Source organism: Trichosurus vulpecula, chromosome 3 (assembly GCF_011100635.1).
Source record: "Trichosurus vulpecula isolate mTriVul1 chromosome 3, mTriVul1.pri, whole genome shotgun sequence".
Taxonomy (NCBI): Eukaryota; Metazoa; Chordata; class Mammalia; order Diprotodontia; family Phalangeridae; genus Trichosurus; species Trichosurus vulpecula.
The window spans coordinates 60,766,598-60,910,776 of NC_050575.1; the positions used below are offsets into that span (position 1 = coordinate 60,766,598).

A 144,179-nucleotide genomic window follows, 5' to 3' on the forward strand; every position below is an offset into this window, starting at 1 on the left:
TAGGTAGAGAGTTGGGCCTGGCAGTAAAGGTAAAGAAAGGCTTACAGCCTCAAGTGAAGGCCAGACCAAGAGGGAAGATTCAAGGAGAGTTCCTGGGGGCTCCCAGAGCCTGTACCCATCACAATCCTGTGAGGTAATATGTAATGTAAATATTATCTCCACTTACCTGTCGATGATCACAGATCTACAGGAATCTCAGAAGTCATCTAGACCAACCTCCTTGTTTTGCAGATGAAGGAACTAAGGTCCAGGGTGTTTAGTGACTTTCTCAGGTTCACACGGCTAGTATGTGGAACTTGAACCTATGTATTCCTGGCTGTGAGGCCAGCTCTGTATTCACTACTCTCCAGTAACTCCTGGAAACAAACTGAGTTAAATAATTTGTTCAAGGTCATACTACTGGTGTCTGAGGTGGGTTTTGAGCCTCATTGACTCCAAGCTACCCTATGCTTCCTCCTAAAAGAGACAGCAGATGGGAAAGTTCTTTGAAAACTGATGAAAAATATATTTATTTAGATGTAGAGAACATTGTTTTCCTTCTCTGAGCCTTAGTTTATACCTGTTGCACTATTTCCAAAGTCCTTTCTCTTCCAGTTCTAGCATTCTATGAACATCTCTCAGATGCCTAATCTGTAGTTCCCAGGCTTTCTAAATATCAGTAGGTGTATAGCTTTGCTGCTGGGGATTGTTAACCTTTCTCCCACTTAGTTACCAGTTATTCTGATAGCCTTAAGTGATGCTTGGTTGTTCTACTGGGATCTGATCCTGCTATGAATTTGTGAGCCAAGGTCACCCAACAACGAACATGAAGGAACATACCACCCGGCTCGGCGATGACAGACTAACAGGGCTGGTAGGGAAAGAGAACAGATATACTGACCTAAGGCTGGTCGAAGCAGCCAGTGCCACAAGTATTCAGTTTTCGTCATTCACCCATCTATCCTTTCCAGTTCCGTTCTCATTTCCACCCTTCCAAAAAAAAAAAAGCCTGTAGAAGCTGAGAACGCCAACTAGGATCCTTAGAACTAAGAATTTGAGAATATAGGAAAGCAAAGTGATATAAGCGGAGGCTTGGATACGAACCCCGGCTCTGCCATTTACTAACCACGGGGCAGTGGACGAGCCACTTCTCTGACAGGACTGTAAAATGGGGAACAGTAATTAACCCGCAGGGTCCTTCCTCCACAGGGCGGGCTATCAAGGTCAAAGAGCATAATAGAAATAGCTCCTTCCCTTTCCAGAGCTCATGGCCCTCCAGTCTCGGCTTGAGCCCCCAAGGAGGGAAGTTAGTGATTACAATGTCCCGATGTCTCCGTCCCGCGCCCCGCACCCCGGCCCTGGCTGACCTTGGTTTCTGGAGTCAGGGAGGGGGTGGAGCTGCCAGGACGGAAGCCCTGATGCTAGCAGCCCCACGCCACGGGAATGAGGTAATCTGGTACGGGGAGGCGGGGCGCTGGGCGGGGAGTACATTTGCCCGCCCCCTCCAACACTTAAAGGAGCATCCGCGAGGGCTGCTACCTGCCTCTGCTGCCCGTCAGGCACCATGAAGTCCCTCGCTCTAGGTGTGCTTTTGGTGGTGTCTCTGCCGTGGCCTGCCCCCGCCGACAAGGGTTCGTTGCACCTGGGCCAGGTGAGTGGCCGAACGTGGGGCCCTTTCCTTATTTCACCTTTGTTCCGCGGGGCTACTTCCCTGTCCCCCCAGAGAATGGATTGTGGGGGAAGGGGTCTCTGACCGCGGGGGACGTGTGGAGGGAACCGGGGCTGATCGCCCGCAGTGCTGATTGAAAGATGGGCTGGGTAGAGGGAGAATTCCCATCTCCAGCATCCTCACACAATCTTACTCCCTGCCCGGGCCCAGGTTAAGCTCTGGGCCGAAATATCTTGTTTCTTAGTCTCCTCCCTTAGCAAAGATCATAGAGTTGAAAGGGACCTCAGAGTTGGTGTTCTTCAACCCTCTTACTTAACAGGCGAGGAAAACAGGCTGTTGACTTTGGTCAAATCACTTAAACTCTCTGAACGTTTCCTTCATCAGCGAAACAGGAGTCTTGGAAGGATGATCACTGAGACCCTGTCAGCTCCAAATCCCATGAAGTGCCTAGCCCTAGGGCCACACAGAGAGAAAAGTGGCGGCATCAGGTCGAATTTACTGTTGGCTCCAAGACCAGTAGTTATACTTTATACTAAACTGCACTAATTGTAGATACTCACCCAGGGGAGCTAGGGGTTTGACTATATAAGCCCTCAATAGTTTGTCTTTGGATTCCAGACCTTCTAAGGGGAACCAATGTGAGCCCTCCTTATCTTTCTTGGGGGACTCTGGAAATACCCAAGCATATGATGCATAAAGGGAAGGGCAGCAGGAATGAAGGTCCAGACAGTTCCCCATTCTTTGGTGGGGATGGTTTTCCTTCCTCCCTTCCCCCTATAAAGTCTCCCTCACTCTTTCCCAAACAATCCTCTGCATCTCTTCATAAAATGAATCTTAAATGTTAAAATGAGAGGAGTACCAGATCATCTATGTGAAGTCCCCTCACTTTAGAGAAGGGGAAACTGAAATAGAAGGGTAAATGACTTATCCAAGGCAACACATAGCAGAGACCAGACTAGAACCAACCTCCCGGGTTAATTTTCTTTCTGTTGTACTGTGCTGTGAACAGCTGGGGTTTTTATTTTTAGTAAGGAAAAAAAAAAACGAAGTTCTGCTCTGAAACACCTCATTTCACTGTCAGATTGTTCGGTAGCCATTGACAAGTCATTTGACTTTTCTTTGATTAAATACACTCCTGTGTGTACTTTTTAGACTTTTCCAGGGCAAGGAGTCCTGAGTCCCTGAATGATGGCCCAGTACTCAGTGCCCTGAAGTTTTGCCCAATACACTTATACTCTTTTGTAAATCTTTTGTACCTGGTATCCTGAAGCTGTAATTAACTGATGGGGGAGGGAGGTAGTGGGGGGGGGGGGTAGTCATTCATCTTCCAAGTCATGAGTTGGTGGCTTTTCTTAGTCCTGAGAGAAGCTGTCATAAGAAGAGCTCTGGACTTGAAGTTCAGAGATACCTGGGTTCCAATCCCACCTGACACTTGCTGATTTGATTACGTGGGCTTCATCTGTGAAATGGGTATAAAAAAACCTGATACTACCTTTCTCACAAAGTTATCATGAAGAAATCTATCTTAAAGCACCACAGAAATTCCACTTAATATTCCACTCTTTTTTGGGGGAGGGGAGGGAGGAAGGGAATCAGGGTTAAGCGACTTGGCCAACCAAGGTCATGCACAGCTAGTAAGTGTGAGGTGGGATTTGAATTCAACTCCAGGGCCGGTGCCCTATCAACTGCCATCTAGTTGCCCCTAATATTCCATTCTCAAATAAGCAAGACAGGATGCTTAAGCCAAACCTGTCCGGACCAGGAAGGCCTCTTGGTGTGGTAGGAAGGGTAACTTTTATGTTGCCTTTGTTAGGAAGGGGAAAATCATGAAATCTCTTTGTAGAGATCTGAGGGATAAGAGAGGCCTAGAGAAGTCCTGTGACTTAACCTCAAGTCACCCAATTGGAACTCTGAAATAATAATAGCTGATATTTACATAGCACTTCCAGGTTTGTAAAATGTTTGCATTTGATCTGTACAATGACCTTGTGAGAGAGGTATTACAGATTATGTTGGCCACTTCATAGAAAAAGAAAACTGAGTTCAGAGACAAAGATTTGAATCCAGTTTTCTCCTCCAAGTCCAACACACTTTCCATTATACCGTGGCTGCCTCTGGACTTGTGACATACATTGCTTACTCATAAGAACATGTTCCAAGGTGTGGGATAAACAGGACAGGATAGGAGCCTTCTGTGCCTAGAGAGATACAGGCCCCAGGACCCCTGCAAAGGGCAAGAATAACTCTTTCCACTTAATCATAATATATTTGCTTCCCTGAGAGAACTGTCAGCAGCTCAGCCCCAAATTGACACTTTATCTTTTGGTTCTGAGATCATCAAGTGGGGAGTAGGGGTGGAGAAGAAGAGGGAAGAAGACCCAACCCTGAGTAGTAACCCCCTCAGCAACATCCTTGACAAGTGTTCATTATCCCTTCTTGAAAATCTTCCACAATGAGGAACTCATCCTGTTTTGAGACAGACCATTTCACTTTTGGATAGCTCTTACTAACAAATTTCCGTATTTTGAGTCAATTTTTGCCTCTCTGCAGCCTTTGCCTGCTACAAGTTCCTAGTTCTGTTCTCTAGAGCCAAGAAGAAGTAGAGTTTATAGGATCATGGAGCTGAGGCTAGAAATGGACCTCAGAGGCCACCATCTAGAGACACTGCTTTTTCCACTGTATAAGCTGAGTCCTTTCCTTTTTTTCCATGACAATTTTTAGATATTTTAAGGCCACATAAGTTTTCTCACTTAGGCACCTAGGTGTTGCAGCAGCTGAACTTAGAGGCAAGAAGATTTGAGTTCAAGTTCATCCACAGATAATTCCTGGCTATATTGTTGTTCAGTCTCAGTTAAATCTGACTCTGTAACCCCATTTTGGGGTCTTGGCAAAGATACTGGAGATTTTTACCATTTCCTTCTCTAGTTCATTTTACAGATGAGGAAGCTGAGGCAAATAGGGTTATATTTGCCTAATACAATATTTGCTAATGATTAAAACCTTTATTGATTGATACCTTTGTTCTGTTTATTTTGTTTATTGATTGATACCTTTATTTTGGTTTTTAGGCAATCTGGGTTAAATGACTTGCCCAGGGTCACACAGCTAGTAAGTGTCTGAGGTCAGATTTGAATTTAGGCCCCTCTGATTTCATGGCAAGTGCTCTATAGAGCTCCATTGAACCACCTAGCTGTTCCTGCCTTTATTCTTAAAGGCACAGTCAGTAAATGCAAAGAGCTATAAGACAGACCCTACTCTCAATCTGGTTAGGTTAATTCATTTCTCTTGGCCTCATTTTCCTTCTCTGTTGGAATTTCTGAGACCCTTTTCGTGTCTAACATTCTGTGCTATAATTAGGGCACATAACTATGGAAGAAAAAATATAAATACTAATGCTGTACTCTTTGAGTTTTTAAGCTCTTGTCTTTAGAAAGCCATTTTGAGTTTCGTGGAAAGAGATGTTCAAACTGGCCTGGTCCTTCATACTCTGCCCCTAGGTAATTTGCTCAACATTTGAAGGGATTTTAAACCTTGACAAAGATTTTGCTTAGGGAAGTGATTAAGGGTGGTTCTCAATCTTTTAACAAAGTAACTCTTTTGTTTACATTGTTGCCACCTCACCCATCATGTTGATTGCCGCCTCCTACCCATCCTTCTCCTTGGTTAAAGGATCCTGAGAGTTAGGTGTTTTTGTTTATTCTGGAATGTGGTGTGGTCTTGGAGGCCATTGGAAAGGGGGATGGAGGTGGGAGTGGGGGGAAGAGCTTTGTTATCCAACACTGTTAACCCCAACTGAATTTTTACATACTGGCCTTTTCTTTATTCTAGGGGCTTTCTCATGGATTCTGGAAAGGGCCTTTTAGAGCAAAAAATAAATTATTTCTTGTTATTCCTAAAGAGAATAAAAAGGAGGCATTTAATATGTGTCCAAATAAGGCAATAAATTAATTATGGAACAGGTGCTAAACTTTGGTGCTATACGTGCTCATTGGTTCATTGGTAATATGAAAGACTTCATGGAGGAGGGAGGAATTAAGCTCAGCCTTGAAGAATAGATAGGCATAAGAGGGTTATTGGAGGAACCACCTGAGCAACTGTGGGAACAAAGCTGGGATGCTCAGGGAAGAAAGTCTTATAGGGTGTATATCTGAGAGATAAGAAAATCTTGTATTTGAGGCATGAGTGAAGCAAAGGGAATAGATCATTAAAAAAAAGGCTTTGGATGCTAGATAAAACTTTGTTTCAGAGGTGATTGGTTAGTTGAAAATGACTTAAAGTACTAGGCAAAAAAATCTTTGAGAGTTTGTTAGATAATTTTCTTGTTTTCCTTCCTACCCAATGCTTTACCCATATTTCAGGTCAGTGATTTTTCATGGGAAAACTGTGATGGTGGACAGGACCCAGTAGTGATCACCAGCCTGGAGGTAGAACCAGTTCCTATCAGCATCCCTGGAAGTGTAACCGTTGGCATGGAGACCAGGACGAATATACTCCTCACTTCTCCTTTGAAGGTAAGCCCTGGGAGTGGGGCAGGGCAAAAGTCTTATCACCAGAGCTGGGAAGGAGGGGGACACTTGGCAAATAGACCCCTATAGGGAAACCCTAGGGAATTTGAGAACTACAAAGGACCATAGCCATCCAAGTCCAAATTCTACTAAATGTAGTAATAATCACCTCCGGTACTTAGTTATGTAATGTTCTCACATAATAAAATGCTGGAGACAGGCAGCGGGACAAGGGTTATTATGCCCATTTTATAGGACTAGAGGATGGAGTAGGGAGAGTGCTAGACTTGGTGTCTGGAAGACTTGAGTTCGAATCCTATATTTGACATTTATATTACAGTGTTTGACTCCAGGCAAGTCACTTAACTATTATCTGGCTCAGTTTCTCTATCTCAAAAATGGGAACAGTAACACCTATTTCCCCTGGTTATTGTGAGAATCAAATGAGATATTTATAAAGCACTCTGCAAACTTTAACACAGAGTATAAATGTTATTATTGGTTTTCTTATTTTTTAAGGAGATAGTGTGGTAACAGTGGAGAGAACCCTGTAGTCAGAGGACCTGAGTTAAAATCCTGCCTCTGCCATTTAATGTGTTTGTAATCTTGGTGGATCAAGTCCCTCTTAACTAAATGGTTTTATTTTCCTTATCCATAATATTACTTCTTTCCATGGGGGAGAGGAAAAATACTATACTCAGAGTCATAGGATCTGGATTTGCATCCTAGGATGGCTATGTGACCATGGAAAAATGTTTGGTTTTGTTTTGTTTTTTAAAATCTGTCTGCCTCTCAATTTGCTCATCTGTAAAATAGATCTATTTACAGTAAGAAATTATGAATGAAGAATTCAAAGAAAAGAGGGAAGATTTGTATTAACTGATGCAGAGAAAATTAAGCCGAACCAAGAATAGTACATGAACTATGTCATTCAGTTGTTTTGAGCTCTTTGCTACCCTACTTGAAGTTTTCTTGGCAAAGATACTAGAGTGGTTTGCCATTTTCTTCTCCAGCCCATTTTATAGATGAGGAAACTGAGGCAAACAGGGTTAAATGACTTGCCCAGGGTCATACAGCTAGTAAATGTTTGAGGCCAGATTTGAACTCATGAAGATTAATCTGAAGTTGGATTTTCCTGACTCCAGGCTTGGCACTCTATCCACTGCACCGCCTAGCTGCCGCATAAAATAGAGACTCTCTAGAATTGCATTATTGCAGATCTATAATAATTCTTGCACTAGCTCTTCCCCTTAAGTTTTGTTGTGAGGAACAGGCATAAAATGCTATAGAAAGCTGAATTACTTCTTAATTTTTCTGTCCTCCACATGACAGGAATGTCCGCAAGGGCTGAGTCTGCCTCTGAATGGGCTTCCCAGGGGTGTCTATGCAGGACTCTGGATGTTAAGAGTCACTTACCTCAAGGCTGGGTATGAGCAAAGAATCCAGGCAAGATCCTAGTCTGCCTGAGAGCTGGTCTTGCCTGCCCTGACTCATTGGTCCACTCCCTAGCAAGCATTTAACTTCAATTAAATTGTAGTCCTCAGACTTGAAGTGCCTGGATTTCCCATCTCCATAATTTCTGAGTTACAAAATACAATTAGGAGTGTATTTTACGGGGAACACTCAGAGATCCTACATGCCTGCCAGATTTAGGCCTACCACAGGCCTGGGATATCATTTTTATTGAAGGGGCCTTGAGACATAGCTGGGTGATACCAAGGTCTTGGGACATAATTCTCAATCCTCAAGTTTATTTCCATCAACTAAAAATAATAGCCACAGTTTATTTCCTGCTTTAAGGCTTGGAAAACACATTCTTCAGATTCTGTGATGTAGGCAATATGGGTATTTTCATCATATTTTAACAAGGGAGAAAGGTTAAGTAACTTGCCCATGGTCATCATATTGCTAGCAAATGTCAAGAGGTGAGGTTTGAAAACCCTGGTTTCCTGACTCCACGTCCTGTACTCATCAAGTCTTTTGTGGAGCACTTAGTGACAAGCCTTGTGTTAGGTTGAGAGAAACAAAAAAGAAGGCAAGACTATCCCTCACCCTTAAGGTGTTTATAGACTATAGACTATTATAGCTAGCAAGACTGACATATTGCAAAGTGTGCTAGCTAGCTGAAGTAGAAGTCAGGAAGAGGCCTAGATTCTGGTTCTAGGCCTTTCTCTACCTCAGTTATTTCTGGCCTTCTTGGCTCAGTTTCTTCATCTCCAAAAAGAAAGTTTTGGGTTAGATGGTCTTCCTTCTAACTTCTATTATCTGTCAGTGGTCAGCTAAGGTTCCCATATAGGAACTTGAATGAATGTGACATTGTATGGCTCTTAATTCCATGTGCTTCCTTAGGGAAAGGAGGAACCAATTTTTTTAAAACTACTAATCAGTTAAACCTTTTAGAAGATACATAATTCATTGATTCCTTTCATCTTTATATCAGTCATTTCCCATTACATGTATTCCCTTGTGACAAAAATAATTAAGTGGAAATATTTGATACGGAGACCATATCTAACAATTTATATTCCAATTTTTATTTAGTCCCATCCCCTACCTCTCTTGCTTTTGAGGGAGTACGTATATTTCATTATCTCTTGTGGGATCTTCATGTTTTTCCTCCATTGGTTTTTCTGTCATATATATCCTGACTTCCTTTTAGTGATCTTTATTTTACATTTTTTCTTTTTTTTTTCTTTTTTAAAATTAATATATTTAGTTTTCAGCATTGATTTTCACAAGAGTTTGAATTACGAATTTTGTCCCTATTTCTACCCCACCCCCCACTCCAAGATGGCGTATATTCTGGTTGCCCTGTTCCCCAGTCAGCCCTCACTTCTGTCACCCCACTCCCCTCCCATCCCCTTTTCCCTTCCTTTCTTGTAGGGCAAGATAAATTTCTACGCCCCATTGCCTGTGTATCTTATTTTCTAGTTGCATGCAAAAACTTTTTTTTTGTTTTTGAACATCTGTTTTTAAAACTTTGAGTTCCAAATTCTCTCCCCTCTTCCCTTCCCACCCATCCTCCTTAACAAGTCAAGCAATTCAACATAGGCCACATGTGTATCATTACATAAAATCCTTCCACAATACTCATGTTGTGAAAGATTAACTATATTTTGCTCCTTCCTAACCTATCCCCCTTTATCCAATTTTCTCCCTTGATCCTGTCCCTTTTTGAAAGTCTTTGTTTTTGATTACCTCCTCCTCCATCTGCCCTCCCTTCTATCATCCCCCCTTTTTTATCTTCTTCCTCCTTCTTTCCTGTGGGGTAAGATACCCAACTGAGTGTGTATGGTATTCCCTCCTCAGGTCAAATCTGATGAGAGCAAGATTCACTCATTCCCCAGCACCTGCCCCCTCTTCCCTCCCAACAGAACTGCTTTTTCTTGCCACTTTTATGAGAGATAATTTACCCCATTCTATCTCTCCCTTTCTCCCTCTCTCATCCCTTAATTTGATTTTATTTTTTTTAGATATCATCCCTTCATATGCAATTCACCCTGTGCCCTCTCTCTCTCTCTCTATCCATCTATATCTATCTATCTATCTATATATATACACACACATACAAATATACATACATACACACACACACACACACACATATATATAGATAAATATAGATATATAGATATATATGCATATTCCCTTCAGTTTCCCTAATACTGAGGTCTCATGAATCATACACATCATCTTTCCATGTAGGAATGTAAACAAAACAGTTCAAGTTTAGTAAGTTCCTTGTGATTTCTTTTTCTTGTTCTTTTTCTTGATTACCTTTTCATGCTTCTCTTGATACTTGTGTTTTAAAGTCAGATTTTTTATTCAGCTCTGGTCTTTTCACTGAGAAAGCTTGAAAGTCCTCTACTTTATTGAAAATCAATATTTTGCCTTGGAGCATGATACTCAGTTTTGCTGGGTAGGTGATTCTTGGTTTTAATCCTAGCTCCACTGACCTCCAGAATATCGTTCGAAGCCCTTGGATCTCTTAATGTAGAAGGTGCTAGATCTTGGGTTATTCTGATTGTGTTTCCATAATACTCTAATTGTTTCTTTCTGGCTGCTTGCAGTATTTTCTCCTTGATCTGGGAGCTCTGGAATTTGGCAACAATATTCCTAGGAGTTTTCTTTTTGGGATCTATTTGAGGAGGCGATCGGTAGATTCTTTCAATTTCTATTTTGCCCTGTGGCTCTAGAATATCAAGGCAGTTCTCCTTGATAATTTCTTGAAAGATGATATCTAGGCTCTTTTTTTGATCATGGCTTTCAGGTAGCCCAGTAATTTTTAAATTATCTCTCCTGGATCTATTTTCCAGGTCAGTGGTTTTTCTAATGAGATATTTCAGATTGTCTTCCATTTTTTCATTCCTTTGGTTCTGTTTGATAATATCTTGATTTCTCATAAAATCACTAGTTTCCACTTGCTCCAATCTAATTTTTAAGGTAGTATTTTCTTCAGTGGTCTTTTGGACCTCCTTTTCCATTTGGCTAATTCTGCCTTTCAAGGCATTCTTCTCCTCATAGGCTTTTTGGAGCTCTTTTGCCATTTGAGTTAGTCTATTTTTTAAGGTGTTGTTTTCTTTAGTATTTTTTTCAGTTTTTTTGGGTCTCCCTTAGCTAGTCATTGACTTGTTTTTCATGGTTTTCTTGTATCACTCTCATTTCTCTTCCCAATTTTTCCTCTATTTCTCTAACTTGCTTTTCCAACTCCTTTTTGAGCTCTTCCATGGCCTGAGACCAGTTCATGTTTTTCTTTGAGGCTTTTGTTGTAGGCTCTTTGACTTTGTTGACTTCTTCTGGCTGTATGTTTTGGTCTTCTTTGTCAACAAAGAAAGATTCCAAAGTCTGAGACTGAATCTGAGTCCATTTTCACTGCCTGGCCATGTTCTCAGCCAACTTACTTGACCCCTGAGTTTTTCGTGGGGGTATGACTGCTTGTAGAGTAAAGAGTACTTTGTTCTAAGCTTGAGGGGATGTGCTGTTGTTTTCAGAGCTATTACAGCCAGCTCTGCCACACCAGCACTCCTCCTTCCCCAAGAACCCTGAACCCAAACTGGACTCAGATCTTAAGCAGGCTCTGCACTCCTGCTCTGATCAGCCACTTAATTCCTCCCACCAGGTGGGCCTGGGGCCAGAAGCCACTGCAGCTGTAGTTCTGTAGCTGCACCACCTCCGCTGCCCCCAGGGTGGTGGCCAAACCACAAACTCCTATCACTCTGTCCCCCACAGCTTTTCCTGCTAACCTTCTCTTTTGTCTTTGGTGTTTGTGGGTTGAGAAGTCTGGTAACTGCCACAGCTCACTGATTCAGGGTTCTAGGGCCTGTGCCACCAGGCTCGTGGTCTGGTTGGTCTGCATGGCCCACGCTGGGCTCTGCTCCGCTCCGCTCCCAGCTCCGTGCACAATAGACTTCAGCCAGCGACCATCCAGGCTGTCCTGGGCTGAAGCCCTGCTTTCCTCTGCTATTTTGTGGGTTCTGCAGTTGTACAATGTACTCTGTATTGCTTCATATGCATCTTTCCATATTTCTCTGATTTTCTCATAAATAACTTATACAAAATAATATTCTATTACATTCTCATGGTATCTTGTATTTCTTTCTCAGCTGTTTCTCAACTGATGGTTACTCTTCCCTGGCTAGTTTTATCATTTTTTGCTATCCCAAAGAATGACACGAATATTTTGGTATATATTATACCTTTGTTTCTGTCTTTGACTTCTCTGGGGTATATGTCTGGTAGAAAGTTTGCTAGGTCTTGCATAATTACAAATTGATACCCAGAGTAGATGAACCACTTTAAAACTCCACCAACAATGTATTGGTATGCCCATTTTTCCATTTTTCTTCCAAAATTGACTTCACTATTTCCAGCTCTTGCCATTTTTCCTTTTTTTTTTTTGAGGGGGGGAAGGCAGGGCAATTGGGGTTAAGTGATTTGCCCAAGGTCACACAGCTAGTAGGTGTGTCAAGTGTCTGATGCCAGATTTGAACTCAGGTCTTCCTGACTCCAGGGCCGGTGCTCTGCTTACTGTGTCACCTAGCTGCCCCTCTGGTCATCTTTCCTAAAAGATGCACATGAGGAAGACTCTCCTATTTCTTTTGATTTGTGTTTCTCTTTAATAGTGATTTGGAGCATTCCAGATTAATAGGATAGGTACCCCTTACTAGTTTGCAACCATCCTCTTGAATTATTTCTTCCAATCTTTTCACCATTTATCTATTGAAGAATGATCCTTGGTGTTATAAATCTGTGTCAGTTCCCTACATAGGTTATATTTTCTGTCTCAGAAGAGTTGTAGGTTTTGCTTTCAGAGATGCATAGTATAGTAGAAACCATGGGATTTGGATCAGAAGACCTGGGTTTGAGTTCGAGTGATGCCACTTTCTTAGTAGTTGTATGACGTCGGGCACTCTAGTTGTGACTGAGCATGGCAGGGTTAAAAGAGAGATAGACCTGAAGTCAAGAAAATCTGAATTCACATTCCACGTAGCTGTGTGACCATATGAGAATATTCAGTGTCTTCATCTGCAAAGTAACAGTACCCACAATTCTCCTCTGACAGATTCTGAGGCCTAAATCAGAGTATATGAAGCACATGGTAAACCTAAATAAAGTCATTATAAATGTCAGTGGTGATTATTAGCCACCAACTCTTTAATCTTGTTTCCTCATCAATTTTTTTATAGGTGAGATAACCCTGGATTTATTATTTCCAACCTCCTTTTACAGATACAGTAACTGAAGACAAGAAGGGGAAAATACCCCACCCAAAGTTACATAGATAAATAGCGGAGCTGGGGTTCAAACCAGGCAGGCCCTCTGATCTTCAAAACCTACATTGGCAGAGAAACTTGAGGACCAGAGAACAAAACTGCTTTTTCACAGAATCTAGGACGTGATGCTTGTCTGAATGAGTTTGTATTATTATGTGGAGTCAGCTGCAGTATGGCTCTGGCAGTTCCTCTTACCCATGGTCCTATTCAGTATAGACTCTTTCTAGAAGGGAGAGATGGTTTTTGATTAGGTCAGTGGGGGTAGGATTGAGGAGGACAGCTGAGCTCAGAAGGTGGAAACATAGTTAGACCAATGTCAAAGGAAAGATAGTTGTTTACTCAAGAATTAAGAAGGCTCAAGTAAAGTATCTGTTGTCTTTCTCTGTCCCCCAGAATTTTTTGGAAAAGTCAGAGCAACATCTGGCTGTCACAGTTAGAAACCAGTGCCACGGCTAGGAGGCTGCCTGATTTTTTTTTTTTTTTGAAGCATTTAGGTTGCAGGGAATCATGATGGCTCTTCTCTCTTTTTGGACTCCAGGATAAATTAGGGGTCACCTAGGGTATTTGTAAAAATCAATGAAGCTGAAGTAACCCAGCAAAACAAGAATGGAGGGTATTGTATCTATGATGGGAAGAAACCAGGAGAGAAGATGGCTTGATTTGGGGAGTAGGGAATGAACAACTGGGTATCTTGCAAACTCTTGAGGTGTGGTGGGAAAGGGAACAAAGTATAGCTGAAGGTAGGAAGGTAGCTCTGGGTTATCCTACATTGGGGTGGAAACTCAGGGTCTAAAAAAACCCTTGGGACCAGTCATATATTAATAAATTATTATTATAGATAAGGAAACTGAAGCCCAGAATGGGGAAGAGGCTTGTCCAGTGGCTGGTTAGTACTGGAAATAGGACTGGGAGCCAAGTCTTGAGTTCAGGTCCAGTGGTGCCCATTATGCTTTTGAGGACCTCATCATAAGGATATTTTCCTTTATTTTGATCAAAGGCAATTACTATTGTAAAGTGTTTAGCATAGTGCCTGGCACATAGTAGGCACTATGTTAATGCTGGCTGTTATTCTGGTTATTATAATTATTACAATTATGATTTATTGTAACTGTCATTTCCAAGTATGCTATCTTTGTCCTAGTTCTATTTAATCGCGTCAAACAGATCAAGTTGAGCCTTCTTCACGTTCATATATTGAAAGACAGAATTCGATTTCCCACCTAAGTTTGTTCTCCAGGCTAAATATCCCCAACTCCTTCAAGCAGTTCTTTTCATGGCACGATTTCAAGTCTCCTCACCCTCTTGGTCACTTAAATGTCTCTTAAAATGTGGCAGCTGGAATTGGACACAATAATGCAGACAGGGTCTGATCACGATAGAGGGTGGTGACTGCATGTATTTTCATGGCTCTTCATCTAGACATTTTTAGTTATGGAATCTGAAATTAATTGTGCTACAGCTTTTTGGGGCTGCCCTATCACTTATCTTGTTTTATATTTCTGTAGTTGATTTTTTAAAAAATCTCAAATATAGGATTTTATATTTATTCTTACTAACTTTTACCTCACTAGAATCTGGCCTCAGACACTTACTATTTGACCTTGGGCCAGCCACTTAACTTCTGGCTGCCTCAGTTTCCTCAACTGTAAAATGAGGGAATTAATAGCAACAGAGTTGTTGTGAAGATCCAATGAGATAATATTTGTAAAGCACTTGGCACAGTCCATATATGCTAGCTCTTCTTCTGCCTTCTCTTCCTCCAAACAATCCTAGCTTTTGATTAAAAATGGAGCAGGATCCTATAGCATTGCATTAGTGACCTCCTTCCCTCTTTACAGGAAGTTATCTAAAGTTTCTGTTACACTAAGATGCCAAATCCTCTTTGGAGAGGGGATCTAAGACTAGAAGCAAAGAACCTAGGAGAGTAAGAGATGGTGGCTAGAGAATGCAGGAAAAATAGCTCTCAAGCCATACCAAGTCGACTAGGCACTTAAGAAGAAATTATTTTTTTTCTCATTGTTTTCTTTAGTGTTTAGCTTTAATACGGGGTCTTTACACTGTTTGGAAGGTTATTTTTGCTGCAATACACAGGAAAAACCCAATGAGTATACATATGGGATTAACTTCTGTGGTCAATCACGGACCCTGAAGATCACATGTTCATATTGTTTCCACTCAAACTAGGAGTAAAAAGGGAAAATACTCAATACATATTTGTGTTTGCTCAACATTTTCTGCTCAAAACACATTTATATTTGTGGAAAAGAGCCCTGGTCTCAGAGACAGGAGAATTGGTTTCTATTCCTAGATCCTGACAATAACCGTGGCCTTGGGCAGGTCATTAAACCTTTGGTCCTCATGTTTCACCATCTGTAAAACTGAAGATAAAAGATAACTGCCCTCCTTTTGTGTGTTTGTCCTTTGTTTTTGAAGAAGACCATGACATCAGAGAAATGATGACATGACTTGCAGTTGACTTTGGAGGGCTGTGCAAGGTCACCTGCCTCACTTTCTCCTCCAGAGCCATCTAGGTCCAGTGACCTAATATTCATCAGGATGACTGGAGATGACCCAGGATGCAATGGGAGACTCTGGCCCTGTTAGGCTCAGGACTTTTTATCTACCTACTTAGAGTGAGGTTTAACGCGCATTCAGTGAATTGGCCTCTTTAAGAAGTGAGTCAAGGGGAAAAAGGACTTTGAAGGAAAAAATCAAGCTGGAAGGGGAAGACCCTCAGAGTTGCTGTTCCAAAGAGAAACAGTTACCACTGACATTCCCTCTAAGCCAGGAGGGCCCAAAACCTAGTTCACTCTGAAGCTCATAGGTTGTTGTAAAGACCAAGTGAATGGGTTCTGTCCACTTCCAGACCCCCCTACTCTGCTCATGGATTGTATCTTTTCCCTTAAAAGACAGTGGTAACTTTGGAGAAAGAAATGACTCCTGGCTTCTGGTTACCAATCCCCTGTGTTAAAAAGATCGGAAGCTGCACCTATAGAGACATATGTGAGACAATTGACACCTTCATTCCACCTGGGGAGGCCTGCCCTGAGCCTCTCCGTACCTATGGCCTGCCCTGTCACTGTCCCTTTAAGAAGGTAAGTCCTTGGGAAGGTCACTTTGCATGGTTGATAGGAGAAGGGAGTGTTGGGTGGTCTTCAGGTCTGGGTCACTCTAGGTCCTCTTTCCTCTTCTACCACCTGTGACCCTGTGGGAATTTAGGAACTAAGAAATAGAGAAGGAGGTTCCCCTAAGTTGCCCCATCCTGGCTTGGGGAGGAGACTTGGATCCCAGTTGCAAAAAGTGTTGCGGGAAAGGACAATGGTGGGTGGGACCTTGAGCATGGCAGGCACTGTGGGAAAATCTTAAGTGAGTTCTCCAGTTTGGGGACTGTTGATCTCCTAAGGGCCAGTAAGTAGTTCTGAAAGCTACTATTTGCTACTGTTCCTTTTTTCTGATCTCTTATCTGGGCAGGCAATCTTGGGGACTTGAGAAAAAGGAAGCCTAGAAAAAGTGGTTTAAAAATGATGCTGGGGCTGAGGGAAGTGGGCCATCATTGACATGAAACCCTCACATGCCTCTGCTTGTGTGCACATGTTAGCATTACAGAGAAATATTTCCTGTGCCTGCTTGTCATCCTGGGGAATTGGGAGGAGAGCTCACTGTGCTGGAGCTTTCAGAGGGGGAGGGCACTGCTAGAAATGTTTCCTCCCTGACTCTTGGTCCTCCTTCATCTCTCTACAGGGTACCTACTCTCTGCCCAAGACCAGCTTCCAAATACCTCCTGTGAAGCTGCCGCCTTCTCTCAGCAGTGGCAACTACCGAGCTCAGATTGTTCTAAGCAACAGCGATGCACGTCTGGGCTGTTTCAAGATCAAGGTCTCTCTCACGGACAACTGAGAGCCACGATCCATGCCTGGATAGAGTGGTCTGCAAAGTTGGCTTTGGCTTTGTTGCCTGCCCTGGCCTCAGCTGTGGATCTGTGCTTAGAACAAGAATCCAGCTCTAGCCACTTGAGTTGGGCCTCCCAGCCTTCTTCATTCCCAGGACAGCTGCGTCTCTGTTCTTTTGCCTTCCCACACAGCCTAGGCCTCTCCCACTTCACCAGGCCTAGGGACTGTGAACATCTAAGCAGGAGCTGTTCCCAGGCCTCTTCTCCCAAGGGGAAACCCATTCAAAGGACTAGCCTACTTTTCTACCGTTGGGAAGCAAGCACTTTCCTGATTACTATATTTCTCAGTTCAGCATAGGAGCTTTTAAAGTAGTGAATTAATGTTTTAAAATAATAATAGCTAACATTTACCTAGTTTATGAAGATCTTTATATATATTTTCTCATTTTAATGATCTTCCCACTCAAGCTTCTCTTGATATCTCTCCCCCTCCCCCCTTGCCCCTCACCCAGTGCCACCCTCTTTTGGAGGGGCTTCTGACTGAGTGGATCTATTCCTTTGCTTTCTGGAAAAGCAGCAGCCAACAGTAGGTACATAAAATGGATCCTCACCCCTTTTGGAGGGGGTCCTCAGGGCCTCAATTTTCCTGGACAGCAACTCTAGCTCATTTTGAAAATGCCTGAGCTGGTAATCCAGCCAGGAGGCCCTGGTAGCAGTGACTATCCATTTTTTCTAACCCTGGAACTAGTGGCCTGAGTGTCAGGCTCTAGGTTTTCTGCATGGACCAAACCCTATCATAGCCCAGGATGCCCTGAGGGGTATGTCAGTCTTCTGAGAACATTTGCCAAAGCTCCTCAGCTAAGTCTCCTATCCTATCATACCCCTCTTTAAGGGATAGGGATGTGGGTGGCGGGGTAGGAGTAGCTGGAACCTGAGGTGGATGGATCAATCCTAGCTCACTTTTACACAGGGTACAAAAGGACCAGTGAGTTGACTCCAAGGGATTCATTGTAAACTAAAACTAAAAATAAATCTGTATTTACTCTTTTACAATTTGTTGTTCCTTCATTTGTTATTCTTATCAGTTAAAGAGGTATTTTAGCTTTGGGTTTGAATTTGTTCCTTTAGGAATTCTAGATAACTTTTTTCCTCAGGCCTCACTCCTAGACTATCCCTACTACACAGCCCTAGCTCTGTCTTCCTCCCTTGAATGGCCAGGGTGTGCCAGGGGAAAGGAGGACCACCCAGCTTCAAGGACCCAACCCATCACTCAGCAAGAGTCACTGCTGCCCCTGAAGTCTTGCCTAGTCTGTGTAAACACAATACTGGATTAAGTTCCTTCATTAATTTTACTTTAATCTTTTTTTTTAAGGTGGCCCTGTTCCCACTGGCTCTCCCAACCTCCACCCCCACCCCCATCCTTTCTTTTCCTTTGTTACTCTTTTCCCTTTAGGGTTTTGTTTAGAATCAAAGCTTCCAAGGCATCTGTTCTAAGCCCTGCACCTAGAGTGCTTTCTGCCACCGCCTTGTAGGGCTCACCCCATGGCTTCCCTGTTTCTATTGTGTCTTACTAGCAGACCAAGGCCAATTATTGTAGATGTCAGTGAACACTACCCTGTGGTAGTGCCCTCCCCCCACAGAACTATACCATCTCTTGCTGACCTTTTTTTCTACATTTGTCTGGAAATCTCCCTATGTCCATGTTGTCCCACCCTCCCAGGTCCTAGTTGCCTCTAGGGTTCCACCTCTTCCCTTCCCAGGACAAGTATACTTTTTAGACATAAATGCCTCAGGCCTCATCCCCCTTCACTCACAGGAGCATTCATTAGTGCAACTCCCTCCCATCTCATCTCCAAAGGAAGGCCTCCCTTTCTCCCCATCCTCACTCACTCCCCTGTAGACTCTGAAACCAAAAGTCGCCTTTCCCCCAATGCTAGCCATAGATGTGACTCCAGTGCATTACTGTCCCCCTACTGTGTACCCTCTCATATTGTAATGTAGTCCCATAAAAGCACTCACCTGTAGGTAGGGTATTGCCAGGTTCTGTCCATAATGCCCCCTCCTGTTACCTCTAGGCAACTTCTGTCTTCACCTCATCTCCTTATATACCTTTAGAAAGAAGTTTTTCTACTGTCACTGTTGCTGCCTTCTGCATTTATTCAGTCTTGCAATTTTGTTTGCTGTGTTTGAGAAGAAAATACTCTTTAGTTCTTGTTTTCTAAAAATGTGTCAACTTATTTTTTTCGTTATAGTATTAAGATTTTTTGTCTTGTCATGTTCTAGGAGACCTTCAAGTTGTATCTACACATTCTGTCTTTAAGACCTGTATATTTTGCTAGCATAATGAGCATATTTTGATGTTTTTGTTTTTTGCTTCTCTACTAGATTGTCCTTCACTTCTGTTTATTTGTTACTATCAATCTACTCTTATTTTTTTGTTTCTTGGGTGAGACTGTTGCAGATTCAAGTTTTTCTGTGCTGCTCATTTTTCTTATGAAGGACATAAATTCTGCTCTCATTTCTCATTTCTCTTTTAAACCACTCAAGAACAGCATGTTGTGGTTCCATGTTCTCATTCCACAGGATCCACTGCTTCATCGAGTACTGGAAACATTTTGCAGTATTCATAGATATCTGAATTTGTTTATTAGATCTGGAGGCCATATTGTCTGTTGCTTTTCCTGTTAATTTATCTGTTTATGTTTAAGGTCTTTGAGATTTCTTCCTGAAATCTTTGGTCCTCTCAATCCCCACTCCCCTTATTTTCTTTGTCATTTACTTCCTGACTACCTCGCCTCTAATTTCCTTGGAGACTGGATCTCAAAGCCTCTCAGCCTCTTCACACACTGGGCATTCATGGTTCATGTGCCTAGGTCTCTGCCCCAACTGACTTGGGTGGTCAGAAATGGACCCTGCTAGATACTATGCTCTTTCCCTCAGCCTTGGTGGAATGCTTACAGCTCCCCACATGAAGGGTGTCCTATCTTGGTAACCTGTCTCTGTTCCTTAGATCTCAGGCCCAACACCAGTAGTTCAGAGTTTTGCAGCTCAGGTACTTAGGCTTTTGTTCCCTAAGTACTGTGTCCAAGCAAATTTCTGCTGCATGAAGCCAGGCCAGGGTCTCTATGGCATTGGGAAAAGGGAGGGGGAACTGGGTTCTCAGGGTGATGGGGTGCTTGTGTTTGGACCCTAATTCTAACAGCCTCTGCTTGGGTGCCTGTACTCCAGTTCTAAAATCACATCTCTCCCTAGCTTCAAAGCATTGGCCCTAGCAGTCTCTCTAGCTAAAGGGCAGCATGCCCCAACTAACTTATCTCTTCTAACTCAGTAAGCAGCTATGCCCAATTATAAATTGATTCCGGATGCTGATAATTGACTATACACTGAGTCTAACATATATCCTAGACATAGTCAAATGTATACTCCCATTCATTAATCTTGACTAACAAGACATGTGATGCAATCCAGCTGGATATTCCCTATCAGCCATGAACTTTTGGTGACTTAGTGATGTTTCACAGTCAAAACCACACCTCTACCTAACACCCCCCTCCCTGGGCTGTTTCCCAGTGAACTCTGGGTAAGATACCTGCACAGTAGATACAAAAAGTGCATGTTCCTTTAAGAACTGACCACCCCTTAACCACTCCCTAATCCCACCCCAAAACACCTAATTGACAGGTTTCACCCCCAAATCTTGTACTTAAACTTTCCCTGTATCCCTGTAAGATTGCAGTTTCCCTAAGAACTCTTGCCCACTGTAAAACGTAATAAATCTTTGCCTCCTTGATTTAAAGAATGCTTGGGTCTGCGAATTCGTTCCAGGTGGCCTGGGAACTTTGGCTTGGGATTCCTACATCCCTGGGTTTCTTTTCTCCCTCAAAAAGGGAAGTTAAGTGCCTTCTTCAAGGTTATACAAGGAGTAATTGTCAGGTGGGATTTGAACCTAAGACCTCTGACTTCAAGGCCAAAGCTTCTGTGCTGTACAGCATCATCTGGGCTGATTATTTATATATTCCTATTTCAGCTAAAATTTGAGCTAGGTAACCTCAGTTATCCCAGTTCTGATTTAATGATTTTATGAATGGGCCTGGTTATGGAAGACTTTGAATTAAATTTGAATACCATACTTATATTGCATTCCCTGCAGCTCAGTCCTGGCTCACAAACTAACCAACCAACTAGTTCTTGAGTATTGATTCACTCTGGGGATACAGGAGGCAGCAAGGTCTGGATCTTCTTGGATTCCCAGTCTGGTAGGAGAAAAGAGCCAGCACCGGGCTTTGCCATCCAAAATTGCCAGTTGTGTGGCGCCTGCTCATCTGCTTCTCCTTTGTCTTAGGTTCCTTTGCAGTAGAAAGTAGTCCAGTCTCCTTTTATCACTGTTTCTCCATCATGGTTTAGTATATCTATCACTGCTTGTTGCCCTGGTAACTCCGCTTTCCCCTAAGCCGATCTCAGATTTGGCTCATTGTCGCCATCTTCTGGATTCCCATTGCTACTGCCTTTCCTTTCTGAACATGCATCCTTCAACACTCAACTTAGACTACTTGTTTTAGAATGGCATCCAACTCCTTCATTTTATAAGTGGGCAAAATGAAGACCAGAGGAGGAAGGGAAAGGACTTCTCAAAGTCATACTATGATTCAATGGCAAATAAGATTTCACTCCCACTTTCTACTATAATAGTATCTGCCTTACTTGATCTGCAGGCCTGCAGGATGAAACCAACTAACCAAGCAGTTGGTGACTACACCACATTCCAAAGTCTTTGAAAAGACAACAATTAACCTAGTGTCTCCAATGAATAATTAGGTTCAGAAGTGAGAATCTGATTCTACTAAGGGACAATAAGATTCCCAATTGTGAATTTTGTTTTTAAAAATGGGGTAGATGGAGATCTGTGACTATCATTTTGGGAAGATCTTGGTGTGAAAACTCCCCTCAGTGCAGATCAACAATTTCTTTTTGAAAAATTATTTATTTAATAATTTTAGTTTTCAGCATTGATTTTGAATTGCAAATTTTCTCCCCATTTCTACCCTCCCCCCCACTCCAAGATGGCATATATTCTGATTGCCCCATTCCCCATTCAGCCCTCCCTTCTGTCACCCCACTCCTCCCCATCCCCTTTTCCCTTACTTTCTTGTAGGGCAAGATGGATTTCTAGGCCCCATTGCCTGTATATCTTATTTCCCAGTTCCATGCAAAAACAACTTTTTTTTTGAACATCTGCTTTTAAAACTTTGAGTTCCAAATTCTCTCCCCTCTTTCCTTCCCACCCACCCTCCCTAAGAAGGCAAGCAATTCAACATAGGTCACACGTGTATCATTATGTAAAACCCCTTCACAATACTCGTGTTGTGAAAGACTAACTATATTTTGCTCCCTCCTATCCAGTCCCCCTTTATTCAATTTTCTCCCTTGACCCTGTCCCTTTTCGAAAGTATTTGCTTTTGATTACCTCCTCCCCCTATTTGCCCTCCCTTCTATTGCCCCCCTTTTTTGGTCCCCTTCCTCCTTCTTTCCTGTGGGGTAAGATACTCAATTGAGTGTGTATGTTATTCCCTCCTCAAGTCAAATTCAATGAGAGCAAGATTCACTCATTCCCCTTCACCTGCCCCCTCTTCCCTTCCAAAAGAACTGCTTTTTCTTGACACTGAGATAATTTACCCCATTCTATCTCTCCCTTTCTCAATGTATTCCTCTCTCATCCTTTAATTTGATTTTATTTTTTTAGATATCATCCCTTCATATTCAACTTACCCTGTGCCATCTATCTATCTATCTATCTATCTATCTATCTATCTATCTATCTATCTATCTATCTATCTGTATATTCTCTTCAGCTACCCTAATACTGAGGTGTCATGAATTACACACATCATCTTTCCATGTAGGAATTTAAACAAAACAGTTCAACTTTAGTAAGTCCCTTATGATTTCTCTTTCTTGGTTACCTTTTCATGCTTCTCTTGATTCTTGGGTTTGAAAGTCAAATTTTCTATTCAGTTCTGGTCTTTTCACTAAGAAAGCTTGAAAGTCCTCTATTTTATTGAAAGTACGTATTTTGCCTCGGAGTATTATACTCAGTTTTGCTGGGTAGGTGATTCTTGGTTTTAATCCTAGCTCCATTAACCTTCAGAATATAATATTCCAAGCCCTTCAGTCCCTTAATGTAGAAGCTGCTAAATCTTGGGTTATTCTGATTGTGCTTCCATAATACTCAAATTGTTTATTTCTGGCTGCTTGCAGTATATTCTCCTTGATCTGGGAGCTCTGGAATTTGGTGACAATATTCCTAGGAGTTTTCTTTTTGGGATCTTTTTCAGGAGGTGATCTATGGATTCTTTCAATTTCTATTTTACCCCCTGTTTCTAGAATATCAGGGCAGTTTTCCTTGATAATTTCTTGAAAGATGATATCTAGGCTCTTTTTTTGATCATGGCTTTCAGGTAGTCCAATAATTTTTAAATTATCTCTCCTGGATCTATTTTCCAGGTCAGTGGTTTTTCCAATGAGATATTTAACATTGTCTTCCATTTTTTCATTCCTTTGGTTCTGTTTTATAATATCTTAATTTCTCATAAAGTCACTAGCTTCCACTTGCCCCAATCTAATTTTTAAGGTAGCATTTTCTTCAGTGGTCTTTTGGACCTTTTCTATTTGGCTAATTCTGCCTTTCAAAGCATTCTTCTCCTCATAGGCTTTTTGGAGGTCTTTTGCCATTTGAGTTAGTTTATTTTTTAAGGTGTTTTTTCTTCAGTATTTTTTGGGGGGTCTCCTTTAGCAAGTCATTGACTTGTTTTTCATGGTTTTCTCACATCACTCTCATTTCTCTTCCCAATTTTTCCTCTACTTTTCTAACTTGCTTTTCCAACTCCTTTTTGAGCTCTTCCAATGGCCTGAGACCAGTTCATGTTTTCCTTTGAGGCTTTTGATGTAGGCTTTTCGACTTTGTTGACTTCTTCTGGCTGTATGCTTTGGTCTTCTTTGTCACCAAAAAAAGATTCCAAAGTCTGCGTCTGAATCTGGGACTGTTTTTGCTGCCTGTTCATGTTCCCAGCCAACTACTTGACCCTTGAGCTTTTCGTTGGCGTATGACTGCTTGTAGAGTAGAGAGTACTTTGTCCCAAGCTTGAGGGGCTGCGCTGCTATTTTCAGAGCTACTTCTACACAGCAAGCTCTGCCACACCAGTGCTCCTTCTCCCCCAAGAACCACCAACCAGGATTGCGGCCCAGATCCAGGCAGGGCAAAGCAGGCTTTGCACTCCTGTTCTAATTCGCAGTTTAATTCCTCCCACCAGGTGGGCCTGGGGCCAGAGGCAACTGAAGCTGTAGCTCTGTAAGCAGCCTTGCTGCCCCCGGGGCGGTGGCCAAACCATGAACTCTTTTCATGCTCTCTCCTATAGCTTTTCCCACTAACCTTCTCTGTTGTCTTTGGTGTTTGTGGGTTGATTTTTCTGGTAACTGCCACAGCTCACTGATTCAGGGCACTAGGGCCTGTTCCACCTGGCTCTTGGTCTGGTTGTTCTTTGCATGGGCCACACTGGGCTCTCCTCCGCTCCGCTCCCAGTTCCATGTGGTAGACCCTTCCTAGCAACCATCCAGGCTGTCCTGGGCTGGAGCCCTACTTTGCTTTGTTATTTCATGGGTTCTGCAGCTCTAGAATTGGTTCAGAGCCATTTTTAATAGGTATTTCATAGGTGTTTGGAGGGACCTGGGAGGGAGCTTAAGCAAGTCCTTGCTTTCCAGCTGCCATATTGGCTCCGCCCCCCCAGATCAACAATTTCTGTCTAATCATTTTATTGTTGTTTGGAAGCACTGAGAGGTTGTGATTTGTCAATTGTCTCCCAGTTAGTACAAGTCAGGCAGGACTTGAACCCATGTATCTCTGGCTTCATGGTCAGCTCTATGCATTATACCAAATTTCTCTTTCCCAAGATTTAATGTTGACCACATCCCCTCAAGTTAATTTTTTTTTGGGGGGGAGGCAGTCAGGGTTAAGTGATGTACCCAGGGTCACACAGCTAATACGTATCTGAGCCTGGATTTGAACTCAGGTCCTCCTGACTCCAGGTCTGGTGCGCCACTCACTGTGCCACCTAGCTGCCCCAAGCAGAGAGTGACCAGACGTTAGGGATGCTATTGAGGGAGTTTCTGCATATGGAGGAGAGTTGGTACAGGTGACATCTAGGGTTCCTTTAGACTCTGGAATTCTAGGATTCTGGGACTATTTTTTTTTGAGGGGGGATGGCAGGGCAACTGGGATTGACTTGCCCAAGGTCACATAGCTAGTAAGCGTGTCAAGTGTCTGAGGTCACATTTGAACTCAGGTCCTCCTGACTCCAGGGCCAGTGTTCTACTCGCTGTGCCACCTAGCTGCCCCCAGTTACATGTAAAAACAATTTTTAACATTCGCTTTTAAAACTTTTGAGTTCCAAATTCTCTTCCTTTCTCCCTTCTCATCCCCCCCCCCCATTAAGAAGGCAAGCAATTAGATATAGGTTATACACGTGTAGTCATGTAGAACATATCCATAACAGTCATGGTGTGAAGAGAAATAGTTTCTTATCCCATTTCCCAGATCACAAGATATTTTTGCACTATGCTAATAAGCCTATAAATTCAGAGCTCAATGAACAAGGTCCCAAGGCCCCTGAGGAAGATGCAGGGGAATGGAGAGATGTGTTAGTCTGGATCTGTTTTATTGCGAGGATAGAAGGTGCATGCTTAAAGTCAGAAGGCTGTAGCACCATTTCTCCTGTTTAGCTTTTTTGGGGTGGGGTGTTGGGGAGGGGAATGGATGAAGCAGAGGGATGGAGATGTGTGTGGCTCTTTAGGCCCCTTTGGCAGTCTGGTGAAGCTTATGAATTCCTTTTCAGAATAATGTTTTAAAATGCATAATATAAAAAATATATATAATTACAAGGGAAACTAATTATGTTGAAATAGAATTCAGGGTCAATGTAGCCCGTGTTTAAGAACCCCTGATTTATCTCCTCACCTTTGCCTCTTAATATCCTTGGATTCCTTCAAGATTCAGCTTGATCCTATATTTTATGGAAGCCTTTTCCTGGTCCCCCTAGCTGCTGATGCCTTCCCCCCTCAGATTACCTTTCATCTATGCTTTACATATCGCATATATACCTGGATATTTATATGTCTCCTGCCTTAGAATGTACATTCCTTGAGAGCCGGGACTATTTTGCCTTTCTTTGTATCATGTTACATAGCACAGTGTGCTATGTGCATAGTACATAGTAGATGCTTTCTTTTTTTTTTTAATCTTTAAAAAAATTTTTTTCCAATCAGCAAAAATCTGCCTTCCATTCCTCTCTGCATATCCCTTCCCTTACCCTAAGTGAGAAGGAAAGAAAAACATGGTACAAACATGTATAATCAAGCAAAACAAATTAATACATTGGTCATGTCCGAAAAATGTTTCTGTTGAGTCTTTCGGCTCTCTCAAGAGGTAGATAGCATGTTTCATCATTAGTCTGGAATCACCATTGATCAGAGCTCCCAAATCCTTCAAAGCTGTTTATCTTTACCATTTTGTTATCACTGTATAAATTCTAGCTTCATTCACATCAGTCTGCATCATATATTCATAAAAATCTTCCCAGCTGTCTCCAAAACCACCCCCTTCATGTCTTCTAGCACACTAATATTTTGTCACATGTATATACCATAACTTGTTTAATCATTTTCCAATTTATGGGCACCCTCTCTGATTCCCATTCTTTGCCACCTCAAAAAGCTATAAATATAAATAAAAGAGTTTGTTTTGTTTGGGCCTAATCCTTCCCTTATTCCAACCTCCCTCTAATTCCCTCTTCTTCCTTCCCCCCCTTCCATCCTATTTCTTTGTTGAGTGAGATATAGTTCTCCATTCATCTCCATGTGGGCATATGTATGTTCTCTCTTTTGATTAGTTCAAGAGAGAATGAGGTTGAAGTGTCAGGTGTTCCCCACCTTTGTTTGCGTAGGTGTCTGCTTGTACATTGTAAGATAATTCCCTGATCTTCCTTTCTCCTCCATCCCCCTCTTTACCTCAATGTATTCCTCTTCCCTTCTCTAAATTTCTCATCCATGACCCCATGATCCTTTTCATTTTCTTCTTCTTTCTCCTATTTTTATTGCTCTGCCAGAAGAAACTATACCTACCTCTCTGTTGGTTTTACCCTAGGCCTGAAGTCTAAAGTTTTCTTTCTAACTCATTTATGTCTTGGACACCTTATGCAAGTGGCTTCTATTCCTCTCAGGTGAGGATGAGAATATTGGAGGTTGCAGGAAGTGTGGTAGGGAAGACAAACAGACTCTTAAGGCCATAGCAATATTAATAGCATTTATATAGTGCTTACTATGTGCCAGGGACTGTGTTAAGTGCTTTACAAATTTTACTTCATTTGAGCTTCACAACAATCCTGCAAGGTAGGTGCTGGTATTTTCCCTGCTTTACAGTTGAGGAAACTGAGGCAGACAGCAGTTAAGTCACTTGCCCAAAGTCATATAGTTAGTAAGAGTCTGAGGACAGGGGCAGCTAGGTGGTGCAGTGAGTAGAGCACCAGCCCTCGAGTCAGGAGGATCTGAGTTCAAATCCAACCTCAGACACTTGACACATTTACTAGCTGTGTGATCTAGGGCAAGTCACTCAACCCCAATTGCCCTGCCTTCCCCTCTGCTCTCCCCTGCCCCCCCCCCCAAAAAAGAGTCTGAGGACAGATTTGAACTCAGGTCTTCCTGACTCCAAGTTCAATGCTTTATCCATTGAGCTGCCTGGATTCCCCAATAGCTTGAATCACTGAAGATTGACATTACTTCAACATATCCTTTCTCAGAGGCCTGAGTGATTTTATCACTTTGTATTCTCTCCACCCATGAAGATTCTGACTCTCCCACACCTCAGTAGACCTCAGTCTTTCATGACTATAACCGTGGAAGCTCATCTCCCCAGTAGCCATCCTTGTGATGATGATCTTTTATGAAGCACAGCTGGGTTGAACCTCAGATAACAAACAGGCATGCACTTAAAGTCTTATTGGCAGGGCTCCCTAGAGCCTGGGCTCTTGCTGACAGCTCTTTTGAGTGCCAGGGTCCCCTGATGTCTGCCATATACATGCTCAAGAAAAAAGGGAAGGACTCAGAAGTAGTTTTTTAATGATGCAGGTGTCACTGCCCACACAAGAATTATAGTTGAGCAGTCCTTTGGCATAGTTTGCTCCTAAGACCTCAGGCAGCTTTCAGCACCGTACAAGACTTTCCAAGTGGCATACAAATGGGACAGTCATCCAGAAAAGACACCTCTTCTTCTCTGACTGACATTTGCTCTGACACAAAGACTTGCCTAGCTCTTTTTCTCCTTTCTCTGAAGACAACTGACTCTGTAACTGCAACGGAATGACTAGTTAAGGAATCCCCGTCCAGAATGTCGTCTAGAGCATGGCTATGAGTATCTGCTTTAATATACTAACTGTAGGTATCCTCAGAATTGGAGAAAGTAGATGCTCCCTTTAATTCTATGGGCATCAATTGTTATAGACTTCATGCTCCCATAGCTCTATTGCTTTGTCTCTTAGAATATTATGGTAACATCTAGAGTCTAGGTTTTAAGCTTGACGTAGAAGAGAAAAAATCACTGACATGCAGCAGGAATTCAGGAGTGAAGTGTGTATAATAACAATTTAAAATCCCAGTACAGGAATGTGGGGTGAGAGGAAAGATGTTGAAGTAAAAGTAGATAATTACACGAAGGCCCTGGTGAAATTTTGTGAGGAAAGGAAAAAGTTCTGGTAGATTATTTCATAGAAGGCTTGGTAGGTTCCCATTATACACCCAAGAATGCCCAGGGTACTGATAAAGATATCCTTAATAATGGTGAAGTAGCTTAAACCATCCAAGTAATAGGTACAGATCTCCAGGAGTGGTGGGATGATCAGAGCCAGAGCACTACAGCTTGCGGAACCCAGCAGCGCAACGACCAGCTCCATTTGGGGGATCATCATGGCAAATATATCTGTTAGAGGAAAATTGCAGAGGTTCAGGATTGTGCTAGTACCAAAGAAAACTGCTACCTAAAGCCTACATAGAGTCATCGTCAAAGAGCTGGGATTGAAAAGGAAGATAAGAATTGGCTGCTGTGGTCTTTCTCACACCTGCTTCTTGCCATTGAAATCCACCAAGACATTCAGACTCATTCAACAGAAAGAAAATCTTGCCCTTTTCCAGGAAGAGAGGCTGTTCCTCAAATGATGACCACATGACCAGAAGAGAACCCTTAGAGGGAAGACTCCTTTAACAATGGAACAGAGATAAATGTACAACCATATGGTTGTAAATGGTTCACTACAGAGCTATACCTAGAGCAGAACAATCAGTGCTTTGGTCCAGGGCATCAGTTTAGAGGCCACAAAAATTAAACGCATGCACTTACTTGCTCATCAGAAACAGCTGAGCTTTAAGAGAAACAACCAGTTAGCAAGAAGAATTGGCCGATTGATAGCGCTAAAAATAACTATTCTGTGAGCCACCAACATAACTGATTGCCCTCTTACTTACTCAGTTGAATTTGTTATATTTACTTGTATTATTTTTAACATCCTGGAATAAAAGGTTGATTTGATTGTACATTTTGTGCTACTTGCCTAGGGACCAAAATTAATTTGCTCCAAGCTCCATCTGAAAGTGGTAGTACCGTTACCCTCTTCAATCATCAGAATCTATGTGTGCTGTCCACTTACCGTATTAAAATGAGGGGGTTAGACCAGATAGTCCTATTTAGGTTCCTTCTTGTTCGATTCTTTCAGTCTGTTTTAACAAGTTCTACCAGCTCTGATGTTTCATGCTTTATGTTCTAAGATCCACTTCTGTCTCTAACAGCCTTTGAACTATGAGCCTTTCTCAAGTTAGATTAGTCTTTTCCTTAGTGGGAAGAGACCACATTTCTGCCCCTTGCATTTCTTTCATGTTTAATACCTATCAGTCTTTCTTCTAAGGACTACTGCTGAGCCTGGAGTGGGTTCATAACTCTGTCTGATTTTTCTGAGGAAAAAGGGGATCCTATACATCCATTGCACTAATTGTTCTTTACTGATTAAGAACTAAATAAATTAGTCTAAGGCCACCCTTTCTACTTGCCCAACTTCAAGGTGAGAGCCAAATGAAAAGGGAAATAGAGAAAAGACAGGTGCTTCTTGGTCCCTGCAACCAAGGATCACTATAAGCCATTGTGCGGACTTTCAGTTTAATTTGCAAAAAGGTCACCACCTCTGCTTTCACTCTCTTCCCATCTACTGGTTCCCTTCCCCAGTACCTATAAACATGCTCATGTCTTCCTAGCCTTAAAAATAAAAAGTTCATTCAACTCTACCCACCTGTCAAATTATCATACTATGTCTCTCTTCCCTTTCACTGCCAAGTTCCTGGAGAGCATCATCCATACTCACTGACTCCATTTCCTTACTACCTACTCACTCTTCAGCTTCTCATAATCAACTTTCTAATGTGATCACTCAGCCAAAAATACTTTCTTAAAGGTTTTCTTGATTGCTGAATTGGACAGCCTTTTCTCAGCCCTGATCCTCTGCCAGTGTTGATACTAGTGATCGACCTCTCCTGAATACCCTCTTCTTTGTCTCTCATGACAAGGCTTTCTATTTTACTGTACACGTCTGTTTGTCAGTCTCCTACCCTGGATCTTTGCTGGACCTGCCATCATTTAAGGATGACTGCCTGGGCAGCTAGGTAGGTGGCCGAGTGGATAGTGCTGGCATGTGGAGTCAGGAAGACTTCTTCCTGACTTAAATCTGGCCTCAGAAACTACCTAGGTGACCCTGGGCAAGCCATTTAACCCTATTTGCCTCAGTTTCCTCATCTATAAAATGAGCTGTATCTTTGCCAAGAAAACCCCAAACAAAGTCACAAAGTTAGATATGACTGAAAAGACAACTGAAGTATCTGTGGCCAAACTTGAACTCAGATCTTCTTGCCTCTAAGTTCAGCACTCTATCTACTGCAACACCAAGCTGCCTAAGTGAGAAAACTTATGTGGGACTTAAAATATCTTAAAGATTGTTGAGGGAAAAAGGAAAATCCCAAATGAAGTGTCAGACAAGTCAGAAATGACTGAACAACAAGAAGTGTGATTGCCTTCTGAGGCTCTGTCCTGAATCTGTTTCTTTTTTCTCCTCTTGTACTCTTTTATATTTATCCAGAGATAATTATCAAATCCTTATGTGCATTCCTACTTTACCTCCTGAATTTCAGTCCTGCTAAATTGACTACTAGGTTTCTTTAATTGGACCTCCTGTGGGCATCTGAAATTCAACAGGTCCAAAATGGAAATCCTGTTTCTACCTCAAATCTATTTTTTCTCCCCAAGCTCTTTCTGTGGAGCTGTCACCTGTGGTTCTTCCTTTTCCCTCATCCCCCAAATCTATCTAACTGCTAAATTGTGTTGGTTCTACCTCCTGTTCTCTCATTCTTCACCACACTACAGTTTAGGTCCTTGTCCCCCCACCCCCACCCCTCCCTGCCACTTCCATAGACTACTGCAATAGCTTCCTAAATGGTCATGGTACCACTTTCCTCTTCAATCTAGTCTTTACAGAGCAATCAAAACTATAGAATGATGGAGCTGAAGGGGACCTTGGCTGGGATAGACTTTGTAGTGGTATAGCCCTCTCATTTTACAGACAGAGAAACTAATACTGAGCTGATGTGAAGTAAGTACCTCAATAAAAAAATGCATCCTGCTTTCTACTCACATGTCATACAGACCATGATTGCACGGACAGACAAGTCAACCAACAGTTCCCATTGTTCTGGTACCCAGGAGATGACAAGAGGGATGATGATCTCTGCAGGAATATAGAACTGCAGGGCGTAGGTGAAAAAAATCCCGACGGAGTAGAGCATCTTGACAGACTGATATAACCTGAAGACAGAACGCAGATGGTCAGCTTGTTTCAGAAAATCCTCCCAAGATCCTAGCATGACTCTGGTCCTAAGGCTCATATGGCAAGAACAGATTGAACCCAATATCGTGTGGTATCAGTGGGTATCATTTATGATCTTGGGAAAATAGAAAGGGGTTTCTATTCTATTCTACTCCCAATCTAAGTGGATTAGGAGTCAGGAGACCTGGCTTCTAGTCATAAGGCTGAATCAATAGTAGTCTAATGTCCCAAGCAAGGGATAGGCTATTCCCATTGACCAAACCCTGGTCACATCACAGATGGAGTACCGTATCCAGTTCTGGGAATCACATATTAGGAAGGACGTCAATGGTGTAGAGTGTATTCAGAAGAGGCTAACCATAAAGGGAAGGTGACTGAAAACGAATATGTCATAAAAGGAGCAAATGTAGGGATAAAAATGTGGGATAAGAAGAAAATACTTAGGGAACCATGATCACACATATTTAAAAGCTTGCCCCACATAATAAGGCTTAGACTTTTTCTGCTTAGTGGTTTCAGGATGGGGCAAGGTTAGGAAGGAGGGGAGTATTTACAAGGAGTTAGATCATCCCCTTTCTCTCTGTGCCTCACTTCTAGTTCTGGGTTCTCCCTGTGCCACCATCACTCAACAACTGCTTTCTGGGAAGTTAACAAAATATTCATCTCTCAATCTAGATCATGGAGGCTATTTTTTCTTCCAAATCTCAGGTCACATTCCCTCTTTTCTCTAGGAGTTCAGTACCTGGATTACTGTCCTTTTTTCCTCCCCAACTCCTGACATTATTATTGGAGGACTTCAACATATGTGTCAGCGGTCCTTCAAACAGCTTAACTTCTTGATTCCTCAGTTTCCCACTCTATGGCTTATTTTTTACTCTACAGTATCCTCCACCAACGGTGATCACACCCTAGATCTTGCAACAAGTGTTTCAAATTCATGATTAAAAAACCTCCAACAACTTCTGACATTCTTCTCTCTGGGCATAAGCTCCTCTCATTCCATATCTTATGCCTCACCCCCTCTCAAACCTATTCCTTTTAGTTTTTTGGGGGGGCAGGGCAATTGGGATTAAGTGACTTGCCCGAGGTCACACAGCTAGTAAGTGTGTCACATGTCTGAAGCCGGATTTGAACTAAGGTCCTCCTGACTCCAGGGCCGGTGCTCTACTCCCTGCACCACCTAGCTGCCCCTCAAACCCATTCCTTATCCTCATTTTGACTTCCAATCCCTTCACACCTCTGTACTTTCTCAGTTCATGACTCTGCTCTGACTTCACTTTCTTTACCAATCTAAACCCTACAATTAGTCATTTCAATTAAACATTGTCCTTTCCTTCTCTTACCTCTTTGTCCTCTCACTACTCATTCTTAGATTATTCCTACCAGTCTCCTCCATTCCTACTCAAATGCTTTTGAATAGAAGTAGAGGAAGTCACACAATTTAGCTCAGCCAGTTTCACTACAAATTTACATTATTAGATCTCAAGTAGGACCTCAGTGCTGCAAAGCAATCCTTCTTCTCCCTAATTGATCATCTATCCCACTCCCCACAGGCACCGCTCCAAACCTTTTTTTGCTTCCTCAAAACACCTCATGGTTTGGCAAGAACAAATTTAATTAAATGTGATGTGGCATCAGTGGGATTATTAGTATCATTTATGATGCAATGCCAACCACTTTCCTTACTCCTACCCCATCGCCTCTCAACTGAGGGACTCGCCTCATACTTTGTTGAGAAAATAAAGGCCATTCACAGTAAGTTCCCTCTTCTCTTCATCTTAAAAGCTCTTGATATCCTCCTCCTCACCCTACTGTCTCTTCCTTTACTTCAGTCTCTCATAACAAGATGGTCCTTTGTCTTGCCAAGGTAAACCTCTCTATATGTCCTTCATCTTAGCCTTTTCTCTCTTCTCCAATAGACTGGCCTCTCAATTATTCACCCTCTCTCCAATCTTCACTCTATCCCTATTTACCAATTTTCCCCTCTTTTGTCAATGAACATGTTTAAGTCTCCAATATCCTCAAAAAAAAAAAACCTTTACTAGACCCTGCCATCCCCTGAACTATCATTCTATACCTTTCCTCCATTTCTAACCAAACTTCTAGAAAAGTCTTTCTACACTGGTTGCCTATGCTCACTTTTCAGTCTTTTGCAATCTGGCTTCCAACCTCATCACTCAACTGAAATTGCTTTCTTCAAAGTCACCAGTGATCTCTTGGTTGCCAAATCTGATCATCTTTACCCCAGTTGTCACTTTTTTTAACCTCTCTACAACATATGACATTGATGACCACACTATCCTCCTTGGGTTTTTATACTACTACTCTGTCTGCTCCTTCTCAGTCTCCTTTGCTGGCTCCTCATCTAAATGTCTCTTATCTTTGGGTGTACCCCAAAGTTCTGTCCTAGGTCCTCTTCTTTTTAAATTCATTTGGTAACCTCATCAAATCTCATGGGTTTCATTGTCCTGTATATTCAGATTATCCCTAGATCTATATATCCAACTCCAGTCTGTCTCCTTATCATGATTTTGACATTTGAAATCGTATGTCCCATACACATATCAAACTGAACATATTTAAAATAATCCTTTTCTTGAAATTCACCCACACTAAACTTCTCTAATTCTATTGAGGGTACTGCCATCTTTCCAAGCTCTCAGATTGAGCTTGGTGTTATCTTTGAATCTTCACTCTCCCTAGCCCGTACATGTTCATTCAGTTTTCAAATCTCACCATTTCTACAACATCTTATCCAATTGCATTGGTAACTAAGGTAAGGCCAATGAAGGGAGGTCTGATTTTATCTTTGCTCCCAAGTAGGTCCAAAACCCCTAGCTACTAGGTGCTAAGCCGAGGTGGGCATGAAGCCTCTAGGGTCCTAAGGGGAGTTGCTAAGACCAGAGCCAATAGTAAGAGCTTAAGTTCTAGTCACTCAGACGACATTTGATGACGGCTAAAGAGTATATAAAAAGAGAACACAGAGCTATTTGCTTAGGGCTCTCACTCTTGGCAATGTGCTGATGGGGAGACTTTGGGCAGCAGTAGTTAAGAGCCCTCCAGCTTGTAAACCCGGATGTTTGGACTTTGTTAAACTCTGGTAACTAAGCATTGAGATTTGAATCAGACAAGGTCTGTCTGTTGATGTCTGTAATTTGTTTGTATTTGCTCTGAAGTTCAGGGTGCTGGCTTTTTCCCCTGAACTAAGTGAATGATATTTATATGCTGGATTAAAGTAAGATTGTCAACCCCATAATGTTGCTTTCCTTAGGAAAGCAGATCAAAAGAACCTGGGCTTGCAGCATTCTTGTTGTCGGACTAGTGTTGGTTTTTCACCCCCACAGCAGCTGCTAGCCGAATTGTTGCAACACCATTCTCTTTTCACTACTCACACAGCTCTACCTTAGTTCAAATGCTTACCAACTCTCACCTGGACTATTACAACGGGCTTTTTTTTTTTAACAATTGGTCTCCTTTTCTTGTCTCTACTGCAATCCATCCTCCACAAGCCACCAAGTGCATACCTGTCAAGATCTAGATTGGGATCCCAATTCTGTTGTGCAATTTTTAGATAACCTTCCCAACTTTGTGCCATCTAAAATTTGACAAGCATTCCATCTCTGTATCTAAATATTTATAAAAACGTTGACTAGAAATGAGCCTTGTGCACTCTCCTTTTAGGCTGACATCAGTCTATTCATAAAATCATAAATTTTGAGCCAGAAGGAAATGTAGAGGTCATCTGGTCCAACTCTCATTTTACAAATGAGGAAACTGAGGCCCAGATAGGTTAAGTGACCTGTCCAGGGTCCTGGGTTAATCTCTGGTTGATTAATGGATTACTCTCTTCTTCAGTGAGAAAAGGCCAACTGCAGCCCAGAATACATTACTTGGCTCCATCCTCATAGTCTCCCTCCCTTCCTATCCTAGGACATACCAGCAGTTGGGCAGGTTGAGGGTTATGCTGGCCTGAGTGTCTTCTCCAAATCTCATGTAGCCCAGGGTCCCCAGGCTGACATAAAGAATAATGATGATGGGCATCACCATGTACAGGATCACAGCATAATGATTAGGATACTTCATTTGGTTTTCAAGAGGGAGAATCTGCAGAAGAGTAAACAGAAAAAGGTAAAAGAAATATAAGGTCGCTTGAATCATAAAATCGCAGAGTTTCAGAGCTGGGAAAGACCTTGGAAGAAAGAATGCACATGTATAACCCTCATGATGGCGGGGGCCCAGGTACAATAGGGACATAGAGTCATATATAGTTTCCATCCAGGAAACCTGGGACCATATATATATGCACACACACACACATATACACATACATACATACATATGGATGTAGTAGGTACATACATACACATACATACATACATACATATATATATATATATATATATATATATATTTGTGTGTGTGTGTGTGTGTGTATGGTATCTCAGACCCAATGACATGAATTCCTGGTTTGTGAGCATGCAGTTCTGCAGTTCCAATATTAGAGAATAAAGCTTTATTAAAAGGAGAAAAATTAATTCTTGAAAGAAAACCACTTCTAAAGGGATTGGTTAAGGACTGAACCTGTGACTTTACTGGTATAGGGAACTCCCAGGTGAGGAAATTCCCTCTGCCAATGCAGATCAGCATGTTCTCTGAAACTTAAGAGTCTTAGAGAGTTGCCTGAGGTTAACTGACTTGGCTCAAGGTCATATAGCCAGTATATGGGACTTCAGCCCAGGTCTTCTTGGATTCAAGGCCAACTTTAACCACTATTCCATGCAGCTCTTCACAACTACTCCTAAAAGATGCATAGAAATCCCTAGACTGATTAAGGACTTTTGGCGGAGGCTCCTTCCTTTACAAGTCTTGTCTCTTTACAATGTTCCTTGCCTCCTTTCTGTGGCTTGAAGGGGGTAGGGGATTAGTAGGGAGTATATTCTTTTTCTATCTTTCTCTAACTTCCTGTTACTGATTATGACTCTGTAGCCTGGCCACCCAGTCTACTAGTTATTTCAGACTAGACTGGGTTTCTAGAGACTCCAGGTATTTTGATGCCATCTCCCCAGAGTAAAAAAAAGAAAGACATGGCTAGAACACTTAGTTGTCTCAGCCCTTCAAGCTTTTGCTTTCCCATGACCAACCCTACTTATCACCAATCCTAGCTCTTGAGGTGAATGTTCTTCATTTCCCCCACTTACTCAAAAAGAAGAAAATAAAGGAAATATTCTAGCACTTGATGGAGTTTGCACCAATAAGAAAATGTGCATTCCCTGTAGATTATTCCAGATGCTATATATAACATTTATACAGAATGTATTCTCATGAGTAGAGAATATAACAGCATATAGTGCAAGTTTGAATACAATAAACTTTATTTTTTTCTTAGACCTGTAACTGGTAAATTCCATTTATCAATAAAGATTGTCAACTTATACTTTTACTGAGTTATATATAATATAATTCATTTATGATCTTCTCCCATATACACTATGGTGCCTATAGAGATCTATGTACTTTTTGGACTATATATCATCATTCATTACCACCACCATCTCCCCCCCCCCTGCCAAATATGTCATAAGTTAACTTAGCCACTGGCTGGATGGTCTCTAGACACTTCTGTTGTTGAAGTGCTGTCTCTCTTTGGGATAGGACTCTCTTGGCTGGAGTTTTGGATAGCAAACCTCAATATTGCAACACCTTTGGTTATTCCTCAGGTCCTATGCTGAAGCCATGGTTAGGGGGTAGGGCTCTCTCAGGCATTATCTCATTTGGGCTTGGATCCAGTTAATAGTTTTCTTTGAGACTTTTTTGTTGCTGTTTTCATATTATTGTCTTCTTTTGAGTTTATGTCTTTAAGTCTTCCCTGCCACCATAGTAGCTTTGTTTAATCAAATTACATTTTTGGAGATCATTCCAACACAATCAACTGGCACTCATGCCTTCTGTCTATGTAAACTCCTTTTAACTGCCTCATAATGATATAATTGCATGTATCATCTTCCCGTATGGGAATATAAACAGTTTAACTTTATCGAGTCCCTTATGATTGCTCTTTCTTCATGTTTACCTTTGAATGCTCTTGAGCCTTCTATTTGAATGTGAGATTTGCTATTCAGTTCTGGTCTTTTCATCAGGAATGCTTGGAAGTCATTTATCTTATTAAATATCTATTTTTTCCCCTTGAAGGATTATACTCAATTTTGTTGAGTAGGTGATTCTTGGTTGGAATCTTAGCTCCTTTGCCTTCTGAGATATCATTTTTCAAGCACTCTGCTCCTTTAATGTGGAAGTCATTAAATCTTGTATGATCCTGACTGTGGCTCCATGATATCTGAGAAAGAAGGAAGCACTGGGAGAAGGAGGAAGGGGAAGATAGAATGGGGAAAATTTTCCCACATAAAAAGGGTGCACAAGAAAGAACTTTCACAATGGAGGGGGAAATGGAGGGAGTGGTGGTTTCAGGCAATGCTTGAATCTCACTCTTATTGGAATTGGTTCAAAGAAGGAAGAATATACATACACACACTCAGTTGTGAATAGAAATGTAAGTTACCAATAGGAGAGGATGGGGATAAGAGAAAGCAGGGAGGGTATTAAAGAGGAGGGTGGATTAAGGGAAGATTAAAGAAGCAAAATAGACTTTTGAGGAAGGACAGGATGGTGGGGGGCAGGGGGAAGGACAACAGAAAATAATGGGATGAAGGGAAATACAGTTAGTAATCATAACTGTGAGCGGGAATGGGAAGGGGAAGCAAATAGAAGAATGGATTAGAAACCAGAATCCAACAATATGTTGTTTATGAGAGACACACTTGAAACAGAAAGACACACAGAGTAAAAATAAAGGGCTGGGGCAGAATTTTATAAGCTTCAGCTAAGGTAAAAAAAAGGCAGAGGTAGTAATCATGATCTCAGGTAAAGCAAAAGCAGAAATAGATCTAATTAAAAGAGATAATCAGGGAAACTTGTGGTTAAGTCATTTTTCGGTCATGTCTAATGTTTTGCTAAAAGATGTCATAGACAATGAAATGATTTCAAAAATTTTTAGAGCACGTTTCTCTGATGAAAAATTTCATAAAGGTCTTTCCATTTCATTTCTGAAATAGATATTAAATATAGAACTGAGTCAAATTTGTAAAATTAAGATCCATTCCCCAATGGACAAATGGTCAAAAGTATGAACAGGCAGTTTTCAGAAGACATCAAAGCTATCTATAGTCATGAAAAATGCTCTAAATCTCTATTGATTAGAGAAATGCAAATTAAAACAACTCTGAAGTACCACCTCACACCTGTCAGAAATGACAAATGCTGGGAGGGATGAGGGAAAAATAGGTACACTGCTGGATTTTTGGTCCTTTTGAATTGTTTCAACCATTCTGGAAAACAATTTGGAACTATGTCCAAAGGGCTATAAAACTGTGTGTACCCTTTAAACCAGCAATAGCACTACTACTGAGTCTGTAACCCAAAAAGATCGAAGAAAAAGGAAAAGGACCTATATGTACAAAAATAACGGCTCTTTTTATGGTGGCAAAGAATTAGACATTGAGGGCATGCTCATCAATTAGAGAATAACTGAACAAATTGTGATATATGATCGTGATGGAATACTATTGTGCTATAAGAAATAATGGGGGGGGGGTTTAGGTCTCTGGGCACACCCTACATCCCACAAATACCGTGGATATTTTGTCTAGTTGAAGAGCTATTTCTTCCTCAGATGATATTTCCATTTTGGAGGTACCAGATCGCCATCCTGAGATGAAACATCTGAGGATCCACAACAATGTTGATAACTCAGGGAACTTGAAATGCAGGATTATAGAGACTTTTGTGTTTCTTGCCAGTATTTGCCTTCAATTTTTATAAGCTTCAAGATAATCAGGATTTTGAGGAACTGGACTCCTGTTTTTCCTGCTTATTATACTCAACAAGCACTTGGAAAAGGCTTGAATTTTTTCCCCAATAAAAGCAGAAACTCTAAGAATGTGACTTGGGTCTGGACACACCAAGGTAGCTGTATCTACCTATTCACTAGCACCAACAATCTTCCTTGGAAGTTCTGTATGCATCATGATATAGCTCCTTTCACTAAGGTCACAGAGACCTAGCTCTCTCAGAAAACATAAAGGTACATGACTTAAGTTTTGCTTACAGGATGACTCAAATACAATGGCCATCAGACACCCAGTGTCAAACACAGCTGAACTTCTTTCTGTTCAGTCATTTTCAGTTGTGTTTGATTCTTTGTGACCCCATTTGGGGTTTTCTTGGCAAAGATATTGGAGTGGTTTACCGTTTCCTTCTCTAGCTCATTTTACAGATGAGGAAACTGAGGCAAATAGGGTTAAGTGACTTGCCCATGGTCACCTAACTAGTAAGTGTCTGAGGCCAAATTTTAACTCTGGAAGATGAGTCTTCCTGACTTCAGTCCAGGCACTCTATCCACTGCGCCACCTAGCTGCCGTTTCTACCTTTTCAGTCATTTAGGAAAAAGAAAGATCTATTATGAATAATATTGAATATCACTATAACCAATTAAACTCACTTTGCAACTATCTAGAGTTAAAAAGTGAAATCCATCCCATGCAATGTCATAGCATACAGTAAGTATTTAATAAATGCTTGTTGATTTACTCCAAGTCTCTATCAGAATTCTTTGTCCACTCATTTTCCTCATATGGTCAAGTCTGTAGTTTGTTCTTCTGTTTCTATTTCCCACCCCCAAATTTGCATTATTTCATAAAGGTATTTTTGTATTTCCTTATGTAAGTGGTTATTCGGGGCAGTTGTCTGGTCAACTTGAAGATCCCACAGGATGGTGAACCTTCTGTATCTTCCTATGAAGTAAATATTTAGTAAAATTTAGTAAATATTACTAAATCAATCAATAAACATTTATTAAGCACTTACTATATGCCAGGGACTGTGCTAAGCACTAGAGATACAAAAAGGGGCAAAAGACAGACTCTGCCCTCAAGGAGCTTACAATCTAATGGGGCAACAACATGGAAACGAATATATAGGAAGCAAGCTACATACAGGATAAATGTTTGTCCTTCATTTCTGAAGAGGACCACGTCATCAGGAAGGTGATTCCATGACTTGCAAGTGAATAAATAGGAAATAATTCAAAGAGGGAGACCACTGGAATTAAGAAGGTTTAGGGAACACTTCCTATAGAAGATGAGATTTTAGTTGGGACTTAAAGGAAGCCAGGGAAGTAAGCAGTAGGAGTGAAGGAGAGAGAGCATTACAGGCATGGGGTTCAGACAAAGAGAATGCCCAGAGCCTAGAGAGGGCTTGTTCGTGAAACAGCCAGGAGGTCAGCATCACTGAATCAAAGAGGAGGCATTGAAGAGTTAGGTAAAAGAAGACTGGAAAGGTAGGAGGAGGCTAGTTTATGAAGGGCTTTGAATGCCAAACAGAGAATTTTGTATTTGCTCTTGGGAGGTAATAGGAAGCCATTGGTGTCTATTGAGAGGGATGTCATAATCAGACTTGCACTTCAGGAAACTCACTTTAAAGGCTGAATGAAGAATGGATTGGAGAGGGAAGAGAATTGAAGCAGGAAGAGCCACCAGCAGGCTATTGCAGCAATCCAGGTGTGAGATGGTGGGGGCCTGTATGAGAGTGGCAGCAGTGTCCCAGGAGCTTATTTGAGAGATGTTGCAAAGGTTAAATCTGCAAGGGTAAAATCAATAGGTTTTAGCAATACCTTGGATGGGAGAGGAGGAGGAGGCGGGGGAGAGAAAGTAAAGAGTTCAGGATGACTCCTAGGTTTCAAGCCTGAGTGACTGAGAGAATGGTGTTGCTCTACAGTAATAGGGTATCATGGGGTGGGGTGTGGGGAGGTTAGGGGGAAAGATAATGAGTTCTGTTTTGGACATATTGAATTTAAGATGTCTGAAGGGTAGTTGGAGATGCAAGATTGGAGTCAGAAGAAAGATTGAGGCAGGAACGGTAGATTTGAGAATGGTGATTAAATTGACGGGAGCATCACCAAGTGAAATTATATGAAGAAAAGAAGAGTCCTGGGGGTCACCTGTTGTTATAAGGCTTAGTCCAGAGGAGATTCCAGTAAAGGAGACAGAAGGAGTGGTCAGATAGGGAGGAGGAAAACCAGGAGAGAGAAGCCATTGAGAATGTTATTGGGAGATTGGGGTCATCTACTGGAGTCTGTCTCTTAGAGAATGAGCGTCTCCTTAAGTCATTTGGGGATTGGCAGGCTGAAAGTTCTGTATGTCAAAGCCACCCCTTTGTACTGGTTCCGTTAAAGGGAGTCAGTTGCTGAGTTTCCTATGGTCCCTTTTCCCCTTTCAGAGAGACCCCGAGAGAGCTGGAGCACAGGCCTGAGACAAGGCCTTGGGACCGGAGAACATGTGCCCAACCTTTCTTAGGCAGTTAAGTGACAGAGGATAAAGGCTTGGGTTGGAAGCAGGAAGTTCAGATTAAATGAAGTCAGATGCTTACTAGCTATGTAATCCTGAGCGTCACTTAACCTCTGGTTGCCTCGGTTTCCTTGCTGTAAAATGGGAATAATAATGGCTGTGTGACCCTGGGCAAGTCATTTAACCATTTTCCAGCATCAGCTTCCTCAGCTGTAAAATGGGGATAATTACAGGGAGGATAAAATGAAATGATATTTGTAAAGTGTTTAACAGAGTGCCTGGCACATAACTGTTGTTCCATCCATGTCTGACTCTTCGTAACCCCATTCAGGGTTTTATTGGCAAAGATACTGGCAAGTGCTCAATAAATGCTTCTTTTCTTCCCCTCTGGGACCCTTTGTTGGTTACCTTGGGACAAAGACACATTACAATCCCACAGTCTCTTATCTCCTTAGTCCAACAGGTGGCATCCTAAGGCTGTGGTAGAACCTTACAACCCCAGGGCAGCTCAGAGAATCTGATTCTGTGGTTGGGTAACTTCTCAGCCCAAGAGATATGGCAGCCATTGAGGGGAGAGCCATGGGACTGAGAGTTGAGAGCCCCGGAACCACTCTATCTATCCTTAGATAGAGGAGAAATTTCCTAGGTAGTACCGATTTCTTAGAGCTCCAGGCTCCAGCCTTCTAGAGAGACCAAGGGAGTTATTAGTGCCAGACTCTTGTGGGGAAAAGTATTAAGCAGGTGGTCCTGGAGCTGGCATAGCAGCTAGGGCTTAAGCCACCATGTCAGGTAGCAAAAGCCTTGGACTTTGTCCTTTGCTATTACCCTGAGTTACCTGAACTGGGCAGGTCCGATGGGAAGGGGTTTTCCTCTCTAGAGACAGGCACTTTTTTCTTCTGAGGGGAGTCTAAATCTCAGGGTGGCCCATTGAATTTGTTGTTGTTGTTGCTGTCTTTCAGTTGTTTCAGTTGTACCTGATTCTTTGTGACCCCACTTGGGCTTTTCTTGGCAAAGATACTAGAGTGGTTTGCCACTTCTTTCTCCAGTTCGTTTTACAGGTGAGAAGACTGAGGCAAACAAGGTGAAGTGACTTGCCCAGGATCACACAACCAGGAAGTGTCTGAGGTCGGATTTGAACTCAGAAAGATGAATCTTTGTAACTTCAGGCCCTGCACTCCATACGCTGCACCCCTTAATTGCGCATATTTTGGATTAAGGGCACTGTATAGAAAGCCTTGGGGGGAAAGTGGGACTCATTTAAAGAGTATTATATCAATCACCTATTGGCTACTGCAAAATTTTACCTATTTTCTGTGAACTAGCATGTAACTTGGAAGCTATTTTACCCAAATCTAATTAGATTAGATATATGATATTAGATATGATAAATGAGGTATATTCTGAGATTTATTTTGGTATTTCCCAAGGGAAACTCTGGGAGCAAAACAAGCCAGAAAGGTATAATTTGGAGGACCACGATTGAACCTGACTTACATAAACCTAAAATTTGGGTTGTTGAGCCCTGGGTTGCACTTACGTTCTTCATACCTTTTAAAATTTATTATAGTATTCTATTTAATTAAAATGCCACAATTTATTGGATAATTCTTCTATTATTAGACATTAGAGTCTGTTTTTTTGCAATAAAAAATAATTCCCTCAATCTTCCTAATTTCTTTAGCCCATGGATGAATAAATCCAAGGAAGAAACATTGGCCAAGCTAGTTTCTACCTCTAATTCCTTTGCCCTTTACCCATTTCTAACGCCAATAGGAAGGAAACAAGCATTTAAGTGCTTATTATGTGCCAGGCACTGTTCTAAGAACTGCGTTGCAATTGATACAAGCAGGTTTGAAACTAGGTCTTCAACTCCCGGCTTCCTTGAATCTTTACCAGCTACCATACCTCACAATCACATCACAATCACTGTACCTTCCAGAAGTGCCTTTTCTAACTATTAAAGGAGCTGGAAACTTTTCCATCTTCCTCTTGGGTTAAAGTTTTAAAAGTTGAGGCCAAAGTCCTCAGCTCACCTTATGCTCCCACCCGTAAAGTGTTTATTCAGTACCTAGATGGAATTTCCAATTTTTAACATATACAACACCAAATGCAGACTCTCCGAGTCTTTCTCCTCACTTTTCTATGACTGCTGTCTGCCACTGTAAGAGCATCTCAGTAATATTCGTCACCAAACACGTGTCTTCTAGGGTGACAGAACCTCTTGAGAATGACAACTCGCTGGAAGCGCACCGTTTGGGGTACAGTTATAATTTTTGTCTCAGAACCTGACCAAAGACTCATCTTCTGGTGACATGACTGTGGCTGAAACTGAAGTGGAATTCTTTCCTAAAACTAAAATAGTTTCACCACAGCTGACATAGTTCCCTCTTCTTTCTCTACGAAGGAGGTCGATTTTTTCAAGAACTCATGTCTAATGATCATCTTACGTGCACCCACTGCCAGGGTATCTCTCTAGGGAACTTGGAAAGCACTACTGATCAGGAAGTACAAAGGATAGTCACAGAGGCATTGTCTTCCCTCCTGAACATCTTTATCCAGTATTTTGTTCCTACCCAGAGATGCCAAAGAAGTCTGGAGAGTATTTTTAATTGGGCCTTAATCACAGTTCAGGGGTACTACCAAAACCACCATTACCTTGTGTGGGTCTGATATCATCCCAATGAAGATGTCATCTCTGTATTTCACACCACAGTCATATGTTGGTTCCTATGTCTCTTCGTATTCTTTATTTGTTACTTCTTAATAACATTCTGTTATATCTGCACGCCACCATTTGTTCAGCCATTCCCTGATCAATAAATACCTACTTTGCTTTATATGTGTATGTATGTAATTATATATATTATGTCACATATAATTATATATAACAATTATAACAACCCATCGACCGCGTTTTTCTACCCACCAGGCTCACAGACTGCCTTAGTGCTTGCAAGGGATTTTATACAGACTCAGCTATGAAAAATGCAATTGGACACTCATGAGCAACTCCCTGAAAGGTAACCCTTTAGGTCAGAGACCTCCATGAAGTAACTAGTTTGGGGAGTTTTTGTCATAATCTTAGTTCCTAGCCCCAGTTAGGAAACCAGGAAACATGTATACATGATCCCCCTGGTTTACTCTTGGCTGAAAATCATGTAATATGTTTAGGGGATGGTAAGGAGTCCAGTTTGGAATCTCAGAAAGAGCAAGTGATGGTCCTTATCCAGCTATTTAGTGGACTTGATATAGAAACCCATTCTTTTGACTCTTAGTCCAATGCTTTCTCTACTGTACCAAGAGGGGGTAGGTAATTTCTGACAAATATGTTACTTTTATTTTATTTTTAAAAATAAGATTTATGGGTTTCTTGGATTTGGCTTTTTTTTTGTTATTTTTAGTATCAGTCATTTCTGATTATACTGCCCTCCCATCTCCTACTGAAATCAATTCTCTGTCAAACAAAGAAAATCAATTAAGTAATTAAAAACAATACATACAGGGTGGCCATGTCTGATGTTGCTACACAACCTTATGCTTCCCTAGTAAATCTCAGGCCTCTGGGCTGGATGGAGGGAGGCAGGTTTCATGGTCCATTCCGTATGATCAAGACTGGTTATGACAATCACTTTAATTTACAACGTTGTGATCCTTCTCCATATTAGTAGTTTACATTCATGTGGGGCTTTGAGGTCTGCAAAGTGCTTTACATACATTCTCTCTTTGGATCCTCACAATAACCTTGCGTGACAATACTGATAATAACTAACACCTATATAGGGCTCACTCTGTGCCAGGCCCTGCACTAAGCGCTTTGTCATTATTATCTCATTTAGTTCTCATAACAACTCTGGGAGGTGATTATCCCCATTTTACGGATGAGGAAACTGAGGCAGAGTTAGTAAGCACCTGAGGCCAGACTTGAACTCAGCTCTTCCTGACTCCAGGAAGGTGCTATTATGAGCCCCATTTCATAAACAAGGAGATTGAGCCTCCAAGACATTAACTTGCTCTGTTTCCCACAGCGACTTAGTATCTAAGGTAGGACTTCCATCCAGTTCTTTCTGACTGAAGGTATAATATACTTTACTACCATGCTGCCTCTCACTATTTTGTTATGGCTTTGCTTCCTTCACTGTGCATTAGTTCATTCGCACGTTAGTTCCCAAGTCTCTTGGAATTCCTTATAGTTGTCACTTTTCAATAACATTCTATTACACACACACACACACACACACACACACACACACAATATACCTCAGTTGGCTCAGCCATTTCCTAATTAATGGAAACTCACTTTGCTTTCACTTCTTTGTTACAAATATATTAAACTATACATATTTGTATATAAGGATAAATATTATGTAATATATAATTACATCAACTACATAATTATATCTTTGTACTGTGTGTAAATTTATATTACATACAAATATATTTATAATGTGCATGTATGTACATATGATATATATTTTACCTATATATGTTTAGCATTTCCTATAATAGGCCTAGCTAGGCCTCTGAAACATTGAATTCCTCAAGAGGAGGATATAAATATGCATTGAACATTCAGTTCCAGTTCCAGTTCAAACCTTACCACGCCAATGCCTTCAAGTGAAAATATGGCTGTACCAAAGAATAGGGAGTAAGTCTTCCAATTTGTTGACCAAGGCAGGTTCTTAGGATTTGGTATGTCCTGCAGAAAAAGGAACAGTGATGACAAGTTACCCTATCACATCAGAATATAAGCTCAAGTTGTTTTTTTTTTTTGTAACAAGGAAGATATCCCAAAATGAAAGTCAAACTTCAACTTAATATCATTTAAGTGTTCAACTGGGCAAGTCTTTCATCAATCAACAAGAATATATTAAGTGCCTACTGTGTGCTAGGACCTAGGGATACAAAGTCAAAAGTGAGACTGACCCTACCTTTGAGGAGCTTACAATCCAACTGGAATGTCATATAGATAGATAGGTAGATAGATAGATAGATAGACAGACAGACAGAGATAGACAGACAGACAGACAAACAGATATAGCTATAATAGATACAAGATAATTGGGGGTTGGGGAGTTGCCAACAGCTGGGAGGATTCATGTAAAAGGTGACGCTACGCTTGAGTTGAACCTTGAAGGGAGGTAGGGATTCTTTTTATTTTTAATAAATTAATTAATTTATTTTTAGTTTTCAACATTCACTTCCATAAGTTCAAAATTTTCTCTGCCTCCCTCCCCTCCCTCCTCCCCAAGAGGGCATGCAATCTGATATAGGCTCTACATATACATTCTTATTAAACATAATTTCGCATTAGTCATGTTGTATAGAAGAATTAGAACAAATGGAAGGAACCATGAGAAAGAAAAAACAAAACAAAACAAAAAAGAGAGCAAATAGTCTGCTTTGATCTGCATTCAGACTCCATATTTCTTTCTCCGGATGTGGATGGCATTTTCCATCATGATTCTTTTGGAGTTGTTTTAGGTCCTTGCATTGCTGAGAAGAACTAAGCACAATGTGGCTGTTACTATGTACAATGTTCTCCTGGTCCTGCTCACTTCACTCAACATCAGTTCATATAATTCTTTCTAGGTTTTTCTGAAGTCTGCCTGTTCATCATTTCTTAAAGAGCAATAGTATTCCATTACATTCATATGCCACAACTCATTAAGCCATTACCCAGTTGATGGGCAACCCCTCAATTTCTGGTTCTTGCCCACCACAAAAAGAGCTGCTATAAATATTTTTGTATATGTGGCTCTTTTTGCCATTTTTATGATCTCTTTGGGATACAGCCCTAGAAATGGTATTGCTGGGTCAAAGGGTATGCACATTTTTATAGCCCTTTGAGCATAGTTCCAAATTGATCTCTAGAATGGTTGGATCAGTTCATAACTTCACCAACAATGAATTAGTGTTCCAATTTTTCCACATCTTCTCCAACATTTATCATTTTCCTGTTTTGTCATGTTAGCCATTCTGATAGGTGTGATGTGGTATCTAAGAATTGTTTTAATTTGCATTTCTCTAATCAACAGTGATTTAGAGCATTTTTTCATCTGACTATAAATAGCTGTAATTTCTTCCTCTGAAAATTGCTTGTTCATATCCTTTGACCACTTATCATTTGGGGAATGACTTGTATTCTTATAAATATGACTCAGTTCTCTATCTGTTTTAGAAATGAGGCCTTTATCAGAGACACTGGTTGTGGTAGGGGATCTAAGAGGTAGAAAGGAGGATAAAGTACATTCTAGGCATGGAGGACAGCTAGTACAAAGGCTTGGAGGTGGGAGATGGAGCACTATGTATGAGAAATAATAAAAGGGCCAGTTTGGCTGAATTGTAGTATGCACAAAGGGTGATCATATAATGAGTCTGGCAAGGCTGGATAAAGTCATGTTCAGAACTTTAATTGCCAAACAGAAGTGTTTATATTTGATCTTACAGGCATAGTGAGCTACTAGAATTTGTAGAGTGGAGAAGGGTGACAAAGTCAGATGTACACTTCAGGAAAATCACTCTGGCAGTTATTTGGAGGATGAATTAAAATGGAAAAAAGACTTAAGGCAGATAGATAAGGTAAGAGGCTACCAATTGTGTTGCAATATTGCTTAACCTCCGTAGGCTTCCCTTTCCATAATTGCAAAGTGAGGAGACTTTTCTATCTTTTCTATCTATAGCTCTATGATCTTAGGACCGAAGCACAGGATTTCAGAGCTGGAAAGGACCTTAGGGAACATCTAATCCAATCTCCTTCTTCTGCAACTGAAAGAACTTCTATGATAGAGGTTCTTGATCTGGATGGAGACTGGGAGTTTGTTTTTTACAAAATATTTTCATAATAGAGCTTCAATGTAATTGCTTTCATTTTAATCTAATTTATTTTATTTTAAACATTTGAAAAGATTATTTTGAGAAGGGATGCATAGGCTTCATTAGACTGCCAAAGAGGTCTAGGACATACAAAAAAGGTGAAAACCCCCTGTTTTATGAGGGTGGTACTTAAATCTGTGTGTTTGTACATATTAATATATATGCATGTATATAATATATACACACATGTACATGCATGTATTATATATAGCCTCCATTCTAAGGTGACTTGTGGCTCTAACATTCTATAATTCTCTGATTTCCCCAGACTGCTCATGAGAATGTTGCTACATATCCTAATCATAATTCTTCCCAAAAAATCCTTATTATTAATATTTTTGTTTTTACACCATCTACATTTTTTCTTCTCATAGTCTTCTTCCTTCCCACTCCAAGATCCGTACCATATAATGGAGAATGTTCATTTGTGACTTCTAACCCGCATGACTTGTTCTCACCCAAAAGAACCCACTTGTGGCCTTGGGAAAATACCTGTATCATGTAGCTGAAGATCAAGGCCACACTCCCCAGGATGGCAATATTGCCCACAGTGGAGAAGATGGCCAACATTAGGAGGTTATGGAAAAACACCAGAAGGATCACAAAAGGCAGGAAGGTGAGCATGTAGAGGTGCAAATTAAGAGAAGGCAGCATCTCCATCATCATCTCATTTTGCTGGCAGCTGTTGGTGATGGAAGCGGTTTCTGCCACCTAACTCAGGGGAGAAGGAAGAGTAGGGGAAAAAACCATGCCTTGTGAGAAAATGTGCATAAATGAGAACAAAAAGATTTAAGGTAGATGAAAAAAACAAAAATCCTGGCTTTTAGTCTAGAAAAGACGTTACTACAGAAAAGCATGGAATTTCCTTGAGGGATTGTTATGAAAGGCAGGTGGTGGATCTGTGGAAGGTTCCATGCCATCTCATTTAGAGGTAGGGCAATGTTCAGATAGCCCGGGGGGCATCTCAGTTATAACCCTAAGATAGTGACAGGCCAAAGGTATGCTGTAAAAGCGCAATTTCTGGATCCTTTGACTCCCTAGAGCTGGGGCAGTGTTTGAGCATTCTCTCCTGTGTATAGCTATCCCCTGAAGGCTTTGAGCCTTCACTGTAATACGTGCAAGTCAACTGAGCCTTGCCTTAGCCTTATTCCTTGGAGTCTTCTGGCATTGGAAAGATGTATTTAGGGGCAGCTAGGTGGTGCAGTAGAGCACCCGCCCTGGAGTCAGGAGGACCTGAGTTCAAATCCAACCTCAGACAGTTGACACACTTACTAGCTGTGTGACCTTGGGCAAGTCACTTAACCCCAATTGCCCTACCTTCCCCCTTGCAAAAAAAAAAAAAGATGTACTTAAAGAAAGTTATCTATGTTGCTTTCATCTGTGTTTTACATACTTGGCAAGTCACCTCCCTGGTCCTAACGCTGCCTGTCTTTACCTTTGCTCCATTTGAAAGAAGACGTACAAAAGAGAAGAACCCTTTGTATCCCACCACCCTCCCTTTCTCCTCTGTCACAGCTTTACCTGTTTAAAGTTGTCAGCGAGAAACAAAAAATACACACTGCAGAAACCCAGCTGAGTAATGATTAGCAAGGACCTCACGAGGTGCCTGGGGAAGACAGAACACAGAGAGAACAATCTTTTTCTTTTCTTCCATATTTTGAAGAGGGAATTTAAGAGGCTTTATCAGTTTCAGTCCTTCTTATTTGCACAATCCTTTTTACCACTCATTTATGATTCGCAACTGAGGTTCCCTTGTTCACCCTCACACCTTCACAGCCACATCCGCCAGAAGCCACTCAGCATAGCCAAGTTAGTGATGGGCTAAGAGAAAAAAACAGCTTGGATTCAAGTCCAGGCTGTGCCACTAATTTGCAAACGGATTTCTCTCTCTCAGCCTCAGTTTTCTTACCTATAAAACGGGTCTAGAATAGTCTCTGCCCCTCTCATGGTTGTGGTGAGGAACACAGTAATCTAGAAAGTTCTGCCTTTGGGGGAATTCTTAACCTGAGATTTGTGATCATGTCTTTAAATATTTTGATAATTGGATTTCAATATAACCAGTTTCCTTTGTAACCCCATATATTTTATGTTCTGCATTTGAAAACCTAGTCCTGAAAAGTAGTCTGTAGGCTTTGTCAGATTACCAAAGGAGTTCATGGCATAAAAAAAAAATAAAATAAATTAAGAAACCCTGTTTGAGGGGCAGCGAGGTGGCACAGTGGATAGAGCACTGGCCCTGGAGTCAGGAGGGCCTGAGTTCAAATCCGACCTCAGATACTTGACGCTAGCTTTGTGACCCTGGGCAAGTCACTTAATCCCTTATTGCCACACACACACACACACACACCCCAAAACCCCCCCAAAAAAAGCCCGTTTGGCAGAAATGTGGGAATTATTATTACTCCTATCTCTACTATTAACACATAGTGTGACTTTGGGCAAGTTGCTTTCTGTGCCTCAGTTTCCTTCTTGAAAATTGAGTTTTGATGGTGTATTAAAAGCCCCTGTACCTCTCAGATCCTCCTCTAGGTGCCATCAGTGAGCATCAAGATGAAGCAAGGATAGAAGACATGATTGAAACCTCTTATTCATTTATATTTTAAAAAAGATTATTGGCATCTTGGAGACACTTGACTTCACCAGAAGGGTCATGTCAGCTGTCTCCCAGTGATGCCTGAATGGATCTCCCAGCTCATCCTAAAGTCCGGACCTCATAAAAAGCTGGCTTCATCAGATCAAAGCCTCCCTTGGACACTCCTGCTTGGGTCTGTATTGAGCCCTCTGACATACATTTCAACTGGACTCTCAATTCTCTCCAGGTTGCTTCTCCTTACTCTTCCCTGCCTCAGCCAAAGAGAGCATTTCTGGAGGTGGGCATGGGGGAGAGAAAAAGCATGTAGTAAGTGCCTACTACGTCTCAGGCGCTGTGCTAAGTGTTTTACAAGTATTATGTCATTTGATAATAGGGGCCCTCTATTCTTGAGGACCACATGAATGAGGTCCTAGAGTCACTCCCAAACCCAAGGCTCAAGGGAGGCATCATGTTCACAAGTTCCATGGAAGTTATTGGAAGTCCTACAATGCAGGAAGAGAGCTTAGAAGAACACCCAAGATCAAAGGCTCTGTTCTGATCAAGAAGCATTAAGTCCAGGGAGCAGCCTGGTTATCTTGCCATATAACCTAAAAGATCAAAACTTAAAGAAATGCAAGAAGTGGGTGTGGGAGACCTTAGAGGTTCTTCCAGTGTTAGGATGCCCAGAAAAGAGGGAGAAAAAAGTTATCCTTAAAATTATATAGGTTTTTGTTTTAATGTCTATCTATCTGCAGATTATAATTTAATATACTTAATATAATATATGCTTGTATAATATTTATATATTATATATATTAAACATATACTTATATTAATAGAATTAATATACTATAAAGTTAATAGTAAATAAAATAAAAATAATAGTAAATAAAAGTAATAGTAAAACTCACATTTATTAATTTGTGATTTTCACTGTGTGGGAACTGCTAGCATTGGATAATTTCTCTATCAATCAATTAATCTCTAACTTGCGGGTTATAGGATCATAGATTTAGAATTGGAAAGGACCTTGGAGGTCCCTCATTTTACATATGAGAGAACTGAAACTCAGAGAAGAAGTGGATTTGTCCAAGGTCACATAAGTAGTAAATGGCACAGGCAGGACCCAATCCGTGTCCTCTGATTCCAAATCTAGCACTTGTCACCCTGTCTACTACTCACATTATCCTGACGACACTTTCAGTGAGCCTGCAGAAGATAAGCTTACTGCTAGGACTTTTCGTTCTTAAAAAAAAAATCATTCTATATACTTATGCAATAGCCCACAGAACATTAAATGTAAAATATTAATAGTAGGATAACACTTAGGATAATTTCTATTTGAATTCCATCAAAAGAAATCATTATCATCATCATTATCATCAATAATGCACTTTCAGGTTTATTGACAGATATTCCTCACAGTAACCCTGGGAGATAGTTAATGCAAGTATTAAGTAAGTATTCTTAGCATTTTATATATGAGGAAACTGACACCAGCCCTAGAGAATTACCTTGGGTATTAAGAGGTTTGTGTAAGTTTTCCCTGCACCTGATGCCAGCCCTAGAGAACTGCCTTGGGTACTAAGAGGTTGTGTAATTTATCCGCAATCATTGGTATATGTCATAGGATTTGAGCCTAAGTCTCCTGGACTCAAATTCAAATCCTTGATCCAAAGTCCCCTGCTGCCTGCCTCTCAATTCACGTTTATATAGTGTTTTAAAGTTTGCAAATGAAATGGAATTTGAAGGAAACGTTTCACCAATGCTACCATGAATGTATTTTTCCATGGTGCCTTCCCTGGTGCAGTGGCCAAATATTTGGCACATGCCAGTGTCAGGGGCTGTCATGGGGCTGCTGATGAGATGAAGTAACTGGAAGAAGAGAACAGAGAAGGAGAAGACCTGATCTGCCTCCGTGGAATGCTCATCCAAGGAGAGCCCAGCCAGCCCAGCACACAGCACTCCCCAGGGGCTCCGCAGGGGCCATGCAAGCATCATGGCTTCGATGCCTTCTCTTTAAATCAGCCAATGCTGGTTTGTTGACTTCTGTCAACTTCTGAGACACTAAGCCCCGAAAACTCTAAACGAAAAGAAGTTCTCCTACTCTGGGGGGAATCCATTTGGCAGAGTAGAAAGAACACTGTAGGTAGTGTTAGGAGACCTCGGTTCTGGACAGTGGCAAAAGCTTTGAGTTTGGAGTCAGAAGAACTCGTTTGCATCGTAGCAAAGTTGGGGAAAGTGCTTAAATAGGAGATTAAATGCCTGGACTCCAAGCCAAGTTCTAACACGTACCAGTTGTGTGACTTTGGGCAGGCTGGTATCTCTGAACCTCAGTTTCCTCATCTATAAAGTGGCAAGAAAGCTTATTTAATAGTTGCATTAACTATCTCCCAGGGTTACGGTGAAGAACATCCTTTTATAAACCTGAATGTGCAAAGTTTTTATTACTATCATTATTGATAATAATGATGACGATTTCTTTTGATGGAATTCAGATAGAAATTATCCTAAGTGTTATCCTACTATTAATATTTTACATTTAATGTTCTGGGGGCTATTGCACAAGCGTATAGAATGATTTTTTTTTTAAGAACAAAAAGTCCTAGCGGGAAGCTCATCTTCTGCAGGCTCACTGAAAGCGTTGCCAGGATAATGTGAGCAGTGGACAGGATGACAAGGATGACACGTACCTCAGCCTGTTCCCAGATGGTTTTGATTTCTTCCAGTTAGTCTCTATATTTTGAAAGTTTTTTTGGAGTTAGGAGTATTCACTGCAGACAGTTGCCTTGTGTTTTTATTGATCAATGGTATGTCTAGACAATTATAGGCAAAGATTTCACTTATCATAAGGCTCCATATCCACTACAGTGTATTGGTTAAATTCTCCAGTATATTTGGGGGTAGGTATTTATAATATGAGGATTTGTTCTCTGTTAGTTGGTGAAAGATAGCAAGCTTCTGCTGTATAATTCTGGTCACTTAATTATGACTTTTAGGACATTGAGTAGGTGCCAAACTTTTGCAGCTTGCAGTGGTGTGTGGCATAGCTTCTTCTGTGCATAATATGATAAGGTAAAGTATGTCTCCAATGATAAGTCCAGGCTTCTTAAAGATAATTTTTTTCTATGATTCAGGGTGACTAAGACCTCTTCCTGAATCATTACCCTAAATCTCCCTGCAAACAAATCTGTATGACTCAGCCATTTGTTACTTGTTAGTTGATTTAATGTGGATGCCACCCATGAAGGGTGGACAGTTCTCCTCCTGGATCTCAACTATTTCATAGGCTCCTTCTGGGGTAAATGTCTTCCAGTTAAATTCAACAAATCCAGTGGTGTGTGGGTTGGCCTGGATGTGGCTCAGTAGATAGAGTGCTAGGCCTGGAGTCAGGAAGACTATCTTCCTGTTTTCAAATGTGGCCTCAGATGCTTACTAGCTATGTGACTTTGGGGAAGTCACTTAATCTTGTTTGCCTCAGTTTCCTCAACTGTAAAATGAGAGAAGGAGAAGGAAATGGCAAACCACCGAGATCTTTGCCAAGAAAACTCCAAAAGGAGTCATGAAGCATTGGACCCAACTGAAAAGACTGAGCAGCAACAAAAATTGTGTCTTTTACTGTCATTTTAAACTTTTATTGTTGTTGTATGAAACTACATCTATTCATTCCCTAAGTGTCTCTTTAAATTTTTCACATATTTATCTTGAGCTCTGAGAACATCTATCAGTTTTTCTACCTCTTTTATCACAAAGAAGTGTTCATCTTTCTATAGCTGCCTTGAAGTGAAGGCCTTGGATTTTGTTAATATTGTATGAGATTTTATCTGGATGCTTTCTAAATTGTGATTCCTTTATTATTATTATTACTATAAGATCACAAAATTTAGAAAAGGAAAGGACTTAAAGCATCATTTAGTCTAATCCTTTCATTTTAGGGATGAGGAAACTGAGGCCCACAAGAGGCAAGTCTAAGGTCACATAGATTACTTTAAGTAGCAAAGCCAAGATTCAGACCCAGATTTCTGAAACCAAATGCAGTGCTCTTCCCAGTATTCCATGCTGCCCCAACTTATTAATATTAATTGATATTATTATTAATAATTGTTATTGACAAAGCCTCAAAGATGAATTCCAGTATAATAAACAACTGGTTTTCTATCTTTTAAAATATTATTGTTAATAATAGTATTAATATTAATAGTTACTATTTGTTATATGAAAATCCTCCTTTGAGGTTTTCATTTACTTAGCTCATATGTGAGAAAACAAGTAACCCCTCGGTGTTATGATAAGAAAAAGACAACAATCCCTCCCAGAAAATTAAAAGGCTTCCCAGGACAAAGAATTCAGATCAATATCTCATTTTCTAGGTAGCAGACACTAACTGTTTTCATGCTTTTCTCTTTCCTAAGATCACGAAGATAAACAGTCACTTGGTGAGGCCTTAAGTGACGTGACTTACAGGCAAGAAGGCAGGATATTACCTTGCCCACAAGGAGTGAGTTCGAAGCCAGAGGAATGGACTGGCTTCCAGCCCATACATCACGGTATCTCCATAGTCCACAAAGGGCTTTTGCATCCTGGAGGGAGACATAGACATTAGCTGTCGGCTAGTTTAGCCAGAGCCTGTAAGTCAGGGGTGAAAGAGCATAGATTCATGGAAGCCCAGAACCCTGGACTCTTAGGACCATGGACTCTTGGAGCTAGGAAGGCCCTCAAGAGTTCATCTAGCCCAACCCTGACTCAAGCAGAAATCCTTTCTACAGTATCCCTGGCAAAACAACACCCAAACTCAACTGGAAATTTTCCAAAGATGAAGAAGAACTTGGCAGAATGCATGGAGTCCTAGAAATCCTGAGTTTGAATCCTGCCTTGGATACTTACTAGGTGTATGTCTCTAGGGAAGTTCCTTAACCCTTCCACCTTACGGCCCTTCAGGTAAGTGAAGACATTTGTTATGGCTCTCTTCCATCCTATTTCTGTCTTCTCATTTTCTTTAAGAGCTGCCCACAGAGATTTCATAGTTTCCAGTCCTCTCTCCACTCTGATTACCTTTCTCTGGACAGCAGAGATGTCCAGAACTGAGCCTGGTACCTGAGATGTGATCTTAAGAGAAGAGCAGAGCATCTCTCTCTCACATCTCTGAACATGAGACTTCGATTCAGGCAGCTAAAGGATGCATTGTGTGGTTTGTCCTTCCTTCTTGAAGAGGACCATGACATCAGGGAGATGGTGCTATGGCATGCAATTGAATTGGTTTGAGTGAAGCAGGGCTATGCAAAGTCACCAGCCTCACTTTCTCCTCCAGAGCTATCTGGGTCCAGTGGCCTGATATAAGATCAAGACAACTGGAGATGGCCCAGGTTGCAGTGGGAGACCTTGCCCTTTTTAAGCTAAAGTCTTTTCAAGTTCTCACTTAGAGTGAGGCAATGCCCATTCAGTAAATAGCCTCTTTTAAGAAATAAGTCAAAGGATGGCCCCTTTAATAAAAAATAAATCAAACTGGGAGGGGAAGACCCTCAGGGTTGCCCTCTCATGGGGTATCATGCCCTTACCTGAGGTTGTTCTGCTCGAAGGAAGGCAAATTTTGATGGACAAAAGCTACCTAGTTAATTTGAAGTTTACTGGCTAGATTTCGTACTCAAAGGCCATTCCTTAGACCCAATTCAGTCTGGATCTCATTGATTGGACAATAATAGGTCCCTGATCAAGCAAGGATGCTTTGACTTGTTTGGCAATCCCATCATGTTTTTTATTCATATTAAATTTGTGGTTACTAAGATTCCAAGGACTTTTTCTAAATGAATTCTTATCTGGCCACATCTCTTATATTATGTAGTTGTAGAGCTGATTTTGGTCAGGTGCTATGCTTTACTTTTATCCTTGTTAAATTTCGTCTTATTAGATTTTAGCCCATTGTCTTAGTCTGTTGAGATCTTTTCAGATTTTGATTCTGTCATGGTGGATTGAGTGCTTGGCGTTCTGACTTGAAGGAAGACTTGAGTCCAAGTCTAGCCTCAAACACTTATGAGCTGTGTGGCCCTGGGCAAGTCACTTAACCTCTGTCTGCCTCAGCTTCCCCATCTGTAAAATGGGGATAATAACAACACCTATCTCCCAGGGTTGTTGCAAGGAACAAATGAGATATGTAAAGGGGTTTGCAAATCTTAAAATGCTTTAGTGTCCTATTTTTCTAGAGTAATTGTTTTCCCATTCTTCTGGGCTAAATCTGTGCCTTACTGGATAAAGGGACTAGATGAAATGAATAAAAAGAGAAATGCAAGTCCCCCTACAGAGTCCTTAACCAAATACAGGATAAAATAGATCATTTCAATGACAAGAAATTGAGAGGCTTTTTCAGGGACAAAACCACCATACATAAGATAGGAAGGGAATCTGTCGATTGTGAAAAAAATTTACATGAAGTCTGATATCTAAGATATGCAGGGAATTAATACACATGTATAGGACCAAGAGTCATCCTTCAATGCATGAGTGATCAAAGATTATGAATAAATAGTTTTCAAAGAAAGTGTAAACTATTAACAATGATATGAAAGGTTGCTGCAAATCACTAATAAGAGAAATACAAATCAAAACAACTCTAGAGTTTTACCCCACATCCAGCAAATTAGCTAAGATGACGAAAAGTGGGAATAGTCAATGTTGGAGGGGCAGTGGAAAGCAAGGCACACTAATATACTGTTGGTGAAGATGGGAATTGGTACAGCCATTCTCGAAAGATATTTGGAATTCGGTTTAAAATGACTTAAATGTCCATAGGGAAGTTGAAGGCAGAAAAGTTCTATATATACATACATACATACATATAAAAATATTCATAGTAGCACTTTTTTGTGTGGTTGTAAAGGACCAAAACTGAAACAGATTCCTTTAGATTGAGGAATGTAAAACATGAAGGTAATCGAATATTGATACACCAAAAGCAATAATGAATATGTAGGATTTAATGAAGCATGGGTAACCTTTGAGAGAGCAGCTTCAGGGAAGTAATGGGGCCAGATTGCAGATTACAAGGGTCTGAGAAGTGAGTGGGTGGTAGAAAATAGAGCCAGACAAGAAGATGATGCTGGAGATGGCTGGAACAAATACCAAGGACCAGAAGACTTCACTGATTTTGTTCCCTGCCAGACAGCCTTATGGGAAGAGACTTTTGAATCTTAAAGGGACAATTGCATTATCATTTTCTTTTGAGTCTCTGTATCTATATTTACAAAGGGGACTGCCCCCTTTGATTTGTCAATACGTCCATCAATCCTTCCCATATTTACTTAAAGGGGCGATGGTTAAGGGGAAAAATTCGGATGAGAAAGAGAGTAAGGGAGTATTAAAAACGTGGAAACAAAAATTTGAATAAAAGAAGGGGGGGGAAAATTGTAAGAAATGGGAGGAGGAGTTTTGTTTCCACAGAACTTAAGGTGTACTTCCCCTCCCTCCCCCACCCCAACTTTAGCAGAAACCAGGCTGGTCAGGTGAAAGGTCAGAGGTTTGTACGCATGCTTAAATGAGCCATTTGAGGAGAGCATGACGTAGGCAGTCAGGGGGTTGTATCTGGCCAATGAAGAGCCTGGTGGGAGATTCAAGATGAGGGTCTATTAAGGGACTGGCGTTCATCTGAGTCCTTTGTATTTTCTCCTGTACTCTGTTCAGGGGAGGTACCCACTTATTCAGGGGGGATAAATGTAAATTATAATTAAAACAAACAAAAAAAAGAAAATAGAGCCAGAAATTGTATAAGTCTTCCTAGAGTTTGATAGTAGAAGAGACTAGATATGCGGGATGATAGTGTGAGGGGTTGGCAGGTAGGTCCAAGTAAAGTATTTTTTCTTTTTCTGTTCTTTTCTTTCTTTCTTTTTTTTTTTAATCTTTTTTTGTTTGTTTTTTTGGTGGGGCAATTGGGGTGAAATGACTTGCCCAAGGTCACACAGCTAGACCATGTGTCAAGTGTATGAGCCTGGATTCGAACTCATGTCCTCCTGACTCCAGGGCCGGTGCTCTACTCACTGCATGACCTAGCTGCCCCTTCTTTCTTTCTTTTTAAGAATGAGGCAGCATGGTACAGTGAAAAGAATACTGAGTCTGGCATCAGAGGTTTGGGTTCTCCTCTGTGCTTACTACTTCTATGAACCTGGGTAAATGATTTAATCTCCCTGGGTCTCACTTTCCTCATTTATAAAGGGAAGGGTTAGGACTAGATGGTCTCTAAGGTTCCTTACAGTTCTAGATTTATGACCTAGGACTATACGAGCCTGGGTACATTTGTAACCCATAGCAAGAGAGTCGGTACATATAGAAATTAATTAAAGATTAGAAAGGTTGAGATAATAACTGATGGGACAAGCACCAAGAGAAGATGAAATCAAGATTAAGTGTATAAATAGAAGGACTCGTCTCAACAAGTTGAAAAGAACTCCCCCTTCCTTGGGGGAAAAAGAAGAGGTCAAGTAAAGATGTAGAAGGCTTTGAGGGGTGAAGTAGGGGAGAGGAGCACTAAGAGATCTGATGGCTTTTATTTTCTGAGTAAAGAAAGAAATGAGGTCTTCTCTGGTGAAAGAGTTTTATGAGTGGTATTGAGGACTCGAGGAGAGAGGAGACAGTATGAACCACCACTGAAGTGATCATGATAGAAACTCAACCATGGAAGGATAAATACGCATCACTAAGAACCCAGTTGAGACTTCATAGTGTGAGTTGGTAATGAATGGAGTCAGCATGGTTTCATGACTTCTTTCAGTAGCATTCAGAAGCATAAGAGTAGGAGCGGAAAGGGCAGATGGGAGGGGTGACACAGGTTTGAAGACTAGCAGGGTGTGTGAGGTGGTAGGACAAGGGGACAACATTTTCAAAGGTGGAGTACAATGCACAGAAAGAGTAGTTAACTATTGGGTTAAGATGTTTAAAAGGAAAAAAAGTGTGCAAGAAAAAGGTGGACAGGACCTCATGTGCTTACAAGATGAGCCAGCCCACTGGTCCTAGTTGGGTAGTTGATCTTTAGGTTAGAATCCCTGGGGTAGAAAACTTGAGGGTTGTTGATGTCCCTGTCATGTCAGTGTGGTCTGTGGCCACCTGAATATACAAACCATAGTGATGACAAGCCACTGATATAATTAATTCTGTGACATGCACGTCTCTGTCTATAACCCAAGACCATCAGCAGGTACCGTCTTTCTTTTTTGTATTTGCATCTCCAGCACTTAGCATAATGCCTGGCACATAGTAGGCACATAATAAATGTTTATTTACTACTGCCCTGGTAGGACCACATCTGCAGCACTGTGTTCATATCTGGGCCCTAGAATTTAAGGAGGAGTCCAGTGAGATCAACCAGGATGTTGAAAGACCTTGAGTCCATGTCATATGATGATTGGTTGAAGGACTGAGGATGGTTAGATTGGAGGACAGAACAGTGAAGGGAGATATGACATCATTCTTAAAGTATTAAAAGGATCATCATGTGGAAGAGGTATCAAGTTTGTTATGTTTGGTCCCAGAGAAGAACCAGAAACAGTAGATTATGAATATGAAAATCTAGGTTTGACATAAGGAAAAACTTCCTAACAATTAAGGCTTGTCCAAGAGTGTAATGGACTGCCACAGGATGTCATGGGTTCCCCTGAATTAGAGGTCTTTAAGCCAAGGTTGGATGATCACTTGTTGGGTATAAGACAGTGGGGATGGGTTGAACTAGATGGCCACGGACATCCCTTCCCACTTTCAAATTCTCATGCTCTGAGTTTGAAAAGAAAAATCTATAGGATGGCAGGGGACTCCTACCACATAGACCAGAGGCTGCAGAGGGTATTTCTTTCTATTATATTTCTATTATAAAGAAAGAGCAGAGGAGGACAGGGACCAGGCAGGACTAGAGCTGGCCTGAGCTAGCCTGGGGTTTGGGTTACCACGGTAAAAGGGGGAAGTCATTTTTGTTTTGGTAGGCCATCACTCTGAAATACAGAGATTAAGGGAGAAGGAGGAAGCAGTTTGTCAGGCTTAGGAGAGAAGAAATATTAGCAGTTCCAGGTCCCCACCTTCTTTGATCCTGTGATGAAAGAGGGCAGAGTCAATGTGGGACTCGTGAAACGTAAACAGAAGCGTATTCTCTCTCCAAACTGGAAATCTAGAGATGTGAGTAACTGGAAGTTTAAGCAGGGCATTTGGGTCAGTAAGACTGGCTGGATTTGAACTCGGGGTCTTTGTGGCCATGTAGGAGGGAAGAAGGGAGAGCAGCCACAGAAGCCTCTGTAGCTGGTGATGGGCCTTTGATCCCAGGTTGCGCACAGGGGAACACAGAATGGTGTTCTAGCCAAACCAGACAATTCTCTGTCCCTTGAACATTTTCTGCCTTTGTTACTTTGCCCACTGAATTCCTACCAATCCTTTAAAAAATGGTTCTGCTCCATTCTGCTTCCTACATGAAGCCTTCTCTGATCCCCCTGCCTCCTCGGATCTCAGGAAACTCTTTGTTTTATCTCACAAGTTTACTTATCATGTGATAAGGTTTATCTTAATTGTCTGTGTCTGTGTCCTATCCTCCTACTGTAAGTTCTAGAAGAGCAGGGATAGTGACATCTAAATTTTATACTTCCTTTAGCATATAACACAATGATTTACATGCAAGCAACCAATTCATAGTCACTCTTCTAGGTGCCAGAGGGACAAAAACAGAAAAGGAAACAATCTCTGACCTCAAGGAGCTTACACTCTATCAGGGACACAACATAAATGTAAATAAGTGAATACAAAATCAATAAAGGCAAAATTATTTGGAGGGGAGGACACTAGAAGCTGGGGGGAAGGGTCAAGAAAGACTTCTTATAGAAGGTGTGAGCAGAGTTTTGAAGGAAGCAAGGAATTTTGAGAGGGGGAGGTAAGGTGGGACCACATCTATGCATTTAAGTGCAAGGTATATCAAGATACAAGGAAATTTGAGAGGGAGAACACAATTGCTGGCGTTAAAGCAGCTCTTAAAGGAAGAGATGGGCTCTGAGAAAGAGGGAATGAAGAAGCACATCCCAGGCAGGGGGGACGGCCAGAGCAAAGGCATCGAGGCAGAATGAGGAGTGTCATGGGCAAAAAAGAGAGAGAAATAGCCAAGAGGAGAGAGGGTAGTCAAAAGTGTCCCAAGTAGCCAATAAATCAAAAGAGATCAGGACTTAGAAAAGACCATCAGCTTTGGCAGTTGAGAGATCACTGGTTACTTTGAAGTGAGTAATTTCAGTTGAGGGATGAGGTTGGAAAGCAGATTGCAAGAGCTGAGGAGCAAGAGGAGAAGTGGCGGCATCAAGAATAAACAACTTTTTAAAGGACTTTGATTCTAATGGAAAGTAAATTGGACTAATTAATTCTAAGACCTTTGGAAAAGTTACTCAACCTGTCTAGACCTCAGTTCTCTCATCTGGGAAATGGGAATAATTCTTTGATCTGTCACCCTCACATGGATCATAGGAGATAATATAATGTGGAAGCATGTCAAAAGGAACAAATTACTATCCAAAAACACCTCATCATTTTTTATTATACTATGTATTATACAGAAAATAAATTAGATTTCTTTGCCCAGTGGCATTGAATCAATTTAGACAGATTGGCATTAGAAGGGAAATGTTTAGAAGGTACTTAGGAGAATGAAGTGTGATATTGACTCCAGTCCTCTTGAGAGAGAGTTTTCCATGGGTAGGATTATACTATCCAAGTAAGTACAGACTAAATGAATAGTCATTTTAATAAGGTCAATCAGTTAATGATAAGTGAACCTAGAGAGCAAACCATTCATTTACTCATAATTAGGCTGTAGTTCAACAAAACCAACCAACACATTGAAAAAGTCTGACATTATATGCAGCATTCTAAACTCATAGCCAGCCCCACCTCTCACCTCAGCAAAGAAAGCAGGTGAGGTGGCTTCTCACAGTCTCCCCTTTGGAACCAACCTTGGTCAATTAGAATTTCACAACCTTCAGTTTCTGTTGTTTTGTCGTTCTATTTACGTCATAGTCATCTTATAAATTATTTTCCTGGTTCTGCCTACCTCACATTGCATCCATTCATGGACACATTTCCACGTATTCATTCCCTGTATTCATCAGTCATTTCTTCTAGCATAGAATTATTACACAGCATTGATATATTATGACTTGCTAGGCCATTCCCCAATCAATGGGCATTGACTATATTTCCAATTATTTGCTATTACAAAAAGTGCTGCTATAGCTTTTTTGATTTATATGAAACCCTTCTTTTTATCACTGACTCCTTTAGGTTACATGTCTAGTGATCTATCTCTGTGTCAAAGGTTATGGACAGTTTAGCCGCCTTTTTTTTTAACCAGCTCTGATATTCTTTGGACCTGTGATTCTATGCTCGCTCTTTCATGTAAGAACAGGGATAAGCAGGGCTTACCTGTGGCAGAAGTGGTGAGCACACTTTACCAGGATGCCCATACAGTGTACAATCATGACACCTAGCACCAGCAAACTGATAGGACCCATCTGGGGGGAAAGGATGGGGAGAGGAAGGAAAGATTTCATTTGCAAATGATCAAAATGGAACTATGGCTGCTGAGGATCAAACTCTTACAATATAGCCCTGGGGAAAGTGACATGGCAATGAAGGGGCAGTAAAGATAGAAAATGCTCTGAATTAATTATTTCATCTTTCTTTCCCCCCAGACCCTCTTTTTTCCTAACTTCTCTATTACTGTCGAGAGTACCTGCATCCTCCCTCACCCAGGCTCACAACCTAGTTGTCATCATCGACTCTTCACTTGCTTCCACTCTCCACTCCTCTATCCATTCAGTGGTCAAGTTTTGTCATTTCTACCTTCGTAACATCTCTCAGATATGCCTCCTGTCTTCTGAAACCCCCCAGTGCCAGGCCCTCATTACCTTACACCTAGATTTTTGTAATAGCTTGCTGGTTAGTCTCCCTACCTTAATTCTCTCCCTACTCCAATCCATCCTTCACAAACCTATCCAATTTATCTTCCTACAACACAAGTCTGACCGTATCACTACCCTCTTCAATAAACTCCAGTGGCTCTCAGTTACCTCCAGGATTAAATATAGCATCCTCTATTTGGCATTTAAAGCCAAAAACCTGGCCCCCTCCTACCTTCCCAGTCTCCTTATAGCTTCTTCCCCCCATTGCTTTGTGATCCAATGACACTGATCTCCTTTCTTATTGTTCCTTAAACCCAACATGCCTTCTCCCAACTCTGTCTTTTCACTGGCTGTCTTCCATGCATAAAATTCTCTCCCTCCTCATCTTCACCTCTTGGCTTATCTGGCTTCCTCAAAGTCTCAGCTAAGTTTCTCCTTCTGGAAGGATCCTTTCTAAGTACTCCTTAATCTTAGCATCTCCTCTCTGAGACTACCTCTAATTTATCTTGCAAGCACATGCATGTGTGTATGTGTGTGTGTATGTATACAGACATATACATATGTGTGTTTGTGTATATATTGGATATAAATTCATAGGATAAATTGGAGGCTATAGGTATGTATATATATATATATATATATATGTAGTTTGAATATAGTTGTTTGATTTTTTTCTACGCCATTAGCCTATGAGATCTTTGGGAATAGAAACTGTTTTTTTGCCTTTCTTTGTATCTCTAGCACTTGGCCAGGAACACAGTAGATGCTTAATAAATGCTAGTTGACTGAATTCCCCTAAATTCTTAATCCTATCTCATGCCCTAAAAAACAATGACAAATCTGATAACCAAGGAGTCCCTTTCAAATAAGAGAAAAAGAGCCACCTGTCCTAAGGACTTCCATCCTAGTCAGTCAGTGGTAGTTTGCCTATGAGGGTGTGCACAAAGTTCTTTGGCCATTGGGATTCTACATATTTGAAAGAGATTAATGTATGGGACTGCAGAATTACTAGAAGCAGCTCAATGTGGTGAAAAGGACACTTGGATTGAAGTGGAAAATCCTGACTTCCATTTTGCATAACGATACACGTAAAACCTGTATTGGATTGCTTGCCTTCTCAAGGAGAGTGGGTGGGGAGGGAAGAAGGGGGAGAATTTGGAACTCAAAGTTCTAAAAACAAATGTTAAAAAATTACATATACATTTGCAGGAGATACCTAGGTCCTATAGATCACCTGATATTTGATATTGTTTGTAATTATAAAGATTAAAGCATTAAAAAAAATTCCTGACTTCCATCCTTCTGGCCCTGATACTAATGTGACACATTAAGTTTGGTGAGTCACTTGAGTGTTTCCCAAACCAAAACCATACCACTGCTAAAATTATAGAGATACATTACACACACCCACCCCCACCCCCACAGACACCCACACCCACACCCACACCCACACACACACACATATGACTTTTGATTTCATTGGCATATGGAACCTCTTAAGTAAGCAGACTCCCTCTGCTAAAAGCAGGTCAGTACCTGCACTCATACTTACAGTCTTATGAAGTTACACAGGGCACTGAGAAATTAAGTGACTTAAATTAAGAAATTAAGTAAGTGTACAGGGGTCACAAAGCAATAAATCACACTTTAGAAAATCTGTGATTTCATCAGTTTAGATGCTTCCAACAACTGCGACCTTTCCATGGCTCAGTAGACAGTGCCTTAAGAATTTCTATGGCCAAAAATAGTCATCACCCTGTGAACAGTATTTATTATAGGGGTAGTGTGACATAGTGAATACCAGCCATGGAGTCAGGAAGACCTGAATTCAAATCCTGCCTCTGACTCATACTGGCTGTAAGACTCTGGGCAAGTCACTTAAATTCTCAGAGTGCCAAGCAGCTCTTCAGAGATATAATTGGGAGGCACCAAGCTACATCGGTAGAAGTTTCCTTATGGGAAATTCTGTATCCTAATGGGACTAATTAAAGAAGAAACTTCAATAAGCAGTAAAAGAAATTTAAATTTATTTCTTTATCATGGAAACAAAAGACTTAGTTAAAATGTATATTTAGAGATCAATATATCTTATGTTTCCCCCCTAAAATCCTGCTCTGGTGCCTTATCATGGCTTTGAGATGACCTTAGGTTCTCAAAGACCAGGCCACTGGAATGCGAGTTCTGGAGGATTGTACCAAGGCTTTGCATATGGATCCAGGGATGGACTATGTTGTCCAGAGAGGAGCCCATGTGTCTGTGGTCCAAAAACAAGACCAGTTAAACTCAAAGCACCTCATTATTCTGAGGCTGGCCACCAAATTTTTGATCATTATTATTATTTTTGGCTATAGTAACTAATAAAGACCAATTTGTGAAAAGATAGAGGAGCTTCCTTCTCTATATGTAGAATGTAAACTCTTTGAAAGCAGAGACTCCATACGTTTTGAGTCCTAGCTCTTAGTATCATACTTAGCATATAATATTGGGTTTTCTAGGCAAAGATACTAGAATCATTTGCCATTTCTTTCTCCAGCTCATTTTATAGATGAGGAACTGAGAGAAATAGGGTTAAGTGACTTGCCCAGGGTCACACAGCTAGTAGTGGCTGGATTTGAACTTAGGTCTTCCTGACTCAAGGCCCAGCCTATCCACTATCTAGCTTCCCATTAGCACATAATAGACACTTAATAATTATTTGTTAAATTGAATTGAATAAGTATAGGGTATACCTACACCAACAAAATCATGCATCCTTTAAGTGGTATACTTCAGACCCATTTTAAATTTTAAAAAATGAATCAGTTTTCTCCAAAATAGCGATAATGGCCCATATTCAAGGAATTATGGTGAAAGTGCTTTTGAATGGGGCAGCTAGGTGGTGCAGTGAGTAGAGCACCGGCCCTAGAGGACCTGAGTTCAAATGTGGCCTCAGACACTTGACACACTTACTAGCTGTGTGACCTTGGGCAAGTCACTTAACCCAATTGCCCTCCCTTCCCCCCTCAAAAAAAAGAAAAGAAAGTGCCTTTGAATTCCATAGTGCTATAGAAAGGTGTGCTCTTATTGCTATGTGCAAAGGAGGCTCCAAGCTGGGGTGGGGTAACCTGAAAGTTCTCAAAATTATTTCTCACTTGCTGGCAGAGTGATGGAATGGAAAAAGCCCTGGTCTTGGAGTCCTGGCTTTGATGCTACTACCTCACTCTGTAATACTCAATGAGTCCCTTCTGCTCTCTAAGCCTTAGTTCCCAGCTTTGTAAGAATGGGAATAACAGTCTGCATACCACCACCTTCACAAAGTTTTTCTGAGGACAAAAGGAGGTAGTAGACACAAAAGTGCTTTGTAAAAGTGATATTTGCTTACAAACTTGAAGAATCAGCGTCTTCATCAGTGTGAGTACTCCTTTTAGGAAGGAAGATCACAACCCTTTCACCTCTTAGTATCTTTAAGAGTTGCTGTGGCAGCCAACCAGCATGATGAACTTCTCCAATGTAACTAAGCTGATCCTCCTCCAATTGACAAAGGCTCCTTATCCTGCCTGAATTCAAAGTGCTTCTTCCAGGATGGAGGATATGCTAGGGTTTATGCTCCGCTTGCGATTTGAGAGTTTAGGAATACCTCCACACTCTAATGTGGCATCGGAATAAAACATTGCTGGGGAGCTATAAATATTTCCCTTTATTGTTGATTCTAATAAACAAAGTTGATCTGGTGAAACATATCCCAAATAGCCATCTAATTTCTAAGTAATTTAATAGAATTTGAAAACTATCTCTCATCTCCTGCCAAATTGGTTTTCACAGACCCCCACTTACGATGATGCCTGCGTTCTTCATGGCCAGAGGCAGCCCCAAAAGACCTGTGCCAATGTTTGCTTTGAACAGATGGATCAAGGCCTGAAGTGTTCTGAGGATGGAGGGAGAGAAGCACAAAGGAGCGTTAGTGTGGAGGTGTGTTCTGATCCCTTACATAAAGCATCTGTAAAATGTAAAAAGAGGTACCTGTCGGTCAGCTCTGACACCAAGGGGACAAAGTAAAAGAACTCTTTGGGTGACGCTGGTGGGGTCTTTCAGTTCCAGCAAGCTCCCTTGGAAAATCTGGGGTCGATGCTAAATAACTGATTTAAAACTCTTAAGAGATGTTTTCTCATAGCTGAAGCACAGGCAGCCCCAAACTGGACTGGGGCGGGGGTACAGAGATGGCCGTAAAGAGAGTAAGAAGAGAACAGAAAAGAACCAAAAATGAGCTTTTCCCTTCGGCCTCCACTGGTCAAAATTCTATATATGAACCAATAAGCATTTTTCCTCTTGAAATTTCAAAGGGGAATCATATGATATAGAGTTACGAGGGACCTTAAAGATTGTTTAGTTTTAACACCTTCACTTTACAGATGAGGAAACTGAGGCTCAGAGAGAAGTGACTCACCTAAGGCCACATAGTAAGTGGTGAGTTGGGATTCAAATCCAAGTGCTCTCAAATTGCTTACCATCTTAGGCAAGAGGGAGGGGGGAGGAAGGGAAAAAAATTGGAACTTATAATTTTATGAAAAATGAATGTGAAAAGTTGTCTTTACATGTAACTGGATAAAAAGAAAATACTATTAAAAATCAGTTCATAAAGGCTAAAACAACAACAAAAAACAAAAACAAATCCAGGTACTCTGACTCCAAGTCTGTGCTTCATTATACCACATTAATGAAATAAATAAAAGATTTTATTAAGTGAATTTTCACATTCTAAATGCTGAGCATACAAATATAAGAAAATCCCTGTCCTCAAAAAGCTTAATAGAAGAGGGAGATGCACACATTGGGTCAGTCAGTCAACAAGCCCATTATGTGCTAGGCACTGTGCTAAACACTGGGGATACAAAGAAAGCCAAAAGAAAGTCCCTACTCTAAAGGAGCTCACGTATAAGGGGGTGTTTTATTTCCAGGGAAGAGTATTTTAGTTTGTGAAATCACAGGGCTGGTGAAGAGGCCAGACAGTAATCAATTGACACACCATTTCCCAGAAGCATTGTAGTATTGATTTAATTACCTAGAATAAAGGGAAGTGGGGAGGGGGAGTGAGGAGTACATGTACATGGTGGCATGTCAGAAAGATGTCTGGGAAGCATTTCCCAGAAGCAATGGTAGTGTTGATTTAATTACCTAGAATAAAGGGAAGTGGGGAGGGGGAGTGAGGAGTATATGCACATGGTGGCACATCAGAAAGATGTCTGGAACAGGACAAATATAATAGGATCGCACCAGTTAGGGCCACATGACCCCATAGCTGGGGTTCCAAAGCTTAGTGGATTAAATGTCAGGAAGCCCAGTGATACAGAAGCAGCATTGGCAGGGCAGATGACAAGGAGAGGGCTGGAGTGGATTCTGGATGGGCTATAAAGCGTGCCCTGGGGGCTGGGGTTGAGTAGGTACAGCCTGACTTCCCACTCAGCACATGGTCCTATGCCAATGTTTACTTTGAATAGGTAGTTCCAAAACTGAATGGATGATATCACCCTAGGTGTGATTTCAGGAGGTCCACTGATTCAGGAGAAGGCAAAGCAGAGTAGATGGCAAATAGGTGGCCAGGCTAGATAGTCAAATGGGATGTGAAGCATGATACAGCATCTAGGGCTGACTTGATATAGTGGGCCTATCAATTTAGCATATCAGCTATCATTGGGGTGTGAAAAAAATGAAGCTCTAAGCATGAAAGGAGACCTGATCCATCTTGCCTGGGACTTTGCCCATTCTCGTTTCGCTCTGACACCCTTACGTCAACTGGCTGGTCCCCATACCATGAGGTAACATCCTTCTTCTGTGTAACTCATTGCTTTTAGACTGCTCTAGCTTCAGCAAACAACCTGTTTCTCCCTTAGTTTAATATAGACGTAAGAGGCTGTATTTTTTCCAAGGCATTAATGGCCTTTAATTCAAAGAGTGGTGATTTATAAAGAGCACATTAAATTATAGATGCAGGCTACCTTACCCTGAGATTTCTCTCTTGCTTTCTTCTCTTCATTTAGATTGATCAATACAAGCTTACATCCTATTTCAATCACTTATTTTTATAGGTCACCTTGGCCAGAGAACTCATCATCGACTTACCAGCCTCCTGATGCCTTTCTATACTTAACTAAACCTATGCTCAGGCAGAAGATCCTGCTGGTTTCTTAGGGGTTAGCTTGGTTAAATCTCATAGAGTTTGTGTATCACCTTTGAGAATCCAGTGTGTCTCCACAATGAAGCATAGGAGTGACATTCCACAGAGATTATAGTATATGAAACTGGAAAGGATGTTAAAAATCATCTATTATAGTCCTCTCATTTTACAGCTGAAGAAACTGAGGCCCAGAGAAATTAAGTGACTTGTCTAAGGTATATAGGAGAGCCAGGTTTTGAATCAATGTCCTCTGACTCCAAATGAGCTAAAAATTTAACAATGCCCTATACCAGAGGTTGACAGATGATCACCTGAGGGCCAAATTCCACAGGCCTCCTGTCTCTGTAGGGCCCACAAGTGAAGGATTTTTTTTGTTTTTCAAATAAAGTTTTATTGCATTTAAAAATGTCACAAAAACTTTTTTTTTTTTAGCTCTTGGGGTTGTATAAAAACAGACAGAAGGTCTAATTTGGTTCTTGGCTTGTAGTTTGCTGACCTGTACACTATATACCATATAGTCTTCTGTCTCAAAATTTACCTGCTAAATGGCCAACCCAAGGCTCTAACCCAGATTTCCTAACTTCTAGTCTAATGTTTTTGCCATTCACTGCACAAGGCAATAAAGCTTTGCCCTATTTCCTCTCTTGGAGTATATGTGACAGAGTGACCCTTTTTGTTAGAAAGCCACACCATAGGAGGCCACCTCCCCTCCCTGGCCCAAGCCCAAATGACTCTTGTCCTAGGAAGTCCTTTTTTTTTTGTCTTGGCCATTGTTTCATTGAATATCTCTCTATCAGATGCCCCGGATAATTTGTAAACCAGCCAGGGGCCATGGCTCTGCCCCATTAATTTGTTCCACCCACATAGCTGCCCAGTTGGGCAATAGGCAGAATTATATCACTTTAACACTATATCACCATTCAGCCAAACCCTTCTGAAGTTCCCAGGAGGAATTGCTTCTTTACAAATATGTTAAATTGGGAAGGATGACTAATAGAAGTAGTGATAGTCAGTCAACAAGTATTTATTAAGCACTTTACTATGTGCCAGGCATTGTGTTAAAGTCCTGAGAATACAAAAAAAGTAAACCCTCCATTATCTTTGTCAAGAAAACCCCAAATGAGGTTATGAAGAATCAGACACAACTAAAACCAGTGAACAACTGATGGAAGGGAAGAGGCCCCCTTTGACTCCAGGAGGGACGAGAGTGGTGACTTCTTTACTCAACTACTCTGAAATGTTGACCCAAAATTTGTTTTTTACATCTCATGACCTTTTCCTTGTTTCAGATAGCTCTAAATGTTATCTGAAATGCAATGTTAAACACAAATAGAAACAAGACCACTAGACCATAGTACAGAACCCCAAAGGCAGAATGGGGACTTAGTTTTAAAATGTAGCATCATCTATGTTTTCTTGTATTTTTTGTATTGTTAAATATTTTCCCAGTTGCATTTTAATTTGGTTTCAATCATACTTAGGACTGTTGTGGGCCACATATGGCCCATGTTTGACACCTTAGAAAGCATAGAACTGTGCCATCCCTCTCCAAGCTATAAATGCATTGGGTTTTGATAAATGTTCGATTAAGTTATTTCTAACAAATGAGCCAAAATTACAGAATATAGTATTAGCATTAATACTGTAATAGAGGAAGCTAGGTGGTACAGTGGATAGAGTGTTGGGCCTAGGCTCAAGAAGACCTGAGTTCAAATCCAGCTTCAAATATTTACTAGCTTTGCGTGACTGTGAGCAAGTCATTTAATGTTTGCCTCAGTTTCTTCAACTGTAAAATGGGGACACCAATACCACCTACCTAGCAGGGTTGCTGTGAGACTCAAATGAGATGATATTTGTAAAGCACTTACCACAGTGCCTGGCACTTATTAGGTGCAAAATAAATACTTATCCTCTTTCTATTTCCTTAATATTTTTTCTTTGATAATACTCAATTTTGTAAATCACGGCCCAAGTCCCAACCAAAACAGTGCTCCTTATTTACAGATCATGCAAACCACAAACCAGCAACAAAAACATTTAATACACAAAATTAAGTTTTTATTTAAAAACTTAAATAAAATGAGGAGTAACAAGAGGGAATATTCCTATTCTATGACCTCATGTGCAAATGGTGTCACCTCAGAGAGGCTCCAGGGAGAATATAATCTAATATCTATTTCATCCTCCAGGTATATCAGGAGAGAAAGCTGTTTGCCTTCTGGATTCTACCATAGCCTACAGCTGGTCACTGTCCATTTCTGCTCTGCTTTCCATTGTTGCTTCTGAAAGTCTCACTTTTTTTTTAACTTTTATAATTTATCCAAGCTACTCACCCTTCTCTTTTCTTCCTTTTCCCAAATGTGCCCCTCCTGATGCCATTCCCAAGTGAAAGGCCAAGTATCATGGGATTTTAGCTACTGGAATGTTCCCCAGTAAATAGCAGCTTCCTAGACATTGCCCCAATGACCTGAAGTGCTGGAGAACTCCATTAATGGCCCTGACAAGTCTCTACTGCAACAGTATTAATGAAAGCAGGGTATTCCGACTGAGGAAAGAAATAGTCCCACTGTCCCCTCCCCTAATTACCCATAGAATATTTTGTCCCATTCTGGGCAATACATTTGAGGAGGGAATAACAAGCCAGGATATCCATTCAGAGGAGAGTAGACAGGATAGCGAAGAGACTTGAAACCATGATATATGAGGATATGTTGAAGGAACTGGGGATGTTTAAAGTGGAGACTGTTTTCAGTGTTTCAAGGACTATTGTGGAAAAGAGGAAAGACTTGTTTTTCTTAAGTTTGGGCAAAACAAAGTAAAAAGTAATAGAGGGGCAGACCAGTTCAACAGAAGGAAAAAATCCTTAACAATTACTGTTTTCTCATGACTCAAATGAACTACTTTGGGAGGTAGTGAGTTTCCCATTAGTGGTAGTCCCATTTCTGCATCACTACTTTCAGAGCTGTTATAGGGAGACTCCCTGCTCAAGGATAGGTGGGCTAGATGCTTTCAGGGTTCTCTTCCAATCCTAATTTTGAATTTCTATTTAGGCTTTTTGGAGTGAGGGGCTAGTACATGTATAGCTCCCTCCTTTCCTTTCCTTTCTGATGTGGGAGTGGGGAGAGAAAGAGAGACACAGAAAGTGAGACAGAGAGAAAGAAACAGAGAAAGATAGAGATAGAGAGAAAGAAAGAAAGAAAGAATCATTGTATATTCAAGGGGCCAGTGAATAAAATTTTCCACCAAAACTGAGGATGACCATTCTTGCCTTATTCTCAGTTGGGGGTGGGAGGGAGTTAGAACAGAAAAAATTTTCTAATTCAAGATCCTCTGGACAGTTAGTTTTTCTTAGTTTTGGACCCACACAGAGTATACTATCAGATCCCCAGGGCAGAGGGGGATCATGAAATGATGATCTTCATCTGTCCAGTGGGATCTTATCAATTTAAGTGGAATGTCCCCCCAGGAGTTTCTTTGACATTCATCCATTTTTCATGGAAAAACTATTTAGTGAGATAAAGACATGGGAGTGGTGGAAGATGATTGCACAGGATTTGGAAAAAGAAAAGCATGAGGAAAGTTTGTTGATAGCATCAGGAACCATTGTTTTAGGAATTATTGTTGGACTTGTGTCAAATGAGCATTCTTTCTTTGAGGTTTGAATTGTCCTCTTCTACGTTTGTGTCTTGATTTTCAGCTTGCCGCTGTAGTAGCTTTTCATAGTCAAGTTCTTTTTTTGTTGTAATTTACACATTTTTCCAGCCTATTTCTTGATTTTGAACTTTATGTTAAAGTTGGTCTCTATTCACCTGGGAATGAGCTGTCAATCAACAAGTGCCATTTCTTTAGGACCTCTATTAAGTATGTGGGTCACATGATATGTCAGCAAGGAAGTAAATGATGCTGCTAAGATTCTTTTTTTTATTTTATTTTTTCACATTTTTGGGGGGAGTGGGGAAGGCAGGGCAATTGGGGTTAAGCGACTTACCCAAGGTCACACAGCTAGTAAGTGGGTCAAGTGTCTGAGGCCGAATTTGAACTCAGGTCCTCCTAACTCCAGGGCCGGTGCTCTACTCACTGCACCACCTATCTGCCCCCCTCTAAGATTCTAAGGTGTGATCCTAAGAAGACAGAACCATTCTTCACTTGGCAAGGTCCAAAGAATTATCAAGAGTTAAAGATATAGAGAGGTAGAACCAAGATAGTGAATTAGAGGCAGCAACTCAGCTCTCAACATTCTCTTCCAAACAACTTTAAAATAATATGTCAAATAAAATTTTGGAGTGGTAGAGCCAATGAAAGGTCAAGATGAGATATTTTTTTATTTGATATTTTTTAGTTTTCAGCATTGATTTCCACAAGATTTTGAGTTACAAATTTTCTCCCCATTTCTACCTTCCCCCCACTCCAAGATGGCATATATTCTGATTGCCCCATTCCCCAGTCAGCCCTCCCTTCTATCACCCCACTCTCCCACCCCCCCCATCCCTTTTCCCCTTACTTTCTTGTAGGTCAAGATAGATTTCTATGCCCCATTGCCTGTATATCTTATTTCCCAGTTGCATGCAAAAACATCTTTTTTTTCGAGCATCTGCTTTTAAAACTTTGACTTCCAAATTCTCTCCCCTCTTCCCTCCCCACCCACTCTCCCTAAGAAGGCAAGCAATTCAACATAGGTCACACATGCATCATTATGCAAAACACTCCCATGTTGTGAAAGACTAACTATATTTCCCTCCCTCCTATTCTGTCCCCCTTTATTCAATTTTTCTCCCTTGACCCTGTCCCTTTTCAAAAGTGTTTGCTTTTGATTACTTCTTCCTCCTATCTGCCCTCCCTTCTATTGTCTCCCCTTTTTTATCCCCTTTCCCCTACTTTCATGTGGGGTAAATACCCAATTGAGTGTGTATGGTATTCCCTCCTCAAGTCAAATCTGATGAGAACAAGATTCACTCATTCCCCCTCTTCCCTTCCAATGAACTGCTTTTTCTTGCCACTTTTATGTGAGATAATTTACCCCATTCTATTTCTCCCTTTCTCAATATATTCCTTTCTCATCCATTAATTTATTTTATTTTGTAGATATCGTCCCTTCATATTCAACTCATCCTGTGCCTTCTGTCTATGTGTATGTATATTCCTTTCAACTACTCTAATACTAAGAAAGGTAAGATGAGATTTTTTCAAGCCTAAGAAAACTTCGGAGATCAGTAGGAGAGGTCTGTGACACTAGGGTGGAGGCCTGTCCAGAGCACAGCACACACCATTCCAGGGTGGATCTTGGAGGTGACTGCAACAGCAATGGCAGCAGCAGCTTCAGGAACTCTCAGGGCAGAGATGGTAAGGAGGTCAGACAATTAGTCAGAAACAGATTATAGAGGATCTTTTGCTGGCATTGGGTGTAGTTGGCACTGATTGGCAACTCCATTACCCATAGCACTTCTGGGTCACTGTTCCAGGTTAAAGAGGAGTGCTTCTCATTGGTCACAAGGGAACAGGAGCCCTGGTCTCAGTTCCAAGACAAAGAGGAGTACTGGTGCTTGTGGTTACAAGAGACCAGGGGCCCTTCCTGGGTAAAGATCAGACAGCAGACCAAGTGAACAGTGACCACACGGTCCCAGGATAACACCACCTTGAAAGCACCAAAAACTTGCAGACCCACAGAAGTAGCTTTGAAAACAGCAGCACACACAAAAGAAGCCTAAAGCTTGGGACACAGCCTCCCCACCCCTAGGTGAAGACAGCCCCACTTTAATATAAAGCTCAAAGTCAAGAAATAGTTTGGAAAAATGAGAAAACAAAACAAACAAACAAAAAGAATTTGACCATAAAAGCTACTATGGTGGCAGGGAAGACCAAGAACAAGCCTGAAGAAGACAACAATGTGAAAACAGCTACAAGCAAAGCCTCAAAGAAAAATACCAATTTGACACAAACCCAACAAGAATTCCTAGATGAGTTCAAGAGGAAGAATTGGGAAAAAAAATGAGAGTAAGACAAGAAAATTAGAAAAGATAATTAACAGCTTGGTAAAAGAGGCACAAAAATACTGAAGAAAATAACATCTTAAGAAAAAGAATTGGCCTAATGGTAAATAAGGCACAAAAATTCACCAAAGAAAAGAACTCCTTAAAAGACAGAATTGGCCAAATGGAAAAAGAGGTACAAAAATCTCACTGAAGAAAATAGTACTTAAAAAATTAGAATTTGACAAGTGGAAGACAATGACTCCATGAGATGTCAAGAAATAATAGAACAAAATCAAAAGAATGAAAAAAATAGAAAAACTGTGAAATATCAGAAAATGGGTTGATCTGGGAAAGAGATTGAGGAGAGATCATTTAAAAATTATTGGACTTCCTAAAAACCATGATAAACAAACAAAACAAAATAATCTAGATATCATATTTCAAGAAATTGTCCCTGAAAACTGCCCTGATAGCTTAGATTCAGAAGATAAGATTGAAATTGAAAGAATCCATCAATCTTCCTGAAAAAGATCCTAAAATTAGTATTATTATAGTCAAATTCCAGAGCTGCCTTGTCAAGAAGAAAGTAAAACAGGTAGCCAGAAAGAAACAATCATGGAGCCAGTCAGGATCACACAAGATTTAGTGGCTTCCACATTAAAGGAGCAGAGGGCTTGAAATATGATAAGCTAGAATTACAACCAAGAATAACCTATCCAGAAAAACCAAGTATAATCCTCCTGGGGAAAAATATTTAATGAAATAAGGGACTTTCAAGCATTCATGATGAAAAGACCAGAGTTTAATAGAAAATTTGACATCCAAACACAAGACTTAAGATAAATATAAAAAGATAAACACAAAGGAGTAATCATAAGGGACTCAATAAAGTTCAACTATTTACATTCCTATGTGAAAAAATGATACATGTAACTCCTAAGAACTTTATCATTTTTAGGGCAGTCAGGAGTCTACATAGATAGAGGGCATGGTTAACGAGTCAGTAATGTTGGGATGATATAAAAAAAATGAAGGGGTGAGAAGAGGGGATGCACTGCGAGAAAGAGAAAGAGAAAGGCAGAATGGGGAAATTTTTCTCACACAAAAGAGGTGCACAAGGAAGAGCTTTTACATTCCCATTGGAATTAGCTCAAAGAGAAGAATACACACACACACACACACACACACACACACACTCAATTGAGTATAGAAATCTATTTCACCTAGTAGGGAAATAGGAAGGAAAAGGGAGAAGAGAAAGGAGGGGGATGACAAAAGGGAAGTTAGGTCAAGGGAGGCAGTGGTCAGGTTCAAAACAAACTTTTGCGGAAGGACAGGAGAAAAAGAGAGAGAGAAGAAAAAACAGAAAAAAACAAGGAGGGAAATACACAGTAATCATAACTGTGAATGTGAATAGGATGAGCTCACCCATAAAACAAAAGCAGATTAGAAACCAGAATCCAATATGTTATTTACAAGAGACACACTTGAAATAGGAAGACACACAGAGTTAAAATAAAGGGCTGTAGCAGGATGTATTTGTTTCAGCTGGAGTAAAAAAGGCAGGGGTAGCAATTATGATCTTAGACAAAGCAAAAGCAAATAGACCTAATTGAAAGAGATAATCAGGGAAACTACATTTTGCTAAAAGGTACCATAGACAATGAAGTAATATTTTTAAAAATTTTATACAAGTTTCTCTAATAAAGGCCACATTTCTCAAATATAAAGAGAACTGAATCAAATTTATAAATAAAGAACCATTCCCCAATTGATAAATGGTCAAAGGATGTGAACAGGTAGTTTTCCAAAGAAGAAATAAAAGCTATCTATAGCCATATGAAAAATGCTCTAAATCACTTTTGCTTAAGGTCAAATTAAAACATCAGAAATACCAAATGCTGGAGGGGATGAGGGAAAATAGGCACATTAATGAGTTGTTGGTGGAGTAGCGAACAGTCTGGAACTATGTCCCACAGGGCTATAAAACTGTCCATTGAACTAGAAATACTACTACTAGTTCTGTACCCCCAAGAGATCAAAGAAAAAGGAAAAGGACTCATACATACAAAAATATTTATAGCGGCTCTTTTTGTGGTGGCAAAGAGTTGGAAATCAAGGGGATGCTCATCAATTGGGGAATGGCTGAACAAGTTGTGACATATTGTGATGGAGTACTATTGTGCTATAAGAAATGATTGGGCAGGGTGGATTTAGAAAAAAAAACATGGCAAAACCTATGTGAACTGAGGCAAAATGAAGTGAGAAGAACTGAGAGATCACTATGCACAGTAACAGCAATATTATAATGATAATCAACTGTGAAAGATTTGGATCCTCTGATCAATGCAATGATCCAAGACAATACCAAAGGACTCCTGATTAAAAAAAAACAAACTGCTATCCACCTCCAGAGTGAGAAATGAGGACTTCTGAGTACAAATTGAATTGTAATTCTCTTTCTTCTCTCTCTGTCTCTGTCTCTCTCTCATGATTTCACATGTATAATTGATATCATGTTGTTTGCCTTCTCAATGGGTAAGGGAGAGGTAGGAAGAAGGGAGAGAGTTTGGAACTCAAAATTTAAAAAGAAAAGAATGTTTATAATAAATAATGAATTTGTTTTTTAAAAATAGAGTTAAAAATATTCCTGGGGCTTGGCAACTACTATCTCAAATTGATAAGAACTATGGCTTTATCACAAAACTCCGTAAGGACCTGACCCTTAGGGCACGTGGAAGAGAGGAGCCAAAAGCTAAGGAAAAACAAGGAACAATCTAATCTGACCCCTCTGGTATTGTTGGAGATTTTTGAGATGAGAAATGTTGGAAAGCCCTTAAGGATCTGGCTAGCCTCTTCACACACCAGCATCAGCCTTTACAATCAAAGCAACATCTTTGTTCAACTTACAGACATCAGCTGGAGGGGTTTAGGGGCAGTTTTGTACCAGAAGCAAAAAGTCTACCAAAAGCTCCTTTCATTTTCCACTGATAGTGAGAAACTCTATCCTATTTGGATATCTGGATATCCTAATTGGAGTTCTTAGCTTTGAAAAGGACTTATCACTAGAGGCACAAAGAAAAAGAACAAACCATCCACCAGTTGCAGATGAACAGTTGGCTTCAGGCGATGGGCCATATTGGGAGAATCTTAGTTAAGCACTAAATGAAAAGGATGACATGTTTTGGCGCCCTCTTTAGTGATGGAGAAGTCTTTGAAGACTGTACCAAGGCTGAGGGGGCCCTCTGTCTAGGTATCAGAGGGGAAAGAGAGAGAGATTGAATATAGTGACACCTTCATTTTCTTGCCTGATAGTTTACCTATGGGAGGATTAATGGAACAGAGAGAATGCAGGGAGCCTGATTCATTAGGGAGATGAGATAACACAATTCAGCCTAGGCTCTCTGTGAACCCAGAAATAAGACTGTAGACCAGCATGCCTAAGGATACTAATCTACCCATCAGGGGTACAAAATTGACAGTGGGTTGCCATTCAAATTCCCAGACTATCCAACTAGAGATGATACTGACGTAGCATCCTCACCAATCAATACAGAGGTGTCCTGTGTGTGGGACCAGACTGTGTCCAATGGAGCATATGTAATGTGTACTTTATATGAAAACTCAACATTTGACATTATGTGTTTATAATCTGTCTTCTATAATTTATGATTATGCTATACTCCCCAAAACTCCATTTGCTCCCTATCGCCTCCAGAATCAAATACAAAAAGCTCTGTTTGATATTCAAAGCCCTCCATAACCTAGCCCCCTCCTACTTTTCCAGTCTCCTCACATATTCCTGGAAAACTCTTTGATCCAGTAATACTGGCCTCTAGGCTATTCCATGAACAAGCCGTACCCTCTCTTGGTTCTGGGCATTTTCTCTGGCTTTCACCTATGCCTGGAATGCTCTCCCTCTTCCACTCTGACTACTGACCTCTTTGACTTCCTTTAAGTCCCAACTAAAATTCCATCTTTGGTGGAAGCTTTCTCCAACCCCTCCTAATTCTAGTGCCTTTTCTCTGTGAATTTTTTTCCTATTTATCCTCCACATAGTTCATTTTGTATATATTTATTTGCAGATTGTCTCCTCCATTAGATAGCAAGCTCCTTGAGGTCAGGAACTATCTTTTGCCTCTTTTTGTATCCTGCAGAGCTTATTACATAATAGATGCTTAATAAATGTTTACTGACTGACTGCCATGGATAATAAACTGAACTTAGAGTTGAGAAGACTCTTTTTAAATATAATGGAATACTATTGTGTTGTAAGAAATGACAAAAGAAATGGTTTCAGAGAAACCCAGGAAAATTTGAATGAACTGATACAGAGTGAAGTGAGCAAAACTTCATGTTTATTGATTGATCAATTATATGTAAATTAACAGATGTATATAGGTAGTAGGTATACATTACACATATAAACCTGGTACAATTTATGGGGACTAGAAATTTTTTTAATTGGGGAAAGAATTTAGTAGCCCCTTGGGCCATAGGTCTAGCCCAAGAGGAGGAAGAGGTACTCGATGCACCTATGTGAGGAGAAGTGAATAAGTTTTTCCTGTCGTATTGTAGGAGGGCTGTTCTTGCTTTCCTCTCAGTGAGATGGACAAAGGGAAGAGTTGTGTGTGTTTTCTCTTTTTGGTTGCTGCTAAGAAGATGGAGATAGAATAACTGGTTGGTCATTGTCCTTTGTACTTGAAGAGGACCAAACAGTCTTTCTGCCTGTGGCTGATCAGACCAATACAAGCTCAGAATATTCTACCACAGGTCAAGCACAAATAATCTATATGAACATTTGGGGTAGAGATATCTCTAAATTTGCCCATCTCATGTTTCTTTTGAGCTACTACAATTCTGCTTCCCTTATAAAGCACAGCACCTTCTTTGATGTGGGCACACCATGCTGGGTGGTTTATTGCCAGCATTTCCCATGTCAAAAATGTCAAATCCAAAGTTATTCAGAGAGACCTTGAGAGTGTCCTCGTACTGTTTCCTCTGACCATCATGTGAATGCTTTCCTTGTGTGAGTTCTCTGTAAAGTAGTCTTTTAGGCAAACATACCTTTGGCATTCAAACAATGTGGACAGCGCATCTGAGTTGTGCCCTCTGCAGTAGAGTTTGAATGCTTAGTAATTTAAGCTTGAGAAAGGACCTCAGTGTCCAATACCTTTTCATGTCAGGTGATCTTCAAAATCTTCCTAAGATGATTCAAAAGGAAGCAATTCAGTTTCCTGGCATGGTGCAGGTATACTGTCCAGGTTTCACAAGCATACAGCAGTGAGTTCAGCCCCCTGAGTGAAACAAGGCTGGCAAATGAAGGCCGAAGTTGGAGTTGGATATATGTTTTTTTTCTGGAATGGTCATAGTGAAGGGGAGCGCTGTGAAATCAAAACTAATCTAGTCAACGAGCTTGTATACCTATCAAAAGGAGTGAATGACAGGCTCATTCATGACAATGCAATTGCCACTTTCAGGAAACGTCATGTCACCATCATCAGTGTGTATGCTCCCAGCATAATGATCTCTCATGAAGCCAAAGAAAAATTTTATGAAGACCCAGAGACCCTCTTCATTAATGCTCCAAAAGAGGACAAGCTTATAATTCTGGGTGATGTTAATGCTAGAATATACACAGACTACCAGACATGGCAAAGAGTCCTTTGGAGGAATGGAGTCAGAAACGGCAACAGCAGTGGTCACTTACTACTGAAGACTTGTGCATCTTATGACCTTCTCATCACCAGCACTGTCTTCCATTTACCTAAATGCAATAAAACTTCAAGGATGTTCCCTTGCAGCAAACATTGGCATTTAATATATGTCATTGCAAGGAGAAGAGACAGATAGGATGTGAGATGATGAAGGCAATAGGTGGCACAGAGTGCTGGACTGATCATAGACTTAGCCTCTTCAGGCATAACTATATAAACTGGTTGAGGGACAAGTATTGTAACCCGATCCAGAATCAGCATGGAAATAGTGTGACTTGGGATCACATGAAAACAGACAAATTTGAAGCATAGACAATAGGAGGGACTAACCTAGGCACAGTGCCTAACTAGACACTGAAATCTTTAGCCTTGGGGCTATCCAGCAGTACCCTCTGGCTACAAAGATTAGATCTGTAATTTCACTAAGGAGTCATGAGTTTTAAAAAGTCTCAGATTACTTGGTGGGGGGGGGGAAGTAAAAGGATGTTGTGATGATATGGGGATGTGACTGATATGTCCCTTGAATATTAATTTATATCCTAATTAAATGTTTATTTTTTCAAAGTTCATTGTTTAGATCTGTCAGTGTGGCGAGCAAAGGAATACGTCTTGATAAGCAGAAGTTCGTAGGTTTCAAACTGAGTAAGGGCAAGTGAGCCAAGATGCCAAGATCTGATCTAGCATGGAAGACATCTAGCTAATTATACTTAATTACATAGAAAAGGGTCATATTCTTGCAAGGATCATCACATCTCTCCTCCCTTCCCCTAGAAGGAATTTTCCACTCAGCTTAATCCTCTTTCTGATGAGTGATCCTAACTGATGAGTGAGTGAATGTAAATTCACCTAAACCTCTATCTAGCAAAATCTAGACCGTACTTTAGCTACCATCCAGCCATTTACTCTGGGTAATGTCATCCGTACTACCATTGCCAAACTCAACTAGTCAGTCAATACACAGTCATTCACGACCTACTATATGCCAACCACTGTGCTAAGCAGTAGGGATACAAAAAGAGTCAAAAGATAATCTCATCCCCCTCCCCCACAAGGAGCTTACAATCTAATATAGCAGACAAGTAAACATATATGTACAAACAAGCTATATACAGGATAAAAAGGAAATAATTAAAATAGGGAGAGCACTAGGATAAAGAAGGGTTGGGAAAGGCTTCCTTTAGAAGATGGGATTTTAGTTGGGACTTAAAGGAAGCCAGGAGGTGAAGAGAGGGAGGACAGCATTCCAGTATGGGACACAGCCAAAAAAATGTCCAGAACCACCAGATAAAGTGCCTTATTCATGGAAGAGCATGGAGGGCAAGATCACCAGATCAAAGAGTACATGTCAAAGAGTAAGGTATAAGAAGACTAACCTAATCTTTATGAAGCGATGCTGAGTGAAGAGAGCAGAACCAGGACAACTTTGTACACAGTAACAGCCACAGCGTGCTATGACTGACTTTGAAAGAGTTAGCTCTTCTCAGCAATGCAAGAACCAAAGGACTCATGATGGAAAATGGCATCCACACCCAGAGAAAGAACTATGGAGTCCGAATGCAAATCAAAGCAGACTGTTTTCTTTTTTTGTTTTGTTTTGTTTTATGTTTTTCTTTCTCATGATTACTCCCATTCATTCTAACTCTTGACTAATACGAAAATATATTTAATAGGAATATATATGTAGAGCCTATATCAGACTACATGATGTCTTGGGCAGGGGAAGGGGAGGGGGGGAGAGAAAATTTAAAACTTATGAAAGTGATTGTTGAAAACTAAAAATAAACAAATTAACTTAAAAAGAAAAAGAAGAAGACTATCACAGTGTGCCCAGAATTTGACACTTTCCTCCTTGGGCTCTGGAAAGAATCTTCAAATCAATACTATTGTTGTTTTCAGAAAGGCTGAGGCAATGACTGCTTAGTGCTCTTCTCACCATTCTTGCAACTTGCTAGACCAAAATTCTCTTTCCTGGTGACCAGCTTCATATATTTGCTTTCTATCCATTAGAATATAAGCTCCTTGAGGGGAAGGACTATCTCACTCATGCATTTCATATACTCGGTGCCTATCATATGTAAGGAGGATCTGGAGCATGTGTAGAGTGTCTGGGATGATGTCTTTGTGTGGAGAACCTGGGGAGACTGCTGAAGTTTCAAAAGGTGTGACAACAATGGTACCTGTGGCTCCAGTGGCTGTATAGGGCCAATAACACCAGCACACAGGAGGGCTACTAGCACAGGTTCTTTGATCTGCTTATCTAAGGAAAGCAACTTTAAGGGGTTTACAATCTCACTTTAATTAAACATATATCATTCACTTAGCAGGGGAAAAAGTCAGCACCCTGAACTTCAGAAAAAACACAAATAGAATTTACAAGCAGAAAATATATAAACAGAGCAAATAACACAAATCAGCAGACAGGCTTCTAGCTGTCTGTCCAAGACATTATATACATAGTTACCAGAGAGAGAAGCACCAACATCTGGGTTTTTCAAAGCTGGGGTGGGGGGCAGGGCTCCAACACCTACCCAGAGCCCTGTCTGATCTGGTCAAATCACACAACCCTTCTAGTGAGTGAGCCCCAAACAAAATGCTAACCTCAGAATATATATACACTTCTTCAGGGTCAGAGGGCTTCATGACCTAATTAGCAAAAGGGTGTGGGCCTTTCTACAAACAAAGGCAAGACTCAATCAAAGACACTTAATTGCCTTAGTGCTGAGAAGCACTCCAAAAGAAAAAACACTAAAAAGTTCCACTTTGCTTGCCCTTACAAAAGGTCAGGAGAGCAACCCAGGGGCATCTGGGAATCAGAATCCAGACAGGTTTCTCAGCTCACAGAACATCGATGTAATAAGTAGCAAGGAATAACCCTTCAGAGTGATCATCAGCTCTCCAGCTCTGCTGTGCCTGAGACGCTCATCCAGCTTTGATGGTGAGATCAAGATTTTATAAGAAGTTTTGAACCTGCTCTCCCGGAGACACAGGTGGTGTAGGGGAGAGTATGCACTGGAAGTATTGGGGAAAATGTTTGTACATTTGCTTTTACTGTATCTTTGAAACAAATATATGTTTTTTTAACCAGATATTAGGTAGTTAATGGATACTAAATGGTTACATTTTTTCCATTCATTCATTTGTTGTCAGAGTCTCCACACCTTTTTAACCAAGGGAGATGACATAAAGAGGGACTCCTTTTTTTTTTAGGGAGACAGTTTTGCTTTATTAAGGTTACTTTGTGAGAACAAATTTATAGCTCAGGAAGCAGCTTCTGAGGGGAATATCAAATGGTTAAAAGGTTACAAACTAGTTTTGATGTCAGACAGCAGCAAGAATATTGGGAGAAGGCGAGCACCACCTGGCTCGGAGCTCAGTGCTCGATGGAGGGCTTGGAGAGCACCTCTTGGGGTTGTAGCTGGGGGGACTCTGCTGGGGCCAAGGCTGATGGCACAGGAGATAAGGCAGGGGTTCGGTGACTCCTCAGCTCAGGGTACATACAACCTTTGTTTTCCAGGGAACTAAGAATGGATGGCAGCTCCAGCACCTTGATCTTTAACTGAGTAGCCCCTGGGGCAGGAAATCCAAGTTGCTGGAGCTAGGACACCTCTCTTTGTTCCAGTGTGACCTGGCTTGCCCTCTCTCAGGTCTTACCTTGATCCCGGTGCCTCATCCACTGTCCCTTTTCTCTTCCCTCACCTCCCACCTTGTGCTAGTTCCAGGAAGACAGCACACAGGCTTCCTTATTCTCCAACCCAGGCAGAGGGAAAAGAAAGGGACCCTTATCTTGATGCTAAGTGGATGTGGTAGAAATTCTCAGGCAGACAGCCGCTACCAACCTTCTGTTTGGTTTGGTTCTGTCATGTCAGGAAGTAAACATAACCTAGCCTCTTAGAATTTCTTATTGAAATAAGTAAGACACTTCCCAAAATGTTGGGATGAGGTTGATTCCCTGTCCTGGAATAGTTGACAACTTGAAAAGTTTCAGGCAACTCAGCTTGATCTCACAACCTTGATCTTCTCCATCACTGCTGCTTCTAAAAATCAAGAAACAACTGGGGCAACACCTTCTAGAACTATTTGATGTCAACTTTATCCTGGTCTTTGGCCTGGGCTTATCTCATCACTCTGGCTATGGCTTTTCGGACAAAAATCTTCAGCAGCTCTACCATGAGCTGCTGAGCATCTGCACTGACTTTGCATCTGTCATCCTTACAGTATAAGAACAGCATCTTGTTTAGCAGCTCCTTCCTAAAGCTAGGACCGTCTTCCTCCATCTCAGCCACAGAGACTGGCCAGGAGAAATTCTTATGAGTAGCACTGCTGTGACTGTGTTCTGAGGCTTAGAGACTATCCTGGCCCCTTGGCACCCATGTGACCTTTAAGATTTAGCACAGCCAGATAAACCAAGTCCAGGCACAGAATAGTTACTTGAAGGAAAGGAATTCTAATCTTGGTTTTGCCATTATCACCCCATCCCCCCCCACCCTACTTTTTCCTTATATAAAAAAGAACTTCCTAGTTACTCATCTCACAGTGCTATGCCAAATGAAGAGGAAGAAATAGTAGTAGTTCACATTTTACAGTTTAAAAAACAATTATCTCACAACATACCAAAGGGTACAACCCAAGGAGTACAAGCTTTCTTGTCCTTGTTTTTCAGTGGGACGAACTGAAGTTTGGAGAGATGAAGAGACTTGAAGGTCACAGAGCCGTATGACTGACCTAGATCTCAGATTCAGATCTTTTGCTAGTCTAGGGGTTTTTGTTTTTGCTTTTTTGTTGATTTATTTTGCTAGTTCAACTCAATCCAACAAGTAGCAAGATGCCCAATAGCAGTGGATAGAGTGCTGGGCCTGGAGTCAGGAAGACCCAACTGCAAAGATGGCCTTAGACACTTATTAGTTATGTAACCCTGGGCAGGTAATTTAACCACTGCCTGCCTCAGTTTCCTCATTTGTGAAATGGGGATCATAATAGCATCTTACCTTCCCACCTTATTGTGGGGATAATAAGAGTTCATACTTGTCAAGCTCTCTGCTACGTAAATGATAGCTATGGTGAAAATGATGAAAAGTCCCATAGAAGTAAAGACAAAATGAAAAACAACACCTGTCCTCAAGGAGCTTGTGTGGTGCTGGGCTGGTATTAAACTACCCCCAGTGATCCAAACACATCCCTTTCAAGCATCACAGAGGACACGGAAAAATTTACTCACGTTAAGTCCTTGGACTCCCTGGTCCAGTGGAAGGAATCAGGATTTTTGAAGTCAGATAAACAACAAAAGATCCTCCTTGGGTTTAGCTTAGTTCCAGAGTCAAGGTCATCAGAGCCAACTCTTTCACAAAGCAGCTTCCTAGAGGACATGATGGCTGTGGAAACAGGATTATAATATATATTTCTGTAGTGGCTTATGGGATACAAAGTGCTTTCCTTTACAATGAACTTTGGAGGTGGTGTTGCTTAGTCATTTCGGTCATGTTCCACTCTTCATGATCCCATTTGGAGTTTTCGTGGCAAAGACACTGGAGTGGTTTGCCATCTCCTTCTCCAGCTCATTTTACAGATGGGGAAACTGAGGGAAACAGTGTTAAGTGACTTTCCCAGGGTCACACAGCTAGCAAGTGTCTGAGGCAGGATTAGAATTTAGGTCTTCCTGTTTCCAGGCCCAGTACTGTATCTGCTTCACCCCCTAGCTGTCCAATTTTGGAGGTAGATTGTACAAATATATTATCCCTATTTTACATGTAACAAAATTGGGGCACAGAAAGGAAATGACTTGCCCCAAAATCACCCAGCAAGTGGCAGAGCTGAAATTTAGATCACGTTTCAAGGTCTTGCTCCTGTACTCGACTGGCTATACCCCAAGATTAAATATTGCAGGGAGTATCAAGGGCCTATGGGCTCTTCAATGCCCAATAGACTTGGTCAGGGACACAGCTATCATGGAACTTGGGACATAGATCTTCATCAACCAAATCCTTTGGTATTTACTGAGCCCAAGTCCTCAGGCAACTGGTAATATAATTTAGTACATTTACAATACAATTTAGTAATTTACTATACCTTTACAACAGCATACATGATCCAAGGGAACATAAAGATACACACAGAGGAAAAGGCTCTCAGGAGCTCTGGGCCCCAGAAGTCATTCTGATCTGCTGTTTCAAAGGATGCCCGAATTTTCTTTCTCCTCTCTCTTTTTTCTTTCCTCCTCAGGCCATCAACTCTGCAACTGCAGTTTGAGTGTATGGTCCATTTCCTAATAATGGCAACCCAGGTGCTCTGAGTCTCCATACTCTTATCTACTTGCTACAGGTAATCTTAGTGAAGGATAGAATTTATTGCCCTCCTCAAGGCCACTTGCAAGCAGGGGCTATCTTCCCTATCCATGGCTCAACTGCTCTGCCTCCCTGTCTGTGATAATAAATACCTTTGAACTATTTTTTGTAAATCTCAGGGAGGTTATGGCTACAGCCATATTATTAAAAGATAGGGGATAGTGGAGATGAAGACTAGCCTTGTAGAGAGTATCATGAAGCCTTGGTGGATAGACTAAGCCTATGGGGATTGTGCCCACAGAGACTCTTCAAAGGTTTGATAAGATTCAGCTTACCTCTTGTAGGCGCATTCCCCCTGTCAGAGTCCTGGCTAACTCCTAACACTTTTACAGGAACTCAGCCCTGATTGGACTTGGGAGTCCAGATACCTGGGCTCTTGCCCAGACTCAGTGATCTGGAGTGAATCCCATTTGTCTGCCCCACAGTGGCCTTCCATCTCTAGGGAGAGGAGAACTCTGAGCCACCTCACAATAGACACTGCCATAGCCAATAGGGCTGTGAGAGCCTGGGATGAAGGAGATAAACCCTAATGGGGAAGAGGAATTTACTGTAGAGTGACCAAAGCTTTAATCTTCATCACTTGTCATTCTCCCTCCTTCAGCTGTATAGCAACATTGACTCATAGACTTTAAAGGTGAAAGGGACTTTCTGTTCAGTTGTTTTTCAGTTATGTCTGACTCTCCATGACCCCATTTGGGGTTCTCTTTGCAGAGATACTGGAGGGGCTTGCCATTTTCTTCTCCAATTCATTTTACAGATGAGGAAACTGAGACAAACAGGATAAAGTGACTTGATCAGGGTCACATAGCTACTGAATGTCTGGAGCCAAATTTGAACTCAGGAAAATGAGTCTTCCTAAATCTGGATCCAGCACTCTATCCACTGTGCAACCTGGCTGCCCAAAAGGGATCAACTCATGAGACCCTTAAATCTTATAAAGCCCCTATGCTTGTGGATCATCTGCAGATACAAAGATAGATGTGATACAGCCCCTGCTGCCAAGATGTTAAAAGCAGTGAAAGACATGCACAGACATAACTGTGATGCAAAAGAGCAAATGCACAGAAGGCATCCAATTTAATGCAACAGAAGATGAAGGAAACATTTCAAAGAATGATCACTTTTACCTGAGGGGCCCTGTAAGGCTTCAGGAACACAAGTTGGGCCTTGAAGGAAAACCATGCCAATAAGCAGAGATGGGGACAAGAGGACATTTTAGGTTATTGAAGGCAGTGTGAGCAAATGCACAGAGACAGAAGAGGGTGGACAAGAATAGGGGACATTTCCTATCATGTCCAGGATTAAATAAGAAATCCTCTGTTTGGCATTCAATACCCCTCCTAGCCTACTCACCCCATCCTCCCCAATATATACTTTTTGATGCAGTAACACTGGCCTCTTGGCTATTCCAAAAACAAGGCTGTCCACCAGTGGGCTCTGGGCATTTTCTGTAGCTGGCCATTCCATACCTGGAGTACTCTACCTCCTCCTCTCTGCCTCCTGGCATCCTTTGAAATCCAACTAAAATTCCATCTTCTGTAGGAGCATTTTTTCAACCCCTCTTAATTCTAGTGCCTTCCATCTTTTAATTTCCTATTTGTTCTGTGTATAGCTTGTTGGTATGTAGTTGTTCACTTGTCTCTCTCTTTAGATTGTGAGCTCCTTGAGGCCAGGGACTGTCTTTTGCCTCTTTTTGTATCTTCAGTGTTTAGCACAGCACCTGGCATAGTAGGCCCTTAATAAATGCTTGTTGACTGACTGACTGGGAATAGTCTAGTCTGATTAAAATTTAGAGTGCATGAAGAGGAATATTATGAAAGAAAGTTGGAAGGATAAGGTGGAGCCAGGCATAGAGGGTCAGGGCTGTTGTTAGGAATGCACTTTGTAAGTGGTAAACCACTATAAAAAGTAATATTTTTTTAAGATCTCTGCTCCCTCTACCAGACAGCCTAAGGAGCGGTGATCAGTGGTGGAACTGGGGCCATGAATAGCTACTGCATTCCAAGTCTGGGCAAGATTGGGTCTCAAAACAAACAAACAGACAAACAAACAAACTAAAACAAAGAACCAAACAAATGATCGAATGAAATGAAGAGGATGGTTTGGAACAGTGTTGTTAAACATGAGGCTTATGGGCAGCATGCAGACTGCAAAACTCTCAGTGTGACCTGGATCACATTAAAACATGATGGAAAAATGTAAAAAGGAAAAAGAAATCAAAGGTTAAACTGTTTATATTCCTACTTGGGAAGATGATGACTTGTAATTCATAAGAACTTTCTCATTATTAGGGAGGTTAGGAGTACATATAGACAGAGGGCACAGGTGTGAGTTGAATATGAAGGGGTGATATCTAAAAAAATAAAATTAAAGGGTAAGAGAAGAATGTACTAGGAGAAAGGGAAAGGGAGAAGTAGAATGGGGGTAAATCAGGGATGGGGAACATTCAGCCTTGAGGTCACATGTGGCCTTCTAGGCCCTTGGGTCCAACTTTTTGACCGGGTCCAAGTTTTACAGAACAAATCTTTTTACTAAGGGGACTTGTTCTGTGAAGTTTGGATTAAGTCAAAGGGCCACACTTGAGGACCTAGAGGGCCCCATGTAGCCTTGAGGCCTATTATCTCACATAAAAGAGGCATGAAAAAGCTTTTACAGTGGAAGTGGAGAGGAGAAAGGTGAGGGGGGAGTGAGTGAACCTTACTCTCATCCGAATTTGCTCAAAGAGGGAATAACATACATACTCAACTTGGTATAGAAATCTATCTTACCCTACAGGAAAGTAGGAGGAGAAGTGGATAAGAGAAGGGGTAGGGGGGACGGTGACAGAAGGGAGGGCAGATTGGGGGAGGCGTAGTCGGGATCATAACACTTTTGAGGAAGGACAGGATGAAAGGAGTAGGATGGAGGTAAATACAGTTATTAATTGTGAGAAAAATTTTTTCATTCTTTTTAAAAAATTATTTATTTATTTTTAGTTTTCAACTTTCACTTCCATAAAATTTTGAGATCTAAATTTTCTCCTCATCTCTCCCCTTCCCCTCACCCCAAGACAGCGTGCAATTTGATATAGGTCCTACATTTACATTTATATTAAACCTGTTTTCACATTAGTCATGTTGTAAAGAAGAATTAGTACCAATGAAAGAAACTTTGAGAAAGAAGAAACAAACAAAAAAAGAAAAAAAAAGAAATAGAGTAGATATTGTGCTTTGATCTGCATTCAGACTCCTAAGTTCTTTTTCTGGATGTGGACAGAATTTTCCATCATGAGTCTTTTGGAGTTGTCTTAGATCATGCATTGCTAACTGTGAGAAAAAACTGAAGTAAGTTTCTCTGTGAAAGGCCTCATTTCTCAAATATATAGTGAGCTGAGTGTAACAACAATGTTACTTGCAACTAATGTGCAGGTATAAGGCCAATAATACCAGCACACAGGAGGGTTGCTAGCACAGGTTCTTTGATCTGCTTTTCTAAGGAAAGCAACTTTAAGGGGTTTACAATCTCACTTTAGTTAAACATACATATTTCATTCACTTAATTCAGGGGAAAAAGTTGGCACTCTGAACTTCAGAGAAAACACAAACAGAAATTACAAGCAGAAATTATATAAACAGAGCAAATAACACAAATCAGCAAACAGGGCTTCTAATTGTTTGTTCATAGCAATACATACATAGTTACCAGAAAGACAAGTGCCTATATCTGGGTTTTCAAAGCCCCATGGGGAGGGGAGGGGCTCCTTAACAGCTACACAGAGTCTTCACACAAACACTCTTCTAATGAGTCAGCACCCTGAAGCAAAATGCTAACCTCAGAGTATATATACATTTCTTCAGGGTCAGAGGGTGTCACAACCATGTGACTCAAACTCATGTGACTTATGCTTTCTTGTAACTTAAGCAGGTCATCAAAGACTCTTGATTAATCAAAGACTCTTGATTCAAACAAAGGCAAGACTCAATCAAAAGCACTTGATTACCTTAGTGCTGAGAACTAGAACTCTAAAAGGAAAAAAGAGCAAAACAAAAACTTCCACTTTGCTTGCCATTACACTGAGTCAAATTTATAAAAATAAGAACCATTCCCCAATTGATAAATGATCAAAAGATATGAACAGCTTTCAGATGAAGTAATCAAAGCTATCTATAGCCATATTAAAAATGTTCTAACTTGCTATTGATTGGAGAAATGCAAATTACAACAATTCTGAGGTACTACCTCATACCTGTTAGACTGGCTAATAGGACACAAAAGGAAAATGACAAATGTTGGAAGGGATACGGGAAAAATGGGACATTAATGCACTGTTGGTGAAGTTGTGAACTGGTTCAACCATTCTGTAGAGCAATTTGGAACTATGACCAAAGGGCTATAAAAACACGCATACCCTTTGACCTAGCAATACCACTACTAGGTCTGTATCCCAAAAGAGATAAAAAACAAAAAGGAAAATGACCTATATATACAAAAATATTTATAGCAGTTCTTTTCTGGTAGCAAAAAATTGGAAATCAAGGGAATGCCCATCAATTGGAGAATGGCTGAACAAAATGATGTATGCAATTATGATGAAATACTGTTGTGCTATAAGAAATGATGAGCAGAATGCTCTCAGAAAAACCTGGAAAGACTTGTGTGGGCTGATGCAAAGCAAAATGTGCTATGTACAAAGTAATAGCAATATTGTAAGATGATCAGCTGTGAATGACTTAGCTTTTCTCGGCAATACAATAATCCAAGACAATGCTATCCATACCCAGAGAAAGAACTGATGGTGTCTGAATATAGATTGAAGCATACTTTTTTTAACTTTCTTTATTTTTCTTGAAGTTTTTTTTGGGGTGGTCTATGTTTTCTTTCACTGCATGACTATTATGGAAATGATTTGCATGACTACATGTGTATAACCTATATCTAATTGCTTGCCTTCTCAATGTGGGTGAGAGGCGGGGAGGGAAGGAAGGGAGAAAATTTGGAAGTCAAAGTTTTAAAAATGAATGTTAAAATTGTTTTTACATGTAACTGGGGAAAAACAAAATACTAAAAAAACACAATTGGAAATTTTTATTTATCTTGGAGGCTCTGGATGTAGGAGCATTGACTTTGCTGTCTTCTTCTGGTTGTATGCTTTGATCTTCCTTGTCACCAAAGTAAGATTCTATAGTCTGATTTTTTCTGCTGTTTGCTCATTTTCCCAGCCAATTACCTGACTTTTTAGCTCTTTGTTAAAGTAGGTCTCTGCCTCCAGTGTGGAGGGCATACTGTCCCAAGCTTTAGGGGTTCTGTTTTCAGAGATATTTCTAGGGGCTATAAATTTTTAGTTCTTCCGAGGTGGTATGATCAAAGGAGAGGTGTTTACTCCTTTCCTGGCCTGTGCTCTGGTCTGTGAGAGACCATAAGCACTCTTTTCTGCCTTAGAACTGTGAGGAGGATTCCTTCTCCACCACCACCTTCAAATTCCACCACCACCTTCAAATTCCACCACATGAGTACTCCTCCTTACCCCAGGACCACAACCCAGAACTTTGACCCAGATCCAAGCAGAGGCAAAGCAATCCTGCCTCAGTACCACTAAAGAGATCCCTGAAATCCACCTCTGATCAGCTGCTGGATGCCCCCACTGTCTGTGGGCCGTGAGTTCTAGAAGCAACTACTGCCGCTGCTGCTACTGCCACCACCCTGGGGCTGGAGCCAGACCTTGCTCCTCTCTCACCCAGGTCTGAAAGACCTTTTCTGCTGACCTTCTAAGTTGTCTTTGGCATTTGTGGATTGAGAGTCCGGAAATCTCCACAGCTGCCAGTGATTCAGTCCCTGTTCAGAGGTCTGCTCTGGCCCATCTGTGCCAGTGCGGTTCATGCCGTGCTATGCTCCTCTCCCAGTTGGTGCAACAGACCTTTCCTGTTGACTTTTCAGATTATCTTGGGCTAGAAATTTGTTTCACTCTGTCATTTTGTGGGTTCTGCTACTCTAGAATTTGTTTAGAGTCATTTTTTACGGGTATTTGGAGGGGTTTGGAGGAGAGCTCAAGCAAGTCCTTACTTTTACTTGGCCACCTTGGCTGTGCACCCGCCTCCCCCCAGTGGGAAATATTTGAAAAAATACATGAAAAATGCAATAGAATATAATGTTAATGTGTGGTTTTATAAGTCACTATGCAGCTGCAGGGATCCTTGAGTGTGGCTGGATAGCTTCCTTTCTATTTGAGTTTGTATCATTAAGGCAATAAATGCAACATCTATGATGTTTGTGATTATGCCTGTATAGTTCTGTATTGTAGGATATAAGAGACTCTCCATATAGAAGGCAGAAGAAGTAAAACATTTATTCAAACACCAGAGGATAAAATCCCAAAACCAATGACTCCAATTCGACATAGCAATTATATCCCCAAACCGGTAAGTCAACTTTATCATAATAGCAAAGAACTTAAAGCACAATATCACAGCAGGGACCCAAGTCATCCTGTAACCTTCCCCCTGCTGAGGCCTCCCTGTAAAGACTCACAAATATTGACTGTCTACTTGCCTGCATTTTCTCCCCCCTCAGTTGTCTGGTCTCTGCAGCTCCCAGGTTCCCACCCTCCGCTCTGCACTCTCTCTGCAGCTTTATGGACTTGAAGTTCTTACTCCTTCTCCTTGGGCTGAATTCTGAATTCTGGCTTCTCTTCTGACTCTTCTGACTCCTGAATTCTCACTTCATTGAGGCTATCTTCTGGGTACATATATACTCTTTTAGGGCCTAAGGGCTTCATACCTCTTGTAACCTAATTAGCAAAAGGATGTGGGCCTGGGGCCTCACACCTAATTAGTGAAAAGATGTGGGCCTGGGACTTTGCACCTAGTGAGTAAAGAGTGTAGGCCTGCCTACAATCAAGCCTCTTCTAATCAAGCTTCCCTTAACTGGCTCCACCTGAGAAACTTCCTTTAACTAGCTCCTCCTGAGACCTATTGAATGGGTGGGGAAGATCTTTAATCACATTAACACCACAGAGTTTGACACCATTGGTCTAGATGGCCTCTGAGGTCTCTTCCAGCTCTAAGTCTATGAGCCTAAGTATCTGAGGGACTCTTCAGTTAGAAGAGATGGATTTGTCCTGTTTGGCTCCAGAGGGCAGAATTGGGAAGTTGTAAAGGGGAAAACTTAGGCTTGATATGAAGAAAAAGTTTCTAGAGCTTTCCTAGAGTTCTGGAGCTTTCCAAAAGTGGGATGAGTTGGCTCAGGATGTAAGATGTTCTTGCTCACTAGAGGTTGACAAGCAAAAGTTGGAGGTCCACTTGTTGAGTATTTTCAGTTCACTATCTTCTTCCATATATTGCACTAAGATGACCCTAGATGTTCCTTCCAACTCTAAAATTCTGTGACTTGGAACCAGATCTCCTGAACTCCAGTTGACTGCTCTACCTACTACACTATGTGGCCTCCTTACTATGAATTCAAGGGCAGAGACCATGCTTTATTCATTGACTTGCATATATTCAGTAAATATCTAGTGAATAATTTTATGAATACTTTCCCCATGTATCCTTTCTCCATAGCATCCCTCTACCTGTGGATCCCCAAGTCATATCCCATCTCTCAATTCTTCATCCCTATCTCTCAAATCTGTCCATTTCTCTCCCTTCCTCTTCCCTCCATCTTAATCCTGGTGCTTATCACCACAAGCCTGGATTCCTGCAAGAGCTGACAAAATAGTCTCCTAACCCCTAGATCATCTCTCCAAGCCATCATGCACCCTCATTTTATCATATCACTTTCCTGTTCAAATCTGTGCAAATAATGCTTCCTTGCTTGTGTGACAAAGTTTGAACTTTTCAGCCCCCCTAAAGAAACCACCTACCTTCTGTCCACCCTCCTCACTCCTTCATTCTAGAGTTCACTGAGGACTTTATAGAATCATAGAGATGGAAAAGACCTTAGAAATACTGAATGAATAATGAGAGATCAGGTTCTGAATTTATTAAGTACTTAACTATATTCCAGGTATTGTGATAAGAGCTGCGTATCCAAAGATAAAAGACAGTCACTGTTCTCAATCTCCTTTTTTTGAGGGGGGAAGGCAGGGAAATTGGGGTTAAGTAACTTGCCCAAGGTTACACAGCTAGCAAGTGTGTCAAGTGTCTGAGACTGGATTTGAACTCAGGTCCTCCTGACTCCAGGGCTGGTGCTCTACTCACTGCACCACCTAGCTGCCCTTAGAGTTTTTATTTCTAAAAGGTTAGATAACACAAAGGGAATTATTGGCCAGCAAAAAACAAATGAGGCCATAAAGCATCTTAATTATTTTTTTAGGAGAGGAAAGAGTAAAGGAAAATGACTTGCCCAGGATCACTCTGTCATGAGTTAACAGCAGAGTTGGACCCAAAACTCAGGTCTCCTGACTCTAAAGTCTTGACCATGCTGCCTCTCACCCATCATTCCTCAACAGGAGCTCTCACTTGCAGCTGGACTGACCTTACCAAGTTTGAACATAGTGTACTGAGCCTCTACTCCCAGCCTTTACTTCTGTTGCTTCTGTGCCTGAAACTATCTTTGCCTAAACTTTCTGCCAATTCAAACACCACTCATCCTCTGGTACTCAGCTTCAGCCTCCCCTCCTCAATGAAGCATTCTTTGACCACTTCCATCCCTAACAATTTTCCCTGTCTTTGAAATCTTATAGTACCTGCCATCAATATTACCCTTCAGAATTTAGCTTATCTTTCCTTGTTGGAAATAGGGGGAGACAAAAAGAAGGGGATGGAGAAGTAATTCTCTGGATGTTTAAGTTCATCAGTGCAGGAGAAATCTCAGAATGGAACCTTGGTGTCATAGATTTTGTCCCTAATATATCAGCTTCTCAAGTTGCCTCAAGTTGTCTCATACTCACTGCTGGTAAATGTCAGAGGCAGGGCTTGTGTGTTACTGACTCCAAGGTCACCCCCTCTTTCCCATGCTATCTGCACTCTCATTCTTTAATTATGGAAATGTTCTATTTCCACCACCACCAGGAAACTGGACTATAAACTCCTGGAGGATACAAACCATTTCCTGGACTTCTCTGCCTCCCTTTGGTTAGGTTGTTGAGGTTTAAACTCTGCCCACCCAGGGCCATGTTGTGCTGTGGTGGAACCATCTCAAAGAATTTAGAGTCAGACCACCTCTAATCCAAGCATAGACATTTATTGAGAATGACACCTCTCATGAAGTGGGCTAAATTCCAAGAGGAACCAGCAACTTCAGAGAAAGCAAGATGGATTTTTATAAGGTAAAGATGCAATTACACAATCAAAATTTACATAGAGTATAAGAATATGATTAATATTAAAATGGCAGGAGGAGTTTGTTAAGGGATTAGGTAACGGAGGAGGGGTCCCAGCCACAGTGGAACTGCGCATGTGATTACCCACAATGCATACAGAAAAACCCATTGAGGAGTACATATGTATGATAATGATATTATAATAAGCCTGTCTGCGGCATAAATCCACCTAAAGGACAGTTTTTGTTATTACTGCACAGGTGCCTACTTAGGGGAAAGTCCTTCTATTGTTTTGGGGTCCACATTCTGCTTGGGCATCCTGGTGATGCTGCTTTCCGATTGGCTGACTATTGTGGTCCTGTCTAAGGCTAGATGGATGTGGTTGAGGTTGAGTGCATGGACACACCTGCTGTTCCTGTGGGAAATATGAGGAACAGGTCTGAGGGGTAGTGCCTAGCTAGAGGCAGTGGCCGGGATTCCATCACATGGACATGCCTGCTGTTTCTGTGAGAAGTATGAGTTCATGGACATACCTGTTGTTCTGGTGAGCAGTGAGGAATATACGAAGAAATTAGGACATTGGGGAGAGTGAGGCTAGGTAGGTACCGTGGGCCTGCTGTTCAGTGGAGCCTATGATGAAATTAGACTACTGGGGCTGGGGGCAGCTTTATTAGAATTCCACGAAGGTTAGTAGGTTGGTAGATAAGAGAAAGTTAGGGACATCATGTATCTTGTTTCCAGTAAAGTCTGGGATAAAGTCTCCACATCTATCTTTCTCTTCCTTGGAAACTGGATTGACTTCCTATCTCATCTGCTCAGTGGTTTCTTCTTTTATTTTAAATTAAATACCTACTCACTATCTCCACCTATTTCCAGATGTCAGGAATTCTTCTGACCTCCCTTAAAGTTTATCTCAAATGCCACCTCTTCGATGAAGCTTCTCTTCCGTCTTGATTCCATATTGGTCTCATAACACTTTATACTCTTCTTGAGCACTTAAATTCTTGTTTCTATTAGGTACCTTAGTGGGCATCTACACCAACCTCGACCTGAGCTTGGTAAAGTAGAGCAAGTTTTTGGAGTTGGAGGTGGGACACTTAAGTTGCACCATATGTACCTATTACTTGTATAACTCTGCTCAAGTAACAATCTTTCAGAGCCTCATTACAAATTGGAGATAATAGTACTAGAATATTGGAGGATAAATTGGAGTAGAGCTCATGGAATATGCATGGGGATGGGCCCGCCTGGCCTGGTAACTCCCAGTGACATCTATGACTCAATGCTCAAAGGTTTGTCACTTTGCAAAGATGAAACAAACCAGGAGTTGTCCCTTGATCCCTGCCCCACGATGGCTGAAGTCAGGGAGGCTATGTCAAAGCTCCATCAGAGTGGCCACTCAGTGGATCATTTTTTTAGAAAAATTTATTTATGTTATTTTTAATTTATGGAATAAAACAAGCATTTCCATAACATCGTATAATTAAAGAAAGATTGCACATGAAATGCAAATCTATTATGTAGACCTTAAAAGGAGTAACTTTTCTCTTCTGTCTCTCTTTCTCCCCTTTCCTCACTTCCCGCCCCTCCTCTCTCTCCCATACCCTTTTATCTCTCTCTTGCCCTCTCCTTCCCCCCACTCCCCCCTTCTCACTTCTCCCACTCTTCTCTAGCTTCTCTATGTTTCTCTCTGTCTCTCTCTCTCTTCTTCATCTCCTCCCCTCCCTTTCCCCTCTCCCTTCTTTCTCCTCTATTCTTTTCTCTCTTCCTTCCCCCTCTCTCTCTTCCTCTCTCCCTCCCCCACTCCCCCTTCTTCTCCTCCCACTCTTCTCTCTGGTCTTTCATCTCCCTCTCCCCCTCTCTCCTCTATCTGGGGGATAGAGACTGACAGGACTGTATCTCCTACTCCATCAGCATGATGGCTACAAAGTACATGGTAGAGGGCATATGACCTGCCTAGATGAACCTTAACCTGGGTCTTAGGCTATCTCTTCTTGTTTCTTTTCTGAGTATAAGTGACTGAGCAGTAATCCTAAGGTGGATGTTTTCAACCTTGAAGGCGGACTTTTGAATTTGAAAGGTTGAGAGTGCCAGGATCTTCAGTCAGTGCCAGCTGCACTTCAGATAATACCCTGCCAACTATTTCAGTATTTCTTGGAGATGATCTCCGATGAAAGGATGAGCCCAATCCTGTCTGGGCTTGCCAGAAGATGTGGACCTTGAGGGTGTTGCTTAGATAGTACAGACACAAGAAGAATGTGAAATGTTGATTTAGCAGTCTCACAATCTGCTCCACGTTTTAACATTTGAAGTCTCAGCATCCTGGGACAGTATTAACAGTAGTTAGTTATTACTGCTTGTTTAAGTCTTTGTTGATGAGCACTGGTGAGTGTCTTGTGTTAATGAGTTCTTTCTTGTGGAGAAAACGAATAGCTGTACTTTACCCCGACTTTCTTTGTACACCAAGTATCTTTCCACTCTGCCTTTTGGGAAAGACCCTAGACACACAAGAGCCAAAACTAAGTTTTAAGTGATTCTTCGCAGGGTCTTGGGGTGGATGTGTAAAGAGTCAAAGAGTTCCAGAACCTGAGATCTCTCTCTTCAGACACCCCTAGGACTCAATTTGGTCAGCAAGCATGAATCCAGAGCCACTAGCTACCAGGGGCTTGTAGTAGGGAGAAGGCCAGAGAGCACCTCTGCCCCTCCCCCAAAGGTAATATTATTTCTCTGTAGTCACATTTGCACTGCCTACATTACAGGAAAAATGCTTCATCAACCTTAAAGTGCTCTGCGATTGGAAGTTATTACTAATTCTCCTCTGCAGTATGTGTCCCTCACAGACGACCATCCAATCCCTCCTGTCTTATGAGGCAGCCTGTTCCTCTTTTTTAATTGCTTAAATTGTAAGGAAGTTTTTTCTCCTATTGTGGCCAAACCTTCCTTCTTCTTTTTTCCCTCTGGGTCCAACCAGAATCAACATAATCCCTTTCAGAAATGAATCCTTCAGATAACTGAAGACAATAATTATGCATTCCCCCCACACCCCAACTGCCAGTTTTATCAGTGTATAGTTATCATTTTCTACTATTAGATTAGCTTCAAAAGGGCAAGTGCCATGCCTTATTTTTTTATCTCTTCTAGTGATTCACATGGCACATTGTACATACTAAAATGTTAAATGATACTGTTGAATTTGTCCCTGCTCCCAGAGATTTAAAGTAACCACTAGACCTTCTTTCCTCTCCTTCGTACTTGGCCACTGGCAGATGCTTCTTTTGTCTACTGAGTCCCTAAAGAACCTTGGCCCACACTGGGGATGGGTGAGTCAATCTCCCAACCTATGAGCATCCCTCTCTGAAAAAAAGAAAAAACCCAAAGACAAAGCAAATGTTAATAGTTATTAGCCTTTAATGTTGGTAACATATACAATGAAGAAAGAGATGGTCAAAGGCTCTTTGTGAGAGAGGAGGACAAGAACATTATCCTATCTAAACCTGAAACCTTCCCTGGTGCCTAACATAGTACTCTGCACACACAAGGTAATTAATAGATGCTTGTTGAATAAATTCTGATCTCTGCTATCATGAGCTGTTTCAGATTCCAACCCTTCCCCCCAACCATTAACTTGAGCCAGATTTCTCTTAATTTTTGGTAAGATCAACCTGTTAATCTTCCAAAAAATAAGAATTTTCACTTAGAGACTGTACCTAACCATAGTCATGAGATAAAAGAGGAGGGAACCCTCCCCCAAATGTACACCATTTGTCTGTGAGTCCTCAGGTCTTTGTGTTTTTTGTTTTGTAGCACCATTTCTGTCTTCCTTCTCCAGAGCTCTCTGCAGTAGCAGGGAACCCTCTTCCTTTCCCAAATATGTGGTTTATAGCGAAAAGAGCACTGGATGGGAAATCCTGGGTTACAGTCCCAGAGCAAATCCATTCCCTCCTCTATGTCTACACTTTCCTCTTCTGCAAAATGAGGTTGTTAGACCAGATCTCTAAGATCTCTTCTTGCTCTGATAGCTGGTCATTCTAATGCATAGGGTGGTATGGCCTCTTGGGAAAGAGTTCAGCCCTGTGTGGCCAGAAACCCGACCTCTAGCCTCAGCCAAACCATTAACTCATGGTGCAGCTTTAAGTAAGCCTCTTGTCCTCTCTGAGGTTCATTCTCTTCCCCTGGAGTGTGAGAAGTTTGGATGATAAAGGTCCTTCCCTTAATTGCCTTCAGGATTTTAAGGTGATTTCTCACACACATGTGCCCTCTTCTTAAAACTGCATTTCTTCTGATACAAAACCCAGCTCCATGTTAGTGTCTAAAACTCTTGGCTGGGTATAAATATTTCACAGGTCAGTTTGTCTTTGAGGAACAAAGTAGAGGTCCATAGACAAGGAGTTGGAAAGGGAGTCAAACTCCAGATAGAGTGTATTTAGAGTTTCAGTATCACTTTGTATTCAGACAGTTCATGGATAGGTCATCCTTATATGATAGGCAGCTAGTAGAAAGCTTTAGCTGAAGTCTTCCAGCCAGTTAGAGGCAAAGCCAAGAGAAAACTACTCATACCTTGAGGCAGTACATTGGAGAGCTCCCAAAGTAAGAGAATGCTGAGGGGGAAGAAAAGGAGTGGTAATAGGTCATATTTTTATAGCACTTTACAATTTACAAAGTGCTTTGAAGACATTACTTCATTCAATGTTCCCAACAATCCTGTAAGGAGAAGCAGTATCCTCATTTTACAAGTGAGGAAACTGAGGCTCAAAGAGTCTAAGTGATGTGTCCAAAGCCATATCCCAGAATCCAGGTCTTCCATTTCCAGACCCAGCATGCTTTGTACTATAGCACAGTTGGCCTAGTCCTGGAAACAGGGAGTTCACCTTCCACAGGGAGTGGAGGGATGAGAGGCAGGGAAGGTGTTCCACTTGGAGGTAGATCACTGTACGAAGGCGCTGGTCGAGTTGGCGACAATGGGAGAAACAGGTGGCTGGGTGAGATCATAAAGTGCTTGATAGGTGCCTACCACAAACCCAGAGAAGCCCAGGAAACTGATCAGGAGGTCCTTAATGATGGTGAGAGTACTAATGCCCTCTGAGTAATAGGTGACGATCTCTAGGAGAGGTGGGATGATCAGAGCCAGGGTACTGCTGCTCATGGAGCCCACCAGGGATATTACCAGGTCTAACCTGGGGACCAGAATGGCCAAGGCACCTGTGAAGGAAAAGACACTTGCATTCATGACCAGCCTGAAATGGATTGTCCAAGCATGGAAGTGGGGGCCGAGGAATTTAAGCTACATTCTTTAAAAGGTCACCTAGCAGAGGACTGACAGAACTGAACCTCAAAGCAGGGTCCTTGGATTCAAACTCCTGGACTCCTAGTATTGCATCATAAGGTCTTTCCTAAAAGGTAGAACAGCATAGGCCACCTTTTTTTTTGGAAGGGAGAAGGCAGGGCAATTGGGGTTAAATGACTTGCCCAAGGTTACACAGCTAGTAAATGTGTCAAATGTCTGGGGCCAGATTTGAACTCAAGTCCTCCTGATCCCAGGGTTGGTGTTCCACTCACTGTGCCACCTAGCTGCCCCGACAGGCACCTTTTAATGGAAGCTAATTTCAATACTTCAAAAGATCTGTGCCTTTGTCAGGGTAATTATAAACTTCATAGATGCAAATCACAATCTCTCTCTATTGTAGTAGAAAAGTAGAGGTTTTCATGAGTTGCTGTAGCTGAAAAAAACAACAACAACCCAACATGTGGCCACCTTAACTACACTTAGCTAGAGTGGTATCCTGAGACCCTTCCCTGAGGCCCACACTCAAAAACTTTCCGGTGCTGGGGTATGTGTGTGGAGGGGTGTGCGTGTGCACATGCAAGGGATGTTTTCTGAAATAAAACTGTTCAAAATGACAGTGCGTAGGAGTTCTTGCTCCCTGGGCCCTTGCCTTTGGGTGGGCTCAGTCTAGAGTCTCCTCTCTAAGGGGGAGGAAGATGATAGGTCCCAGTCTTAGGGGAGCTCTCTCTTTTTCTCCAGCCCTGGTCAAGGTAGGGCTCTCCTCTTCCTCATCATCCCATTGAGGGCGGGTCATTGCAAGGAGTTACCTTGGCCAAGGTGCCCATCTCCTTGTGCTTCTGGATTACCAGCCTGGGGAGCCTGAGTCAGATGAGAAGGGCTGGGTTCCCTCCAGAAACAGGTCCAGCTTGGCAGGTGCTGCAAGAATCTACTTTGTTGTCTTAACCTTGGAGAACCCAGGGTCATCTTCACATTGAGATAAAGCCCTAGGGGAGGACTTTAGTGGAAGAGCATATTTGAAAGCCTCTATAAACTGACAAGTGCCATCCAAACACCAGGAGATTATCAAAACAAGCTTCAGTAAATCTCTTTTGCAACCTAGTCATGAGATGCTTCTAGGAGGGGACATTCTCTAGTTCTTTCTTTTGTGAAGCTATCTGAACGTTTATGGCAACGGGAAATTGAGACTCTCATCTCTCACAATAAAAGAGAGGGGAGAATTGTTAGCAGCTGATTTTAATTATCTTTGAATCTCAAATGACTTTGAGAGGAGGGAAAAGGAAAGGAGTATTTATTAATGTGCCAGGTACAGTGCTAAATGCTTTATAAATATCATCTCATTTCATCCTTACAACAAAACTGGGGGATGGGTGCTATTATTGTCCCCATTTTACAGTTGGGGAAACTGAGGCAGGCTGAGCTTAAGTGACTTACACAGGGTCACCCAGGTAGTAAGTGTCTGAGGTTGAATTTGAACTTAGGTCTTCCAGACTCTAGGTCCTGTGCTCTATGCACCATGGTGCCACCTAGCACAGTGGATAGAGTCAGGAAGATTCAATCTTCCCAGTTCAACTCTGGCCTCAGACACTTACTAGCTGTGTGACCCTGGGCAAGTCACTTAACTCCATTGGCCTCTGTTTTCTCATCTGTAAAATGAGCTGGAGAAGAAAATGGCAAATCACTCTGGTGTCTCTGCTAAGAAAACCCTAAAAGGGTTTCATGACTGAAAACAATTAAACAACAAGAAAGCTGCCAGAGATGTGAAACTGACCCACCTAAGGTCATAATAAGTAACAAAGCCATGAATAAAACCTAAGCATCCTGACACGTGGGTCAAGGCTCTTTTTATTCTACCCTGTCACAAGCTCACTGAATCATGCCAGTGAACCTAGAAATTCCCATCCCCATTCCATGATCTGGACCCTGACCAGCTCCCAGTTCATGAATGCCCAAGTATCACATCGAAACCAAGTCATCCTGCTTCCTACTTACATGTCACACAGGCCAGGCCAGTGCGGATGGATAAGTCTACCACCAAATTCCACTTTTTTGGCACACGGGAGACAGCAAAAGGGATGATGATCTCAGCCGGGACGTAGAATTGCAGGGCATAGGTGAAGAAGATTCCGAGAGAGTAGAGCAGCTTCACAGACTGAAATAACCTGTAGACAGAACCCAGTGGACTGATCAGCTCGTCTGGGAAAATCCAACCAAGATCTTAGCTCTTAGCACCAAAATAAATGCGAATGATCACGTGGCAAGAAGAGGCTGAACTCTGCATGCTGGGTCAGAAGTCGCCAGATTGGCTGAAGAAACTCGTACATTTTCTTCTCCCAAACTTCTTACCTCCTTAGGACCAAGCAGCCAGAAATCTGTGTAGCATTACTGCAGTAGTGGTCAATGATAACAAATGCAACAACTGGCATCTATTTAATACTTTTAAGTTGGCAGAACATCTTAACATGTATTATCTGTGTTAAGCCTAACAACAACCCTGTAAAAAAGGATTGGAAACAGTATCATCATCCCCATTTTATAGATGGGGAAACCAGGGCTTAGAGAGACTGACTGACTCGCCTGTCATCACATAGCTCATTAGTGTCAGAGGCAGTATTTGATTCTAGGCTGAAGAGTTATAACTGGAAGAGATCTTGGAAACCACCATCTAATTCATCCCCTTCATTTTACAGGTGAAGAAACTGAGGCCCAGGAAGGTAATAGTGTCAGGAGCAGGACTGTAGGTCTCTATAGCAGTAGAGATGTAGATAAGGTCCTGAGGGTCACATTAGCAGGACTGATGGTTACTATTGACAACTGAGTTTGGGCTAGTCCCCAGAGCTGAGTCTAAGAGTATGTTTTCAAGCTTCCTGTGTTCATCAACAGAAGAAACAACTGTGTATGATGTTGGTAACATAAATGGGCTTGTCATAAGTGAGTTAAAAACAGTAAAATGTTAGACCAGGGCTTTTAAACCTAAGGTCTATGACACGGTTTTTGAAATATTTTGATAACTGTATTTCAATACAGTTGCTTACTTTTTTAATCTTTTGTATTTTATACATTTAAAAATTATTCCAAAAAGGGGTCCGTAGACTTCATCAGACTGCCAAAGGGATCTATTACATAAAAAAGATTAAGAATCCCTGTTTTAGATTATTCAGTCCAACCTCCCCCATCTCCACTCTGATTTTATTTTGCTTCCTTGTAACAAAGAAAATTAGTTCAGCAGAACTGACCAAAGGATTGTGTCCCATACCGGGTGTGACGTTCAGCACCCAGATTTCCCCCACCTCAACCCTGACAGGAAGGAACTATGCCACATCGGTTTTTTGGGACCAAGACTGATCATTGGGATTAATCTGAATCTATCTGTTTTCATTCATACTGTCGTAGTTGTATTTGACAGCTAGAAAGTTTAGCGGGTAGAGTGCTGGGCTTTGAGTTAGGAAGACTTGAGTTCAGATCCAGCCTTAGAGGAAGTCACTTGCCTAAGGTAATATAGCTGGTAGAGGCCAGAGCTGGGACTAGAATCTAGGAAATTACAGCTGCATCACAGGCCATAGCTCTGAAGGGATCCAAGAGAAGATCAGGAGAGCTGCTGACAAAAAGGGATCGAGACACATAGGGCAGCCAGTTTGGTTTCCATCTCATTTCTTGCTACCAATGCTATTACATGTTAACCCCTATTGAAATATTCTGCAGAATAGTTGCAGGTATCATGCTTTTGGTTTAACAATATATAGTTAGAAAACATGAAGAGGAAGGACAGTGGAACCCAGAGGCTTAGGTTGGAATCCTGACTCATTGCTCGACTTTGGGAAACTCACTCTGGGCCTTAGAGTTCTCCTCAGTAAAACAAAGAGTTGACTAGACAATCAAACACCCAAGTGACGATGTTCTATGGTTCAGTCTAGGAACTAAATTCAGGATGAGATCAGCACAGAGGTGTCAAGTACACTCTTGCCTCAGCCTACAAAAAACACTACAATCCTTCTGCTTTATTTAAATAAAAATAAAAATGAATAATAATCATAATGTTAACTTTTGTAGACTTTGCATCTTTTCCCAGTGTTGAATACAGTACTCAGTCCATCATGGAAAGTATAACTTTTATCACAGTTTACAAAGTGCTTTGTATACATCATCTCATTTTATCCTAAAAGCCTGTGAGGGAGACAATAATGGCGATTGTTCCCATTTTACAGAAGAGTAAATAAAGACACAGAAAGAGGACTTTCCCAAGACAAAGGCTTCAATCAGTAGCAGAGCCAGGAGCATTCTTCTTGCTCCATCAGAATTGTACCTTCCCAAGTCTTCCCAAGTGCATGGATTTCCAACTCCCCAAACCATAAACATACCAGCAGTTGGGTAGGTTGAGGGTTATACTGGCTTGTACGGCTGATCCAAACTTCAAGTAGCCCAGGCACGCCAAGCTGACGTAGAGAAGGGTAATGAGGGTCATTCCCCCATATAAGAGAGCTGGGAAATGGTCATTATTCTTCATTTTATTTTCTAACGGAAGAACCTATTGGAAAGGAGGGCAAGGGAAAAACAAAACCAGAAATGTTAATCACCAGCAAGGGAGAAGCACCTTCATGCCCAAGGGAATTTCTATTCTTCTTCCGGGACCCCCAGAAGGCGGGTCCTCCCTTTTCTTCCTTGCAACCCTCAACCCTGGGCAAACTGGCCTTCTTGTTCTGTGAGCCCTCAAAGGGGATTAACACAGAAAGCACTTTGCTTTGATCACGGTGGTTGGTTGTTCCCTCTACCCAGCAGATCAGGAGGGCTCCAGCCCTCATTGGCTAGTCTTTATGAATGGCTGTAGCCACAAAATGTATCTCCCGGTGGGCAGCCGGATCTCTGATGGTGAGCCTTTCTGCAAGGATGTTCCACTGGTCCTCAGGTGACAGACTTAGAGTCCATCCCCAGCTCCTACTCCAGACTTTCCCAGCTTGGTGTGAACTTCAGAGATTGTGCTTCCCTGACATTGTTTTTGAAAAGTTGGGGAAACCACCACATCTGGATAATAAATAAAATATAATAAATAAATATTATTAATATTTATAATAAATAAAAACTATTCCCATTTTACAGTTGAGTAAACTGAGGCAAACAGAGGTTAAGTGACTTGCCCAAGGCCACAAAGCGAGCAGTATCTGAAGTAGGATCTGAACTTTGGCTCCAGGTCCAATTCTCTATCTGCTGTGCCACCTAGCTTGTGACTAAACCTGTAACCCAACTCCTCTCTTTGGAATCTCCTCACCCTAGTGGACTATCTATGCATACATAACCCCTGACCCCCTCAGGGATTTCAAGCTCACTTAACAACTCTAGTGCTTAGCCAGACCACTCAACAAAGGTCAGGTCTGTGGCAATGGTAGGTCAAGACTCCCCCAAATATTAGAGCTATTGGGATTTGGAATACAATCATTCCCAATCCTTCATTCGATTGGCAAGGAACCTGAGGCCTAAGCAGGGACAACGATTTACCTGCGGTTACATTTTCAGTTAGTTACAAAGCTAAGGCTAGAGTCCTGATAGCCTGACTTCCAATTCAGTACTTGGAGCTGATGGGTGTTAATTAACCAAAACACAAAGCACAAATAACACAAACCCATATCTTCAACTTTGACCATTCTTTTGATTCCACACTCACAGCAGAAGCACTATGGTCTAGCAACAGCAAGATTACTGGCTATGGAGCCGAAGGACCTGAGTTCAAATCCGGAATCTTATCTAAATTGTGTATATTCTCCCAGTGCACTGTACATAGCAGGTGCTTAATCCTCTGAAGTGGACCATCATGAAAAATCTTACAGAGAACAATTGGTGAGAAGATATGAAAAGGAGAGAGGCATGAGCTCCATTTCAAAGCAGAACACTTGCATTCAAATCCCCATCCCACCAATTATGAGTCTCTTAATTCCTCTGACTTTGTTTTCTTTTTTTGTGAAATTGCTATCACTTTCATACTATCTACCTCTTACGGTCATTGTAAGAATTAAATGAAATAATATGTTGAAGGGGCAGTGGATGTAGTGCTGAGCCTAGAGACGAGAAGACCTGAGTTCAGATGTGGCTTCACTTACTAGCCGTGTGACCCTGGGCAAGTCACGCAACCTCTATTTGCCTTAATCCACTGGAAAGGGAAGTGGCAAACTGCTGCAGTATCTGTGCCAAGAAAGCGGCATGGACAGTATTGGCATGCTACGGTTCACGGGGTCACCAGGAGTTGGACAAGACCGAACATACTGAAATGCTTTGTGAACTATAAAATCCTGTTGGTAAGAACATCATGAGCCACCACATGAGAGCTCTACTGCTCATGAAATGCTTTATGATGTTCTCCTCAGTCCCCTCCCCAAGGCTAATCTAGAAATTCCTGTTCAGCCATGTTGGGAGATGCCGTCATCTGTTGCATTCAGGATGAGTGTCCCATGACCAGTTAGAAGTGAGGCGGTGTGCTGGATTTGGAGTCAGAGGACCGTGGTGTTGGGACCATGGGGCAGATATCTTCTACCTTTTGGGGCCTCAGTTTCCCCCTTATGTGAAATGAGGGCTTGGGAGAAGATAGCCTATGGGCTATCTTCAGGTCCAAGGTTCTATAATACTAGTTACAGAATAATTTTACATCTGTAGCTGGCATATAGATGGTTTGGACTTAAGCTACTTCTTACACAGTAGAGCTGGGAAAGATAAGTTGAAGTTGTAGAGAGGCTCCAAGGACCTGGGTTCAAATCTTGCCTTTGATGTGAACTTGAGGCAAGTCATTTATCCTCTGGAGGCCTCAGTTATATTGTATGTAAAAAATGAAAGGGCTGGACAGGATGGCCTTTACTATCCCTTTCAGATCAAGCCCTAATGGGCTACTAGGAGGTAAAGGTCCCCAAGGATCATACCTCATCCAGGAATGGGTTAAAATTAAATGGCCTCTGAGATCCCTTCCAACTTTCCAATTCTGTGATCCAGGTTAAAATCCTTGTTCTACTTTACCTATGTGACTTTGCACAAGTCACTTACCTTTGGGCACCAGTTTCCTCACTATGAACTAAGAGGGCTAGACAAGATAGTGTTCAAGACAGGGGTTCTTAATCTTTCTGTGTCATGGACCACGTTGGCAGTCCTGTGAAGCTTTGGACTCTTTCTCACAACAATGTTTTTAAAAGCATAAAATAAAATATATGATACTACTAAGGAAATAAATACATTGAAATACAATTATCAAGATATTAAAAATCAAGTTCCTCGATCCCCAGTTAAGAACCTTTGGTCTAAGGCAGACCTGCACAACTTGGCAGCAGGTAGGGGCCAAAATTAAAGGAGGCTAAATTTCTTCAGGCTGCAGATAAGTTTCCAGTGGCTCACTTTCCAAGTAAAGGTATGAAATGGTTGGTTGCCATGGGTCATGTGACAAACAAGAGAGAGTGCTCAGTGGCAACCCACTCACCAAGTTAAATGATGGGCACAATAGTGACTAGTGGAAGGTGGGTTAAGCAAGGCATGGACAAAGCACTCGTTACATCCTTCCTTTCTTTTACATCCTCTACATTTTTCATGGGCTGCCAGAAATCCTTTGGCAAGCCACAAGCGGCCTATGGGCCATATGTTGTGAAGGCCTGGTCTGAGGTCTCTTCTGGTTCTATATGTATGAAACTAATTTATCTGACACACTCCAGCCCCCTCCCCAGACTCCTACCTCAGTTTTATCATAGGTCAAAATTTCTGTCTCATGACTGCATTATTCTAGCCTTCCCTAAAACGCCCAGCTGTCATAGATTGGCCAACAAGAGGTCCCAGGACAAGCCCTACTTGGTCATTGCTTGGGCCCTGATTGGCTCAGAATGAATGCAAATAGAAATTGTTTCTGTTTTGGCCAGAAACCCTGAGGATCTTTCCCCTCCCAGATCAATTTTGTTTTTTACCAGATAAAGAGGTTATTCTCTGCCTCATTTCTTATTAAGCCTTAATCACTGAATAGGCATTGCCTAAGTCAAACTGAGACCTGTTAAAGACCTTAGCTTGGAAAGGTCAGGGTCTCTCACTGCAACCTGGGCCATCTCTAGTCGTCCTGATCTATATCCTGCCATTGGACCTAGATGGCTCTGTAGGATAAAGTGAAGCTGGTGACTTTGCATAGCCCTCCCTCACTTAAATCCAATTCACTTGCATGTCATGGCATCACTTCCCTGATGTCATGGTGCTCCTTGAGAATGAGAACGAAGGCAAACAACAACAGTCAGGCCAATAAGTACAGTGAACTCCAGGATCCTCCCCAAGAGTTCATCAGTGGACCCAGGAAGTTGTTAGTCACTTCAAACCTTACCACACCAATGCTCTCAAATGCAAAAACGGAAGTTCCAAAGAATAAAGGGTAAGTCTTCCAATCGGCTACAAGAGGTAGGTTTTGGGGATCTGGAATATCCTGAAAGATAAAAACATGAGGGTAGGATGAGAAGAAGCCCTATGATGCTCAAAACTGACAAGCCCTGTGAATAGTCCTGTGAAACTCTAGAAGATGACACAAGTTAAATTCACCTCAGTATTATTCTTCAGTTGGTGATGGTTTCTCCCCTCCCAGAATCATTTTGTATTTGCTTATCTGTATACATGTTGTATCCTCCAATAGAATGGAAGTTCCTTGAGGTTAGGGATTGTTGTATTAATTTATTTTTTTTTCTATGGCTGGGACAGTGGTTTGTATGTAGAGGGTGTTTAATAAATGTGTGTCTAACTAAATAAAATTATGAAGTTCCTGGCCACTAGTCTTTACTTATTTGTGAAGGAAAGATCAACAGGTTCCTCTGGAGAGGAAAGAAGAAGACAGACATAAATCAGGACCAAAAGGACAGTCTTAAGCAACAGTGCTGACAGAGGAGGAGATGAGAAAAGTATTGGAATGAAGGGGACCTTCAGGTAATCTCAGAGAGCCATGGAGGAGCCCTCCTCTGCAAGGTTCAAGCTCTCTAAAACTTTGGGGTGCTATGCAAATGACACTGAACTAGGGTTCAGAAAATCTGGATTCAAGCCCCAGCTCTACCGTTTTCTATCTGTGGGCCTCAGGGCAAGCTTCTTGGTCAGTTTGAACATTGGTTTCTACATTCGCAAAATGAAAATGAGGCTATTACTTATACAAAGTGTTTTACAAACTATGGAACGCTGAGGACAGCAGTTATTACTATGTTATACGTTATCATCACTTCATCTAGTAGTGTTGCATTTGCCTTACAGAGAGGAAAGAGGGAGCATTTTGTTAGGTGGGGCTGCCTATGGAAATGATGCCCAGATGAAATGGGAGCAATGCTTCATTTCCAAATGTGTTTTGCAGGATTAATACCTGCTATCTCTAAATCAACTTCAAACAACACATTCATTACTGTGCAAGGCACTATGTTAACCCCTGGGAATATAAAACACTTCTTATCCTCAAGGAAATTACATTCTGTGAGGGGGAGCTAATCTGTACACAAGTCAGTAAATATAAGCTATAAAGAAGAAAATTTATTTAGTTATTTTTGAAAGGAAGTTTTTGAAGAGGGAAAGAATTTTTAATATTGTGTGTGAGGTGGAGGGATAAGGGGAGGAGTAAAATTAAGAAGCCTTGTGTAGGATGTGATACCAGATTTGTGCTTTGAAAGAAGTTAGGAATTTCCTTAGGTGGAGGAAATACATTCTAGAAAGGGGCTCACCTATGCAAAGGGATGGAGGCAGGAGATGATGTCATCTACAGCTAATAGTTAACAGGCTGGTTTGACTAGAACAGTGAGAGAAGGGTGTAATATGAAAAAAAAAGACTGGAGGTAGACGGGAGATAGAGTGTAGACAGTTTTAGATGCCAGGTTGAGGAGTTTGCATTTTAATTTAGAAACAACTGGGAGCCACTGAAAATTTGAGTAGAAGAGAAACATGGTCAGATCTCTTAGTAATATCAACGTGGTGGCTTTGTGAAAGATAGGTTGGAGAGGTGAAAGGCTATAAGCACAGAGTCTAAGTGGGAGTAAACTGTAATAGTCCAGTTGCACAATAACGAGGGCCTGAACTAGATAAGCTGTGTGGGTGGAGAGCCAGGAATGATTGAAAGAGATATTGTAAGGACAGAATCAACAAGATTCGGGAGTAGATGGGATGGGTGCAATGTCAGAAAGGATGGTTCTACAGGTAGAAACCTAGATGGCTGGTAAAAGTGGTATCCAGTGCAAAGAGGTATGGGTTTTGAGGAAACTATGAGTTCTGTTTTGGATATGCTATGTTCCAGGTGCCATATGAGGGTAGAGATGTCCAAGAGGCAGTTGTTGATCTTGGATTGGAATTCAAGAGAGAATGGAACTCTACATATTGATGTGGAGTCATGTACATAGAGTTAAATCAGTCTGTGGTATCTGATAAATGACCAGGAGCATATATATATAGATGGTCTAGGATAGAGCTTTAAAGGATATCCACATTTAGTGGGCAGGAGGAGGATGATCCAACACCGGAAAGTGAAAAGAAACAGGAAAAAAATCAAGACAGCAATGTTGCAGAAACCAAGAAGGAGACAGTCAGTGATCTGGAGGAGGTGGTAGTCAACACTATGAAAAGCCACAGAAAGGTCAGGTAGAATAAGGACCAAGAAAAAGCCAGTGAATCTAGCAGTTAAGAGTTGACTGAAGAGAGCAGAGAGCAGAGAGCAGTTTTGCTTAACTGGTAAGGTCAGAAACCAGATCTCAAAGACTGAGAAGTGAGTGGGAGATAAGGAAATGAAGATAGACAGTCAATTCCAGAAGTTAAGCTATGAAAAGGAGGAGAAAGATAGGATGATAGCTTGAGGTCTAGTTTTTTGTTTTGGGTTTGTTTTTTTAATAATGGGAGAAGAGCCCTTGGCATGTTTGTTGGTGACAGAGGAGCCAATGGATAAGGAGAGGTTGAATATAAGAGAGGAAATAAGTGAGGGGATAAGGACCTAGAAGAGATGGATGGGGATGAGATCAAGAATATAAGTGGAAGCATTTGCCTTGGCAAGGACAAAGGTCACCTGTTCAGAGACTGAGCAAGTAAAGAGGGGATTAGGAATGATGAAGAGGGGGTCCGAAGTGTGCAATAGAGAGAAAGAGGAAGCTTGGGGCAGGTAATCTCAATTTCCTCAGTAAAATAGGAGGCCAGATCCTTTGTTCAGAGAGAGGGGAAGAGGTAATATGCAAAGTTTGCTGAGAGAGAAAGTTTGGAGCTATTGTGGAAGGTATTAGAGGGGCAATCAAGTTAAAATTAGGTCACTGCTCTATAGCAGTGAGGGTTGAGATTAGATAACAAAATTTTAGCGCCCCTACATGGCACAGTTGCATCTTCAACAAGATGAGTAGGGAAAGCAGATGGTAGGGGCAACCCAAGGTTGAGGATTGGCACGGTAAGACTAGAACAAAGGAGCAAAGGATTTAATGGTAGTTAGTGACGTATGGTTGAATTTGTCAGCAATAGAGTTAAGACTAACATAACGAGGGAATAAAGGTTATGGTGAGAACAAAGATTGGACTTGGGTGAGATAAGGGAAAGAAAGAAATTGAAGAATAGGAGGTCTCTCAGAGAGAGAATTTCAGAATTCTGGATCATAGTGGTAGAATCCTAATGGGTGTTGGTCAGATAAAAGGTTTTATCTCTTTGCCTGACTGTGGTAGAGTGAAGATACTGGTCATGCAAGTTGAGGTTAAAGAGGTTGGAGGCCAAGGTATTCAAGGAGTCATCAACGAGTGTATTCAATTCCTCAGCTTTTGAGAGCAGAGTTTGGGGTAGATCCAGGTACTGAACTCCTTGAGAAAGGAAGAAGACTTTAATAAGGATTTGGATTGGACAATAGTGATAGGGTAGAATAAACTACCGAGGAGGAGAGGCTGCTAAGTGATGATGGCTTAGGAATAGTCTAGATGGGAGAGTGAAGAGTAAGGAATTTCTTCCTCCTTCTCCTCCTGGAGTACTCCTTGCACATCTTCTGGAGAGAGACAGGTTTCCATTAGTGCAAGAAGAAAGAGTGTAAAAAAAAGATAATCAGGAGAAAAGGAGAGTTTGATAGTCCCAGATGGTACAATGTTCCATCCACATAAAATGTTTCAGACCCTCATTATCATTTCAGCTAATTACTCTTCAAAGCCACTGTATTAAATAAAAAGGCTTCTGAGAGGGGCAAAGAAGAAGTTCTTGTTGGTACTTTACCCACCTCAGAAGCTAAACTTCAAGGCCAAGTCTCTTAAACCAGAGGTCCAAGGAAGACTGATTTTCCTTTGGGTGAGAGACATATCGAGGAGGTACTTAATTCACTCAGGAATTTCTGGGTTGTGTGAGAGATAATATTTGGGAATAAGGGCTGTTATGATATTCCCATAGCTCACCTTTTTTCCAATAATAGGTCATGACTTCTTACCAAGAATCTCCATTCTTGATGAATACTGACTATTGAATCTGGGCCACATCTCTGTGTGCAGGAATATTGTGCTAATGTGGCACTTGATATAGATACAGAGGGCACAAAAATGCAACTCTTTGAGACCTAAGGTCAGTTACCTGAATGCTATAATGAGACACTTGAGTATGATCCTCAAACTGTTTCAGAGGAAATGGATGCAGAACCTTCGTTCTGGTCCTTTCTATTGAAATCCTGCACCATAAAGTCAGGCCTTTTCTTTCCTTATGTCACGTCAGACTAGCCAGCATGGTATACCACTCTATGAAAGCTGGAATAACAATCAATGAAGCTGGCACTAACTGACCTGATGTTAATTGATTGCTCAGTTACCCAATGACAGGGACACAGGAGTTTCAGAAGATACCCTTCCCTTCTACTCTTCTTTCTTTGATCAACAAATGAAAAAAGGTCCCAGACAGCCATCTGATGATGCCAAGAAACACTGTTTTTCCTGAAATTCCAGATACTACCAAAATCCTTAGGGGTCTCTCTTACCACTTTGTAAACAGGTGTTAAAGGCCCTATTGAGGTTATGACCACAGTCTGGGTACGTACCTGAACAATGTATTGGTAGATCGCAACCAGGCTGACAAACATGCTTATGTTGGCCAACATGGAGAAGATGGACAGGACTCTGAGGTTACGGATAAATACCAGCAGAACTATGAAGGGCAGAAAGCTGAGCATGTAGAGTCGTGAGTCCATGGAAGGTGTCAAGGTCACAGTTTCATTGCTATAGCAGTTGGTGGTAGTTGTATTGGCTGCTTCTATCACCTGATAAGAGGAATAGGAGGTTATATATCTCCCCCAAAGAATCCTTTGACCAGGTCAAAAATTGGCCAAAACTCAAGACTATCCATTATCAATAGGACAAAGTCCAAACTCTTCAGCCTGGCATTTAAGGTCTTCCATTATCTGGCTCTGGCCTACCCTTCCAGATTTGTTCCAGTCAAACTAGTATATCCACTATTCTCCAATAGTGACTCATGCTTTCCTACTGCCATATTTTCACTGCTCTGAATTCTTGCTACCTCAAATACCCTACCTACCCTTTTGAGTCCCTCTATCCTACCTGTCTATCATTCAAAATCTAGCTCAAGGGTAGGGAATTTCTGGGTTTGGATTCAGTCAAAGGGCTGCACTTGAGAACCTAAAGGGCTGTAAGTGGCTTTGAGACCACAGGTTCCTCACCCTGGTCTAGCTCAAGTCTCATCTACTGATCTATTCTAGGAAGACTTCTCTAAGACTTCTAGCACATAGAGTTCTTCTGAACTTCCTTAATATCCATCCTATTCATTGAGCAATTAGTTACATATCACCTTGGGACATCTAACAGTAGCCTGAAGGGTTTCTGAATGCTTACATTGTTATTCAGCTTTTCATATTAATATGAACTCAATTGTAAGCTCCTTCAAGTCAGGAATTGTGTATTATATTTCTTAGTATTGCCCACAGCTATCAGAGAAGGGCTGAGCAAGAAGTAGATGCTTAACAGATTAAGGAGAAATAGATGCAGAATATATTCACGTGTTCTGTGTAAGGCACTATGCTAGAGACACAAAGGCAAAAATCAAACAGTACCTGCTCTCAGGGAGTTTACTGCGCAGAAATCGTAGTCTGCCCAATTTATATTCTCAATAAATTTATTGATTGGGTTTAGTGACGGGAACTCTGGATTTGAAGTCAAAGCCTACCTCCCCTACTGCAGTAGCAATGGCTTTGAGGTCCTGGGTTTAAATCTTTTTTTCTGACACTTATTACTTGTATGACCTGGGGCAAGTTATAACCTCCCTGGGCTGAATTTCCCTATCCAGAAAATGAGATCATAGATCTAGAGTTGGAAGGAACCTTAGAGGTCATCTTGTTCAACTTCTCGCTTTACAGTCGAGAAACTGAAGTCTATCAAGGTTAAGGTCAAGGTCCATCTAATGACTTGCTCAAGGTCAGTGTCAGAAGGGATTTGGACCCAGGCCCTCTGATTTCAATGTCAGTGCTCATCCACCGTACTATATAGCCTCCCTTAAATCTATAGACCAAGTAAATGCTAAGGTTCTTTTTAGTTCTTATTTCTAGGATTTATTAAAAAAAATGTCAAGGAATCAAGTACAGCTTAGTTATTTTTTATGTGTCTACTTATTCACAAGATTACAGGACTTCAGAGCTGGAGGGAAACTTAGAGATCATCAAGCCTAGCCTGTCCTTCTGCAGATAAGAACCTGGCAGAAATGCAGGTATTTCTCCAAAATAAGAACTTGATTTGTGATTCCAACATCACCATCATCATATGACTTTAGTCTTGCTGGTAAGCCCCTGTCATCTGTGATCCACAAGTAGCAGAGTTTAGAGTGTGTAACGGGGTGGGGAAGAACCACAATTATTTTGCAACATTTTGATGGACTAACAATATAGAAATCTCTCAGCAATATGGAAGCCTAATATTAGAAAGTCCCCAACCTCTATGCAAGGACAGGGTAAGGCAGATGATCTCATCCACTGTTGTGACAACTAATTTCTGGCCTTGGATAAGGGACTCTACAGTTTTCTCTTAAAAGGACTTCTTTCACAGTTGTAAAAGTATTTGGTCTCTTCACCCTTGTCTCCTATCCTTGAATAAAGTTTTCTTTTTCGGATAATAAATCCTGCCACCTGCGTTCCAAATACTTCCCTTTTCTTACTTCACAGATCCCCCTATTTCTCTACCCTTTCCTCTCCTGTGAAATGTTTTCCTTTTCTATCTCAAGTAGCCACAGAATGCTGATTGGCTGTGTATACTAAATGGACCTGAACAGTTAATTAGAAACCAGGTCTGTACCCTAGGAATCTGAATTTGTCATCAGCTAGAGTAGATTCCTTAGCATGCTAATAAATCTCTTTTCTTTCAGTTTGGCCTCTTATTTTTGACCCACAGTCATCCAACTCCAACTGATGCATATGCTTGTCCTAAGAAGTCAAGAGAATTCCTCAAAAGTAGTAAAAATGTTGAATTCCCAGAGTCTCTTTGGGTGGCTTCTACCACTTAGTAATACCACTTAGAGGCATTCAGTTTCCTCATGTAAAAAATAGGAATACTATTATTTTTTCCACTTCACAGGTTAGTTGTTAGGATTAAGTGTAATAATGAATACAAAGTGCTTCATTAACAAAAAAGTTACATAAAATGTGAGCTGTCATTGCTACTAAATAACAGTGAAACAGTTTTGTCTTACTACTACCATAACAATGACTAATGCAATTTTTTAAAGTTATATAAAATCCTAGAAAATAAGAACTATTCTAAATTCAAGGTGTTCCAAAATTGCATCTTAATTTGTGTTCACTTAAATAATATGCCAAAAGACTGCAGTGAACGTCTCTGCATAAGACCTGAAAGCTATGAGTCTTGCATCCCTGGCTTAGACCTCTTAAGATTCATTCATCCCAACTCTAAAACTCTAGGTGCCAACCAGCCTAATTTTAGCTTTGCCATAGGGACACATACCAAGATTAGACAAGTGTTTTGGGTAAACACATGCCTCAGAGGCCTTTCACTTGGTGAGGAGTCTGAGTCTAAGCAACTCTATTTCATCAAAACAAGAGCAAGAAAATCCTACCTGTTTTACATTATCAGCCAGAAAAACAAAATATACACAGCAGAATCCCAACTGAGTGAGAATCAGGAAAAAACCTATGAGATGCCTAGGAAGAAGACAGAAAAACACAGCTGCTTTAAAAACTATCATGTCCATTTAGATTTTCTTATACAAATTTCACCCCCAGGTCTTCCACTAAAGCCCCTGGCCACCATGAAAAGATAATGCCATATTAACCTTCTTCGGGCAGCATTAATAATGAAAATGTTTCAATAAGAAAAGCCCTGCCAAAAGTGCATTTTTAAAAAAGTTGAGACATGATACATTCCTTATAATCAGGTGGCACTTTTTGTACCCCATCCCTCCCTCAACAAATGATCAGCAATGGCAGTATTGTTGTGTTCAGTGTGGTGTCTGTCAGATGGCAATAGCCATGCATTTGCTTGGCTGAAGCCATGCCTGCCAGTTGTCAACTGTTAATAGCTCTAGCTATCAACCCAGGGAAATAAGAGTAAAGATGTGAGAAAGGAAAGCAGTGGCCTAAACCCATGAAGCCAATTAATCACCATGCTTTGCCTGGAAACAGGCTAGGTCTGACCTAACCAGCTTCAAGGAAGACCCTAATGTTGGGCATCTGATAGTGTTACCTTTCCAAGCCTTCTGATGGGGATCATCTCAGAAGGAAGATCATGGAATTCTGGAGGTAGGATGACTATCCCCTAGGAAGCCCTATCTCTACAGCATTTGGCCTTCTTATTGATTCTCTGAGTTTTGACCTCTGAATCCTTTATAGCTTGGGACAAGGAAGAACAAGGACCATGGAGGTCCTTACTAGTGGGACCTACTAGTCTGTGGACAACCAGAAGAGGTTAGGAAGCTGATTGTAGTTAACCAGATTGTGAAGAGTTGGAAGCTTGGAATGGGGAAAGTTACTTCTATCTTAGAGTTTGTGACAGAGGAGAGGAAAAAAAACCTACCATCTCACATGTATCCCAGAATTTGGGAGAACGGATTTTAAAGTGTTCAAAGGAAGGATAGTCAGTATGTCACTGGTTAAAATCCTAAAGAACAAGTTAGCCTAGGAAGGAAGGAAAGTTCTCAAGGGTGAAGTTCTAAGGACACAAAGAGAGACAGCTCCAATGAAGAAGGAAAAGGCAAGCTGCAGAAAATGCTACCCGTGGATGTAACAGGAACTCTCCAACCCACTTTGGAAGACACATAAAGAGGTTGGAAGCAAGGGCACGTAGTGAATCAGTAAGCATTTATTTAGCACTTACTAGATGTTAGGTACTCAGGATACAAAAACAAAGAATGAAATAATCCCTACCTTCAAGGGGCTTACATTCTAACAAGTAACAGGATGAAGATAAAAGCAAAACCTAGTCTTGTAAGAATTATAATGAGTGCTAAAATTCAGAATGAGCTGAGGCTGGTGAGGAAGACTATGGACAACAAAAACTACAAAGTTTTGCTTTTTTTAGGAAGCTATATTGGATCACTGCTCAGGGTGGATGAGACAATGATAAAGAGTGACAGAGAGAAGGCAAAGCTACTCCTGAGAAGGAGAAAGATCTTTGGACTGGGAAGAATAAATATGGTGACATATAGTTGACGCCCAAGATAGGTGATACCCAAGAGAATAACAGCTGCCCTGATGAGTTCAAGTCACCTGACCCAGATGAACTACATCCCCATATAAAGAAGAAAACAAACAAAAAGAGGGCAAATTTGATTCCTGAGCCATTATCAATCATCACTGAAAGGCTGCAGAGAAATGGAATGATACCATTGGCAACTGTTGTCCTGATTTTCAAAGAAGAGGAAGAAAATGGAGTCTCTGTAAATTAGTGGTCAGTAAGACTGACTTGGCATTCTCTCAAAAATCTAGAATGCATTATTTAAGAGAAGGATAGTGAATATCTTGAAAGGAAAACTCTGAGTACAAAGAATTACCATGACTTTATCCAAAACAGGTCATGCTAGTCAAACTTTGTTCCTTTTTTTTTGATAGGAGTAATAAACTGGTACAAAAAAGTAATGTTGTAGAAAGAGTTTTACTTACATTTTAAAATAAAGTCTCTTATATTACTCATGTGTCAAAGATGGAGAGATGAAGGCTAGGCCTTTGGATGGATTATTTAATGGGAAGATGTTGTCGTTAAAAGTTAAATTTCAATTTGGAAAGAAGTCCCCAATGGAGCATAGGTGTTTGACCCTCTGCTGTTTGATGTTTTTAAGTCAATGACTTGGATAAAAGCATAGATGCTTACCAGAGTTTCAGATGATACAAAACTGGTAGGGAGAGCAAACACACTGGATGACAGTCAGGATTTTTAAAAAATTTGAACAGGTTAGCATCTGGGTTGAATCAAATAGGATTAAATTTCAGCTTTCTACTTGGTTGAAAAATAAATCAATCTCACGGTAAAGGATCGGACATGTAGCACATCTCACAAAAAGGCGGAAAATAATATGATATGTGATAAGGCAACATTGAGAGACAAAGCTTCTAGGAATAAAGAAGAAACATTCCTCTGTACTCTGCCCTGGACTATTGCATTCAGTTCTGGGCACCAGAGTACAGTTTTAGCTTTGCCATAGGGCCACGTACCAAGATTAGACAAGTGCTTTGGGTAGACGCGTGCGTCAGAGGCCCAGAGTATAGACCAAAATTTCTTAACTTGGGCTCTATGAATTTTTTTGAAAAATTATTTTGATAATTTTAACTGATTTCCTTTTTTATCCTATGTATTTTATTTTATGTACTTAAAAATATTGTTCTGAGAGGGGTCCATAGACTTCATCAGACTGCCAAAGGGTACAAAATAAAGGATACAAAAAAGGTTAAGAACTCCCAAGCTAGACTTTCAGTTGCCTGGAGATGGGGCAGAAAAGATTACTGAAATTTCCCTTTTATTATAATAAATATGGCCAGTATTTATATAGTACTTGAAGGTCTGTAAAGCTTTTTATACATTACCTCACTTAGTCTTCACAACAACCCTGTAAAATAAGGGCTATCAGTGTTCCTATTTGGCAGGGGTTAAGTGACTTGTCCACACTAGCAAGTGTCTGAGGCAGGATTCAAACTCAAGTCTTTCTGATTCCAAGGGGAGAGCTCAATCCGCTATGCCATCTCCCTAGGTACACACTGAAATATAGGATAATGTATGGAAAGAGATTGGCATGTCTGAAATGTGAAGGAGATTGACACTTGTTTCTACAAAGTGTTCTTGTAGGAAGGATAGCGGTAAGCTGAGGAAGGAAATGGCAAACCACTCCAGTATCTTTGCCAAGAAAACCATAAATGGGGTCACGAAGAGTCAGGCATCAAACCATTAAACAAATCGGTAAGCTGGAAAACATGAGGTCATGGGCACCTAGGATGACCAAGAGCCTTGGGATCACGCTATGTGAAGACCGAAGGGGCTGGGTGTTTAGCCTTCTAAAGAGAAGACATAGGGGAAAAGATGCTCCCTGCTCTTAAGTCTTTGAAGGGACATCATGTGGAAGATGAATTAGATTTATTTTCCTTGGCCACAAAGGGCAGTACTAGGAGTAAACACAGGAAATTTCAGGGGGATAAATGTTGGTATGATGTAAAGAACAAGTTTCCTCATAATTAGAGCGATCCAAAGAGGAACAGGCTGCCTGGGAAGGTACAGCCTGGCTGCAGATGTCTCTCTAAAAAATCTTTATTCCAAGCTCCCATGATGCCCTGTTTGAGTAGGTACCCAAGAAGCAAAAATTCAACAGTTATTTCCACGGAGCTGAAAGTCTTTAGAAGGCAGCCAGGTGGCACAGTGAGTAGAGTGCTTGGCCTGGATTCAGAAAGACCTGAATTCAAATTTGACCTCAGACAACGACTAGCTACGTGACCCTGGGCAAGTCACTAAAAAAATTGTTGTCTCTATTTACCCATCTGTAAAATGGAGATAATATAGCTCCTACCTCCCAGAGTTGTTGTGAAGATTAAATGAGATTAAATGAGTAATTATAAAATGCTTAGCACAGTGCCTAGCACCTAGTAAGCTCTATATAAATGTTAGCTATTATTATTATTATTATTATTATTATTATTATTATTATTATTATTATCATTAGAGAACAAGGGCAGAGACCGGGCAAATTTAGTTTCCTAGGAACCATATGTAATTGACATAAAAAATTTTCATAAATCTAACATTAAATTTATAAGTTAAATGACAAGAATAATATGCAGTTAAAGACATGGTCCCTGCCCTCAGGGAGCTTATAATCTAGGAGCTAGAAAACTCCCATACAATTCTTTGGGTTACCAGTGTTTTCTCCCATCAGGTAAAGAGGTTTCATAAAGAGCTCACTGGAACCCCAAGGTATTTTATCCCCTTCCAGGCCAGGGGACTCTGCCTGCTGTTACCTTCCCCACAGCGCATGACTCTGGAGCCAAGAGTTGGGGCTGGTCTTTAGCCCATACATCACTGCGTCACCGTAGTCCAAAAAGGGCTTCTGAAACCTGAAGAGAAAGGATAAGACCAGACATTAGTTGTCAGCTAACATTTCTGTAGCACAATAGAGTTTACAAAGTCCTTGCCTCATAACAAGCCTGAAGTAGATTGTGGAAGTACAATTGGCCCCACTTTACAGATTATCTCTGAGCCTCAGTTTCTCGAAGGAACTTAGTCCTGGGTCATAGAGTTAAAACCACAATAGTCAAAATATGTTACCTTCCAATAGTCACACCCCTATGATGTGACTATTATTGAATTAAGAGGGCTTTGAAATAATTTGTGACTATGCAGGCAGCTAGATAGGCAAGCAGCTAGGTGGCACAGTGGATAGAGCACTAGGTCTGGAGTCTGGAAGACCTGAGCTCATATCTGACCTCAGATACATTGGCTGTGTGACCCTGGAGAAGTTGTTTAACCCTGTTGGCCTCAGTTTCCTCATCTTGTAAAATGAGCTGGAGAAGGAAATGGCAAACCACTCCAGGATCTTTGCCAAAGAAAACCTCAAAGGAGGTCAGAAAGAGTTGGATATAACTGAAATGACTGAACAACAAAAATATATGCATGTGACTGTAATATGAATAAGGGGGTTTTGAAAGAAAAAGTAAAATCTGTAGCTATACACTTTAAGGTATCATCAATTATAGGCCATATTCAGTTTGATACAAACTCAATTTGTGGAAATAGTGTGGCCTAGGTTCAAACCACTAAGGGTGATGGCAGTCCAAAACCCAAACTCAAATCTTCTGACCCCAGATTCAATGCTCTTTCCACTAAACGACCTGCCTCTGTAAAATGGAGCAAAAAATACTTGTATTCTATACTTTGGGCTTGTTGTGAGGCAAGGACTTAGTAACTTAATGTGCTGCAGAAACCAGGAATGAGAGAACAGGAAAGACCTTTTCTATGTTCAATTAAACAACTGAAAAAACATGTATTAAATACCTATTGTGTGTATCTTTGTTACCTAGGAAGTATAAAAAAGGATCTCTCATTTCAAGGGGTTTACAATCCTACCAGTACAGCAGGGCATGACACGTACTCCAGCAAGTATCATACAAGGCAGACTATGATAAGGGCAAAGTCAAAATCCAGTCAAAATGTTTTAGGAAAACCTGAGAACATAATTACTTTCAGTTAATCGTAGTTAGCTAAATGGCACAGTGAATGGAGCCCTACACTTGGAGTCAGGAAGACCTGAATTCAAATCCTGCTCTTAGATGCTTACTTCCTATGTGACCCTGGGCAACTCCCTAAACCTCTCACCAACTCAATTTGCTCATTTATAAAATATGAAGAATAATAATATCTCCCTGCCCAGGGATTGTTGTGATCATCAAACGAGATGGTTTTCGTAGAGCACTTTGTGAACCTTAAAGTACCATATATAAATGCTAGCTAGCTAAGTGGATATGGGGACAGGAAAGGAAGATACGCAAGTGTTCCCATTGCAAGATAAGCAGAGGTGGTATGTACAGGTGGCGCTGGAAGAACTATGAGAGTTTAATAGGAATTGCCAAGCACCGGTCCGTTTCCCATGTGTCGCCTCCATAGAGTGAGGTATCCCGAGGTGCCTTAGATGAACTTTCTTTCCCTGACTCCTGAAGATTCCAGATTATTGGAGAAGCTAGGGACCAGACTAGTTCCAGAGTAGGATCAATGAAGTGAATTATAATTCATTAAAAAAAACAAACAAACTGGATTTGTGAAAGGGACACTGAGACTGTTTATATGGTCATATGGAATTCCCAAGATCGTGCTCCTCCTCCCATACTCATCCCTTTAGCAAATTGGAAAATATAAGAGTTAAAGAGATGCAGCTAGACAGACTAGCGGATAGGGTGCTGGGCTTGGAGTGAAGTCCAAATTCTGCCTCAGGCACTGACTCGATGTGCAATTCTGGATAAGTCATTTAGCCTCTCTGAGCCTCAGTTTCCTCATCTGTAAAGTGGTCCCAGGGCTGTTTTGAGGACCAAATGAGATAATACTTATAAAAGTGCGTTGCAAACCGAAAACCTTAAAGTCGTATGTAAATGCTAGCTAGTATTATTATCATTATCATTACGATTAGCTATGTAAGCTCCTTGCAAGAAAGGACTGCATCATTCTTTGTACTTGTATGCTAAGTGCCTGGTACAGAGTAAGCATTTAATCAATACTTGCCAACTGATTTTGACTGAGCAGGGTAGGGCAGTTAGGGCCGGGTGGAAGGGATGAGTTGATGAAGTTGGGTGGAGGATGGGGAATTTAACAGCAGTGACAGGGGGAGGAGACTGAAGTAAAGGATATATTCTACAGGCAATAGGGAGCCCCTGGAGGTGAATTAAGAGTGTAGTTTACTTACTGGTTAGATCTTCAATTAGGGAAAAATAGCCACATGGGAGGGATGCTACGGGTGTTGAAAGGGCAAAAATTGGCAATAGATGGGTTATATGAGATATCAAGGATGACATTGGGAGACTAGAAGAATGATGGTGCTTTCAAAAATTCAGGAAGTTTGGAAAAGAGGTAAGTTTGAGGGAAAAGGTTGTAAGTTCCCTTTTGTACATGCTGAATTGGAGATATCTCTGGGACATTCAGTTTGATCTGGGAGTGACCTGAATGGAAATGATTATTGTATATATAGAAAGAAGAAAAGAGGGCCTGGACAGAGTTATGGAGAAAACTTACAGTTAGTGGCTCTGATATGATCTAGCAAGGGAGACTGAGCAGTGGCCAGTCAGGTAGGAAGAGAACCCATCAGGACCAATATGAGGAAATCCCAGAGAAGAGAAAGGACAGTTAACAACTTCGTTGACAACTGTGTCAAATACAGCAATGAAGTCAAGTAAGATGAGAATTGAGAAAAGACCATTAGATGTGGCAATTAAGACTTGATTATCGGTAACTTTGGAGATAGAATTTTCATTTGAGTGATGAAGTTACAAGGATTTTGGGTGGAAGGAGAGGAAGCAGAGGTAGCAGAAGTGGAGGAAGAGGAGTGAGGGTAGAAGACTTTTTCTAGGAGCTTGGCAGTGAGAGGGAGGAACCTCAAAAATGCTGATGAATGATGGTGGCAGAGAGGTATTCTGGAGCTGACAATGGGGAGCCAGGAGCATTCCAACGCTCTTTCCCGGACCACTGTATTGGAAGGTGTGAGGGAAGGTACAGCTGATGCTAGAGAGGGCTGCTAGAGATGCAGTATCATCTGGAGAAAGCTAGGTCTCAACGAAGGCTAGGGGATAGATGGAACATGAGAAAAAGATGTCCAGGATGAAGCTGTTTGTTTGTTATGAAATGAGAATTCCAGAGGGTACAATGGAAGAGGTGGGCAGAGCTGTATTGGGATGTGGGTGGGATTTGGAGATAGCTTGTCCCTAGTGGGGCTAGTAGTTAAGAAATATGGTTGGTGGGAGGTCACTAACTATCAGAGTAGTAGTGAATGAAAGATAAATAATAATGCTCACTATAATGAGGTGTTATTGTCAGACAAAAGTCAGTTGTGTAGGGCAACTGCTTTGGAACCTCTGGGCAGGATCCTTATAGAGAAAAATTGCCAAAATATGGCGTGGTTCCTTTAGTAGACTCATGGAATATAGTAGCTGAAAGGCTCCTTGAATATTCTATTTATTCCAACCCCTCACTTTAGAAGTAAGAAATAGGCCCAAAGAGAACAAGCAATTTACTAAAGGTCACAGAGCCAGATAGTGGTAGTTCTGGGATTAGAACTCCGGTCTCTTGGTTCCTGGGCCAGGATTCTTTCAATTATACCATGCTCCTTCAGGGATACTAAACTCTAAGCTGAGCAGATCACTAGTCTGGCACAATCCCAACAATAGCTGACAAATGTCCATGCTCTTAAGGTTTGAAAAATACCAACCCTACTAGATAGGTACTATAACCTTTTTTCAGATGAAAAAAATAGAGACATAACTACTAAGTATCAGAAGCAGAATTCAAACCTATGTCTTCTTAGGTGTATGTTATTCACTTCTAAAGGGAAAGGTAAGAGTGAGTAGAAGGGAGCTGGGGACAGTTTCACGAGGGTAGGACATTTGGTGACTAGGCAGGGATCTAGTTTTGTGTTTTCTGTGTTTTAGAAAGTTCTTGAAGTAGGAGTGGCTCAACAACTTTTGTTCTATTTCAGAAATAGTAATGAGAAAGTTTCATTTAAGCTCTGAAAAAAATCATACATATGTCACAATTAGGACCAGATAGACAAATGAAACATGGTCACATCAATACACACAGGGAACATAGACCTAAGTACAGAACCTTTCTTTCATTCAAGAACAGGGAGAACTTACCTGTGGCCCAAGTGGTGAGCACACTTCACCAGGATGCCCATACAGTGCACAGCCACAATGCCCATGACCAACAGACTGAGAGGACCCATCTTTAGAGAAGGTTTTGTTGTGGGAAGGGGAGAGAAAAGGAGACATAGTTATTAAAACCATAAGAGGCAGGGATGGCTGAACAAAGACAACATTGTTACAGTTTATCCTTACGAAACGACTATCTGGGCGATCCAATGAAGGGGGACATGGTGAGATTGAAGAGGAAATTGCATGAAATGGACACTGGTATAAACTCCAGTAAGTTCCCAAGTCTTGAGAAAAAAAAAGTAATATGTTCATAACATAACAGCGGTGTAGTAAAGATAGACTTGGACTGGAAGAGACCAGATTCTAGCTCAAATACTTCTAACTCACTGTGTGATCTTCCCTTTTCCAGGCCTTAACTCCATCCGGCTAAAAAATAATGGGGGAGGCGAGGAGAAAGTCTAGATAATCATCATCTCTAAGGGTTTTTTTCAGTCCTGACATTTTACGATTCTAAATATAACCTGTGATTTTTTTAAAACTTAGTTTAATAAAGATTTAGTGGTCTGTTTACTTTCCAAGGCACTCTCAGTGTCCAGAAGGGTCTTGCCTTTTGGAAGTTCAATTAAAGAATAAACTTTCCCATTTTCATTATTGTAAATGACTGAATGAATGAACAAATGAAAGTGATACCAACCCAACTAATTCTTTCCTAGAGCGCTGGGGTATTCCTCCCTCCCACAGCACAGACACCTCTTACCAAGAGCCCTGCATTCTTCACTGCCAGGGGTAGTCCCAAGAGACCTGTGCCAATATTCCCTTTCAGCAGGTGAATAAAAGTTTGGATCCATCTGCAGAGAAGTAGACAAGGGAGGGTCAGTGTGGAGGGAAGGGTGCTCCATGCTCAGCTACCTGGCTGTAGTTCCAGCACTCAGTTGGACAAAGCAACAGAACTGGTTTAGGTGGTACCTACTGGTGCAGTCTGTGAGCTCCATTGTCCTCTCCTGTAATATCTGGAACTGATGCCAATTACCACATTGACTATACTAGAGCTCTGTTCCAGCAACTAGAGCACTGTCAGCCAAAGCCCGGTGGATGGAACATCCTATTGCATTCCAACTGACAATTCATGTGGAGACACCTTGAAAGGGGAGAGTCATTCAGGATAAAGGTCCTGGGGGGAATCACCTGACCATGAAATTGCTCTCAGGTGAATATCCTAGTATATCAATTCCCTAGGAAGTTGAAGAGGACAAAAACATGTACCCGAGTGACTGTAGGTCAGACTGCTTGACCTGCTGTGTTGACTGAATGCAAAACAAACATAGGGAAATATAGTATAGTCTTCATATTCTATACCACTCACTCCCAGGACTGCAGATATTTTAGAACAAGACATTTTTTCCTGCCCATTCTGCACCCATAAAAATTAATCTTTCTAATGCAAAACCGATCTTAATCTCTTGCTCAAACTTTTCAATAGCATAGCATCGCCTAAGGATAAAGCCAAAATGCAGTAGTCTGAAATCCTAGGCCCTTGACATATGGTACCATGTGACCTCTTCATCTTTCATATCATGCCACATACACATGTACACACATACCTCTAATACCCTTCAAATTCAAGCTAAATTAAAGAACTCAGTTTCCTCCAAATGAATCCTGTGCTTTGCTGTCTCTGTTTCCAGAGTTCTTCATCCCTGGAATGACTTTATCTTATTTCCCGGTCTATCCCATCAAGGTCCAATTCAAAAGCTGTTCGGTCTATGAAGCCTTCTCTGATTAGTCTTCCCTCTCCACTGGAGTGGAACTGGAATTGATTTCTCCCTTCTTTGACACATCATTGCACTTAGGTGCATGACAGGAGCAGCCCACGTTTTATTCTTCATCATAGTTATTTGTGTGGGAGCAGAACACGTTTTATTCTTCATCATAGTTTGTGTGTGTGTGTGTGTGTGTGTGTGTGTGTGTGTGTGTGTGTGTGTATCTCACCTGGTACAAGCTCCTTGAGGATAAAGACTGTGTATAAATGAATTAGTGCATGCTGTATGTATGGAACAGTGAAAAAGAATACAAGAGAACAACAAACAAAAGATTACTGGAGTAAGAAGACATGAATTTGCATCCTGGTTCTGCCTGGTCCTGTGTACCTTAGGCAAATCACTTCATTCTTATAAGCCTCAGTTTCCTCCCAGGTAAAAAGGAAGATACTATTTGTACCTCTTACCTCACAGTTGTTATGAGGCTCAAATGAGATAGGGCCCATGGTGCTCTTTACAAACCTTAAAAACACTCTCCATTATTATCAATAAAAGAAATCTCTAATAGTGTTGAAAGGGTTGTGAGAAAAGCAGCACTCTTTCTAGAATGTGGGAGATACAGTCACTGAGGCAAGAGAGGAGCAGAGTTCCAGAGTCCTAGGGTTGGCAGGTCATGCAATACATTTTCAGCTTTTGAGATCAATGGACCTAACAGTCAGCCTACAGAAATGACCCCCTATGGGGAGGGAAGCAGGAGAGCCCAGTATTTGTAAACAGCCAAGAAAAGGGCCTAGAGCCTCAGTTCTTGAGCCTTTCCAAACAGAGTGGGTGATTGAGAAATAACAGTGACAGGTACAACTTAACGGCTGCTTTCGGCCTTAAGGCTTCCCATAGCTCTCTACAGATAGTGAAAAAATCAAGATCCAGTCTCCTGCCCAAGAGTGATCCCAGTGCTTCTGAGTGGAGAGATTTCTATCGAGCTTCACTCCAACTCAGGTGTAGTAGGTTGAAATGTCAGACCAGCAGGAGCCCTGAGAACATACTGTAGGACAAAAGAATTCAGCTGGCCCTTAGAACAAGGAATATCAGAGCTGAAAGGAACCTTAAAGGTCGTCTGGTCCGATTGCTTCATTTTACAGATGAGAAAACTGAGGGCCAGGTGTTTACGTGAAATATCTATGGCTGGGCAGCTAGGTGGCGCAGTGAGTAGAGCACTAGCCCTGGGGTCAGGAGGACCTGAGTTCAAATGTGACCTCAGACACTTGACATACTAGCTGTGTGACCTTGGACAAGTCATTTAACCTCAGTTGCTCTGCCTTCATCCCTCAAAAAAAATTTAAAAATATCTATAGTCACCTAGGTAGTAAGAAGGAGAACAAGCATTCGAATTTTGAACCTTTGACTTGACATTCAATGTTCTTTGCTCTATTAACCATTATACTGTCCTCCAAAGTCCCAGAGAGAGGAAGTGATTTGTTGAAAGTTACTGGAGTTTTGTTCCCTGAGTGCACACACACATATACATGGCAAGAGAGAAGGCTGAAGATTGGTAGTGTTCCTGGAAAACCCATAATAGGTGCTAAGGACAAATTGAACCTAAAACAAAATTTCAACAAGAGTACCCTTACCCTTTGTTAGCAGAAAAATAATCTCGAGCATGTCCCTGCTCCTTTGCCTCTGTCCACTTGGGTAGAGTTAACTGAAGTGGGCTTCAGTTCATATGTAAAAATAGTATTTCTGAAGACATGGTAGAGAACTCTGACCATGGGCTAAGTGATTCCCTTTATCTGAGCAACCCAGACCCTCTCTTTATACATCTAAATCCTCGAATGGCTGAGGAGCAATTATTCAGGAGAGCAATAAACAAAGCAGATGCCCTTTATTTCCATAGGCAGAAATATCCATATAGCCCCTACATTACCAAATGCTGGAGATAGGTTTCTTTTGCAACTAAGGAAGGGTAAACGGTTCACTTTTGAAATATTTACTTAAGAGCCTGGGAGCTCAAAATGAGCTAACACGTTTCTCTTGGGAATACTTAAACACTCATTCCCCCACTCTCCAGCAACAATTAGAAAAAACCTTGGACTAGCAATTGGGAAACCTAGGGTCTAATCTGGGATGGATCTCTCACTTCCTGTGTGATCTCCGTAAATTTCTTTCTCCTCTCCAGCTTTGTGAATGGAAGAGATGGGCTGGAATAGATGATCTCTGTGGTTCATTCCAGAGCTATCAATCTATGATTCTAGGTCACCCTTACATACTGCACACTAGCAGCCAAGTGTCAGTTTGCACTATCTGGGAAATACTTCTCTAGGACAGGGAGCTAAATTAGATCTCAAGTCAGGGCTTGGGGAATGTGCCCTCTGTTCTTGAAATTGCCAGAGCCCCAGGGGCTTTCCCTGCAGGTTACCGGCATATGCAGATGTTGAAGGAACAAACTTCTATCTTTTGGGCATCAGTTCAAACTGACTAGATACAAAGAGAACCCAGATGGATAATCCCTGGATAAGAAACAAAAAACATTTCCCCAAGGAAAACCCTATCCTTCTGCTTGTGATAGATCCAAGACAGTGTCTGAAGGGAAGAGAGGGAGCCAGACTCCAGTGACCCAGTAGCTTCTGAGAGGAATCCTGTTCACTGACATTTGGTGGAGTCTCTATAATTTCTATCTGGTGAGAAGGGGGTTGGGAAGTCAGGCCTCACTGTCATCATCTGCAAAATTGTAATTATAATAATATTTATTCTCCCTTCTTTATGGGGTTATTTGAGCTATTAGTATTAATGCCAGAAGTCCCCGGACTCGCCCTGAGGCTCTCATGGTCCTAAATTCAGACACCATTTTTCTCTAGATCAAGAATTTAACCTGGGGTCTATGAACTCATTTTAAAAGTCAAGTCAAAAAGAATCCATTAAGCACCTACTATGTGCCAGGGACTGTACTAAATGCTGGGGATACAAAGAAAAGCAAAAAATAAAAATGGTTCCTGTTCTCAAGGAACTCACAGTCTAACAGGAGAAAGATAACAGAATTACAAACAAGATACATGCAGCATAAATTGGAGATACTCTCACAGAAGGGGCAATAAGATGAAGGGGGTATGGGAAAGTCTTCTTATAGAATAGAGAACTTTAAGACTTGAAGAAAGTCAGGAAAGCTATGCACTTTATTTTATGCATTCAAAAACATTATTGTGAGAAGGGGTCCATGGGATGCCAAAGGGGTCTATAACACAAAAAAGGTTAAGGACCCCTGGCCCAGGTGCTTTCTTAGAGCAGCCTCTGTTTTTGCTCTGCACTCAGAACCTTTTAGGGACAGCAAGACCAAGTCTACACAGCAGACTGGATTCTCAGTGGCAAGGAATTCTGATCTTAGCTTTGCAACCAACTTAATCTTCCCACACCTCAATTTCTCCATTTGTCAAATGGAGAATGAGATACACCTACCTCTCCATACCATCTACAAAGAACCAAAGGACAACCCAGAGCATTGCAAACACAAGATGGAACAGTAACCAAGCCAAAAATGAGAAAGACAGAACTAGGTACTTACGTTATCCCCTTGACCTTCTGGTAAGAGCTTGGGTCAGAGCCATTGCTTCCCAATTCAGGGGTGCTCCCCTCCCTTGAGCCGAGGTTGTTACATTCTTTGTTCTGGAGCTTCCAGGTGTTGTCTGGTGGGTTGACTGGATTTGAAGTGAAGGTCACAGTAGCATTGGTCTTGAGCTCCACGTTCCAAATGGGATCCTTCTTTGAAGTAGCCATGGCTGCAGACTCCAAAAGTAACTCTAAAAGTATTGATAAAGTATGGGAAAGGTATGGAGGCGAACAGGTGCTTAGTGCAGATGGACAATCAAAGCTCCACTGACAGTGCCTTCACAGGCTGTCTTCAGGAGCTTAAATAAAGCCCCGCCCAACTCTCCTGGGCGAACACCTACTCACCTTCCCTGAAGGGACCCAATGGAAGTGCCTTTTGGTTTCACTCTCCCAGGGCCCTGAAGAGAAGAAACCAGAGGTCCCTAAACTAAAGTCCCTCTGTCCCCATGTCCAGCTTCTCTACCCCACATCCACATCCCACTGTGATTTTGGGGAGGCCAAACCTACAGTGTACTTCTCTTGAAACAATCAACAGGTATCTATTGACTACCTACTATGTGCTGTACACTGTTCTAGGGGACAGAGATATAAATAGAGCAACATATACATATGTATATAGGCATATACAAAATGGATACAAAGTAATTGGGAGAGGCTGGCCTCAGACACTATGTGACCCTGGGCCAGTCACTTAACCCTGTGTGCCTTGTTTTCCTCATCTGTAAAATGAGCTGGAGGAGGAAATGGCAAACCACTTCAGCATCTTTGACAAGAAAACTCCAAATGGGGTCAGAAAGAGTCAGAAATGGCTGAAAAACGACTGAACAGCAAAAATTGTTGGAGTACCAGTGGGTAAAAGGATTAGGAAAGATTTCATGTAGAAGATGATACCTGAAAGAAACGGGATTCCGAGAGCACCCAAAGGTCTTCTTCAAGAGGCCCTTCCTGACTCCCTCAGTTGGTGTCCCCACCCCCACCAATCACTTTGCGTCTATTCCACAGACACCCTATATTGACATATCTCTGGACATGTTCCCTACCTTCCAGGAGAAGGTAAGGTTCTTAAAGGCAGAAATTCCTTCCCTTTTTTTTATCTTCAGCTCCTTCTTTTGAGTCTGATACTAGGAAGGTGCTTAAAAAATGCTAATGCATTGAATGGTACCCCCAAGGCCTGGGTTTGAGTCCAGATTCACTAAATAATCTTTGAGGAGTTATTTGTACCTATGGGACATCAGATTAGGCCATAAGAGAGCAGTGGGATACTAGAATTAAAAGTAGATCTCGATGGGACAAGGGAAGAGCTCCTTCAGTCTCTTCATGGGAATCCTGTTTTCTTTCCCATTCATCTGATCCACATTATACAAGAGTCTCCTTCTTCCAGGTAATTCTTAGGCCAGATCCCACCCACTTGCTTCCCTAAAGTCAAAATGCCAAAACGATCACAAAGAGCTTTATGCCAGTAATGAGGAAGGACTGTCATTCCTGCTTCTTACTTCTGCGCCATAAAGAGACACAAACGAATCCTAGTACTGGAAAGGAATATCACATTTAGAACTAGCATAGTCCTTCAAGATAATTTAATCCAACCCTTCATTTTACAGATGAGGAAGTGAGGCCAAGAAAAATTCAGTGACTTGGCTAAATTTACACAGGTAGTAAGTAGCAGATTTGGGGCTGTGAGGTTAGTGTTCTGACTCCAAATTCAACGTTCATTCTGTTCTACCATGCTGTCTCCAAACACAACATGGAATGTCAGAACTGCAATGGACCAGAGAGATCGAGTCCAATAACCTCATTTTACAAATAGGGAGACTGAGGCCCAGAGAAATGTTGTGGTAGAGTAGAAAAGAATGTTGAATTTTAAATCAGAGGACCTGGATTCAGCTCCAGTCTTTTGTACTGGGGCTCATTTTGTACTTTTGTACAAATAAGGAAATAATCCTTATTTGCCCTTAAGTGGACAAATCTCTTGACCTCATTGGACTTCAATCTGTAAAATGAAGGAGTTATAGAGATAATATCTAAGGTCCTTTCTAGCTCTTCAGCTTATGTTCCTATGAAGTGATTTACTCAAGATCATGCAGCTCCTTATTGAAAAAACTGGGATTAGAAGCCCAATTTTAAAATTCTCAATCGGTCTACAACAGGATCTAGAGGAGTGAGGGTAGGAGGAAGATACAAGAATCCATATTTCTCCCACCTACAGGAAGAAGGGATCTCTAAATAATACAGACACACAAAAAGCATTCACCAAGGTGGAGACATTGCTTGTTCGGTCTAACAAAAACCTATATCTGAGGTACAAGGACTATTGTTATCATGCAGGTTCCCTTTAGCAAATATTTGCATGTTCTCAAGGCAGTTCAGGGGAACAGTTACTATCTGGTGTGTATTCCAGCAGTGGTGAGGAAACAGGGCCAGACTCAGACAGGAAGGGACCCTCAGAGGTACCAGGATACAGTGGAAGAAGCATTAAATTGGGAGTCAGAAGGCCAGGTCAATCCTGACTTTGATGCTGGCTATGTGACGTTCAGCAAATTACTTCTACTCTCTGAATTCACTTTCCTCTTCTTGTGAAATGGAGCTAACTCTGACCCTCGCTACACAGACAAGGCGTGAGAAAGGTGTTTTAGAATGCTACATACATTCACGGCTGTCACAGCCTTTAATCTTCATGAAAGATGGATTTTGGTTTAATTATGAGAAGAAAATAGATGCAATGAATGCAGGCCCCTAACCAAGATAAAATTGTTTTCCCAAATACATTCCTGGATTCACCACACCCAGAGCTTTACTACTGTCATTTGCAACACTAATTGCTATCCTCTGGAATTCACCAAGGGGTTCTGTGATTTTTTTTCAATATTGTCACTAGACTCTGGTGAATACTTAGAGCCTGACAGCACTGACTGAGAGTCTTTTCTTCCTGGGTCTCCTGCCCTCCTGAACAAAAGCATGAGGACATAGAGGCCACTGTTTAGGAAAATACAGACCCACCAGACTCCCAACTACCAATTTCATTAGGATTCCTCCCTGTCAATAACCATGTGCTCATTCCTTGATTCCTCTTTTGGCTCCACTCCCGATTCTTTGGACTTGCCCACCATGTCTCCTTCACCTTCTCACCCTGGAAGATCTCTCTGCTCCTGTGGTCATCTCCTTTGATTGGTAAATTCCTCCATAAATTTCCATTTGGAGGATGTGCTGAGGCCAACCATGCTCACTCCATTCCTCACCTGACTCTTGACTCTTCAGACTTCTCCCTCTACCCCACTCTCCATCTTTCTTTCCCTCTCTTTCCCTCTGCTTCTCAGCTGTCTTTTAAATATTGTCTTCCCAGATTAGAATATAAGCTTCTTGAGGGCAGCTTTCTTTTGGCTCATATTTGTATTCCCAGTGCCAGCTCATAGTATTAAATTCTTGTTGACTTCACTTGAATTGCTCTTTCCAATCATCTCTTCCTCTTCTTAAACTCCCTGGAGTCCTGGGAACCCAGTTGCCCCCAGGCCTGCCTATATCTGTTTGCCTCTTACTGAAGTCCAGTACCCAATCTGAGGCCTAGCACAGAGTTTCTACTTTAATTTCACACACCTTCTGTTCTGCCTCAGATTGTCCGACTGCTTCAGGCCCTCTCAGTGGTGTCCAGTAGTCCCAGGAAGCTAGAGAGTCACAGCGTCTAGGCTCTGGGAACAAAAGCAGCGCCTTTACAGCACCTGGCTCCTCATTGTGGCTTTGAAGCTGCTCAGTCTCTCTGGGCAAAGCCAAAAGAACTTCTGACAACCCAACCTGGGGGGTTTCCTTTTTCTGTAACGGGGAGTTAGGGCCAGGGGTTGACAGCCTACCTTGTTGCCTTGGCTGTCCATCCTTCAGGGATATCTTTCAGAATAAAGCTCTAAATGCCACATTGTTAGGACCCACCAGAACTTGCATCCTGCTAGTATAGCCTTCTAAAACCCAAGTCCCCATAATATTAATACCCTTCTTTTCTATTGTACTTTAGCATTTGTAAAACTGATCCAGAAAGTAAGCAACTCAGTCAATTAAATCCTTGAAGGGCAGGACCTTGCATAAATACATTGTGAATGATATAGTAGGCAATGTTTGACTATTAAATCTGAACAATGGGGCTTGAACAGGAAGGAGTTCTTGGATGGAAAACACTCCTCCCTCCGTGGCTGAGCTTATACAGTCAGATGGAAACCATGTTACGTCATTAAATTACTCCTACTCACCTGAGAAAAACCACCCTCTGACACCAATGGATGTCATCTGTAATGGACAGGCCCTACTATGGTTTACCATAGTATGGTTTACATTGAGTTAAATATCAGGACAAGATGCCCTCCCTCTATAGTGTTCTGACAAGCAGTTATATTGATGGAGAATACACTTCCTCACTATGCAATTCATTTCCAGGGTTGGATAGCTATTAATGCTAGTAAATCCCTACTTAGATTGAATACAAGTCTACCACCCTGGACATTTTTCCTTTTGGACCCAGCTCTGCCCTATTTGGGCCCAGCAAAGGAAGTCTAATCCCTTTCCCACATGAAACCCTTTCAGATATCAGAAGACATGGATCATATCTCCTCTGAATTCTTTCTTTTTCAGGTTAACTGTCCCCAGTGCCCTCAACCAGACTTCCTGGTCAGTAACCTTTGGATGTGTTACAGAACATACCAGAGGTGGTGTGCTGTTGTTCAATCATGTTTAACTCTTTGTGACCCTATTTGGGGTTTTCTTGGCAAAAATATTGGAATCATTTGCCATTTCCTTCTCCAGTTCCTTTTATAGATGAGGAAACTCAGGCAAACAGGGTTGAATGACTTGCCCAGGGTCACACAGCTAGTAAGTATCTGAGACCAGGTCTTCCTGCCTCCAGGCCTGGAGCTCTATTCACTGTGCCACCTAGCTGCCCCTGAGGTGTTATACAGAGATGGAAATAACCATGGGCTTGGAGTCAGGAGACCTGGATTCAAATATTGGTAGTAATACTTACTGGATTTGTGACTCTGAGCAGGTCTCGTCATAGTGAATGAACCTAGAGGGAGAGAGTTTAATTGTGCACTAAGGGTAGCAATTGGGTCTATCCTCATTGAACTTGGAGTCAGGAAGACCTGAATACAAATCCTGCCTCATCCATTTACTAGTTGTGTGACACTTTGTGCCTCAGTTTCCCTACATGTAAGATAAGAGGGTTGGTTTAGGTGGCTAGGTGGCACAGTGGATAGAACACCAGGCTCGGAATCAGTTCAACTCTGGCCTCAGATATTTACTAGCTGTGTGACCCTGGGCAAGTCACTTAACCCTGTTTACCTCAGTTTCCTCATCTGTAAAATGAACTGGAGAAGGAAATGGTGAACCACTCTAGTACCTCTGCCAAGAAAACCCTAAATGGGGTCATGACATGACTAAAAATGACTGAACGTCAACAACCTCTAAAGCTGTGAACTTATGATACTAATATGCTGACAAGTCTGGAAATCTGGTCAGTTCGGTTACACATGAGTTCCTGAAAACAGTAAAAACATGGAGATATATCTCTACCTTAAGTTACTCTCCAGGACTTTCCAGGCTCCAGGACAATTGGCTGGAATGATGTTTTAAGTGAGACAGAGACCTCTTAATGTCATAAATTAGATAACTCATTTAAATCATGGATTTTAGAACCATAAGGGTTTGAAATAGATTTTTTTGTTGTTGTATTAGTCCTGCTTTCAGGGAGATAAAGTATTATTCCTATTTTGCAGGTGAGGCAACTAAGACTCAACAAAAATACATGAGGACACACGGCTAATAAGAGGGAAGAGAGGTGGTCACAACTAGAATTGAGACTTCTTTACCTCCAGTGCAGATTCCAGTTACCATGCACATAACGTGCAGCCACTGGCTCAGATCTTTTCCATCCACTGGGGGCATGAGGGTGGGAGAGGTCCCATGAGGAAGTAGCAGAAGCCAAGGAGTATCCTCCCTTTTTTTGCTAATTTCTGCATTTTTCAGCTTCATGAGTTAGGGTTTCCCTTCTCTCTCCCCACCTGAACAAATGTTTCCCATAATTCGTCACATAGTCCAGCAGAAAGCCTACCTGTGCCTTGATGTCAAGTGAACAATGAACCCAGGAGTCAAAATACCATCAGAGTATCTAGAGTCTAGATGTTACTATTTCTCTTATGGGAAATCCACAGTTAGAAATGAGAAACCAGGCCTCACATGGATCCTCTGGGATGTGAGGTGGCAGCTACTGGTTTGGAATCCCAACTCTGTTATTTACTATTTGTATAATTTTAGGCAAGTCACAACAGATGGCCCCTTTAATTTAAAAAAAAAATCAAGCTGGGAGGGGAAGACTCTCAGGGCTACATAGATCTCTAGGGATGACCTACTACACAATTCAGCCCCAAAGTCTATTTAGCAGCATTCATTTCATGGATTTAATTTCTAAGCTCCTAAATTTCCCAATCTGTAAAATATGGGAATCAGTCTAAATTAATTCTAAAGTCCCTTTCAGTTCTCTGTTCTATAATGCAGTCTCCATGATGCTATAGTCAGTTACAGGCAGAAAGGAATAGTGGAAAAAGCACTAAATTTGAACCCTTTGGCCAGGGGTAGGAACTCAGGTCAAATGTGCCCTGAGGCCGCAGCTTCCCCACCCCTGCCTTAGGCTTACACACACACACACACACACACACACACACACACACACACACCCATCCACCATGTGTGTGTGTGTGTGTGTGTGTGTGTGTGTGTGTGACCTTGAAAGCAAGTCATTTAACTTCTCTGACCATCAGTTTCCTTATTTGTATAATGGGATAGTAAGATCTGCCCCACCTACCTTAAAGGTAAAGAAATAAAATACTATAGAACCTTAGAACTGATCTAATCCTTATACCCTGACAGATGGGCATCTAGCCTTCACTTGATGGCATTTTAAGCACATTTTCAGATGGCACAAAGCTGTGAGGAATAGCTAATTATTTTTTATGACAGAATCAGGGTCCCAAATGATATCAATTTTGAACGAGGGCTTTTAACCTTTTTGTGTCTCATGGACCCCTCTGGCAGTCTGGAAGAGTCTAAGGACCTCTTCCCAGAATAATGTTGTTAAATACAACTTTAAAAATGCATAGGATTACAAAGAAAACCAATTTGATTGCAACAGCCATCAAATTTTTTTAAGTTGACAGACTCCACGTTGAGAACCCATGAGTCCTAGAATAATTGGCTAAATCTAGTTAAATGGAACTTAATAGATATAAATTCTTACACTTAGATTTTATAACTTAGTTCTACAAATTCAGGATGAGAGAGAACTGATTTGACAAAATATCATGAGAGAAAAAGACCCGAGTTTTTTTCTGTTGGTTTTTTTAAAGCAGCTACAAGCTCAATATTAGTCAGCGGCGTGATAAGACCATGGTGGTCTCTTAGACAGTCAGTGAGAATCCCATTGTACTTGATCCTAGTGAGAACTCACCTGGAATACTTAGGGTTTAGTTCTGGGCCCAGTATTGATAAATATAACACTTAAGGGTGTCTGGAGGGAGGCAAGGCATATAGAAATCATATCATTTAAAAATATATTCCAAAAACCTCAAAGATTGTTGAAAAGACTAAGGACATCTCCTGATCCTGGGTACTTGTCTATTCATTCACACTTCGTTGAAGATGAATAATATGGATGAAGGCATATTTACTGTCCTTAAATCTCTAAGAAGTCATCATCTGGAAGAAAGAACCCTATCTGTCTCTAAAGGGAAAAAATAGAATACTATTGTGTTGTAAGAGATGATGAGCAGGATGCTTTCAGAAAAACATGGAAAGACTTACATGAATTGATGCAGAGTGAAGTGAGCAGAACCAGGACAACACTATACACAGTAACGGCAATACTGTACGATGATCAACTGTGAATGACCTCACTATTCTCAACAATATAATGATCCAAGACAATTCCATGGGACTCATGATGAAATATGCTATCCACCTCCAGAGAAAGAACTTACAATGTCTGAATGCAGATTGAAGCATACTTTTAAAAACTTTTTTCATTTTCTTTATTTTTCTTTTTGTGGTCTGTTTTTTCTTTCACAACCTGACTAACATGGAAATAAGTTTTACATGTCTACACAAGTATAACATATCAAATTGCTTCTCAGGGGGAGAGAAGGGAGAGAATTTGGAACTCAAAATAAAAAAAAAAAACAAATGTGAAAAATTTTTTACATGTCATTGGAAAAAAGTAAAATAATTTTTCCAAAATAAAGGGAATGAGTAGAGCATCAGCCCTGGAGTCAGGAGGACCTGAGTTCAAATTTGGCCTCAGACACTTGACATACTCACTAGCTGTGTGACACTGGGCAAGTCACTTAACCCCAATTGCCTTGCCTTCCCTGCTCCAAAAAAGAAAATAAAGGGGAAAATAGGACAAATGAGTAGGATTTAGAGGAAAAACAGATTATATAAAGATAAGATTTTTCATAATTAGAAATATTGGGAAATTAAATGGACTTCCTTTTGAGGTGGTGAATTTCCTCTAAATGAAAGCATTCAAACACAAGTTAGGTGATCAATTATCATGAATATTGTAAAATGAGAATTCCTGCATAGGGTGAAATGCTGGACTAAATGACCCTAAGATTCTATAATTTTAGGGCAGGTATTACTCTAGTCATCTTATAGATGCAGAAACTACTTCAGAAGTTTAAGTGACTTGTTTAGGGTGACATAGCCAGAAGAACTCGGATTTAGGTCTTCTTCCTAGTCAATCCAGTGTTCATTTCAGTATCCTCGGATAACACAGGACCAGCTCCTTCCCACCTCCACCTGGGGCCAATCCCAGTAAATAAATTCCCTGGAGGTGGAGAAACAGGTTTACCAAATTAGTAAATCTCCTCCACAGTAACAGGAAATAACTTTCAACTCACCTATTATTCTCCTGGCCTCCCTCATCCTCAGTCCTTAACCGAAGATGAAATTGTTTGTCCAAATGTATGTTGAAAGCATGGATTGCTTAAGTCCTTCCTCCTCTTCACCCCTCATCCTCACATTTTCCTCATCACCAGATTTCTTCTGATGCAAAGTGTGACTGCAGTCAAATAGAGTCTTACAAAGCAGTAGCTGAAAGAAAAATTAAATAGGGTGATTCTCATTCCAAAAAGAAATAGAATTTTGTTTCCTTGAAAACCAGCCACTTCTAATGTTCTCATTATGCTTTAGCCAGAGAATGAGAAGGTAATGTTAAAAACCCATCTTCAAAGATTACATAAATACTGTACTTAAGCACTTAATTCAAAGTGCTAAATAATCACCAGGACAATGATTAGGTCATATTCTTGTTATGGATTTTCATCACCAATTGGCAAACTCATTCATTCATTCAATAGCTGCTGAGCAACTGAGAGGACTGTAACTATGAATAAGACATAGTCCATGCCTTCAAGGAGTTTACAATCTAGTAAAGAGATAGATATGATATATACATAAATGTGACACATAGTAAAATATAAAGGCTTAAGAGAATAGATCGTGAGCTCTTTGCCTTTTTTTACATCCCCAAAGCTTAGCAGAGTGCCTGACACAGGCTGTTGTTCAGTTGTTTCGGTTGCGTCTGATTCTTCATGACCCCATTTGGGGTTTTCTTGGAAAAGACACTGAAATGGTTTGCTATTTACTTCTCTAGCTCATTTTACAGACGAGGAACTAAGTTATGTGATTTAAGGGAAGAACAGAGGTCAATAATTTACCCACAGTCACACAGCTAGTAAGTGTCTGAGGCCAGAATTGAACTCAGGAAGAAGAGCCTTCCTGGCTTCAGGCTTAGCACTCTATCTACTGTGCCAGCTAGCTACCCACCTGGCACATAGCAGGCCCTTAAGAAATGTTTATTGACTGACTATTAAGAGAGATATAAAATACCTCAAGATGAAGTGAAGAAATCATTTCAAGTTGGAAGTATTCAGAGAAGAAAAATTGCTTATAAAATTTGCAGATGATAGGAAGCTAGGAGTGATAGTTAACATCTTATATTATAGAGTTAGGGTCAAAGATGATCTTAACAGCCTAGAAATGGGTCAAATCTAATAAGGTGGAATTGAATAGAGGTACACGTAAAGTCTTAAACTTGCATTCAGGTAAATCAAATGCACAAGTACAATGTACCTAGATAAGAGTTTTTACGAAAAATATTGTCGGGATTTTAATGGATTTTAAGCTTATCAGAAATCTACAGTGTGACATGGCCCATTCAGGCTACATTAAGAGAGGTTAGGAGGCTCTAGGGAGGGAAATAATAGTCCCATTGTCCTCTGACCTGTTCAGATCATAATTAGAATATTGTGTTCAGTTCCGGGTGCCACCTACATTGGCAAATTTGAGCACAGCTGGAAGAGGGCAACCATCATGGTGGGGGAACTAGAGACTATGACATGGGAAGATTAGTTTAACAAAATGGGAATATTTTGCCTTGAAAAAGAAGATCTAGGTGAGACATGATAGCTATCTTCAAGAATCTGAAGGGTCATCATATGGAAGAGGGAGTAGATAGTTGCAAAGTTGGAGAAGCTATAAATTGGTCCAGTAATTTTGGAAAATAATTTGGAACTATCTTTAAAAAGTTAGCAAACTGTACCTAACCTTTAACCTAACAATACCACTTCTAGGCATATACCCCAAGAATATCTAAGACAGAAAGGAGCCATGTGTCTAAGACAGAAAGGAGATACTCATAGCAACACTTTTGTAGTAAGAACAAAAACAAAACTGGAAACCTAGTAGGGTGCCACCAATTAGAGAATAGCTAAACAAACTGGGGTAAATGAATGTA

The 144,179-nt window shown here is 41.2% G+C and overlaps 3 protein-coding genes across 3 annotated transcripts; 1 reads left to right on the top strand and 2 right to left on the bottom strand.

Annotated features, from left to right (window-relative positions):
• The first annotated feature begins 1,484 nt into the window (after positions 1-1,484).
• On the top strand, positions 1,485-17,865 carry GM2A (GM2 ganglioside activator). Its single transcript, XM_036752941.1, has 4 exons — positions 1,485-1,630; positions 6,007-6,159; positions 15,836-16,021; positions 16,668-17,865. The coding sequence occupies exons 1-4, from the start codon at positions 1,544-1,546 to the stop codon at positions 16,821-16,823; spliced, it is 582 nt and encodes a 193-aa protein (XP_036608836.1). The 5' UTR covers positions 1,485-1,543; the 3' UTR covers positions 16,824-17,865.
• A 10,697-nt stretch (positions 17,866-28,562) lies between these two features.
• On the bottom strand, positions 28,563-68,410 carry LOC118843556 (proton-coupled amino acid transporter 1-like). The gene is made up of 9 exons (XM_036751241.1): positions 68,330-68,410; positions 64,038-64,126; positions 56,102-56,197; positions 50,567-50,651; positions 49,538-49,756; positions 46,770-46,868; positions 35,713-35,879; positions 31,584-31,753; positions 28,563-28,834 (listed from the first exon to the last, which is right to left on the bottom strand). The coding sequence occupies exons 1-9, from the start codon at positions 68,348-68,350 to the stop codon at positions 28,563-28,565; spliced, it is 1,218 nt and encodes a 405-aa protein (XP_036607136.1). The 5' UTR covers positions 68,351-68,410.
• Positions 68,411-102,704: 34,294 nt separating this feature from the next.
• Positions 102,705-133,522, bottom strand: LOC118843607 (proton-coupled amino acid transporter 1-like). Its single transcript, XM_036751315.1, has 10 exons — positions 133,311-133,522; positions 128,758-128,848; positions 127,983-128,071; positions 123,609-123,704; positions 119,231-119,315; positions 116,196-116,414; positions 111,534-111,632; positions 107,569-107,735; positions 105,203-105,372; positions 102,705-103,128 (listed from the first exon to the last, which is right to left on the bottom strand). The coding sequence occupies exons 1-10, from the start codon at positions 133,520-133,522 to the stop codon at positions 102,854-102,856; spliced, it is 1,503 nt and encodes a 500-aa protein (XP_036607210.1). The 3' UTR covers positions 102,705-102,853.
• Between the last annotated feature and the right edge of the window lie 10,657 nt (positions 133,523-144,179).

Coding starts and splice junctions, on each gene's coding strand:
- GM2A (XM_036752941.1), top strand. CDS start 1,544: ATGAAGTCCCTCGCTCTAGGTGTGCTTTTGGTGGTGTCTCTGCCGTGG. Junction 1,631..6,006: donor GTTCGTTGCACCTGGGCCAG/GTGAGTGGCCGA, acceptor CCCATATTTCAG/GTCAGTGATTTTTCATGGGA. Junction 16,022..16,667: donor GTCACTGTCCCTTTAAGAAG/GTAAGTCCTTGG, acceptor ATCTCTCTACAG/GGTACCTACTCTCTGCCCAA.
- LOC118843556 (XM_036751241.1), bottom strand. CDS start 68,350: ATGAAGAACGCAGGCATCATC. Junction 64,127..68,329: donor TGAAGAACGCAGGCATCATC/GTAAGTGGGGGT, acceptor CTTTCCCCCCAG/ATGGGTCCTATCAGTTTGCT. Junction 50,652..56,101: donor ACTCACTCCTTGTGGGCAAG/GTAATATCCTGC, acceptor TGTCTTCCCCAG/GCACCTCGTGAGGTCCTTGC.
- LOC118843607 (XM_036751315.1), bottom strand. CDS start 133,522: ATGGCTACTTCAAAGAAGGATCCCATTTGGAACGTGGAGCTCAAGACC. Junction 107,736..111,533: donor CATTTGAGAGCATTGGTGTG/GTAAGGTTTGAA, acceptor CCTTTCCAATAG/GTTCTTCCGTTAGAAAATAA. Junction 103,129..105,202: donor TGGCCTGGCCTGTGTGACAT/GTAAGTAGGAAG, acceptor TTTCCTTCACAG/GTGCCTTGGCCATTCTGGTC.